The 144,179-nt window shown below is 37.2% G+C and overlaps 1 long non-coding RNA gene across 1 annotated transcript; it reads left to right on the plus strand.

Annotated features, from left to right (window-relative positions):
* Window positions 1-4,637: 4,637 nt before the first annotated feature.
* Window positions 4,638-92,872, plus strand: LOC141420821 (uncharacterized). Its single transcript, XR_012445486.1, has 3 exons — window positions 4,638-4,695; window positions 38,495-38,568; window positions 92,378-92,872. It is a non-coding gene; the product is annotated as an uncharacterized lncRNA (long non-coding RNA).
* The last annotated feature ends 51,307 nt before the right edge of the window (window positions 92,873-144,179 follow it).

The following is a 144,179-nucleotide window of genomic DNA, read 5'->3' on the forward strand; positions in this document are numbered from 1 at the left end:
TCAAGTGATAGAGTACCTGTTAGCAAGCAAAAGACTCTGAGTTTAATCACCAAAGAAAACCAAAACTCAGGTGAAAGATTCATCAATAGTGTAGATTAAGCAATATTGAGAACATCAGGATCAAATACAAGGTCATGAATTACCACATTCAGACAGTAATAAAGAAAAAACAAGAAATTATGAACAGAACATAAAACACCTACCAGACATAATTAAAAGATAAAACGTAATCATAATTGATATAGATAAAGCAACTAAAATACAGGATAAATGAGTAGAAAACCTATTCAGTGAAGTAATAGCAAAAAATTTAGCAAATGTTGGGAAAGAAACTCAGGAAGCATTTAGAACTCAAATAGACAAGACCAGAAAAGAACCTTTCCGTGTTAGAGCTAAACTGTCCAAAATACAGAAGAAAAACAATAAAAAAAATATTGAAAACTGCAACAGTGAAGTGGCCTGTCACTTATGAAGGCAAACCCATCAAAAGAACAGCAGATTTCTCAGCAGAAAACTCTAGTGGTCAGAGGGCATGCATTGGTGTATTTCAAGCCCTGAAAGAAAGTAACTGCCAACCTAGATTAATATATCCAGCAAAGTTATCCTTCAGAATCAAAGGAAAAATAAAGAACTTCTACAATAAGCATAAACTAATTTGTGACCATTAAAGTAGCATTACAGTAGATACTTAAAGGGGTCCAACACTTGGAAAGGAAGCAAGAAATTTTAGCCAGAGCAATCAGGCAAGAGAAAGAAGAAAAGGGAATGCAAACAGGAAAGGAGGAATTCAAATTACTCTTGTTGCAGATAATATGATTCTGTGCTTAGAAAACCCTAACATTTTTAAAATGGAGGATAGATTAGTGGTTCCCAGGGGTCTGGTTACAGAGCAAAGTTGAGAGGAGGCAGGGAAAGTAAGAATGGTTATTAAGGGGAAACCCAAGAGATCTTGTGGTATTGTAGTCTTTAGTACCTTAACTATGGTGGTAGATCTTCAAACCTACATGAACAGTAACATTGTACAGTATTTAACTCTCTCTCTCTCTCTCTTTTCCTCCCTCCTTGTCTCTCTCTCCCCATCTCTCCTCTCTCTCTCTTTCTCTCTCTCCCCCCATCTCTCTCACTCACACACATACACACACAAAGAGGAATAAGACTAAGGAAGTTGAAATATGGTTGGTAGATTGTATCAATGGCAATATACTATGTGCTATACTACTTAATTTTGTAATCTGTTATTAAAATTAGAAAAATTTCATTTGCCACATTTGAATCTACAATTATCTCAATAACATTTTCTATTTAAAACAATGAAAAAATGAGCCATGAAAACATTTAATCAAAGGTATATATATATGGCATGTTAGTACATGAAAAGATTGTTCATATCATTAGTTATTAGTAAAATGAAAATTAAAATCATCTGTGTGTTGGGAAGGATCTGGAGCAATTGGAACTCTCATACATTACTAGTGAAAATGCAAATGGTACAACCACTTTGGTATACTTTTACAAAACTAAACATAAAGCAATCATATGCTCCAAGTATCCTATATGTAGAAATTTGCCCAAAATGAATGGCAGATATGTAAATAAAGAATTGTACATGGATGTTCACAGTAGTTTTATTCATAATATTCCCAACCAGAAACAGCCTAATTTTCCACCAACTGATGGATACATAAAACAGGTATAGTGTAGTCACTGACAGAACATTATTTAGCAATATATAAAATGAACAAACTATTGATATCATGAAATCAAATGGGTAAATTTGAAAATCATATTAAATGAAAAAAACAGATATAACAGAATATATACTAATGATTCCATTTATATTTCACTGGAAAATTAAAGAAAAACTATGTAGCATAAATCAGATAAGTGATGGCTCAAAGATGAGATTAGCTGCAGAGACATGAGTGGACTTTGGGGGTTGATAGAAATGTTCTATGTCTTGATTGTGGAAGTAGTTACATAACCATAGTCAGTCTTCTGTATCCACAGGTTCCATATCTGTGGATTCAACCAATCATGGATCAAAAAATTTTAAATTATGTCTGTATTGAACATGTGCTGAATTTTTTTCTTGTCATAGCTTTCTAAATTATAGTATAATAACTAAGTGCATGACATGTTATATCAGATATTGTAAGTAATCTAGAAAAGATTCAAAGTGTATACAATGATTACATAGATTATATTAAATATGTCATGCCATTTTATATAAATGACTAGGCATCCACAGTTTTAATTTCTGTGGGGATCTTGGAACCAGTACTCCAAGGATATCAAGAGACAAATGTTGTCAAAACATTGAATTGTACACTTAAAATGAGTGATGTATTTTCTGCAAGTAAAAAAAAATCTTTCTTGACATTGTTGACTTTCTGTCACTGTGAAAAAGTACCTGAGAAAGTCAACATAAAGGAGGAAGAATTTATTTTAGCTCATGGTTTCAGAGGATTCAGTCCACAGTGTCTTGGCCCCATCACTAGGAGCCCGTGGTGAGTCAAAACAGCATGGAAGAAAGCACATGATGAAGCAAAAATACTTCCTCATGGTGGCCAGAAGCAGAGACAGAAGAAAGAGCAGAGGTCCCAATATTCCATTTAAGAGCATAATCCCAATGTCTTTTCACTATGCTCCACCTCCTACAAATTCTGCATTCTCCCAGCAATGCCACAAGCTGGAGGCTCTGTCTTTAGCACATGAACCTTCAGGGTACATTTCAGATCTTAACTACAGCAGCTAATTTTAAAACATCTTTAGGAAAACCATGAGTAGATTCTCCTAAAGTTAGGTTGGGGGATTTCTGAACTACTCCTATTGGCTGAGTTAGCTTTAAATATTCAGAAATGGAAGAAACCTCACAGATGGATATTTGAGTTACAAAATTTAGGTATAGAGAAAAAGATTGACTTTCCCACAGTCTCAGAGCTACTTACTAAGAAGCTTAGAGCTGGGCACCAATGGCTCACACCTGCAATCTTAGCTACTCAGGAGGCAGAGATCAGAGGATCATGGTTCAAAGCCAGACCAGGCAAAAGTTTGAGAAACCCTATCTCAAAAAAATTTAGCACAAAAAAATAGGGCTGGTGGAGTGGCTCATAGGGCAGATAGAGTGCTTGCCTAGCAAGCGTGAGACTCTGAGTTCAAACCCCATTACCACCATAAAAAAAAAACAGACTAGAAGTTACTCATTTGAATCAATAACATATATTCTTCCTTATATAATAGTTTTCTCTGATCTACTGATAATGCCTTATCAAATGTTTCTCTTTGATTCTCAGCCACTCTTTCAACATGTAGTTGCCCGGCTTAGGTTTTTGTATGTGATCCTGAGTGATAATAGGTTATTGAATTAATGCAGGAGCCTGAGAGACAGAGGATGGGAGACCTGACACTGAGCAGGAAGGGGATGGTGTGTATCAGTGTTCATTACGCACATGATATCACAGTTTCCCTGCATTCAGATAAAAACAAAGGTGTGTTCCTATTTCTATTTTTAAATACTCAAGATAATCTAGCTAATTTCATTTCAGATATCATATATTTAAGTTCTAGAATTTTAGTTTGCCTTTTGTAAAATCCATTTCAGTGAAATTTTTAAATCTTTTTTTTTTTATATTTCCTTTTCCTCCCATATCCATGTAAAGTCTATGTTACCTTACTCCAGTAGCTTTGGATTGGTTTCTATGGTGTGTTTTATTTTTCATTGCTTTATGGTCATGCATTCTGCACTTTAGTAGTCTCACTTTTTCAAAGAATGTCTTCCTATTAAAACATGGAAACTCCAGATAATGTTATTTTCTACCCTTTTGTGTTTAGGCAGAGTGGGGGCCTTAATCCAACTATGGCCAGATCTGAGTGAAGTTTGAGTCACAGCCCCATTGTGGTTTAGTTTACTGCTGGTTTCCCCTGTCCCGAGTTTCAACAGAGAAGAGAATCTGATACATCCTTTACTCTTCTCACTGATGAATTCAGAAACCTAATCTTTGTTTCATGAAACTACCTAAAGTCCCTGCTCAACTCTTTAGAAGCTTCAACCTTGCTTTTTGACCATCTGTTCCATACAGCCCTAGCATTCAGCATAAGTTCTGAGGAGAAAGCTGGCAGTGTATTTGGAGGAGTCCAAATACTCCAGCCATGTGGCTCGCTCTCTCTCTCTCTCTCTCTCTCTCTCTCTCTCTTTCTTTCTTTTCTTTTGTGGTATTAGGGTTTGAACTCAGAGTCTCATGCTTTCAAGGCAGACACTCTACCACTTGAGCCACTCCACCAGCACCCTGAGGTTCTTTTCCCTCCAAAATTTTGGATCTTTCATCATAGCAGCCTCAGTAGTTCTTTGTTATGGGTGTCTTTCATTTTTTATTGGGCTGTTTTTTCTGTTTGCTCCAGTCAGGGCTACTACTTCATCACTAGCTAGAAAATTGTACCCTGAAATGGATGTCTAATGCAATGAAATAAAATTCAGCAGGTGAAATATTTATAATTATAGTACTTTAAATTATAGAAACCTAATGACAGGATTCAGGATTTAGAAAAGTTCAGCAATTTCTTTTTTCACAAATCAGTATTTCATTTTCATCAACATAAAAATAATATTTACTATTTTTATTGACAATTTTATTCCATGCAGGGTCCAAGAGTTTTATCTACAAAAATTTTTTTCAGTCCTCTGAGCCATACTATAAGGTAAGTCATGTTTTCTTATCATACAAATGAGGTTACTGCAAAAATGAGAGGCTAAACAGCTAACAAAAGGAAAAGCAGAGAATCCAAGCTGAATTTTCTCTCAAACACTAGGTCAAACTACCTGCCCACATGCCACTTTTATAGTGAACTATTGTATGATTTGCAATCATTTTAGTCAGTGATGTCAGTGATGGAAGAACTTTCTGAGACTTATTCAAATGTTGCAATATAAAAATCAACTCTCCAAGAAGGAGAAAGGAAGAGTTGTAGCAGCTAGAGTTCTCAGGGCATTTGCATTTATTGACCCCATTGACAAAAGCTCCATTAGAAAACTTAACACAGAGGCCATTAATGAGGTACAGTTGATCACATTTTCCTGGAATTCATTCTTGAAAGATGGCAGTTCTAGGAAGAAGGTCTTATGTATTGATATCCTGATGGCCGGTTCTAGTTCACAGGCCCCTGCGTTTTCATTACAAAGTGCTATGAGTGGATTTTAGGGGTTCCCTGAACCCTTTGTAGTGCAGGAGCAGTAGAGAAGAAGCAACTATAGAATAGTCCAAGGTACCTTAGCCTCTCAGAACTAAAAGGGGTCAAATGTTTTGCATTATTGTGGTCAGAAAAAGTACTTTGTTCAGACTGATCATCAGATAAGAGAATAAAGACACATTTTTATTACCTCACAGACATATGCCTAACGTTGTCCCAGACAACCCTCCATGGCTATGAATACCCATACCCACAAAAATGTGCATATATGCTATGGGAGCATTGAATAAGCTCATGTTGTTGGTAGATGTATAATGTATAGCACCATCCATTCTTTGTCCGCGGAAATGGTCCAAAGAGAATCTCTTGTAAAGTGTTTTACTTGAAATGAAAATAATTTATTTTGTGTTTCTTTGGAAAATAAGATTAATTTTTGAGAAAATTTCCCTAATGAGAATTTATATTCCTTAAAATCCTTTCAAGTGCAAAATAGATTTTATTGTACTAAAAACATAGACATTTTGCTACTATTAGTTATTTCTCAAAACATGTCAAAAGGGAAATGAGTTTTGAGGACAATTTTCCCCTTTCTTCTAAGCATATGCAATTGAATTAAACTAAGGACTAAGGACCAAATTCAGAAATGTAGAAGTCAAGGTCAGTGCTAAAGGAAAGACACTGGGAGCAATGAGCGTCATGTTATCAGGCACAGTATAGAGCAAACAAGGCTGTAACATGGATGGGAGTGAGTGAAGCAAGAATGGCTTAAGTGGAGATGGTGGACTGTCAGAACAGGAAGAATGTGCATGCTATTAGGGTGGACAAAAAAGGAAGCCATGTTAGGATCAACACCCTACCCTCACAGGCAACTTACTACTAACACCCAACCACCCACTGGAAGGACCACACCTATCCTCAAGGAAATGACAAGCTGCCACCTCGCCAGGGAGTCTGGAGCCAAGCAACTTATTTACCTAATTGCCACTTATCTCCTCTAGCTTCCTCTAGCAATTATTAACTCCACTCCAGAAAAATTTTCCCACCCAGCAAAATTTCCTCTCCAGAACCCTCCCCTATATTTACTCCAAGTCTGTAAATGGCAGTGGGGTCCTGGCTTTGGCTGGAAACTCCCCTCCACAGGACTTGAATATACCCTGTGCTGGTGTTTGAGCCGTCTCTTGGCATATCTATTCCATGCCTCTTTCAATCTAACACATGGTGCCAAAACCCAGGACAGGGCTTGTAGGCTCAACTCTGAGCTCTACACGCTTGCAAACTGGGAAGCAATGGACAAGCAGCAGCTCGTCTTGGGCTACTCCCAGATCTTGAGCAGAGGCTAAGGCCATCCTTCCTCCATCCACTGCTGCCTCTCACTCCCGTTTCATCGCTGGATCTCTCCCACCTTTTCCTTTCTTTGATGCTTCACTGGTGACCATCTCCCCATCTCTGGCTTCCATACAACACTGGCCTTCAAATTTTGTTGAGTTTCTCCTCCATCTGGGTTTCTCTCTCACTGCCTGTCCTATTGTGGACAATAGCAAAGCTTCAGCTGGGCAAGAGACTCCCTCCATCCACTAACTGGGTGGATTCACCTGCTATTTTCTGGGAACACCTAGAAAATCCAGGTGCATGCACATATCATAGGCTATCATTGTTGGCAGTGGGGTCACTCCTGATCTCTGATCTCTGTCCTACCAGGTAGGACCGCTGTGGGACTTACTCACTGCTTTTTCCACAAAAATGGGCCAGAAATTGTTCAAGACCCTGAGGGACAGTCCACAAGGATGTCTCCTCTAAAACCTTCAGACCCTGGGTCTCACAAAAATTGGCAAGCCTAAATGGCTGATTTTCTACTATAACACAATCTGGCCCCAATAGCCATTGGCCCGAACAGGGCACTTTCAATTTCCAGATTCAGTATGATCTCAAAACTTCCAGTATTATGGGACATGGTCCGAGGTCCCCCTATATGTAGGCCTCTGTTTATTTCCAATCTAGACTCTCTATCAGTCTTGTTCACCTTATCATAGTCTTCTCCTAAAGGAAGTTCCCCACAGGTTTCTCTCTCTTCCATTAAGAAAACCCCTTCTCCTCTAACTTCGACCCAGCTCTGTGTCATCCTTTCCTCTTCCCTCATCTCATAAGGTACAAAAAGTTTTTAACTTTGAAACTCTTCTCTGTAAGTCTGTTTTAGCCATGATGGAGGTTTCTTTCACCTCTCTAGTCCATAGACTGCTCCTATCTCTTCTCCTGGACCGGCATCAGAGTGAGGACAATAGAGACAGAAATGGATAAAAAGAAAAGAAAAGAGAAGTCCTACTTAAGTCACATTGTCAGTTCTCTCAGCCTCCTGAGTGACTCACAAGGTCCCAGGACTATAAGCATAAAGTTAATTGGAAAAAGTCTAAAAGTCATGTGGCTGATGATTGGAGCTACTTTCGGTCCTGACCTCCTGAATTGTTTTCCACTTAAAACTAAGTCTCTGTTTCTGCCTAAACACTCTACTAACAGGTTTCTCCTTTAAGTTTGGTTTTGAGATGGGCCATTTCCCATTGCAGGTATGTCAAGACCAGGAGAGGGAACAGGCCATATCCAGACTGCTGCAGGTAGCTACCCTGGGCTGGCCCATTTGCTCTCCTGGCCAATGCACTATGTAGTTGGAGTTATGGACCTCAGCTTCACCCATGCACAGGCTGGGGGGACCAAAGACAGAATTTCAATTCTCTGCCTAAGCTTTTTATTTATTTCCTACACATGCCCCATACATTTAAAATGAAAATCTTACTTTTCTAGGTTATAGCATTAGCTAAAAGGCAAAAGGGCAGCCTCCAAAAGGGCATTTGGATTTTTAAAATTAGGCCTCTTGCCTAAAATTAAGTCTTGAGGAGCTAATTCATTCTATATTTTCCATGCTTACTAAGATAGCCAGATATCATCAGTTTCAATGGAGATATAATCCTTTTTATCACACTAGTCTGCCCCTTTCCTGGCCTAACATACAAATTCTACTTTAAAAAATAAATTCTTGGTATAAAATAAGAGGGTGGACTCGTGCATCCCATATCCTTTGTCTGGAGGAGGATATGGGATGCCAACCCTATACCCAAGACTAGACTCCCTAAATTTACTTTAAAGTTTTGGCTAATAACAAACTTATTGTAGCCCAAGGTAGTATTACTAAAAAACATCTTCTAGAAGTAAATCTAAAATCTTCAATATCTAAGAGTATACTTGGAATTAATGTAATTATTTTCTGCATCATTGTGTGAATCCTGTGTATGTCTATTATATGACTAACTTATTAGAGATTAAAATCTGATGACTATGGCAACAAGCTTATTGGAGACTGAGACTGACTCAAAACACTTTCCTAGAACTGACTTCTGCTTCAGCTATCAAGCCTTCCAAAATGAGTTCTAAAAGAACAAAATGGAGCACACCTCAATTTGCTCCTAAAAACTGAAAGACATAATAAACCAACATACTTGTGACCACTTAGTTATTTTCTGCACAGTCTTGAGCTCTTAAATTGACATTTATGACATGCCTAATTTAGAATTTTTTGCATTTGCATATACATGTGAACATCATTAGGACAATTCTTATGATAGAGTTAATGTAAAGAAATTTCTTCTTCTGTTCTCTTCCCAACCTCTTCTGCTGCTACTTTTAAGAAAAGTCTGTCAAGATTTTATGTCAACCAGGTCTAACTAAAATATAGGCATTATCTTATGGATAGTAACTCTGATCTCTTTCATCCCATGTAAGTGTAATTTACATTCTTTTATTAATTGGATCCATTAACAAATGTGTTTTTATAAATTGCTTATTGTATAGAGAAACAGTTTAAAATTGCCTTTTTTCCTGGGTCTATATATTAAAAATATAAGGCTAAAGACAGTAGTCGCCTAAAAGATTCCTAGTGTCATGTTAAACTAGAACCTGACTTTCTAGATCCATAAAATAACAAGGTATCATAATATTTGTTCTGCTCTGGGTAACATCTGTAAAAAACTGTTGTAATGAAAGACTTTATCAAAATAATTACTTGTGTTCTCTGTTGAACTTGTCAAGCTTTTAATTACTTAGGAAAGTAACCTTAACTAAATCAAAGTTCATTTAAGTATTTGCTTATGTAAAAGTCTCTCAAATGACCACCTTATGACTGTGTGATGAAACCGCTATTGTTTTATGTAATTCTAACACAGGTACTGCACTATAGATCTGTGACTAAAAGTGTGTATAGCTGTGTGTCTAGACCTTATCTAAATATTGTACAAACATTTGCAAAGTTGAAAGCATGTCAGTTTAATATATGTAAAATTACCAGCTAAAGCTCTCTTTTGTCCAAAAGCATTATATCTAAATCTTTGACATATAAAATGGTTAATGAAACTTTTGGCAGGTCTGTTGTTTGTAATAGTAACATTCATAAAAACCTTGCCATTTGGGCAATCCTGCTATTTAAAACCAAGTCTTAGCCAAGTGAGTATTACTGCATACGTGAAATGTACTTGTGCATTAGGAAATAAGGCTATCTGGGATCACTAACACTGTCCCCCTAACTTGTAAGAGATCTAAACTTTTGACTTTTATCAGTGCAGTACACCTATTATCTTACCTAGAACAAAATTCTAAATTTTACTTAAAAAAGTTAATTAACATGTATATCTGACATCTAAGTAGGTGTGATGCTAATTGTTGCCAGCTCCTTTGTAGTATATATATATATATATATATACTCGCCAAACATATAAACCTTCTTAGGAAGAAACCTTTATCATATAGATGTTCTCCAAATTAAAATTTTAGTGATGCTAAATTTTTCAGACTTCTGTCCATGTATTCCTTATTGTAAAAGGAGTGCTTACTGTTGCTGTTTTAATGCTGTCGTAATTATTTTCCTGAAATTCTGTCTGCAATGGAAATAGCTAGATGTGTTGACAATTCCTAAGCTACTTTTCAGCATTTTAACCAGGGCTATTCTAAGTCTTGTCATTTGCAGTCTGGGTTCTTCTCTGGAGCATTTGCAAGCAAACCCCCCAAATGACTCTAACAAGTGCTTATTTTTCAGTTGAGTCAGCCTTCCAGATATTTGCTTTTGCTGGCTTTCTATAAAACTTTTAACTGTTTTCTCTTAACATTCTGCAGCATTTTGAAGATGTTAGGATATCATCTATAGTCCAGACAGAACTAAAAATGGGTGCCAGGTAAAAACCACTTCTTTTAAAACTCTTTTGTTGCTTCTAATTCGGCCAAATGGGTCTTAATTGGCACTGATTCCCACCTGATCTGCCCAATGCTTCCCTTCCAATGTGGGACCTGATCAAAATATCCAAGAAAAAGTTATTCCTGGCGATGAGGTACTTTCATTAACCAGAATGGTTAATTGACAAAATTTTCAGAGGAGTCTGTTCAGAAACAACAGTTTAGAGACAAGAGGGGGAAACTGTCACAATCCAGATAGAGTCACCTGTTCCAGACTTCACAAAGGTTGCTAAAGCCAAAAGGTTTTAAAGAAGTGATCTTCCACATGGCTACTAGACATACAAGCCCTTGAGACACCTCTGACAGAAGGAAAACTAATATTTTTGATCAAAGCCTTCTATTTAAAGATAAAAATTGACTATTCTTGCTGACTTTAAATGTATATTTTTAGTAGTCTATGCTCATTGAGTTATTTTAAAATGGGTTTCCCTACATACTCTATTTAACTGGGAGTCTTCTGACTTTTACTAACTCTCTATTCTGCTTTATAAAGGTGTTTCTAGTTTTAGACTTAAATAACAAATACTTTTGACTTAGCTGAAGCTATTTGTCCCCTTCTTCTGAAACTAAATTTATCACTGGCCAAGAAACCCTAATTCCCTCAAGATTAAAAATGTTCAAATGTAAAAAATTATAAGAGGCACTTAAGCTCCTTTTGCTGAAAAGCACAGACTCCTTACCTGGACCCATAAATTAGCTAAAAGCAGGAAAAACATGGCATCTCTCCATTTTGTCTATTGTCCTTTTCTCTGAGCCATTCTCTCTTGCAGCCACCTTGGAATGAAGAAAGAACAGAAATGATCAATACATCTTTATGACAAGGGTCTAAAACTACCCCCAACAGTAGACTCTTCTCAGGTTGGAGTCCCCTCCAGATAACAATTCTGGAACCTCTCCAAAACAAAAACTGAGATAATGACCAACCAGGTAATACCTGTGGTTAGGACTGCTTACTATACATATCTTTGTCCTCTGCCCCCAGCTCTTTTGTCTACCTAAACCTATAGCCAATGTCTGCACCCCAAGATTCCTTAGTTTTCCTTTTCATGCTGATTACCATTGGTCCACGTGTATTTAACTGCATGTCTCACTTTATTCCCAAAGCCTTCATTCCTTTACACAGGTTGCCACTCAAAACCTTGTCAAAAGAATGCTGCTTTTGTGTCAACCTTCCGGGATCATTAGTGATGCCATTAAGAGACTTCAAAAAGTGCTGCCAGTCTCCAACAACAAACAATAGAGAGCTGTGATCAGTGGTCTTCCTGGGCCAAGTGGATGCCATGGGCCCTCCCTCTACTAAGACCCCCTTATTTTTCTTTCCCTTATTGTGATGTTGTCTTTTTCAAACACTTTTTTACTTTGTTTCCCAGAGGCTCCAGGCATTCAGCAGGACAGTACCTATAAGCAGATCAACTCAGCTTTATTCCTCTAACAGACCTGCTACAGTTACCTGAACAAGAAGAACCTGTAGATACCTCCTCCCCTTAAGAGACAAGGAATGTTAGGGTGAACAAAAGGAAGCCATGTTAGGATCAGATCCCCATCCTTGCAAGCAGCTTACTGGAAACACCACACCACCCAATGGAAAGACCACACCTAGCCTCAAGGAAGTGACAAGCTGCCACCTTGCCAGGGGGTCCAGAGCTGAGCAACTTGTCTACCTAATTTCTACTTATCTCCTCTACCTTCCCCTAGCAATCATTCACTCCACTCCAGAAAAATTTTCCCACCCAGCAAAACTTCCCCTCCAGACTCCTCCACTATATCTACTCCAACTCCTTAAGTGGCTGTGAGATTCTGGCTTTGGCTGAAAACTGCCCTTTGCAGGGTTTGAATAAACCCTGTGCTGATGTTTGAGCCATCTCCCTGCCTATCTATTCTGGGCCTCTTTTAGTCGAACACATATTATAATGAATACTGCCTTTGCAGGGTTTAAACATCAGACTTAGATTTTCCAAATAGCCTTTGCTGTTATGGCCCATAGGAGTAGAGTTATAGACAGAGGATAAGGGAAGATGAGAAACTGAGTATTCCCAGAAATGCCAGGGAAGTTGAATACAGATGGCTATTTTTCCTCTTTTAGAGAATGCATTATGTAATAAAGGAATGCATCTTAGACTATGAGTACCTACAATGCTTAGAGCCTGGGGTACCAAGAAGTTCTTTAGGTATAGGTGGATTTTATGTGTGCAATATAAATTCACTCCTCTACTTCTTGCATATTGGACCAGAGGTGAATATGTCACCAGTCAGTTGGTTTAGGCTAGCCAAAAGCCCGTGAGGTTACCAATCTGGCCATAGATATACATGGGGACTTACCAAATTGTATGCTGTCTCAACAAACCAATCATATTTTCACTGAAAGAGTCTAAAGTTGAGAAATAGAGACAAAAAACTGGTTTAATTGGTGGTAGTTGGAACAAAGGAAGCAAAATTATGTGATCAGCCATAGCAATAATGGGGCCATGGTAGACATCAACAGAGACTGTGTGCTTTGTACAATCTTCTAGTTCCAGGCTCCTCCTTTTTCTTCCTGGCTGTATAAAAAAATGTTTTGTTTTCTTTTATGATCTTATATGTCTTTAAAATGAACTCCCATTACTTTACTCCCATTATTTTCTCAGACTTTATTCATTTGTTTATTTCCTCTGAAGTTACAGACTTCTGAATAGAGCCTTTCAAATGTTAACTAGTCACTCTTGAAATACATATTCCTTACTAGGATACTTCTTATATTACCCTGTCATACATAAGTATGTGAACATTATAATTAACTAGCATCCTTATATACATAACATACACTCTATGATAAAGTCTTTGAAATAAATGAAATAATGTAGTAAATGAAAAATCCTGGTTGATGTCCTGGAAGGACTGTGCGCTGGGCCTGGGTGGCTTGTGAGGTCGGCATCCAGAGATCACTGCTTTGTGGGGAGTGGATTATGAGAACTCTATGAGAATTTGACATAAGCACAGCTGTGCCCAATAATTGGCAGGCTGAGTTTGGCATGGCCTCAGCTACGGATGCAGCGCAGCAGCTTTTCCTAAGTTGTTCACGTTTTTTTAGAGAAGTAGCAATGCAGGTTTCTCTTGTTACAGTGTCACACCCCTCCCTGAGAACTATTGTTCCACCTCCTTGTTTACCACTGGATATAAAGGACTGGCTGAGGGAAGACTTGAGGTTTTTTGATGGAAGGTTTTTTGATGGGGGATGGATTGATTGGTGGGCTGCTTATGAGAATGACACTGCTGGCAGGCTGCTGAGTTATGCTAGAGATTAAAGAGAACATGGGACAGTGCAAGTCTGCACCAAGAACTTTATATATAGGCTTTAGAAAAGCTATGCTAAAGAAAACATGGGACAGTACAAGCCTGAGCACTGAGACTTTAAGAAAGCTAAAGAGAAAACATGGGACAGAGCAAGTCTAAGGAAAGAGATTTTTAAAGAACAGAGAAAAAGACTTTAGAAGCAGGGTTTTAAAGAATTGTAAAGGAGTAAGGCCTTAAAGAATACAGATAGAGAAAGGAAGCAAAGGAAAAGAAGAGAAAGATTGAGATAAGAAGCAACGAGGCTGTTATGCGTCTCCATCCAAGCACCCAGAACACCTGGCCCCAGCTTTCTGCATGTTTGTCTATTGTTTGTCCTTTCTGCATCTCCTGTTGCCCCCAATTAGACCCAGTTAGGTTCAGTAGTAACAAGGGAGAGAGAGAAAGCTTGCTCCATGCTTGAACATAAGTCCTCAGATAAGAAAATTGAACATTAGGTATTTGATTCAGGAATGTGCTGCTCAAAAAGGGCATATAATGCCTGTCAGAGGCAAGACAGAATCCACAAATATCCTCCCTCTCTTCACCCTTGTTATTTGCTTTATTGAGAGTTGTATTTTAAGACTTCTTCTAGGATGTTTTTCCCTCCCTCCCACTGTTCCATTTCACTGTCTAGCCCACTTTTTCATGTCTTCCTTTCTTACTGTCAAAATAATAGATATCATTTACTGAGCATCCACTAGGTTCTAGGGGTGGAAACTGTGATGTGCGCTTTAACTCTGGTCCAGAAAACTGTGTTCACTAGAAATAAGAAAGTATCCTGTTCCCATAGCTCAGAGGGCATGGTAAGTCAAACCAAAAATATTTCTAGGAAGACACTGAAAAGAAAGAAATCCAGTATCTATCTATTTATCTATTAATTATTTATCTCCATTTTTCTGCTTGCCAATCACTTGACAATAAATCTGTGTGCTGTTTACTAGTGTGTTGAAGAAATTCAAATACAAGGTTGGCCATTTGGTAAATTAATCTGAAGAGTCTGTGACTTGGATTCTTACCTGGACTGACAACCTATCCCTAGTATGTAGTTCTTTGAAAGTCTGAAGGCTCAGCAATTGGACCAGCATATGACAGTTCTTGTCAACCCAGAACAGAATTAGCCCTTAACAACTAAAGTCATGAGGCAGAGAATTATTTCTGTTGTGTGTAGACAAAGCAGAAAGAGGAAGCATCAACTCCACATGTCATATATCCTTCCCACATGTCATCTATCCTCCTTGGACAATGATAATGAAATGGGAGATTTGTGTAGGACCTAGACCAGGTTCTTGTCCCACAAAGCTGAAGAATGACATTCAGGGACAATGAGAAAAGTGTAAAGTGGGAGAATTTATTGATACAGAAAAGTGTAAAGTGGGGGAGTAGAGCCCCCAGACTTGGGAGGGGGATTCCAAGAGAGGGAGGGTGCCTAAAAAATGATGTGATCTGAGGTTTTTATCCATTCTCTCTAGGGCATTGCTCAATTGCTATGCCAATTAGGAGTGCAGAAAGCAGTATTTTGATTGGCTATTCCTGCAATATTCTGACTGGTCAGTCCTGATCCTCATGCAGTCCATCCTGCCTTTCCTTCTTTCCACCCTTTAAGGCTACACGGAGGTCATAATGGAGGTTTCCAGGGACCATTCCTTCTTTCTCAATAAGATTATTTCCCTTGCTTACTAGCATTTGGCTTGTGATGGACGATGTGGTGTCAGTGACTCTTGTGGTACTGACATAGTAACTGCTGTATTCTTTGGGAAAAGATATGAAACTTCATAAGAAAGCAACTTCTAGTTCATGATTAAGACTTTATCTACAACAGTGTTTTGTTCCATTATGGATTTTTAGGTTGTCATAAGTTTATTTCTTTTTTGTTAATTTATTTATAAGGATGCCATAGTGGAAGGGGGGTTTATTTCTTAATGACTTATCTGCTATTCCTTGCTATGATAAAATATAATACCATAATTGAGTATGGTTTTGCAATTTTATTAACTGAGAAATTAAAACTTTCTTTCTTAAAACAATATTTATAGTGTAGCAGTCCCATAACATAAATCAGCCCCATGACATCTTAGGAATGTGGAAGTCCCCATGACCTGGGAGAAGCAGAGGCACCAGCTTGGCCAGAGGACCAGGAGGTACAGGAGGCCTGCACATGCCAAGAATGGACCTATAAAATTCCACCAGGAACTGTTCTTTAGGTTAGGGTGGAAGCCTTACATATATATATGATATGTAATGTATAATATATATTTAATATATATATCTCCCCACCCCAATAATCAGGGGACACCTGGTTTCCTGACCTTGCTGTGTCTCTCCACTCAGCCTTTCTCTATCAGTAAAGTTTCTTTCCTGCCTGTACCTCAGGTGCTCTAGCCTCTCATTCTTGAGAGTGTTCTGAGAGCAAGAATCCTCTAGCAAGTCTGTGGATTCCCCCCTTGACATCTAGCACCTGTAACAATAGTATTTTATGATACCTAATTATTTTTCATCTCCCAAAGCAATAATCATAATCACATGACTTAGGACTTTCTGAAATGCATATATTAAGTCATTTAATCCTCACAATAACAATATTAGGTATTATTATTAAGTTATATTCTCCAAATGAAGAGATAAAAGCATAGTGAAATTATTTACTAAAAGTCATACATTCATAAGCTGTGAAGCTAAAATTCAACCTAGTCTACTAACTGATAGTCATAATTCACTCTTAAGCTACATTCCTCTCCTCTGGATTTTACTCCCAAATCTAGCAAGAAAGGAAAGCTCAAGATTGAGGATCTTCTCTTCTCTTCTCTTTTAATAAAAGAGTAGTCAGTGGACATTTTCTGTAAAGACTCAGACAGAAAATATCTTAGGCTTTGTATGACTAACATTCTCTGTCTTGACTACTCAACTTTGCAGTTTAGTTAAAAAGGAATTTAGACAATACACAAATGGATATACCTGTGTTACAAAAATTTTTAATTTTTTCTACAGAGACATAATTAATGAAATTTTCTCAGGCCATATTGTAATACTTAGACTCAATACAGCACTTAGCACCAGGTAGCAATACATTGTAATGGAAAGGTAATTAGATTTTGAACCAGAAGATTGTGAGTTCTGCTTTTGTCAATTATAAATTAAGTGACTGCAGAAAAGTCACTTCACTTCTGGGATGAAAATTTTCCCTATGATTCTTCAACAATACCTCCAGTCTTTACACTACTCTGTGTGCTGGGAGAGCTGTCTTTAGGAATTGCATTAATGGACTTCATTGCATTCTAGCTCTCACTTGGGTTTGGCCAATGGGAAGAACCAAGGAGAGAAATCAGTGAGAGAAGTGAATGAGATTGGCTTTCTCTCAGCAAGGTCATCAAGGGCTGGCTAATTTCCATCAGAAGGTCAGCACTTCTGCAAAAACAGTCATCTTCTTATCAGAGTCTCTCTCCCCAGGTTCTAGCCACTAGGCACAAGGCCTATGCTCTATTCCTGTGGTTCACCTATCTGTTTCAAATAGCCCCACTAGTAAACTCTCACTTTAAAATTTACCTATTTCGGGTCCAGAATGACACACTTCCTCACACCTTAATTCTTTTGTAAAATGGGATAAAAATATTCAATCTGTTGTTATTCTAATCCATTATTCCACAAACATTCATTCAGTGCTATTTTGTCCCAGTCATTAGTACTACAAAGATGACCAAGATGTGATCCTGCCCTTACAGAACTGCAAAAGACCTGCAAAACCCAACAAAATAGAGATGATTATATATTATGATAATGTTACTGTCAAAGAAGGAAAAAGAAACATAACATATTGTATGAAAGGAGGAAAGGAAATTTTAAAAGGGCATAATTCTTAAGCAGGCCTTGGAAGGTAAAATAGGCATTCAATTGAAAGAGAATCAGTGATGCCAGGATCTGTCATGTAAAGCGTGACCTTCCTGACCCAGTGACCTTGTCTCACTTCATTCTCTTCCTTTCTGATCAGTCTCTGAATCCTTTCCCAGGTCAGTCATTTTCCTTTTTCTCCATAATCTCTGTGACTGTTTAGCATGTTTTTATTCTTCTCCCTTTTCTCTTTTTGATGTTGAACTCTTGGAGCTACCATTCCATTCTACATGTCTTCTGCATGGACCGGTGGCATCAATCCCTCAGAGTTTATTTCTGATCTCTAGTCTAGATCCTCAGTGAAAGGTTATCCACAAAAAATCCCTTATGTTTTTCTCCCATAAACCACAGGAAAGCTTTTTATTCCATTTCTTTGTTACTGGTAATGCTTGGTCATATCCTCATCCTCTAGGACTTGCTAAGGTTTAGTGCCATAAATTGTTGCTGCTTACATCTAACCTATGGCCAGAAACTTCCTCTGTGTGTTCTTATGAAATAATCATTCATTCTTTTCTTTCTTTAATATTCTAGTTCACTATCTATTGTGTAAATATTTATCAAACACTATTATCTAGACACAATTGCAGAAGATATGAATATAGTAATAAACAAGAGAGATAACTACATCCCCTGGTTTAGTCTGTTACTATAACAAAATCTCACAGACTGGGTAATTTATAAACCATATATATTTATTTCTCACAGATGTGGAGACTGGGAAGTCCAAGATCAAGTTTCTGGGAGGTTTAGTATCTGGCAAGGACCTAGTTCCCTTCTTTCATGTACCTTTCTGCTGACATTATAACTTCATATGGAGTAAAGTGGAAGGACAAAAGGGCCTAAAATAGCTCCTCCCAGCCCTTTTAAAAGACACTAATCTATTCATGAATGCAGAGTCTTTATCTCTTAATCACTTACTAAAGAGCCACACCTCTTAAAATCACCACAATGGTAATCTACACTGGGCTTAATATCCTTATTTCTGACAGCCAGAGACGATTCGCTTAAATTGTCAGGATATTTTTTCTCTTTCACACATTTATGAAACTAAAACATTGCCTGTCATGTCTATAGCATCCATACTTCTAATTTCTCAGAAAATTCTGAGAACAGGCTAAGTGCCAGACTCAGAATAGCTCTATATGAGAACCAAGATAATTGCCTTCAATTATACTCATTTTTAGCTAATAAATTTATATTTATTTTCATCAAATGAGAGTGGTTTGATGCCAGGGTTGCCTCAACTGGTTAAAAAATATTCTTGATTTCACAATTTCCTTGTGAAAACGCTAATATTTTGTTTGGAAGAATCTAATTAAATAAGTTAGCTTGTCATTTAAGGTAAGTACAAATGTGTAATAATATAAAATTCTTATTTGGGTTATATCATTTTGTAATAGTTATACAAAATATTATTTTTAATATAAAACTTATCACTGAGTTTTGTTTTGATAAAATATCAGTTGAATGAAAAGATGAAACTTATGTTATAAATACATTCACTTCTCATAGGGTATGAAAATCCCAAATTCTCTCAGTTTCATCTCCCACCTTGTACCCTAACTTGAAAATTTATTGTGTTTTAATTAGTTTCTTTAAGGTTGTATAAGTTATTGAGTTATTTATTGCTTTATTCCTGGAGCCTAAGATCAGGTGATAATTTCATATGTGAAAGAAAGAGCATAATTTTAAAAAATAGTTCTGAAATCTCAGAATGAAGTTGATATGTTATCCAAAGTAACTGTAATTAAATTAACAAGAAGATATTTTACGCAAGCTCCCACATAACTTAAAATATGTGTTTAATGAGGAAGGGTCCACCTCTCTACTTCTGATACCTGCTGTAATTTACCAACTTTAGTTCCTGATCACATTTTTAACTTCATGTTTAAATACTAAGATTTCAGTTGGTCCTTTCTTGGGATTTGAGTGTCTGAGAACTGAATTAACCTAAACATTCTTTTTTCTTTGATTTATTGATAGTAAGAAAAGTACTGGCAGTTGAAGTTAGACCCAAATCAACTTTAATGTTTGACTTGACTATGTTGGAAATAACACAAAAGTAGGATACTATTTCTGACAGGTGAAATCATCTGTGAAAAGTACCAAGTTTAATTGTTGCAGGAGGGCTCAAAGAGACACTGAGAGGGCACCAAAACGTTTGGGAAGCAAGTTTGTTAAGCAAGCCGGCAGTGACTCAGTGGACTCAAAAGGCTGAGCTGCGAGAACTAAGAGAGTTTTCCTTGTATACCACTTAGATCAGGTTACAGTAATGGGGGTACAGCTTGTTCTACACATAATCACATGTTATTTCATTGGCTGGTTAAACCTCTGGGGCGAGGTGACCACTCCAGTTTTCCTTTGTTTTACTGTAGCACTCATTAATCTTTCTTCCTCCTCCCTGCCTTCCTGCCACATAATGACTTTCTATTTTAGGACTCAATTAATATTATTTTCCTTTTTCTTATGGGTTAATATAAGAGCCACAGATGTCTATTAGAATGAATGTAGCTCTAGAGTTGGAAAAGACTTGAATTCTAGCACTATTACTTAGTGATATGATGTAATGTGATATTAAAAAGTTACTTAACTTTTATGGTCTTGTGTTTTATCTTTCTGCCCATTAGTTAACAGGGGATAATGGCATCTATATTGGAATATTATTAAGATTAAATAACATAAAGTACTGACATAGTGCTGACATCCAGAAGGCACTCAATGGGAGCTGGCATGGTGGTCAAGTGGTAGCACACCTGCTTAGAAGGCACTCAATGATTGTTAGATAATATCCTGCTCTTATCTGTTTCTTCTGATAGTTCTTTTCCCATTTCATTTTCTTATTTTTTTTGTATATAGCTCATTCCCCGTCAATGCACTTTGAACTTTCCTGAATGTTCTCCTCTATTGCTGGTTGAGCATCAGCCATCCCAACTTTCTCTCTGTGTATATACATTAATAATAATGAATATAATTAATTGACTATTTGCTAGATACCAATAATTATTCTAAGCACTTTCAATATGTTATTTAAAATTGGTCTTCTTTGAAAGGATATCTAATTTGCAATAGAAGAAATCAAAACAGTATTTGTCTCTAGAACAGAACTGGCATAGATTGACTTTTGGGAAAGGGCCACATGGAAGTTTGTGAGGTGATGAAAATGTGCTTTATCTTGATAGGGCCTTGTGAGAATTTGGAAAACTCATCAAACTGCATACCACCTATGGATATTTCATTGCCGATTAATATGCTTCAATGAGAAATGGGGAAAAAAAACCTAAAATTAAAAATATCCTGTGGAATTGGGTTTTTTTATGTTTACTTTTAGATGAGAAAACTAAGGACCAGAATGATCAGGTAATTTATTCAAGTTCGTATTTACTAGTGGTTGTGCCAAAGTCAAATCCAGATGTATTTTAGTGCACAGCTCACACTTAGCCATCTAGCATGACTGTCTTTAGGTAGACCAATGCATCCCACCCATGTTTAAAAATTCAGTGTGCTGTTTTATCCTTAGGTAGTATATTACACAGATTGAGGAAGGACAACAGGTTCTGACATACCATGAATTATCTTAATAAAGAAAGAGAAAAAGTCCCATATTTTCGACAAAAGTCTCTAAAGAAAGCATACCCATTCCAAAATGTTTAGCAAAAAAGATGAGATCCAAAATAACCTGGAGGAAGTAGTGCTCCTTGTCAAGAACTTTGGGAGCATTTGAAGGAAATATTTCAGCTGAAAGGACCTCAGATAGCATATTCAAACGGTAGGTCAGTAAGACCTCTGGCGGAGCACTGATGCTGGTGTCTGCTGTTCAGTGAACTGGCAAGGAGTATCTCTAAGTCGGGATTTCACCACCAAGTAAACGCATTATCCATCTAACCCTCTGTGGTGAAGCCTATACTTAAGTTTCCAAATCAAACATATCTGCAAAGGTCCCTTGCTACTTCAGTGATTACAAAACCAAACAGTCTGCAATGTCTTTGAAGGGTTAAAGTGACTTCAAGATTATTCCCTTCTAAAATGAGGCAACAGCATTGAAATTTGAAATAACCTTGCCCATATGTCACCTCCCAATTTCTCATGGAAAGACTCATAAAGACAGAAAACTGGCTGTGAAACATAAATTTACAAAAGAAAAATAGATGAAATTGAAAGGAAATTGTCATCTGTGTAGTGAGGAACATAACCAGGAAAATGTCTTACTGTACCGTAATCTGTAAATTCACCCCCTATAGCCCAATATTCATGCAAAACACCTCATGTATTCATTTACTACTCACAGCAACCCTGTGAGGGCTGCACGAACATGTGCCTATTTGTAGACTTAAAAAACATTGTGAGCCAAGTTACTTTATTTGCCTGGAGATGCTTACCACACAATTTTGAGTGGGACAGCCAAAATTCAGGCCTTTGTACTATCGTCTATCCTCTACTGTCAAAACTCCTTTTTGTATCTGCATCTGAGCAGGAAATGCTGCAAGCCTGCTGAATGCTGGCCTTGACAGAGCTCTGACAACGAAAAGATTCTACAGAAATGTTTTTACAGTCAAGAATTATGGGGCCAAAGAGTAGATATTCTCCCATTCAGCAGGAGACCTTTTCCTAGAAACTTCAACAAATCTTTGAAAATGATTATTTAGCAGAACCGGGAGATTGTAAGCTTCATGTAGATAGGAATTTCTAGCATGTAGCATGAACTCAAAACATGCTTATTGAATATCTGTTAGACATAAAGTTGGGGGGAAAAAAGCAAATATCATGGTCAAAGAAGTCCCCAAACTGTCAAGTGCAAAGACAATCTCCAATATACAATAACTTATTGGCATTCCTATTTTATTCTTGAGAACTTGAAGACATATATTTTTAACCAAAATGTGAAGCCGAGATAAATAGTGCTAGTTGCTTAGGCAAACAACTGCCTGTTTTCAGTGTGTTAGTAGACCTAACACAATCAGGTCTATTTCTCATGAATGTTGTAGTGTGATATGGGCAGAAGTCTCTCCTGTCTGCTCTCTACCAAGTGGAAACTCGAGGATCCAGGCTGCTTTTTTCTCTTAGTATTATATTTCATGAGAGAGAGAGAGAGAGAGAGAGAGAGAGAGAGAGAGAGAACAGAATATCACATAGCTATGGCAGCTTATTCATAGAAGTAATATTTATCACTTTCTTCCACATGCTTTTAGCGAAAGCCAATTATGGGAACCAGGTTTTGGGATGTATCTTACTGTTTGTGCAGTAACAGGAAATGAAACTTGTAAATATTTAGCCATTCTCTGTGATAGTTCAGAACTATCAAACTTGAGTACTAAGTTTTTTCTATTATACTCTTTCACACACTGAATATATTCACCATATTCCTAAGATGATAGCTCAAAGTTTCATTTTCATTCATTACAATGCATCTTTCTCCAAACTTACAATCTCCACTGATGACTGCCCCTCTCCTGAGTCCCTGCTGTAGTTTTATACAGCTATCTGACTCTCATTATAGCCATTTACTTGATGGAATATGCCCAGAATAACTGAAACAACCAATATTACTCCAAAAGAGACACAGAAATCACTGGTCCATAGAAAATATGAAATCCCAGTGGGAATATGTTTGGAAAGATCCCCTATTATAGGTCAGAAGAATGTCATAGTTTAAACCCTGGTTTTGCTCTCTAAAAAATCTCTCTTGGTCCTTTGCCAACCATTCTCCATGATCCCACTGAAAGGCAAGTTCCTCTGTGCATTTTTCTCCTTGGCCAAGTTTAAGTGGGTACAGGAGCTACCCTCTTTGAGGTCTATAAAAACTTCAGAACAAGCCTTTTACTTGTGGAAAATTGGGAGCCTAAGGGTAATTTGAAGTCTTAAACAATGTTGTGTTTTTATGGGTGGTAGGGAGGTAAAAGGGAGAGATGAATTCTACGGCAATACAATTACCTCAAAACAGTAGATTGTGATCTATTAAATTCCAGGCTGTCCTAAATCTACTTCTAACCACACAGCTCCATTACAGATATAGTGCTAGAATCTGCTTAATTATTTTTCTCTCACTATCCCTACCACTTTTTCTGGATATAAGTGGGGCAACCTTTAGGCAAGGGATAAATGGATCTATCTCTTGAGACAGTTTATTCAATTAAGACTTTTTACTAGACATTTTTCATTCAAAGTCTTAAAATTATGGAAAAATTTAACATATAAGATACAGTGCAAAATAAATTACTGTAATCCCATCATGCAGGATCAATAATCTTCCATGGTTGACTAAATAACCCTGACACAATCCACACATTATTATTTGATGGAAAACTTGCATAGATGGTAAGTTTTCTTTAAGTATTTTAATATGCAGCATGAAAAGAGAATTTTTTTTGCAGTCCTAGGGTTTGAACTCAGGGTCTACACCTTGAGTCAGCCACTCCACCAGCCCTTTTTTGGGAAGAGTTTTTCAAGATAGGATCTCACAAACTATTTGCCAGGGGCTGCTTTGAACTGCAGTCCTTATGATCTCTGCCTCCTGAGCAGCTAGGATTATAAATATGAGCCACAGGCATCCAGCAAGAATTCTTTAAAAATATAGCCAAAGAGATTTCATGTCTTATAAAAGTAATTGAGTCTTAGAAAAATATAGCTGATAAGTGGGGTATTTGTTTTTCCACTTGTTCAATTCAGGATACAAAGGAAGTCCCTTCATTTTAATTGATTAATAAAAGTCTTGAGACTCTTCTCCCACCATTCATTTCTGTGTTTTTCACCTCACAATTTAATTGGTGAAAAAAGGTAATTTTTAGAGTTGAATCTTGCTGTTTGCAAGCCTGTGATGTTTAATATGATCCCTTTCATCTGTATGTCTCTAAGTTGGTAATTAGATCTAGAACCTTGATCAGATTGAAACTCACTTGTTTTTGGAAAGAATATACACTATACAGATCCTAATTCTTATCTCCTACAGTACATGTCCTTGTGCAATCCCCTCCTCGTAAGTGTGCAAAGGAATTATGATTTGCTTCTTAATCAATAGAATATTTCAAAGACAATAAGATGCTACTCCTTTCATTAAATAAATAGCAGAATTAAGTGGGAAATTCTCCTTGCAGCTTTAATGAAATAAGCAGCTATGTTGAGAAAGCAGGAAGCTACCCATGGCTTTTAATAGGTCATCCTATAGAACCAAACAGCAACCTCTAGTCAAACATAAGCAAAAAGCTAGCCATTCATTCATACGGTCACAGAAAAATAAATTATTCCAACAGTGTGAGTGATCTTGGAGGTGGGTTCTTCCCTAGGAAAGTATCTAAATAGAAACACAGCCCACCAGACACCATGATCACAGCTTTGTGAGACCCAAGCAGCGACCCTGATTCGTGAAGCAGTAGCATAGTAAAGTATGTGTTGTTTTAAACACTATGTGGAATTCTGTCATATATCATAGAAAATGAATACAGAATATTTCATAGGGATATTGTCTGTTGCTCTCTCTCTCTAATATGAACACTCAGAAACAGCTTTGAATAATAAAGTGAAATGTATTTTAATGAGGTTAAGATTATCTGTCCTTATCTACATAAATATGTTCTTATGACTGAAATAATTTTTTAAAATCTATTTTTTTTACTATAAATTTCTTATTAAGATATATTCATTATACAGGGGGGATTTATAGTGACAATTCCAATTAGACTTATATTGTACATTATTTACATTGCCCCCATCTTCTCTTCCCATCAGCCCCCTCCCCACCCCACTTAAAGCAATTGTAAAAGGCTTTATAGTTCTGTTTCATATAGGTATATGAGGTACATCTATCATATACCGTCACCTTAATCTCCTATCTTCACCTTCCTCCCTCACTAGAACCCTCCCTGCACACATTGTACCTATTTTTGAGCCCTGATTTTTGTTATTAATATTTAAGTTGATGTTCATAGGGTTGTCTCAATGTATGTGTATTGTGAGTATGCTTTACTTTGGTCTGTTCAATCCCTTTGAATACTCTCCCTTACCCCTTTACCTCCCACCCCCCATTATCCAACAACTTCAATATGCATCCTTATATCCTCTACATTTACATCTTATGATATGTGATTTTACTAATGCTCTATCATTCTCTTTTCCTTTCCCCTTTTTCCCCGAGTCCATAGAGTAGTTTCATTGTTAAAACATGTTCTACAGCTGAGATTATGTATGATCATGCTTGTTTTTGTACATATGTTTATCTTTTGATTGACCTTCCCCATATGAGGGAAAGCATGCAGCTTTGTGTTTCTGATCATGACTAACTTCACTTAGCACGATGTCCTCCAATTGCATCCATTTACCTTCAAACCCCGTGTCATTATTCCTTGTGGCTGAGTAATACTCCATTGTGTACATGTACCATAATTTCATGACCCATTCATCAGTTGTAGGACATCTGGGTTGTTTCCACAGCTTGGCTATTGTGAATAGTGCTGCAATGAACATAGGTATACTAGTGTTTCTACTGTATCCTGTCTTACGTTCTTTTGGTTAGATGCTCAGGAGCAGTATCACTGGATCATATGACAGTACTAGCTCTAGTTTTTTGAGGAATCTCCATACTGCTTTCCATAGTGATTGTACTAACTTGCGTTTCCATCAGCAGTGTATAAGGGTTCCTGTTTTACCACATCCTTGCCAGCATTTGTTGTTATTACCCGTGATTCTGGTCATTCTAACTGGGGTGAGATGAAATCTAAGTGTTTTGATTTGCATCTCTTTTATAACCAGGGAAGTCGAACATTTCTTCATGTATTTATTGGCCATTTGTACCTCTTCCTTTGAAAATTTCCTCTTTAATTCATGCACCCATTTTTTCACTGGGGTGTTGATTCTTTGGGGTCTGAGGTTTTTGAGTTCCCTGTAGGTTCTGGATATTAGTCTCTTATTGGATGAGCAGCTTTGTGTCCTAAAACGTCATGTATTTTGGAGAAAGTTCTACGAGTTGCAGAAAAGAATGTGCATTACCTAGTTATTGGGTGAAATACTCTATAGATAACAACCATGTTTATTTGGTCTAATGTGTGGAGAAAGATCTTTGTTGATCTTTCGTCTGGATAACCTATCAGTGACAGTGGATAGTCTTCTAACTTCATTTATCTGTTTGTTTGTATTCTCTTTGAGCTCATTTAATTGTTTATTCTTGTTCTCTTTGAGGTCAAATACTAACTTTTGTGTTTCTTCTTTGAGGTTGTTAATAACTATATAACAATAATTACTTATTGTTTTTTGGAATTCATTATTTGATAGTGCTTCTTTTGCACAGGTGTTTTGATCCTCAGTGGAGGAATTTGCTTTTGATGGAGAGTGGTTACCTTGCTGTTTCATTCTGCATTGAGATTTATGCATCTAGAGTCATTTTTGGTTAAGATTTTAATTCCTTGTATCCCTGTAGTTGGGGTTTTGAGCTTTTTCTCCTTGAGCTCCAGCAGTGTTCCTCAGAGAGGGGTATGCGGGATATGTTACCCCTTGCAGGGTTCTTGTTTTGGTGTTGTCATTACCGCTTTTCTCTCCTCAGTGAAGGGACTGGTGTTCTTGCTCTTTGATGGGGGTGCAGGGGCTTTCCTGAAGTCTCAGTGGGGAGCATTGGGTCTCTGCCCTGTGGGGGACAGGCCTACTAGCACCTGCAGAGTAACAGATTGCCACTCAGGGAGGAGCTGGGATTCTATCTCTTGAGCAGGAGAGACAGGACTCTTCTGCAGGGTAACTGAAATAATTAATTTGATGAAAAATAATAGAGCTCTCTCACTCTCCAAAGTATTCCTTTTTAGTAGATGAGATTTCAACAAATGATTGAAATAATAATATAATTTACCCTCCTCCTCCATTTTTTTCATTCCCCTTGACAGAGAAAAGAACTGAGACATTAATAAGTCACCAATAAATTACTCATCTTAAATTTTCTACTCAAGAGACTTCATTAACTATGTACCTTTCACTGGAATGCTAAACAGCAGGTATGAAAATAATGAAAACCTTCAAATGAGACTGAGAAAAAATGTATTTAGATTCTCTGGGTGTCTACAGGGTATGATTTTCAATACTAGCTAGATAAAAATTTTAGGTTAAAAGTTTTCCACTTACAAACTTTTCAGTGGTACTAGCACTGCTGCTGCTACTAGCTAACATTGTTGTGCATGTTGTATGTGTTAGTCTTTAAGCCAGATGTGATGCTACCAGCTAGGAAGTATTATGCTTGCCATAGGATGACCAGTGAATTCAAATTTTGTAAGTTTAATAGTGAGGGACTAAGCAAATTCTGTGAGTTCTCAGTCCTTCTATTATTGCAGACTTAGGGGAAATAGATTATGCATGGAGTTGAAGGATCAAGGCAAATGCAATCCTGAGAAACTTAGTGGTTTTCTGAATATACAAGGAGTTAGTGACATATCTGGGACAAGAAACTGGTGTCTCTGAATTCTTATCTACTTCTTCCCATTGCTCTTTTACCTTGCTCAGGTTAATTAAGGGCAGAGAGAATACATTAAGCAACTGCTGAATGTTTATTGCTTGTTAGGGAACAAGTACAATCTTCTGTAATAAACTTAGAGATACCTATGGGAAGATGAGACTTACAAAACAGAAATAACTACTACATAGACCAATCAGAGCACCATAAAGTTAATATTTAATCACCAAGTCTATTTCTTCAAATATTTTATTATTTTTCTCATTGTTGATTAATCATTTCTTCTTTATTATATTTAGTAATGGGAAAATATGAGGACATATAAATATACAAAAATTCTAAAAGGGCTGCAACTCAAAATTTTTAGAACAGTGAAATTGAAGAGGGCATAAAGAGGACAAACGATTCTTGTTCAAGGTGGACTGAATCAAATCTTTTTGCACTCAGTAAATACTTGCAGCTATATGGAGACGACAAAGTGAGTCTGACCTTTACTCTTGTAGTGACACCACTTCATGGTGCCAAAAGGGTTCCGAGTGGAATGGATTGGCGGGTCTTTTCTGGCATGGTGTGGGTTGATCACATAAGAGGAAATCAGGTCTCACACCTGTGTTCAACTGCATCTCACTCAATTTTCTAGGGCCTAGGAAAAAAATATTATGTCATTTGAGTTTCTTTTCCTATAAGCAATTAAGTTTTAAAAAGTTTCCTTCCATTTCCTCAATGTTCCTAATTTGATCTAGTATAATATGTCACTAGTTAGAAGCAGCCCTCTATTTTTGAGGCATATACACATTGCAATTTGATTCTTAAATGATCATTAAACAAAGTGATGTCTTCATTTATGATACATAAACAGGCTAATGTCTCTAGACATCTGCAATATCTTTCCCAAATATGCATGATTAATATTCTCATTTTGCTCAGCACTGAGACTCATGCCTAATTTGCTATTTTCACTTTAATTCTGAAGTGCCTGCCAACTGCTTGCATCTGACTGTCCACCATTTGTGAACATCCTGAGCTCTGGTCAAAACCAGACAGAAATGGATGCTTATCCTGGCCTTTTTTCTTCATGGCTGTATGATTTGGTGCAGGTTACTTTATTTCTCTCAGTCTTAATATCTTTATTTGCAAAATCAGTAGAAGTCCGTCCATCTTGCAAAGTTGTTATTACTGTGATGGTTACTGTTCACAGATCACTGTATTGTCATAGGATACTGATGATATTGGTCAGATCAATGAGTGGACCACAGTTCTTTTATAGTTCTCTCCCCCTGATAAAATAAATTGCTGTCCCTACAAGCTGTTTCAGTATCTTTTCCCTGACTTTTATGCCTTTGTATAAGAATGTTTTATATACCTCTGTTTCTCTTCAGTCCCTAACATATTTTCTTATGTAATTTGGTATGTACATAATTTTTTTAGAAAGACATATTACCTAGGCAATTTGAAGGATGTTTTCTTAAGTATAGGACAATGGTTTTTAACAGAAGGATGTTTGGCACTGTCTGAAGAAAATTTTGGCTACTGCAAATGGGGAGTGTTACCAATACCTATTAGTATAGGTTCAGGGATGATGCAAAATATCAAAACATATGCAGTATATATAAACAATAAGGAATTATCTGACCCAAAATGTAAATAGTGGCAATATTGAAAAATTCTGGTATTCTGAAAAATAAGCCTTTGAATTAGACTTAGGTTTCAGTCCCAGCCTGGTTGTTCACTTGCTTATGATATTGGGCATGTTACTTGAGTTCTCTATATTTTAGTTTCTACATCTATAAAATAAAGACATAACTCCATTTTATTTATGAAATTAAATAAAATAATAATTACATATAGTATATCTATCAATGCTTGATCCCTAGAAGATACTCAAATATACATGAATTTACCTTCCACACTCAAACTTCTATCATACATAAAATATGTGTTAGAATCTACACATAACTAAGTTGACAAAACAGATTTTTGTCTTAATAAGATCCAAAGATCTTTGGATCTTAAAAATGGATTGGGATATAAGACTCAGACTGTTCTCTGGGAACATAAAGGGTGCAACCCAGATCAAAAGTTTGCTTATAGAAAAAGAACAAAAATAAATCTCCTGCTTTCTCCTGTTTGTGGCCACTTTTGCCTTTTGCCTCCCAGACACAGACCACTTTGAGAGGACCTGAAGCATGCCCAAGCACTAATTGAAAAGATATCAATTCCACTTACTTCCTAAGTTCAGTAAGTAGCTATAAAATTAAATGTTTGCTTTATTGATTTCATAGAATCACAAAGGTTTACCCTTACCAATATTGTTATAATAAGGTTAGAGCCTCCAAGGTTGACTGGGAGCTCAGAGAATCAGGGCACAAGTGCAGCAGGCAGGCAAGCATGTGTGTACCCAGTGGAACAAGTAGCCTTTCTTCAAAGCCTTGGCCTAACACTTGGCAGTGAGCAAGAGCAAGGTCATGGGATACTGCACTTGTTTGCACTCTAAGTTGTAGCCTGTGGTAGACAGGAACTCCAAGAAAGCTTGGTCTGAGGCATGCAAACAAGGGTGTCATCTTGCTCACTGTAGCAGACTCAGGACCAAGAGTGGTGCCTGGCACATAGTAAGTATTTCACAATCACTGAATCATCTCACAACAACTCTAAACAGAATATTCCAGTAACATTAGACTGAATCCTGAGAGAAGCACTCCAGGCAGGGGTCAAGACAGTCTCCTACAAGGGACCTGGGGCCTGTATAAAGGTCTTTGAACTGCATGATTCATGAGCATGGCAGAAATGTTCCTGAGGATAATGCCATCTCTTAAGTGTGAGGTTTACTCTCTTACATAAAAGGATAACTGCCAAATTGAATGGACCTCATTCCTCACATTAGCAGAGGTATTAAGAGAAAACCCCTGTTAGGATTGGATAGAAATTACAAACCAGAATGAAGTGTAACTAGATTTAATTGAAGGAAATAGCTCACTGGGAAACAATGATTTTTTTCCCCTTCAAAATATGTACTAATAACTAATATTTGTTAGATGTCTACCATCTCCTGGCTAAGTGCTATTCATATATTTTCTTATTTACAATACCCAGTGGGAAGGATCCTATCATTATCCCCAATCTATAGATGAGAAAATTGAGGCTTAGAGAGGTTCAGTGCTTTTCTCAGTCACAAAGTTAATAGTAGTTAAATTGGTGTGAGTAGACTCCTAACCACTCAGCAACACTACTGCTGTTCAGGGAGTAAATTTTCAAAGTCACAGATGTTCCATGCATATCAAATTGGCTCCAAGAAAATAATGTTTATGGATGATCATCTGAAGATTATGCTGTCCATTTGTTCCTCTAGGCACTGCAAAATCTATCTCTAGACTGCAAGTGGCCAGCAGGCATGTTCCTGGATTTTGTGGTTGTGGCCTTTTTGTTATCTGCAGCATTTACAGAAGGGTGCTCTTGCAGGCATTGTTAATTGAATTAAGCTGTGTCCTCTGTGTGAGGCCCTAGAGATATGACTCTCTGATTTTAATACCAGAGATAATTATGCTTTGCTAATGCTTCTGTTTGCTTTATTTCCCACATCAAATCATGTAAATATCCACATTTCCTTCTCTGTTTTGCTTTCTAAAAATGTGTGTCCACTCAAGTGCAAATGTATAGGACCTCACACTGCAGGTAAGGACTACCTAGGTCTGGCTGAAGCAGAGATTTGCCAAGCAATTTGTTTCATTTCAAAGGATATTCCAAGGAATTCTCATCTCCTGTTGATTTCACCTCCTGCTAACATGGAATTCCTAAGTTTTGTTTTCATCTCCTGTTAATGGGAAAAGTCAGGGTAGAGTGTGAGTTTGAGGGGAGGAAGGGGAGAACAGCTTAAGAGTTCCAAGTAATGAACTAAGGCCAGGGCCACAGAGACACAGAAGACATATTTCTTTCCTTAAGGAGTTTATAGATTCATGGGGATACACACAGGTTTAAAAAAAAGAATTGAATTTAAGATAGCCTGGGAACACAGAGAAGATTTCTGAGCTCTATTCTTTGTAAGGAAAATTAAGAAAGCGCTAATACAGGAATTGACAACGGGTGGGGATCTTGAAACATAGGAAACAACATACTGAATTGTATGTGCTGTGTTCTTCTTTAATTGCATTAGCTTATCAAATACTAGCTACATCTCTACAAGTTAACTACACAGTCTCTCATTTTCAGGGAGATGATGACAGAGAACCTCACAGAACTAAAGCATTTACTCAGTTTCACTGGGATGAAGCACAGAGGCTGATATTTCAACCTAGGTCTACTTGACTTTAGTGGTTCTCTTTCCCTCCTGCATTAGGGCTTCAGGACTATTGAAGCCTTCAAAGTAAGAATGTTTGCTGTATGTATGGTTTGGAGAAGTGGAAAACAAATTCCACAGAGAATACCTAGTTGGATGTTTGTGTGCTTTGTGCAGGCAAAGGTATGGCCAAATGAATTCTCAGGCAGTTACTTTATGAGCATACTTTTCCAGGGAAGAAAATGCCTCCACTCCTAATTGTGATCAGTGGTCTTCTTCTTTTAAGTGTCTTCCCAAGACTGCAGTGAAGATTTTAGATCAGCCACATTGAAACAGGAGGAGGGAAGGGATCAGGCCAGTCTGGCTCAGCACTCTTGCCTAGAACCCAGCCCTCAGAAGGTTTCGATGTTCCTTAGAAATTCACCAAGTGATCACAGGAATTACTGAACAGACTGGAAAATAAATGTTAGTGTATTAGATTTTGTGGCTTAGTGGTTTCTACAGTTTGCAAATACCAATGAAAACTATGTGCTCATTAAATGTTTCCAATGAAAACAAAATTCACCATTTACAACTATGTTTAATCCAGGAAGAACTTCCCTAATAAACCTCACTTTGACCTACTGCCACTCTAACCCTATTATGAAATTTCTGCTACGATTTCTGTAACACTCTACATTTCCCAGAACAGCTACTACCATGTTTACAATTGCCTCTTCCCTTGGGCATCTTCCCCCATTCCTCTGTAAGCATCCTGAAGACGGGCTGTGGCTTTCTTAGTCACTTGGATCTGTAACACCTAGTCTGTCTGATTGCTTAAAAAAAAGAAAGAATTAAGTAATCAATTGATAATATATTTTAGTTGTCCTTGATTATCATACAACCAGGTGATTCATGAGCTTTTGAAAGAGTCATCATCAAGGGGAGAACTAAAAAGTACACCTTGCAATGTTTTAAAACATATTATTACATAAAATTTGCTCCCCCGACATACATATGTGCACATGTCCTCACAAAGACAGAAAGAGAAATACCTAAGAGTTCTAGATGGTACTGAAATGGCAGTGTGAAAAACTTTGTTCGTCAAAAACAAAACAAAATAACAGCAAAACAAAACAGGCTTGAGCTACTCACTTGATCACCAGGGCCCTCTTTTTATTGTCATGAGGGACTGGTTCCTTTTTCCAAAACTTCTGGTGCCTCCTACTCTGAGTTACTGCAGCCTAAAGGTCAAATGTCCCATGCTGAAGATTTTCTGTTGTTCCATCTTTCACTTTCACCAGATTTTCAAATCTTACGTACTCCTTTATATTTTCATCCTAATTTTCATGTATTTTTTTTTAAAAAATAAATGATTTAAGCATCTTATTCTTTGCATTAGGTTACTTTCTCTGTCACAATACCTCTTTCCTACTGAAGTTTTCCCTCTATGCTTTGCAGATGAAGTGATTGCATAAGTGAGTGGCTGATTTTTCCTAGTCATTAAAACATTTTGAAAGTAACTTGAAAATCTCTAGATTTTTTTTCCTACCTATCTCAAGTTCTAGAATAATTTAATAAGAGCCATGTATTGCATCCTAATATTATTCAGGGAACTGTGTTTTTATAAATACATAAAATACAGTTGCTTTATTTATTCTAATATTGGTAATTTATAATTACCAATTCATACCTAAAGTGACATTCATAATAATTACTAGCATCCATTTAGATTTGTAGTTTAAAGAGCATTTTTTATCCATAAATCTTATAACAGTTGTGATGATCTTTGAGCCACCTTTTAAAAGAGGAAACTAATGTTCAGAGCTGTTTGTCGAAGATGAAGAGCTCAACCAAGGACGTCCATACGCATTCCCCATGTCATAGCTCAGGGTGAAATGTAGAACCAGGTAATACTGATGCTGGGAAAAAGAATTCTCATCCCAAATTTTTGTTCCAAGACCATGGCAGACATAAAGAATCCACTGACATCTCCTATCCAGTTAATTTGTTTTGTGTCTTTGTGCAATCTATTCCTCTCACCTGAAAAACCTGTTCTTACCTCACACCAGAAAATACCTTATATCCTTTTGTTCAGGTCTCACTGTCTCTGTAAAACATCCCTGTCTTCCTGAACAAAGTTAGTGGTCTCCTTTTTGCTCCTTGTCTTTCTGGTATTCTTTCTAAAGTCAGATGACAGAGTCCAAAAATCCTGTTATGCCTCCTGTTAGCCAAGTAGAGTTAACCTAGCTGGACAGTTTTGCGTGTTTGAACCATGTTTGCCACACTCCTAGGTAATGTTTACAACCCTTTTGCTTTTCTAAAATTCATGCCGACACTTCAGGTTACTTAATTGCTTCACTGAGGTATTTCGAAGCAGGAAGTTGAATGAAGCTTTACTTTCTCGACTGTATAATATTGAGGCTGTTGGGAGGCAGAAAACTACACAGAAATGCAATCAATTCAACAATACCTGGGTTCATGCTAGTCTGGTTCGTCAAGCCTCTAGAAACAAGATGAAGATGGAAAACTTTTCAAATGAGAGGGTCCATTGCTCTACAACAAGGACACTGCTGTCTTCAAAATATCCAAGTTCTTAGAAGTGTGGCTGGAGGTGTGCTTTGCATTAATCATCACAATAGTCATGTGATGCAGCATACCTCCATTCTTTATAGATATGAAAGGGGGATCAATCCAGACAGGATTACTGACTGCAAACTTCCCATCCAAAGTAAAATAAGAAGATGTGAGGTTTGCAAAGAAATCCACCTGATTTTAAAGTAGGGGCTCTATTTTATACCATATGACCTTTTCTTGCAGTATGAGCAGTGATGACATAAATTAGAATGCCTTCCTTACTTCTGTCATTGATTCAAATCTTTCTCTCTTTTCTGCTTGTCAGTGGTTTTGCTGTTGGAAGAAATTGCTTAAATCCTCTCTTCCAAAAGAGCACTTGGTTCAGAACTAAGAGGCTATTTGTCCTTGGCAAATCTGTGTGTAGTTAAGGCTTTTGATGAAACTCATTTGAATTTTTTGCCTTGGTCTCATGGCCCCAGTATGAGAGAAGTGCCTGATGGTTTCTATAAATGCACTTTTCTCACTGTACAGTTTTTTGATGACTTTCTTGTTGGTTTAGTAGTTCTCTGAGAACATGAACAGAAAGTATACATATATTAAAAGCGTGGGTTTATATATATAAAATGTATAATTTATATAAACAAATTAACCTCTATCTACCCATTTATTTTTGGCAGCAAAAGTCCAGCAAGTAGAAAAGCTCACAAACTGAAAGATATCATGCTGATTTTCAAAGGTGGCCTCAATTTCTTCTAGGTCACTGGAGATTTTGAACTATTAAAACAACTTTGAGGGAAACTGCTGTGAACATAGTCCCTGTGTAGCAATGATAGTTCAGTGTCAGGAGCTTTTGAGAATGGAGGAAATTATGAGAACCAAATAAAATTCTTCTCCTGAAGTTGAAATAAAAGAATATCTATTTATTAAAATTCAAACACAGATTTCAGGACTACATGAATAAAACCTAAAGAAGCTTTTCAGTAAAAATGACCTAAGGTTGAATTCAAGTTGTACTGGGTTGCCTGTTTGTAGTGATGGTTCTGTAATTCAATACATGCATTAATGCGTGTTAAGATACATTGTTTACCAAAAATATTGGAAAGATTTTAGCAATTAATTTTTCAATTATTTTATTTGCTTATTTATTTTTATTATATTATTGTACTGGGGGTACATTGTGACATTTACAAAAGTTCTTACAATGTTTCATAGTTGAATTAACTCCCTCTGAAATTCTCCTTTTATCCCCTCCCTCCATTCTTGGAATAGTTTCAACATGTCTTATTTTTCTATTTTCATGCATGAATACATAATATTTCCACTACATTCAACCTCCATCACCTTTTCCTTTTATCTTCCCTCCTCTTACTGGTACTAACCTACAGACAGGGCCTGTTTTACCTTCCTGTTCACTATTTTTCACAAAAGTGCATTTTTGTTTAAGATAGTGCTACAGGGAGTTCCATTGTGATACTTCTATGTGTATATGTATTATAACCAGAATTGGTTCTTGTCCTCTATTTTTCTTCTTTCTATCTTATTCCCTTCTTATGGTATTTCAACAGGTTTAAACATTCTATATTTTGTTCTTTTATAGAAACTACATCACCCATATTCACCTTAACTTCCTTCTTTTACCCTCTCTATCCCATTAGTGACTTCCCTTTAGCATAATCTGTTTTTGATAATATTGCTTGTATTTGTATTGGGCCTATATTCCACATATGAGAGAGAACATATGGCCTTTGGCTTTCTGAGTCTAGCTTACTTCACTTAACATGATGTCCTCCAACTTCATCTATTTACCTTCAAACCACATGGTTTAGCTCTTTCTTATGGCTGAATAAAACCATTGTGTATATACCACATTTTATTAATCTATTCATCGTTGTAAGGCATCTGGGTTATTTCCATAGCTTGTCTATTGTGAACAATGCTACAATGGGTGTGCAAATGTCTTTATTGTATCTTGACTTATATTCCTTTGGGTGTATCCCTAGGAGTGGATCATATGGCAGTTCTACTTTTAGTTTTTTGAGGAGCCGCTGTACTGTTTTCCATAGTGGTTGTACTAACTTACATTCACACCAACCACGTATGAGGGTCACTTTTCCCTATGTTGTTGCCAACATTTGTTGTTGGGTTCTTGATGGTAACCATTCTAACAGGAGTGAGGTGGAATCTGAATGTGGTTTGATTTGCATTTCCTTTATGGCCAGGGATGTTGAGGATTTTTTCTAGTTTTTTTTTTTTTTTTTGACCTTTTGGACTTCTTGCTTTGAATAAGCTCTGTTCAGTTCTTCTGCCCATTTCTTCATTGGGCCATTAATTTTTTGTGTGTTTAGTTTTTTGAGCTCCCTGTATATTCTGTTTTTTAATCCCTTGTCAGATGTATAGCTGGCAAAAATTTCTCTCATTCTGTTGACTGCCTCTGCAATCTAGTGACCTTTTTTTGTTGTTGTTGTGCAGAAACATTTTAGTGTCATGTAGTCCCATTTGTTAATCCTTTGGGTCAGTTGCTGTTCCCTTTGTGTTCTATTTAGGAATTCATTGCCTATGCCTATTAGTTCCAGTGTATTTTCTGCTTTTTCCTACACTGGTTTCAAAGCTTCAGATCTTATATTAACCCACCTCATCAATTATTCTTTTTTAAACACCTAAGTCTCTTTTCTTTCTGGGATTGATGGCATAAGTAGTAGACTCTTTTATTGCCCTATAGGTCTCTAAGACTATTCTTTTTGGTTATTTTTTCTCATTTCTTTCCTCCCTGTTGTTTAGACTAGATAAGGTTTCATGCTTTTTGCCCACTCTGGCCTCAGAGGGTAATCCTCCTATGTCTGCCTCCAAAGTAACTGGGATTATAGTCATGAACCACAGGACTCAGCTGGACATTTTTTATGATAGATGCTTTGCAGGTTTTGTCCAATAATTCCAACATCTGGGTATCTTGGTCTTGGCATCTGTTGATAATCTTTCTCCATGTAAGTTGAGATTTTCCTTGTTTTTCACATACTGACTGATTTTGGGTTGAATCCTATTTAAACACTATGGAAAATGGATTTTTTGTGTTGGTGAATTTCAGGCTGAAAGTGCAATTTCATCTTCTGTTGGACTCTTTATGGTTCTGTTGCATTTTCAAAGCATTGTTGCTGTCTGTCCTGCCCGTGTTCCATTGGGAATTGGCTGGTTCAGTCGTCAAACATTTGGGGTTGCTGATTAAAAATCAGATCCATTCCTGTGCTGCCCAGGAGTTCACAGTCAATTTTCAAGACCATATTCCTGAGCTCCTGTCATTAATGTCTCCAGTAGTTTCCCTTCTCCTGGAGCTCACCTTTTTGGAAGCTCCAGCCAGAAACCTAAGGCTTTAGATGGCTTTTTCTCCTTCTGATTCAGTAGCAGGGTGAAGCAAGCAAGGAATACTTGTCAAGTATGAAACTTAAAAAGATACCAGAAAATTCATTCATCAAAATAAATAACATTTAAATACAACATTTAAAAAAAAGTTAATGCAAAAATCTATAATGAACAAAATATTATAATTTTAAGTAAAAATACTATCCAGCTCTGTACTTCACTAACTTCCCTCTCTTATCTCATCCTAATTCTAGTCCTGCTCTGGTTTGGACTCCATAACTCCACCATCAACTGAGGCTAAAATGTAGGAGACAGGAATGAAGCAAAGGTAAACACTGCCTGCTTGGTGGTACCTTGAATTCTGGCCTTCTTCCTCAACATGAATATCTCTATTTCTCAAAGCCCTCAACTAGCTTCTCTGTGCATCCTGTGCATATGTGATACTGTACCCAGTGGAAGCCCCAGGGTGGGGGTGCTTACTTCATTGTAACTGGAACCAGACCAGAGAAGAATACTGCTTAAGATAGGATCTTGCTACATATGCTAGGCAGGCCTTATATTCACAATCCTCCTATCCCAACCTTTCCAGTGTTGGGATTAAATTGCAGTAAGGAGCTTAGTGAGAGATGAAATGTTGCCTAAGAATATAAAATCCAGTGAAAAGAAAGCAGCAAACATTTCCAAAAACAATTATGTCACATTATTCTTCCCAGTGAAACTTTGCATAATAGAAAATAAAATTTAATTTTTAAGAGTTATACAGCATATTTCTTTTCTTTTCCTTCATTCTCAGGTGTAAGTATATGTGTGTATGTGTGTACACATGTATATGCATTAGTAGGCAGGCACACACTCATGCTTGAGAATGAAAGAGAGAGAGAAAGGGAAACAGAGACAGAGACAGAGACAGAAATAGAGGTGGGACTTAGATAAGGTTGCTATAAATTTTAGATAGATGAGGTTCTCTTGTATATCTCTCAACATTAATTAAAGAAAAGATTCTATGACTGAGAATTTATGAGTTTCCATCTTGTCTCCCTTTTTCCTTCTTGTTTTGGGAAAATCATGAGAATGAAAACCATTTAGTGATTACTGTATTTGCTCTGACCATGTGATTTTTCCTATTTATGGACAGAAATCACACATAAAAGGTACCTCATTGTTTGAAATAAGGTGGGTCAAGCTTAATGGTGCCATTACTTTCCTTACTTGCATGGGGAAGAAAGACTGAAAAACATATTCAAATGCCCTGTTTGAAGTCCTTTGTGTAGAATTTCTACTTGTTTGCTCTCGAGTTCACAACTGTTTTGTTTATTGAATATGAATGGACAGCTTTAGGAGGAAGGTTATAAAAGAAATGTTGTATTATGTAAATATTACTTGGCTATTGAAAATGATTGGAGAAAAAGAGCTGTGTATAAAAACTATTGAGTGCCTTTAAAATTCATGACTGTTTTAATTTTATTCATTGTAATAAAATAATTCAACCTACATCTTGGCCCAGAGAAAGAATTTATGTATGATTCTGGGAAACACTGAAATATTCCCTATCTCTTTCCCTGCATCTGTCCTGTCATTGTTCCTTTTCTGCCTTGTTTCCTTCCTTTCTAGAAACACTAATTTAGTACCTTCCTTTGCCTGTCACTATACTAGACACTACAGACTATGCAAAAGTAGATGAGATAAAAGTGATCTGCTTGAAAATGTTGTCATCTACTTAGAGGAAACAGGTATGTTTTCATGAAAGAGTTGAAAAGATCCCAAAACAGTACTCATTCAGGTATTGAAATGTCTCAGAGATATGGGCTTTCTAGATTATTCTGGTGTCTTTAGAATCAGTCTGTGTCTCAGATTTGTTCTTTTTGTGTTAATTTCCTCTTTTAAAAGAAAGAAATTATCTTATTGCTCAGTGTGTGTGTGTGTGTGTGTTAAGAGATCTTTTACTTCAATGCATATGTTATTTGTGTTACTCTTAATTTAGCTATCACTTCAGCAAGTTGAATTTTCTTATATTATATTTTTGCTCTAAATTTTTAGGCAAACTCAATGAAAATTACTGGTGGTTTAATAAGTTCGGAGACCTGGTTCAGGCATTCTGAGGACCAGAAGAGAAGACAGACCTGATAGCACTTTGCATTTCCAGGCAAAGCTTCCCCTTGAGGTCTTCTGCAGTGTTCTCTCACTTCATCTCTAGTGATAATCCTGCAGTGTGCATCTCCTGAGGTCTGCAAACCTAGACAGCTTCTGTCTGCTTCTGGTAATTAGGTGAGAGACTGGACACAGATCTACCTGGGAATTACCAGTCTACCTCACACACTCTCATCTTCCCCAGGCACTGTGCCTCAAAATTAATCTCCCGTTACATCATTCAGGGAGGGCAGCCCACAGTACCATCCTATGGCAAGGGCTGACTTAAGGTGCTCTGAGGAAACCTGGAAGCTGATGGTGTTAGAGAGGGATCATGAACATAAGAAGAGAGCCCTGAGGAATTTCACCTGCATGCTACAGGCTTCTCCACCTCCCTGGCAAGCAATTAACACAAGTGTGCACAGGAACCAGATGCCCACATTAACAGGTGAGAGAGTCAGGGCTCTCTCCCATTCAGAGTTACCCATATCTGGGAGAGTTTGTTACTGAGGAAGAAAGTGGCTGCTGCCTTTTCCCAGGAAGTCTGTACCCTGTGATTTGTTAGAATTTTTTTTTTTTTTGAGAAGAGAGGGTTTAGTTTATGGCAAATTTTGTACATAGATGTGATGAAATAAGCTTAAAAATTTTAGAACCTGGAGTAGCCATTCCAGTTTGTATAAAGGGAGCTATTATTTATCTCCCTAAACCTTACTCCTTTCCCTAAGTTATGGGTTTTGGGATTTAGTTTTCAGGGTTTACTTCTCTGTTTTAATAAGGCAAGAATGAAAGACCCTGCTACCTGGTGGCTTACAACAACTCCCAGCAGAATCAGGAGAGCCTGAGCTGTCAGGTGTCAAGAGAAGGCTGTGTGTAGTCATCCTGGAGCCTGTCAGCCATATTCCCACAGCTGTAGAGGGAAGGCAGAGGTGCCATGAAAATCTCAGTAGGACAAATGGTTTTCAGAAAATACATTTATCTTCCTTTACCCTTATCTACATGCTGTTTCCATTGTTACAGGGATCACATAAATACATCATTTTCAGATCCATTCAATTACTAAATATTTTCTAAATTTTGTGGGATAGTATGTGCCACCAAACAATATTATTACCATCATCAACAACCAATTTAACCTATCCATTAAGTCATTCATTTAACAAATCTTGAGCTAATAACATTTTCATGTCTCAAGCTCTAGATATTGAATTATAAAAGGTTCTGTCCTTACACTCAAGGCATTCTGAATCCTTTGTATAAAACATGAAACAAACCTTATGATTTTATTCTGATACAGTTATGTTTTGTGACAGCAGCTTTACTCAATGATACATGAGTATAAATGAGGTACCACAAGCTAAATGGCAAGAAGCAAGGTCATTTCAGGCAAACAAAAGAGCCTGTACAAGGCAAGGGAAATTTATGAGCATAAATGACACATTCAGCTCACAATTGCAAAAGAGCAGGGCAGAGAGTGGTACAGATAAGTCAGGTAAGGACAAGTAATTAAGCAATATGTTATGGTAGAGATACGCATTTATTCTTAAATTAATGTTTATGTAAGAATATTAAACAGATGTAACCACCATAGTCTCTATTTACAGTTTAGAGAATAGGTAAGTTTACAACAAGAGACTGAAAAATACCCTTGGCAATGTTTTTAGGAGAAATAGCAAAAAATTCTGGGGAGTGACAGACATCAATGGAAATATGCTCACAGCAAGCCTCAATTATGTCTGCTATTTTTATTCATTCATTAGCAAAAAGTTCTGAAGCAAGTTGGCACAGCACTAGATAAGATAAAACTGGTGACAGGTAAAGATTTGACAATAAAACAGCTTAAAGATTGTAAGGATTTTATGATTTTGACATTCAATTTTACTCAAGTCTCCATTTGTGTATCTTGGCAAGTGTCATGGTCTAAATGATATGCCCTTACTAAAGTTTAGGTTAAAGTCTTAACCTCTACTACTTCAGAATGTGGCTGTATTTGAAGACAGGCCTTCAAAGGGGTAATTGAGTTAAAATGAGGTCATTAAGTAGGCCCTAATCCAATGAATGGTATCCTTATAAGATGAGGAAATTGGGGCACAGACTGTTATGGTTTGGACCTGAAGTGTCCCATCAAAATGGTCATGAAGAGTTGGTCCCCCACTGGGTGCTATTTGAGAAGCCTAGCCAGAGTGGAGACATGCCCATGAGGCTGTATGTTATTTTAGGCTATCTATGTCTCTTTGCTTCCTGGCTATCATAAAGTGACCAACTTTGCTCTCCCTCGTTCCCTTCCATGATTCTCTGCTTTCTATGATCGAAAAACAACAAGGTAAACCCACCATGGACTGAAACCTCTGAAATCATGAGCCCAAATAAATCTTTCCTCTTTTTAAATTGTTCTGTCAGTTATTTTGTCACAAAAACAAAATGTCTGCTGAACACATGGACATATCCAGAGGGAAAAACATGTGGAGACACAGGGAGAAGATGGACATCTGCAAGTGAAGGGAGAGGCTGCAGAGTCTGCTGACACTCCTTCTCAGACATCAACCTGTAGAATTGTGAGAACCAATCAGCAGTACTTGGTTATGTCAAACTGAGCAAAGAAATACAGCAAAGATTTTCGAGTATCTCTCTTGGGACTTTCTCAATACCCATCAGTTGTTTAAGAACCCTTGATGATTATTCAGTCCCAAGAACCCAGGACTGCTTCTAGGCAGAAAAAGAACTCAAGAATCAAATCTGCTACAAGTGGATGCTGGGTTTTCTTTGCTGCCAAATGGTGCAGTTGAAGACTGGTACTACATTTTTGAATGTTTCTTGATTAATTGCAGCAAAGACAATTTTAGACAACTTTGATACTCTGGTCCTATTTCCATGAGCATTCTCTTTATTTAGAGATGATCAAGGTTGGATTTATAAGGTTCTTTAATTTACATTTAAGGCCAGCTATTGCCTAAAGAGTGGCTTACAGTTTCAGCCCATTCTCATTTCTATTCAGGCCCTGCTGTTGTGCCCAGCTTGCCAGATTCTCCCTTCCCTTTTCGTGTTTTTCCTTTAGGTTCTTTATTATCAGTGGGCCTTTCATGGGTCCTAATAAATTTGTGAGTAAAACTAAGATAGAATTGAACCTCAAGAAGAAAGGAGTAGGCAGTCCTTATCCCCTCCTCTCAGGTGGCTACTAAGTCCCCATGCACAGTTTTCTTCACTTTTCCCATGCCATGACTATGCTTATCTAGTGTATTAGGTAGGTGCCTACTTGATTTATGTTTGCCTAATGGACCTGTTAAGTAAGTCTCTGGAAAATAAGGTGATCTGATTTATGGCAAATTGCTTTTCCATCATCAAAGACACCCTGAAAAAATTTGAATGGGCTATTCTTCTTGTTTAAATTTCAAATAATCTACATAGACATAAAAAAATGAAATGATAAGAATTTCTTCATTCTAAGTCATCTCTAAATTGTCACCAACATTATATTCTGCAAACAAAATGATTGCCAATTCCTCCTCCCATTGTCTCCAGGACACAATCTAAATTACTCTTCAACCTAACCCCAAAAAAGTAACAAAAGAACACACAGCATATGAATCTCTGCTCTTCCTTCAAGGCTCAGCTCAAATATTCACTTTCATTTATGTGCTTTCAAATAAATTGATTCAAGCTTGTTTCTTTGATTCCTTATTATTTTTCTTAAGTTTGTCTATTCTACCTTATCAAAGAAGAGTGAGAGTCTTCCTTTTTCATCTTAGCATCCACAAAACATAGTAGAGTGCCTGCACATACAAAATAAAATTTTAAAAAATGGAACAGACTTTTAAGAAGTATTGCTGATTGTAATATGGAATATGTCTTAAATGTACTTGTAAAGTTTCACCTCAGAAAGGGGAAAAACCCTATTTAAGCATGAAATGATCTGTCTGGACTAAATAATAGTAAGAATATAGAATTATAGATTTTAAAGATAAAGAATTGGTATAGCTTGTTATTTGATTGGTTAAAGGTCTAAGGAAAGGAATCACAAATTGCTTAAGCGAATATTGAATAAAAATTGGTTTTTTTTTTCCTGATAGATCATAAAAACAAAGTAAGTTTTGAGTTCTCAGATCTTTTGTTTGTTTGTTTGTTTGTTTTTAGTGCCTTATAAGTATGAGGAAATATTTGCTATTAAGCAACTGACAATGTATTTGGAAGTCAACACATACATCCAAATTCATAAAGAAATCTATAAAATGGCTTAGAAAAAAAGATTAAATCCATAAACAATGAGAAGTGAATATTATAGGGGAAATATACCATCTACTTCCCTGAGGAAAATTAAAGTCAATATTGTCATTGCTATGCGGTGTGTAACCAACCACTGCACTGCTCTGAGCTTGGGTTCTGAGATGGCAATAAATATTATTTTGATTTGACATGTTGAGACTTGGACAATTGTTGGCAGACTGGCTTTGAGCTCATTAAGCATTATTCAGGATTCTTTCTCCTGGTCACAAACCCAGCTCATACTAAATTTTCCACAGCAAGTTAATTTCCTGAGTCATGCAACTAAAAAGATCAGAGATATTGGAATAAAGCATATGGAATAAGGCGAGACTCTTCAAAAAATACCATAAATAAAATATCCTAAAATAGGCAAACTAATCTATAGTGATAGAAAGACCAGTGGTTTCCTGGAGATAGGAGTGGTGTTACTTATTGCAAAAATGCATGAGTTTTTGTGCTGAGGAAAATATTCTATATCTTGATTATAGTGTGTTTACCAAAGCACATTTGCAATAGTGCTCAAAATGTACATTTAAAATAATTGTTATTTATTTGTATTCAAATTATAAACCAAAAAAATAGAATTCAAAAAGTAAATGTAATAAATTTATGGTTCTTTGGAGAAACTATCAAATAAACAAATTACTATTATATAATATTTAAAGAATAACGTGAGAAAACATATCAAAATATATACAAAATGAGAAATTAGAGAAAGTAAGTGAATTTTTAAAAAAGATTAAATGAATAAAACCATGAAATTATTTCACATTAATCTGTGGAAGTATATTTGAAATTCTAAGTGAAAATGCAATTTATCATAACTGACCCTAGTTGTAATAAAATGTTTAAACTGACTACTTGCCATCTAACAAAGATAAATAATTCAAATAGCCTACTTATTAAAAAAATCACCAAAACAAGAAGTTTATATGAGGAATTCTACCAAATCTTTGAAGACCATTGCTACTTAAATTACTCCAGAGCATATAAATAAAAAGATTTAAATAAATATGTATTTGTGTAAAACAAATGTTATATTTAAAATAAGCCAGATAAAGATGACACAGGAAAGAAAAATAGGAAAACATTTCCCTTATGAATACTGATTCAAAAATTGTAGAGTATTTGCAAACTGACTCCTCCAACAACAGTTTGGAAGATTAGGAATACATTAGGAAATCTACTAATATAATTTTTATGTTAATAGTACTTTGGCCAATAATCACAGTACGTCAATCCATAACATTCACAGAGAAAAGAGTAAATCAAGTAACTTAATCAAATTATTTTGAACACACACCCTTCCTGGGAGTCATACATCCATATACCATTTTGATCAAAGGTACACCACACATACAATGGTGGTCCCATAGATTAAATTATATTGGCTAGTGTCATCATGGCCATCTTAGTTCATATAAGTACACTGTGATGTTTACACAAAAATGAAATTGCCCAACAATGCATTTCTCAGAGTGTTAAGTGATATATGACAGTACTTGCTAAGAATGAAAAAAAGAAGAATGAAAAGAAATGCAAAGTAATCTAGGAAATTAATAAGCTGAGTTTGTAGTATCATGAGTGTAGACATTTTTAAACTATAACAAAATTGGTTATATGGGGAATTCTACAAATCCTTCACCTAAAACAAATGGGTGGTAAAGTTGAGACTGTGTTGATGAATTTCAATTTTCATTGCCGTGAATGATAAAATATGTACAACTAAGCCACAGAAAGAACCAGAAGAAATGTCGCCTTGGTATCTAGAAGCATATTTTCCATCTAGATCCTGGTTCTCAACATCATTTCTCACCAAAAAGAACTTGGGATCCTTAGAGCTATAACTGATTCCTCTGTAGAATGAGTAAAAAGTGTGCTCAAAACATTTTGTTGTTGTAGAGAGAGAAGTGTCATAAATTAAGGGCACATACTAAATGACTCAGAATCCAGTTCAACTCAATGTCTATTGTTGAATTTTGGGGTGATTTGGTTCTTAAAATTCAATAATATTGATTTTTGTTCTAGCTCAGAAGGACAAGGTTTATAACTGACTATTGTACCAACTATAAACATGGATTTCTTAAAAAAAACAATGGTTTGAGATACTCAGAGACAAATAATATTTGAGGAGCTATGATCTAAGAAAAGAAATAAATATATTGAGATTGGTTCTAGATCATCTCCACTGTTTTCCCTTGTGAAATTGTCTAAGCTTTATAGGGAGGAAAGCAAGAACAGAAATTATAACAGTCATACTGGGATGGGACAAAAATTGGAGTTCACGGCTCCTTGTCAGTCAGATTGAAGTACAAATACCCTGGAGAAAAGAAAATTATAGAAAATGAACACAGGAATATGTCTAATTTCATTTGGAGTCATTTTCTGAATCCTAAGCTATGTATACATATATGCAGGGCAAAGGCCCAAAAAAAAAAAAACCAATCAAAGAGCAAATTTTTAGCTAAAAAATTAAGGAGCAATTTTTTCAAATTTCACAAAGTTTGGAAGAAAAAAAGTGGACTTCAAGGTACACAAGAGCAGAGAAGTCTTGAAAACACTGACTTTTAATTGGGATCCCTAAACTCTTTTGGTGCAGAAATAGAACAGCCCAAACAAAACCCAAAACATAACTTAAAATATCTTAATCTCTTTAGCATGAAGATTATATTATCACATTCTAACTGTGTACCATAAGGAAATTGAAATTTCTGTGGAGAATGACAATATAATCCAGAACCTCTTCAATTCTTCCCTAAACAATGAGTGACAGTCAATCAAAAGCTACCAGAGTGACCAAGAAACAGGATTAAAGCTCTGGAAAAACATAGATTACAGAACCATTTTTAGGGACTTTCCAGATACTAGAGCCATCAGATAAAACTTTAAATAATTATGATTAATATTATTAAGAAAATTATCTAAAATATGGAAAATTTTACCAAATTACTCAAACAAATGAAAATTATAGATTTGAGAAATACAATGTTTGAAATTAAAAATACAATAGATAAAATTGACAAGAGTAAATGTAGAAGAAGAAAGGATTATTAAAATGAAAAAATAGATTCGTGGTAAATATCCAGATTGAAATGCATAGGGAAGTTGAATGAAGAATACAGAAAATAACATTATTTTTGACATCACATAATGGTGAAAACTTCTAAAACATAATTAGAACCTAGTATATACTTAGCATCACAGTTGGGGAGGACAGGACAGAGAAGTATCTGAGAGGTACTAGCTGAGAAATTCCCCAAACTGGCAAATTATGTCAAGTCACAGATCTGGAAGCATCACAAATCTTAAGTAGGATAAATGGAAAGAAAAACACATGTGAACACATCACAGCAAATGTGCCAGAAATCAATACTGAACAGAAAATCTTATAGTTTCTTAGTGAATAAAAGTACAACTTTGAAAGGAAAAATATGAGACTGTGCAGAAAAAAATTCCATGCATATAAAAAGACATCAATAGCCTTGTATGCACATATGAATAATAAAAGAAAAATGAAAAAAAAATAAATAAAAAAATAAAAAGACATCAATAAATTTTACTTCTTTGACATTTAATACACTATTTCTCAAGGCACATCAATAAAAGGATGAAGAGGCAAGCCACAGAATGGATAATTCACAGTTTTAAAGAAAATGAGAAAAAGTTTAAAGGTAATTTACCAAAGAGATTATACAACTCCCCCAAAGAACAAACTGCAAATATTAATGATCAGAAAAATGAAAATTAAAACCTTAATAAAATACCACTACATATTCTGAAATACAATATAGTATATATTTTAAGTGCTGTTAATAAATATTGTCAAGGCATTCTCATGCGCAACTAATGAAACTAAAATTTTGGTACAACCACATTGAGACTATGTGTTAATATTTGCAAAGGATTAACATATGCATATCTATGACTTACTAAAAAATGTGAATTCACACCAAAGACATGAATAAGAGTGCTTAATACAAGGAAAAAACCTAAGAGTCCAAAAACAATAAAACAGACAAATAATTTGAGGTATAGAAACAATGGTAAATTGCTACACGTGGCAACATGGGTGAGTCTCACAGATACAATATTGAGTGAAAAAGTCCAGACACCAAAGAATAGATACTTTATAATTGCATCTATGTCATTTTCAAAAATGAAAATAAATTATCATGAGAGAATTCAGCAGAGCGGTTATCTTTTTTGTCAGAATGAAGACTGGATAGGGTTATGACAAGATTTCTGGGGGGCTTATAATAGCCTTTATATTACATGGATGATGGTTATGTGTCTGTGAACAATATATAAAAATAAGTGACTAGTATATTTAAGATTTTTTTTTTAGTGTATGAGTGGAAACACTTAAAATATTGTAATTAAAATTAAAAAAGATAAACATAGTAATAAATTAAATCCCACAAAAAATAATTAGTAGTAAAGAGTCAATAGTAATGTCAGATAAAAAGAAAAATGATAGAATGATAGCTAGTAAGTACAAAAGTTTGTAAAAGCTATTTTGCAACCATTACTCTAATGACTCATTCAGAGACATTATTAATGGGTATTAACTCACTCTGTGAAAGTGAATGGAGGAATAGGATATTCATATGGTTGTCCAAAATATTTCACCTGAGCCAAATAGTGAGGTGAAAATCAGCAAATCTATGTTGTGAGACATTTTACAAGACTGGTTTGGATTCTCATTTTCCAGGTTTTTGCTGCCAATGCATAAAAATATGATTGATTGTTGTGTACTGGCCACACACTTGTTAAATTGACCTTGAACTTGCTACATTTACTCATTGGTCCTTAAATACTTTTGTATTCCAATCATATCATTAAACATAATAGAAATAGATCAAAATACTATGATGTATTAATTGTGTAAAACAGTTTCATTCTAACATTTTTTGTACATTTATTTATATTTGATGCATTTGATCAAGTCCATCCCCCCACACATAGATGTTTGTAGATGCTCTTTACTAGAGTGAGGAAGGGTCCCTTCTCTGTCTAGTTGGCTGAGAGATTTTTCTTTTTGATTATGATGTGGATTGCCTTTTGTTAAATTATTTTCATGTATTTATTGAGAAGATATTCAATTAGGATGATGAAATACATTTAATTTTCGAAAAGTGAACCAGCCTTTCATTTTTGTATAAAACCCATTTACTCATGATTGACCATTTTATATGTTGGCTTTGATTTGCAGGAGCAATATCTAACACAGAGAGATCCTGTGTACCTTTTACCCAGTTTCCCCAATGCGTAATTGACCAATCTTAGCCAGTGTATTATGTATGCATGTGCGTACATGTGTGTCCACATGTATGTGTATGTGTGTTCAGTGCATGTATGTGTGTGTTTAGTTCTGAGCAATTTTAGCATGTATGTGTATCCACCATTAGTGTCATAATAGAACAGTTCTATCACCCCAAGGATGTCTAGGCTATCTTTTTATGATCACACAGACCTTTCCCCCAACTCCTAGTAACCACCGATTTATGCTCCATACGTATAATTTTGTCATTTCACTAGTGTTATATATGGGACAATACAGTATGCAACCTTTTGAGATTGTCTTTTTCATTAAGCATGGTTTCCTTACTACTGCTCAATGGTGAGATATATTACTTTCTGACTGGAAATTTTCCATTGTTGATTACAGCATTGTTTATAGTTTTTGGTTATTATATAGAGTTGTTATGAATATTTATGCATAGATTTCTATGTGCACATAACTTTACATTCTATGGGATAGACTTTCAAGAGTGTAACTTCTGGATTATGTGGTAGTTGCATGTTTAATTTTATAAGAAACTGCCAGCTATACCATTTTGCATTCCCAACAGCAAAGTCTGAATAATTTCAGTTTTTCTGCCTCTTGTCAATATGTGCTGGTGTCATTTAAAACATTTTACCTACTAAGTTAGATATCTAACTGCAGTTTTAATTTGCATTTCACCAGTGGTTACTGATGCAGAGCATACTTTCATGGACATATTTGCCATGAGTAAATCGTCTTGGTTGGAATGTCTCTGTTCATGTCTTTTGCCCATTTTCTAAGAGGTCTGTGTATGTGTGAGTGTTGAGTTTTAAGAGTTCTTTACATGTGTTCAAGGTACAAGACCTTTGATAGAGTCAGCATGGTGGTGTAAGCCTGTAATCCCAGTTATTTAGGAGGCAGAAAGAAAAGGATCACCAATTTGAGGTCAGGTAGGTGGTAGGAATGAAGTAAAGGGAAGCAAGAAGAGGGAGGGAATTAGTGAGATCCTATCTCAAAGGCAAAATACAAACAAAAGAGCTGCAGATGTGGTTCAAGTGGTAGAGCACTTAAAGAGCTTAGAGTGGTTTGAAAATTTTTTCTCTCAGCCTGTAGCTTGTCTTTTGATCTTTCTAATACTGTCTCTCACACAACAAAAAAATTAATTTTAGTGAGGTCTAATTTATCAATTTTATAAGTTATGCTTTGATATTCTATAGAAAAAATGTTTAATATAAAGATTCAAATTATTTAATAGATACCAGACTACACTGGAACAAATGAGAATAATGACTACAAAGAAACGGCTCAATGCTTAGAAAAGAATAGAGGTTCAATGATCATAAATTCCCTTATGCAATCATTATGAAAATTAGTAAAATGTTTGTTAAAATTAATTTTATAAATTATATTATGGCCAATAACCTCTTGCCCCATTATCAGAATAAAGTTAAGGTGGTCATAGTTGGACCTTTTAGGTGGTTAGAACTCAAGTTTATATGGATGTCTACCAATAAACCTAAGATTGCTGGTTTATGACAGTTTTTATCTTCGGAAAAATCATTTCATGCATCTCAACCTGATTTCCTCCCTCCTCCCTCCCTTCCTTCTTTCTTTTTTATTTCTCTTTCTATTATTCTACAACTTTTATGAATAAACATGTATATAAAAACTCTATAAATAAATTCTATTCGTTTTTTAAAAATCACAGTGAGGTAAAGAATTACAGATTCATAATGACAATAAAACAGATTAAAGTAAGAATCTAATCCTGAGAAAATTTATTTGGATTGCAGCCCAAATTGATTCATCTCTACCTGACCTCTTCACTACTTCCTGGTCACCTTCCCACGTTGACCTTTGTCATTTTAAGTTGACTGTATTACCTCCTTTGCAGTGGGGACATCAAACACCTTCAAGGTTTGGGTTTCCTACAGAACAGATTCTGCCTGGAAGTGAGGAAAGGAGAGAAATGGCCCAAACAGTGTATGCACATATAAATAAATGAATAAAGAAAACAAATTTTTTTTTGTCATCAGAGAGAAGAAGAAGTCGGGCTAACTGACAGACACCAGGTTGAATAGCTATTTTTGTCACTTTTTAGCTCTGTGACAATATTTGCTGGCCTCTAATACTTCACTTACAAAATAAGGAAATTGAAAGTATCTCATTCATGGTGACATCTGGAGGATTGCCTAAGTCTGTGTATGCCTTAACTGAACATGCACTTAGTGTACACTAAACATGAAGCAAAAATTAGCTATTACTCTTACGTGAGTATTATAAGGGATGCATACCAAAATGTCTGTTTTTTACTGGATTGTTGCTTTCAGTAATATTTTCTGCCCATTGTGTTATTTCATCTGTGTTAATAAGAGACAAATTAGGTGGTCTTGGTTAACCTTTTTAGTTAGAAACCCTTTAAAGTAAAAACCTACATGAGACATTCACAAAAATTCATATCTGCTCTCTTATTTATTCCATAGACACCTGTGGACTGGTGACCATATGCCATGTACTGTCCTAGAAGTGCACAGAGTTGAATCTGAGTGAAGTCTCTGGTCTCAAAGATCTATGTGTAAGGAGGAGTTGAACTACAAATATACAAATACATTTTTAAATGTTATATTGCCAGATGTGAATAATTCTAAGAAGAAGAAAGAAAGTAAATTGGGGTGCTGTTTCACAAAGGTCACAGAATGCTGTCAGAGAAGGTTATATTTGGGTAGAGACCAAATAGCGTGAAGCACTGTGTCACAAATATTTGGTACAAACTGTTCTTATTAGAGAAGGCTATAACAAAGAAACTGAGAAATAGGGAGGGTAGGAAAATATGAGTACAGAGAAGTGTTCAGGGGCTAGATTTTGTCATCTAGATTATCTTAAAAACTTTAGAGAGTATTGGTAGCAGGGGTTGACATTATATTTCTTATGTTTTTACAATATTATATTGGTTGACTGAGTTTAGGAAGGAAAGAGTAGAAACAGAGAATATAGTTAGAAGCTACTACAGGGGTCCAGATGGGAGACATTGTATCTTCGAGTACTGTGGGAGTGATAGAGACATTGAGAAGAAACTGGATTCTAGAAGTGTTTCAAAAGGAAAGCTAAAAGGGTGTGCTGACAAATTTACTGATACAAACTTGGAAATCTTCCTGACTAGAAAGTATTCTGATTGATTTGTGGAAATCATTCAAAGAGACAGGGCAATGTGGTTAGATAAAGGAAGAAGAGTAAGGTGTGAATGGGGAAGCACTTCATCTTTTAGATGTGGAGAAGAGAGAAAATAATCCAGCAAAGGAAATAGAAAAGAAGTAGCCAAAAAGGTAGGCAGCAAACTGGGAAAATATATTGTCCTCCAAAAACGAAGGATTTCAGGAAGTAGCAATGATCCAGTATGGTATTTTGAGTGAGATGAGGACTTACTATTGTACCCTGATTAGACAACTTTTGTGACGTTGTCTATAATGTTTGGATGAGAGAAAGAGAGAGAGAGAAGAGAGTGGACAATGCTAGAGAAAACATCCTGAAATGAGAAGGGAATTCAGTACTAAAATAGAAGGGGTATCTTCAGATACTAACAGGAGCCAGCAGAGGACATGTGTACTGACACAGGTAGGCTCAAAGAAATAGGAAGTACAGTTATCAACTTGGAGGAAGAAATTGATAGCAGATGGGGAAGGTTTAGAAAAGAAGAAGTCTTCTCTGTTATTTACACATAATTTTTTAAATCACCAACTTACTTTTAATAAGAAAACAATGAAAGAATCAGTATAAATAACATGTAGAGACAGACACAAAACTGCTCAAGGCTGTTGTAAATAGGGGTCCTGGAACAAATGCAGATTTCAAGGGTTGCAAAGGAGCCAACTTAAGATCAAGGTACGAAACAATTAATAGCTTATGAATCACTGTACAATAAGAAAAGGATTGGAGACAGAGTTCCTTGAGGCACATGTATAGGAGTTTATACATAGCAGTTTTATGTTATCACAAATACCATATAATGACAAAGTCAGTTATATGACCTTAGAGATTGTAGAATTCTCTTGTCATCCATTCATAATTAACACACACACACACACACACACACATATCTCTAGCTAGTTTGTGCATACAATGGGATCAAATGCATATAAGCACATATGTACAATATCACACATGGAGAAATAACACAGTATTCATGGACAAAAATCTGGATCCTATCTTCAGTGTGTCCTACACTACCTGACATTCTTTCTCCTATGTCCTTACTTGTCTGTTTTGCCCTGTGTTCACTGCACCCATCTTTGCTTTCTCACCTATCAAACTGCTGCTTCTTCTTCAAATTCAAAGTTAAACTTTGCCTGCCTGTGAATCTTTGTGTTTTTCTGATTTGAAACAAAACCGTGGGTGCCTTCCTCCAAGCTCAGCAACATTCCATAGTGGCGATTTTCACTTTGCTGTGAAACTGTTGGTTTGTGAGTCCACTCAACCCCTGAGGCTGTGGATTCTTTGAAGAGAGAAACTAAATCTTTTCCTTTCTGAGTCATCATTACCTGGATTAGTACCTGACAATTCTGAATTGATTTTTTAAGTTAAGAAAACTGAGATCTAGAGGAGGTAGGTGACTTATTCAAGCAAGTTAAGGGCAACACATAGCCAATAACATGGTGTTTTTCTTGCTCAGTTTAGTTGCCTTTTTATTCTTCCTGCGTCTATCTATTTTTATGGAAGAAGACATTTTTATACCAGGAAAAGGTTGGTAGGTCAGGAATGGAGCTGCAGGGTGCAGGCAGAGGGCATCATAAGAGTAAGTGCGCCCCCTGGTGGCATATCTTGGAGGTGGCGGTGAAATGACTGGACTCAACAGGGCCTGTTAGAAAGCAAAGATGGGTGTTTAGCTTATACCCTGACCCTTGACCCCTGAAGTGAATTAATGAGCAAAAAATCTTCATATCGAGTATTCCACTGTTTCCATTGGATTCCCCAGGTATGTGAGTTGGTTCTTCACGTAAATGCTCTCAGCATTATTATCTATCATAAATCCAGACTGCAACCCTGTTAAAACAGGTTTCCTAATTCCAATGTTATGGATGAGACAAATGAGGTTCAGAGAGTTCAAGCGATTATCCCTGGAGTGCACAGCCTGGAACACTGGCCTTTGAACACCTCTGAGTCATGCACTTCCCACCATACTCTGCTGCCCAGTTAGGTAGTAAAAGCTGGAGCAGCTGAAAACAATTCAGTTATTCTTGTTCCCAGAATTCTGTTAGCTGCCAAATAGGGTAAAAGCTGGCTTTGATGGACAGACAGCTCACGTGCAAAAGTCAAAAGTGGTTCTTCCTATGTAAAGACTTCAAGTGTCCCCAAAATATCAGCTGAAGACAAGCGCTACCACTAGGCAGGAGGAAGCAGTTCTGAAAAGTATAAGCATATCTCTCTGAGCCACAAGCCCAAGCCTTCCAGGTATCCAGAACGGTCCTTATACTTTCTCTGGTCAGAGAAGAGATGAGTCAGCTCATATGAAGGCTCTGGAACCCAGCCCGAGACATTTGTTTTCTCTAAGAATCAAGATGATTTTTTAGCCAAGCTAAGAGCTTGGCCATGCAGCAACTCACAGGCAGCTTTTAGGAGGAAAGGACGCTGTCTTTACTGGAAGAAGCAATTTTAACGTTGATTTAACTAATGCTTTTCGTAACCTTCTTTCCTCTTCTCTAGACTCTTCCCTTGTAGTCAATCTAACAAACACCTAAATCACCAAAATAGCATAATTGACACATTTGCATATTCTGCAAGGCAAGGCAATGAAAAACATAATAGGTAACATCTATTGACCATCTATTATGTAATAAGTGCTTTACTGAAGGATTAGCACATGTAACCTTCACAACAAACCACACTGTGTTAATCAGGCGAGCCTTTTTTTTTTAATTTATTTTATTCATATGTGTATACAATGTTTGGGTCATTTCTCCCCCCTTCCCCCTGCCCCCTCCCTCTCTCCACACCCCTCCCTCTCCCCCTCTACCCCCTCGATACCAGGCAGAAACTATTTTGCCCTTATCTCTAATTTTGTTGAATAGAGAGTATAAGCAATAATGGGAACGACCAAGGGTTTTTGCTAGTTGAGATAAGGATAGCTATACAGGGAGTTGACTCACATTGATTTCCTGTACATGTGTGTTACCTTCTAGGTTAATTTTTCTCGATCTAACCTTTTCTCTAGTTCCTGGTCCCCTTCTCTTATTGGCCTCAGTTGCTTTAAAGTATCTGCATTAGTTTCTTTGCATTGAGGACATCAAATGCTATCTTGTTTCTTTTGGGTTTCTTGCCTATCCTCATACCTGAATCGGGAGAGCCTTTGAGATTTATTGAACTTCCAAGGTCACAGTGAGTAACTTGTAGATCTGGGATTGAAAGCAAACAACCTGGCCCATTCCAGCATTGCCCAAAGGACTGAAATTAAACCCATGATCCTCCCCTGAGCATCAGAGGAACAGGGTCTCCACTTACAGGGCTGCTCCCTTAGTTAACTGAATCCATCAGGGAAGTACAGAAGCCAGGGAAGCCTTTCCATAGTGTGTGCTGGTCAGATGGATGACGACTAGCTCATTGGTCTAACCAGCACATGCTTCTTAGAAACATAATAGTAATTGAACTTTTCACCAAGAGTTGATATTTTAGTGAGAGTTCATAAATGAGAAGATTTGTAAGGTAATACAGGTAACTAGGGCCAGACCTAAACCCAGTGGCTCATGCCTGTAACACCAGCTATTAGGAAGGTGGAGACAAGGAGGATTAAAGTTCGAGGCGGCCCAGGCCAAAAAAAAATGTTGGCAAAAACCAATCTCAACAAATAAGCCAAGAATGGTGGCTCATGTTGGTAATCCCAGCTACATGGAAGGCATAGGTAGGAGGATCTGAGTCCAAGGCCAGTCTGGGCAAAAGGCATGACACTCCATCTGGAAAATGACTGAAAGCATAAAGGCTGAGAGGCATTGCTGAAGTGGCAGGGTATCTGCCTAGCAAGTCCAGGGCCCTGAGTATAAACTCCAATACCAAGAAAGAAAGAGAGAAAGAAGAGAGAGAAAGAACAGAAGGAAGGGAGGAAGGAAAAGAAAAAGGAAAGGAGGAAGGGAGAGAGAGAGGGAGGGAGGGAGGAAGGAAGGAAGGAAGGAAGGAAGGAAGGGAGAGACAGAGGGAGGGAGGGAGAGAGGGAGGGAGGGAGAGAAGGAGGGGGAAGGAAGGAAGGAAGGAAGGAAGGAAGGAAGGAAGGAAGGAAGGAAGGAAGGACGGATGGACAGGCAACTAGGTACCGCTTGGTATTTTGATTTTAAGTTTTATCGCTAATTTCATTTGATTGTCAATGTCTATTTCAAGATTCCCTGGATGTTGTCGCTCTACCATTTCTAGCAGTTGTCACATTTATCTCTCTGCACTAAAGCCCTGCTCCTCTTCACTGTGCAGTGTTCATTCTAAGAGTGTAGCCAGAGCCGCTCTGAGAGTTGTGCCTGTCTTGCCCTGGTCTCTGTCCCATTGAGGAGCAGGAGAGTCTCCAAATTGTCCTTCCACTCCCATCTCTGCTGAAATGCATGCATAAGGATCAAGGGGGGGATTAGGAAGGAGCCTCCCTAAGCCACCATTGTCAGGGTACAAAATAGTCCTTGTAAGGTGGGAGAAACTGTGCACGTCCACCCCCACTGACTGGGTCCATTACTGGAGTGTGGTGTTGCAAGGATGCAGACAACAGCTGTGAAGTCAGATCTGGCCTCTAGTCTCAGCTATGACATTTCTGAACTGCATGAATTTCAAAAAGTCATTTTTTGAAATGAATCAGAACCTCATATTCTGGTATCTTCACTGGGATATGACCACCTATATAACATAGCATTGTTGTACGGTAAAATGAATAATGGAGGTGATTCCCATTCTTGCAATTTTAGGACTCACAAAATTAGGGATGCTAGAAGGCAGGGGTATGGCCAGGGGAATCTGAGTTTGCATACTTAGTAACTGTGAATTTTCAGAGAGTTTTTCAACCTCATGACCCTCAGTTTCCTCATTTGTAACAGGGAGTTGACACTATCTACTATATGGAATATAGAAATGAGCTGAATACATATATGTATACATGTGTGTATGTATGTCTATATGTACAGATGTGTGTGTGTGTGTGTGTGTGTGTGCGCCAGGTCCTACAGCACCTGAATGTGTATATATTCTAAATCCCTCCATTTACCCTGGAGATTCCATCACCCACATATTTTTAATAGTGGAGAGCAAGAGGGAGAGAGGACATTGCCTTAAGTGTTGAATTTGTCCTCTGTCTCCCACCTAATAATAAGATAACAAAAACAAGTACTACTGCAATCATTTCTAATATGACTACCTTCTGCACTGCTGCTACTGCTATTCTGGTGTTATTTATGTAGCAATATGTAAAAGGAACTGTATGCACTTTACCTGCATTATTGATTTTAATCTCCATTCAGCTGTTTTCAATCAAGTTTTTATTGCATAGCCTTGAAAAACAGCTAATCTATTCTAGCCCAGGGTTTTTGCAGGCTAGGGTTAATGCAAAAGGCTCTCATTGTTAAGCCATAAACTTCGTAGACTCGTGGTGAACAGGACTTGGTCTGTGCATCTTTTTAAATCATCTGGAGAGTCCCTCTTCAACTGATTTCACACTCCCACATAAGCGTTCTGGGCTCTGTGTCCAGTGTTTCACTGTTGCAGTTTGCAGGCAAGAATAAATCTCCAGATCTTCAGAACACAGTTTCAGCATTGCCTTTCATGCTGTTATTCACTCTCAGTTGGTTCTTTTCCTTTTGTTCCAGTCAATCTAAATGCTGAAAAAGAAGAGAAACATAAAAGCAACCATGAAACCATATCCTTGGATGTTATTCATAGAAAATAAAACAAGATTTGTTCTTATTCTGTTGAATGTGTACTTGCTCCAAACAAAAAAACTAATGAATTAAAGCAAATAAAAAATACTTTTCTCAGCCTTGCTTTATATAGATAAGCAAGGACAATTAATACCAAGGCTGTTATTTCTTGGTTCCAATTTTCTATCCTTGCTTCTAATTGATATCCCATAATGTATCTTAGATGAGATAACTAGTTAATGTTCATTTCTGGATTATTTTTTGTATTATGTGAAAGTGTTTTTTTTTTTACCTTTAGACCTTCTGAGGTAGATGAACTTCAAGTTATTGATAGACCTAAGAGTGGCAGAAATAGAAAGAACTTTGGGTATAAGACTTTGGGGAGAAAACTATTTGACAAGTGAGGAAACTGAGGCCTTGAGTAATTTGAGATGTGTGCATTTGGGGAGTTCAGAGACCTCTTCTGTAATACAGTATTTGTTGGTGCACTTAGTCCTTTGAAATTACTTTTAAATTGCATATGGTGAAAAAGAGATCCTCTTTGGAATTAAAAAAATCATATTCTTCCAAAAGCATAGTAGAACAGCACTACTATTTTCAGATTCAACTTGCTTCTTCCAGTACCCACCAGAGCACTGAGGAAGGACAGGAAGTAGAATGGAAGAGTTTAAGTGTAATTGAGAAGTAATCCTCTTTCTACAATACAAAAGAGCTTATAGCCTTACTGCTGCCTCACCTGGCTGGTTGCAATTTTTGGGCCATGTAATTTCTGTGAAGAGGCTGTCTACAAGGCAAGGGCACAGATTACTTCAGGGGATTATTAATTCTTTACTTTAGTTCCCACCCCGAGTCCAGAAGAATATGCTACCAGGCATGCTATCTGTACAGGCTTAAAATTTTGCTAAAAGAAACTCTATCAGGCAAAGCAATCCACTAAGAGCCATAGATTCCATACCACCCTTGGTCCCCCCACCTGCTTACTCCCTGTTAGTCGCCAATAGTCCACCCCCATCTCATTCTTTCCAATACAATGGCCTCTTGTTGCAGATCTGGTCTCCTGACATGGATGCTGAAATCAACCTCACCAGTGCCATTTTGGGATCTGAACAATATGGCAACTCTTTTTGTAACTATCACAGTTGAGAAGTGTAGAGCTCCTGGTGGCTGGTGATCATCAGCTTCACAAATCAGGTCATGCTATAATGGATTCTTCTCATCTGTGTCATGCTACTTGGTGACAAGAGTGGAAATCTGATGAGGTCCAGAGAGTGGAAGTGACGACCAATTACAGGACCTAACTGTTATGGCTTGAATATGAAGTATCCCTCAAAGGCTCACGTGTTGAAGGCTTGGTCTTTAGATGGTGGATCTGATCACTGAAAAGTGATTAGATCATGAAGGCTCTGACCTAATCAATAGAGTAATCCATCAATAGATTCATAATTGAATGGAATACTGGGAGGTGATGGAAATTGTGGAAGTTGGGGCCTGATTGGAGAAAGAAGGTCACTGGGAGAGTGCCTTTGCAAGGTGTCTTGTCCCTGACACACTCTCTCTGTCTTTCTCTCGCTCTCTCTTTCTCTCTCTGCTTCCTGGCTACCATGAGCTGTGCAACTTTGCTCTACCACACACTTTTGCCTCTGTGATGTTCTGCCTTACCATAGGCCCACAGCAATGGAGCCAGCCAACCATGGACTGAAATCTCTAAACTATGGGCCAAAATAAATCTTTCTTCCTTTTAAGTTGTTTTATCAGGTATTTGTCACAGTGCTGGAATGTCTGACTAACACATTATCCTGTATCAGAGTCATAATTAGCATGGGAATCTCCTGATTTCAAAATCAACGCTGCTCCATCTCTCAGGAAAACTTAGGCTGTTTGAAACACCTGAAGGGAGGAGTGTGGGAGAAGTGAGTGTGCTCTGTGACCTTTTCGACCTGTTCAAGCAGAACTGAACATGCATGTGGCAACAGTCTAAAACAAAACCTGTTATCCTGGGCTGGGTATGGTGGCTCATGCCTGTAATAACAGCTACTTTGGAAGCGGAGATCAGGAGGATCAAGTTTTGAGGCCAGGCCAGGTAAAACGTTAAGTTAGCATGACTGCATCTCAACCAATAAAGCTAGCATGGTGGCATGTGCCTGTTATTCCATCTACACAGCATAAATAAGAGAACTGAGGTCCAGGCCAGCCCTGGAAAAAATGTGAGAGCCAATTTAGAAAAATAATTAAAGCAAAAAAGACAGGGGATATGGTTCAAGTGGTAAAGCACCTGCCTAGCAAGCATGAGGCCCTGAGTGTAAACCCCAGTAACATTAAAAAAAAATTTCTTATTTAAGACATGTAACAGGGTATGATGATAGGTGTAGTTGGGAGGTGACAGCAAGATGATCGAGAATTCAAGGCCAGCTTGGGCTACATAGCAAGTTCCAAACCAGCCTTGACTTCGTATTGAGATCCTGTTTCAAAAGAGAAAGAGAGAGAGAGGGAGAGAGAATATGTCTCAGTAGTTTAGAACAAAGATTTAGAAGTTAGAGAGACCTATACACTGAGTCCCAACTCTGCTGTCTGACTTAAAGAAAATTATTAAGCTTTTTGAACTTTGGGTTTCTAATCTTTATGTAAGAACCATGCGGTTATCTTGAGGGGCCGAATGACACCATGTATATAAAAGGCTTGGGAAAGTACCTAGTAGGTACAAGTCAAGGTTGTAACTATTACTACCAAGACTACCCCTATCATATTCTTACCTTTATTTACCCTTTTTAATTTTCTAGAAATCCTAACATTTCAGTCATCTTTCTGAGATGATTATCAAAGATTAGTTGTTAAGAGCACATGGCTTCCATTTGTTCAGTAGCTAAGTATGAATTTTAACTGCAATATTATTTATTATCTATATTACTTGAAATACATCGATCTGCCTCCACAAAGCTCGAGTTTTGAACCTGTAAAACAGTAATAATAATGCTTTTTTGAGAGAGATGGGCCTATTTAAAATATTAAATGAGACTATAAATTTGGTAAATGAAATAGGGTTCCTATGTTGTACAATCTGGTATTCCTCTCATCTCGCGATGTGTCTCACATATAATTAGTGCTCAGAAACTAGTTGTTATATGAAAAAAAAAATCCATGCTAAAACTTTTAATAGTGCCTTACACATACTAAGTGGGAACTTATCTCTCTTACCCCAGTTAAAATATATGAAGGGATAACAGAATTGTAGTGACATTTAATACTTCTAACAGTAGATACTCATCTGGAAGTCTCATTGCATGGCTTTGATAATATTTAAAATAAATACATGAGAGGAAGATAAATTTCAGTTAAGGTGGAATGAAAAGGGTTAACAGCAGATTCTAAGATCTCTTGAAAAGACTTCTTGGCAGGAAGAGTTAACTCTGATGTTTGGGAATGCTAGGTGGGCAATCAGGGAAGGGAAGAGGTTGAAGGATGGGTGCTTGTATTTAAGAGATTACTACAAAGAAGGGGAAAAAAAAAGTTGAGATTGTAAATACTTGGCCTTAAATCCTGCCTTGGGAAAGTCACATTTTTTGGTCTCAACAACCCCACTTGCAGAATAGAATAGAAGTACTTTTCAGATTATTATGAGGATTAAATGCGACAAAGAATATAAAAGTAATTTGTAAAATACTGAATCAAAATAAGGAGCCATTCTTTGAAGATGGATCATTATTTTCTTCATAATTCTGTTTAACACAGAATGTTTACTGAATCCAGAGAGACCAAACCCACACATGTTTCTGTCTTATCATGTCATTAATAGTCTCTGCTTTTATGAAAAAAGAGAGCTTGTCTCAATTCAACAAATATTAATTTTGTGTGTTTGGAACAAAGCACATTGTTTTTTGTCACCATGACCCAACAACGAGAGATATTGCTAATTATACCATTGATGATCTTTAGCACAAGGCAGCTATGCACTATGTGTGAGGGGCACTGCTAAAATGCTCTACTTTAGTCCAAAAGTTTTCAGAGACAGTGCACCCCAAAATAGCTGCAAATGCAGCATCTACACTGGTGTATTAGTAAGTGCGTCAGAATGAGAAACAAAGACTTGATTTGGTCAGAACTGACATGACACAGATTTACAGCCTTAAGTCTCAAGACATCAGTCTTAATGTTTATTGATGTGAGAGTTGAGTTAGGTGGATCTGTCTCTACAATCAGTTTTCATTTCCTTTCTAACTTTTGGGGATTTTTCTAGAATCGATAATTGCCTAATTGTTTTGTTCCTTTAGTAATTTTGTCTCTCTCATTAATTTTTCCTAGCACTTAAACGGAATTATATATTTAAAAATCCTCTCAGTACTATTTTGCACATCATCAAACTCATCAAGTAACTTTTTATGAAATTCAGGCTCTTCATGCTACAATCTGAATGAGTTGCTACCTAAGCCTTCCACACAGCTTCTGGAATAGTGGAAGATTTATCCTGCAATTTTCTTTTTTTTTGGTTCTGAGGTTTGAACTCAGGGTCTTCACCTTGAGCCACTCCACCAGCCCTATTTTTTTGAAGGGTTTGCCTGGGCTGGATTTGAACTGTGATCCTCCTGATCTCTGCCTCCTGAGTAGCTAGGATTACAGTTGTGAACCACTGGCGCCCAGCTTTGGAATTTTTCTCCAGAATCATCCTGAGGACCGCATGTCCTTCTCTTTTTGTTTTGATTTGTTTTGGATTTTCCATTTGTTAAGCTTACTTCCTTACTCACGAGGAGCATATATTTTATGCTAAAAATTGTAGTTCGCTAAAAATGCAAATAAGAGTGAAACTTCTAAGATGCTTGAATCCCAGTGCTAGATTTTTTATTGTTCAAGGTAGAGAATCATATATTAAAAATTGTTTGCTTTTAGAATTCTGTCAAGATTTTGGTGTTAATATCAAGGATGTCAAATCATTGAATAATGAAAGTTCTAGTACTTATAGCCTGAGTTTTCTCTCTATGAGTTTGTATGTCTTTCCTCTCTATTCAGTGCTCAGAATTTTCATGATAATATATGTCAGAGTGATTTTTAAAATTTGTTTTGGTAATTTTTTTTTGTTTGCAACCCTGCAATTTTTTTTTTTAATTCAGAAGCTATCACCTCATTCTTCAATAATTCTCTTTCCAATAATCCCTCCCTCCTCTTTCTTGGATGCACATTAGTCAGACGATGGAGTTCAGGTATCGAACCTCTAACTCAGTGCTTTCAAACCTCAGGACACCAGTTAATGCACAGAATTGCTGGCCCCACTTCAAGGCTCTGATTAAGTGTGGGATGATGCTTGATAATTCTCTTCCTAAAACGTTCATGAGCAGGTGCTGCTAGACAACGTGTGAAGCTCTCTTCCAATTCTCTTACTGTGATATCTTCTGTTTTTCACGTTATTTTCTTTTTTGTTCTCCTCTTTAATACCTTCTCTTTATCAATTCTATGTCTGTTTAGCTATAGTATATTTAATTTTCAAATTGCTCTTCTTATGTATAACAATGTAACAGAATAGAATTTTTAATAGAAACATGGCTTCTATATAGATTAAACCCACAATTTTATGAAATTTAACAATTATATATATATATATAAAACACCCTAATCAAAATACAGAATTTTCTATCTTAAAAGTTTGCTTTCTCCCTTTCCCTGTATCTTTCTGCTTACACATCCCAACTCTGCTGATTTATATCATCACAGATTAATTTACATTTAAATTTTATATACTTGGATTAACAGATTTTGATCTAGTTTTTATGTGACTTAACTCAATATTTTGTGATTCATCCATACCATTTCCTGTATCAGTGTTCATTTGTTTTATTGCTAAGTGATAGTCCATTATATAATTACAATATAGCTTATCTGTTTTTACCTGACATATATTTGAATGCCCACCCTATCAGTTCCCAGTCTTTATGGATAGGACTTTTATAAACAATATTGTACATAAAGTTTGTGGACATATGTTTTTATTTCCACCTAGAAGTAGACTTGCAGAATCATTGGATTAGGAATATATTTAACCTTATAAGAAACTGTCAAAAAGTTTTACAAAGCAATTGCACTATTTTGTAGCTCCAACACCAGCAACATATAAGAATTCTTTTTGCTGAATCTCTTCTCTGAGGTGTGATGCTGTCCATCTTTTTATTTTTAGCATTTCTAGTCATTAGGAAGAGATGTCATTCTTTTATTCTACATTTACCTAATAACTAATGAGCTACGTATTTTCTCATGTACTGTTTGACCTTTGGCATATCTTGTTTGATGAAGTATCTCTCAAAATGTGTGCCAACCTATTACTGTATTGAGTCATAGAAATTCTTCATATATGCTACATTCAAAAATCTCTTTCAAATATATGTATTATAAATGCTTTTGCTTACTCTATGAATTGCCTTTTTTTGTTAACAGTGTCTTTGACAAACCAAAGTTTTTGGTTTTGACATAATTAGATGTATTGATTTTATTTTGTTTTGTGGACCAAGAAATCTTTGCCTACGCTTAAATTGCATATGTACTCCTAAATTTTTATCTATGTGGTTTATAATTTGTAGTTCTTACATCAGTTTAATTAATATAAAAATAATTCCTTGGATGGTGTGAAGTATGAGTGAGGATTACTTATCACATAAATTTCCAGTTACAGTACTAGCTTTGAAGTGATTTTTATTTCCTTCATTGAATTATGTTGCTGTCTTTGTTGAAAATCCATTGACCATGAAAGTAAGCTTCTCTTTCAGTCTCCGTGCTGCTCTATTCCAGTCATTCCACCTGCCTACCTTCTGCCTAGCTCCCACTATCTTCAGTACAGTGGCTTTACAGTAATCCTTGAAATCAAGTCACCTAACTTCTCTGGGTTTATTCTTCTTTTCCAAGAATGTTTTAGCTCATAGGTGGACAGTGTTCAATATTTTACCATTAAGTATGACATAAGTGTGACGTTCCATGTAGGTTTTCATAGTTGCCATATTGAGTTCCATATTGAGGAAGTTTTCTTGTTTTTAATTTTCTGAGAGTTTTTTAAAGTAGGCAGTAATGAATTTGTAAGATGCATTTTTGCATTGACCATCTTGTCCTTTGTTCTGCTAATGTGTTGAATTACATTGACTGATTCCCAAATGTTACATCAAACTTGCATTCCAAGAATACATCCCACTTGATGATAACATACTGTTCCTTTTTATAAATTGCTATGACCAACTTGATGTTTTAATAGACTTTTCCACAAAAAATTTGTAATTAAATTGTTTACTTCTTTACAAAAAAAGGCTTTCTGGAACTCGTTAAGGATTGCATTAAAGCCGAGAATTAACTTGGGGAAAATAGACATTCTAACAAAATTGAATTTTCTAATCCATGAAAATTGCATATGTCTCTCCTTATTTACATCTACTTTAATTTCTCTCAGGGATATTTTATTGTTTCCTCTGCAAAGAGCTTGAAATGTTTTTCTTTCAATTTAATATCAGCGTGTTTAATGTTTTAGATCATGTTCTAAACAAAAACTTATAAATTTTATATTTCCAACTATTTGATGTACACATATGATTTTTGTGTATTGGCCTTTATTCTGAGAGTTTACTAATTTCGCTTATTCTGTTTTTGGGGGATTTGTTTGGTTTGTAGTCTATTTAGAAATTTCTGTGTAAATAATCATCTCATGTGAATAAGGACAACCTTGATTCTTTGTGTCCAACATTTATGACTTTTAAATATTTTCTTCTTTATGTCGACTAGAAGGGAGTGCAGAGTAAAACAAAGCAAGACATTCCCTATCAAGCAATTACCTCAGATAGAAATTATGAAAAATTAAAGATACATCCTTCATGAATCTAAATGAAAGTCTTTATTAAAATAGCAAGTCTATTATTGCACCTTATAAAAAGGAGTGATACATTATGACAAAGTGAAATTTATCCTTGAAATGCAAGTTTGACATAACAACATCAAATATTTGATGTAAGTAATGTCTTTCTTTGTTCCTGCTCATAGGTAGATAGTGTTCAATATTTCACCATTAAGTGTGACATAAGCATGACGTTCCATGTAGGTTTTCATAGTTGCCCTTTTCCATATTGAGGAAGTTTTCTTGTTTTTAATTTTCTGAGAGTTTTTTAAAGTAGGCAGTAATGAATTTGTAAGATGCATTTTTGCAATGACCATGTTATCCTTTGTTCTGTTAATGTGTTGAATTACATTGACTGATTCCCAAATGTTACATCAAACTTGCATTCCAAGAATACATCCCACTTGATGATAACATACTGTTCCTTTTTATAAATTGCTATGACCGACTTGATGTTTTAATAGCCTTTTCATTCATATTCGTGAAGGTTGTATCTTCAATTTTTTGCAATGTGTATATGAAGTGATTGCCTTATCAGTAATGTTTTATCAGTGTTTTTATCATTAATAATCCAAGATTTTTCTGGCTTCATAAAATTAGTTAGAAAACTTTCCCTATTTCCTTTATTTTCTGAAAGAGTTCAGCTAGGATCAGTTCTATTTCAAGAATGTTTTTATAGAATTTTGGCACTATAGGTTTTTTGGGGAAATTTTTATGAATTCTATTTCTTTCATAGAAACATGGTTATTTAGTCTATTTTTGTGTGTCAGTTTTAGTAGATCTGATTTTCAAACAATCAATTAATTTTATGTAAGAGGCCATTTGTTCTTACAGTTTGTTAGCCCTCAAATGTTATAATCTCTACTGAGATTATATTCCTATTTTATTCCTGATATTGCTAACTTGTGTTCTCATTTTTTCCTTGATCAGTCTTGATATGGATATCATTTCATTAATCTTTTGAAGAGCTATTGTCTTTTTTGCTACACATCTTATGATTTTTCAGTTGTTACTCTAAGAACTATAATATGTATTCTTAATTTCTTGCAGAATATCTAGAACTAATTAACAATTCATGAAAAAATGCATGAGTTTTTAATAATTTCATGCTTTTTAGTCATGTATTTTATTTATGCATGTTATTAGGTCCACAATAATATATTAATGAGAGTTGGTTGTCTATTAAAGGGAAAAAGAAGAAAAATATACAGTCTTATAGTTACCCACACATTTGCCATTTTAGCCATCTTAATTTCCTTTTGTAGTTATGACTTTTATGTGGTATCATTCCATTCTGTCTGAAGAAGTTCCTTTATTATTTCTCATAGTGTAATCTGCTCAAAAAAGAGTTATCTCAGATTTTGTTGCACAAAACTACATTTAGTTTGATTGGATCTTTGAAAAATACTTGAATTCTCTAATGAATTAGGGGTTATAGTACATTGAGTAGCAGCCTTCCCCAAATTCCTGTCCACCTGGAGTCCTTATTCGGAAATGATTTCTTTACAGATGAGAAATGAATAACTTGAGGTGAAATCATCCCATATTTAATGTGGGCCTTAATTCCTATGACTGGTGTCCTTATCTGAAAAGGAGGAAACACAGAGAAACACACAGAGAAGAACTGCAATTGAGGATGGAGGCAGGAAATGGAGTAATGTGTCTACAACCTGAGGAACACCGAGATGCTGGGAAAGAGGTATGCAGTACCTTCTCCCCATAGCCTCTAAGAAGAAATCAAACTTGCAATCACTTTGGGTTACAGTTCTGGTTTCCAGACCATGCAGCAATAAATTTCTGGTCTTAAGCCACCTAATTTGTGGGAATCTGTTACAGAAATCCTAGGAAAGCAGTACAATTAAGTCTAGAATTTTTTTTCTCTCATCTGAGCATTTTTAAGATGTTAATTTTTTTCTCTTCTGATCACCATTATTTATGATGAGAAGGCAACTGTAATTCATATAATACTTTCTCTGATGTAAAGTCTCTTTTATTCCTTTGTCTTCCTTTAAGATTTTTCTTTTTAAGTTTATTTTTTAGAAGTTTGACTCTGATATCCTCTCATGTTTCTCTTTGTACTTTCATTACTAAGAATTTTCTGAGCTTCTTGGATCCGTATGTTTATTTTTCACTAAGTTTGGGGAAATATTCAGGCATTATTTCTTCCAAAATTTTCCTGTACTATTCTTTCTCTTGTTTCTCTGAGACACCTATTGCAATATAGTAGACTACTTTTTATGCCTCGCTAGTCATAGAAGTTTTTTTTTTCATTTTCAAAGTTATGATTTGCAGTTCTAAAGCTTCTATTTGATTTTTTATATGTAAGTTTGTATCTTTGAATGTTCTCTCATTATAGGCTGTCTATCCCTGAATGTACTTACAATAGCTTGTTTTAAATTATTTTCTGCTAATTCTAATAACTGGATCAGCTTCATGACTATTTATACTGCCTCTTTTTTCTTGATTGTGGATCTCAGCTGCCTGCTTCATTGACTGTCTAGCAAATTTTTATTTTATTTATTTTAACTCTTGTTGATGCTACATTGTAGGAACACTGGACTATGCTCTCCACAAAGTGTTGATTGTTTTCTTTTGGAACATTGCTAAATCATTATGGATTTGTTGATTTATCAAATTCTTGAGTTTATCCCTTGTTTGGGAAAACAGATTTTAAATTTTGGTCCTAGGGTATATTCTATCATAAGGGCATTTCTGAGATCTCAAATAAGTGAGCAAGCTACTCACCACTACTATTTCTCTTTAGCCTTCATTGGTACTCTAATTTACTCCATCACTGAATGACCTCTGCTGTTTTCATTTAGCTCTCAGTCTGCTCCAGTCCCTTTCTCCTGGAACTTACAGTTTCTCAGTCCTCACATGTGTAGCCAGCCTCTGATAACATCAAATGGAGAAAAAACACAGACTTCGAGTCTCCTCTGTTCTGCCACTTCTCTAGTAGCTACCCCCAAATCCCAATCATTTCAGAAGACTTTTTTTTTTCTAATTTTACTCTTTCTCAGTAAACTTGCTTTCATATCTACTTTCCAGCACTGAATGGTACCAGCTCTACTAGCATGGAAATCATGAAGCTTTTCTGGGTTTCTCTATTTCAAATATCACAAAAGTGGACTGTGGTCCAGGACCTGAAAGCAATTGTTTTGTGTGTTGTGTCCACTTTCAGAATTATTTATATCAGTAGGAAATTCTTATACAGTAATTCCTTCATAACAAGGAGCTGGAGAACTACAAATTCTTATTTTTTCTTTGACAATTATTATGGTTTGTGATCCTTCAATGGATGAAATATGCTAAGTGGTGGTGCTCACACTGTAATCTTAACTACTACTAAATCATTATGGATTTTGTTGATTATGCAATTCTTGGGAGGTTTGCAGTTCAAGGCTAGACTGGGTAAATAGTTCACAAAACCCCATCTCTGGAGCAAAATGGATTGGAGGAGTGGTTCAAACAGTAAAGTGCTTGCTTTACAAGAACCAAGACCTGAGTCCAAACTCCAGTCCCATCCAAAAAAAAAAAAAAGGTGAAATATGTTCTCTCATTTCGTTGGAAGTACTAATAATTATTTGCTTGTTTATTTAGCTCTCTGTGTTTTCTTTGATATTTCTTTTTCATTTTCCATAATTTATTTTGCTCTCTGACTCATATTGAGAAGCTACTTCACATATATTGGGAAGAATTATTAAAAAAACTGTTTGGAAACTTCTTTGCAAAGGTGGAAGTTGTTCAATGATGTAACTCACCAGAAAGTGGTTGACTAGAGGCACCTCCAGATATCAGTAGGTGAAGGTATGTTTTTGTATGCTAGTTAGTTACCTGAGAGAGGATTTTCTAACGTTTGTTAGTGTGGAAAAACATGAACTGCTATCTCATTGAAGCCACCATACTTTAGGTCTCTGTTTAGGCAGCTTAGTATCTACCATATCTGATACAAGAGGTTAGAGGCTTCAATGTCATGTTCTAGGAAGTGTCAGAGGAAATAGGTGTAACTTTTTTGTGCTGTTTGAATGCACTGCTTCATTTATTTCCCCTATTCTGTATTGGGTTTCATCTCCACAATCAGCTGTGATTGGCAGATCTTGTGTTCAAATTCTCCAGAGAACACACTCCTTATTTTTGTCAAACATAGAGAAGACACAGTCACCTTGTTATATGGGCTAAGAGAGGCTTGGAGTGCAGACACCTTACACATATTCTCAGCCAATTCCTTTGACTTTAGCTCTACCCTACCTTTAACCATTGGAGATTTTGAATGTTCTATTTCCTAGGTTCTCTATCGTTATGGGATGTGAGTCATTTTTTCTCGGTGGATTTCTTTGATGGAACATTTCAGTCTTCTGTGTATTGATATGTCAACAACTATTCTCCTAACTACATTCATCTACTCAAACTCTGTGCTCAATTCAAGTGAATTGTGGTTTCATATTTGAATAGCTGGTTTAGATAGTGGGATGTAAAGAGGTCATAGAAATGAGCATGTGCCTGCATTCTATCACATGCAAGGAGAATACATTGATTTTTCAGTACAGAGAAAGTAAGACTGTGAGGTAGAGACTGAGTATGCACTCACAGGGAGGCCCTTTAAAACTTCTATATGAGCTCATGCTCCCAACAGCATGAAGTCTCCACCTCACCCTCCACAATTAGAACCTGTTATGCCTGTGTTACTCTAACATGTCACCCTTCAATCTGTGTCTAAAGAACTGAAGCAAGAAGGAGGCATCCATTTCCAGAAACCTGACTTAAACAAATACATTGTGTCCACGTTACTCATCATAAAGGCAAGAGTGGAAGCAATACATTTGAACAGGTGTGACAGGAGCTGAAGTCACTTCTTCTGCACATTCTGAGCTGCACATTAGTCCAGACTTTCTACAATATGCACACATTTGTGGCAGCCCTGTCACTCCCCAACAGGAAAATGCAATTTGTAGGGCTCTCCTGCCTTTCTTGACTTCATTTCAACAAAATAAACCCATCTGGAAACACCCTTGAAGCAATGTTCTTCCTGCCTCATTACAGCTACATCAACACATCAGCATTCTGGGAATCTGCCTCTCTTTCTGCCAGAGCATCTGATAGCCAATTAAATCCACTATAGCTCAGCTCTGAGGCTAGTCCTTGCTCCCTTATTGCTTTTCAATGGCTTGCAATCTAGTCAGCTGAAAAACCAAACTGATACCAGGCAGGAATCATCACTGGAGTGCAAAAATTTTGAAGCACTTTGCACAACACTGAGAACTACCCCCACTGGAGCATGGCCCTAGATGTACAATGAGTCCTTTTTAGCACCCACCCGAGACCAGTCATGACTTCCTATACTTGGGTGCTCTGTTTGTGTTTCAAATTCTAGAGCTCAAGAGTGACATTTAGCTGCAGCTCAGTGACTCATTCTGTCCCTCACCATCTCATGGCAGTATTCTTTAAGTGTTTTCTTAGCATCCAGGAGGAAAAGGAATAATTGAAGTACAAAATGTAAAGAACTCAGTGCTGATATCTGTAGTCACCTGTCAGCTTTGGGCTCCCTAACTCTTCACCAATCAGTTCTGCTTCCTCTGAAAGCCCCAGCCTAATCATATGTATATTACTTTATAATGCCCAGCTGTCTAAGGCTTCCCCACTCCAGTGCCCTACCCAGACTACCTGGAGAATCTCAGCAGTAGAAGAGATGTTGGTGGTCATCAACTCTTTACACAATTATATAAAACAATTTTAAATGACTTTTTGAAAATAATATAGCAAGTCTATTCTCTGGCTGAAGTAGGAATTTGGATACCCTATTCAGGGCTAAATCTTGAGTAGTTAGTAAGTTGAGGGAAGCACTCATGCACAAAATGTTAAAAAAGTAACTATATCCCCTAATCCAAATACCTAGTATTTAAATGTGATATTTTTTCTTTTGCTGTAGTACTGGGGGTTTGAACTCAGGGCCTGTACTTGCTAGGCAGGTGCTCTACTGCTCGAGCCATACCACCAAATCTTTTTGTTTTTTTTGGAGACAAGATCTCTCATTATGCCTGTGGCATTCTGGACAGTGATCATTCTATTTGTGCTTTGCTGTTTAGCTAGGATGACAGGTGTGTACCACCATACCCAGATTTCTATTGATCAAGATGGGAGTCTCACCAACTGTTTGCCCAGGCTGGCCTGGAATCACAATCTTTTCAGTCTCCACCTCCCGAGTAGCTGGTATTACAGGCTTGAGCCAAGACACCTGGCTTAGTATGATACTTTTTCAAAAGAAAAATTAATATAAAACATTTCATGAGAATTTTAAATAAAGACAAGAAACATTAGGGCCAGGATTAGGGTGAGGTAAGGTAGGCAGGGACACACAAGTACAGAGCTGTCTTTACTGAATATTTTGGTATTTTGTACATTATGATTATTTTTTACATTTTGATTTTTAAAATGATGCATTTGAATATGATTTAGCTAGGTCATTGAAATTATGAATAATATATAGAAAGTAGTCTTTCTATCATAATTTTTGTATTGTTAATGGACTTTGAATAAAGTTTTTGTCTTCTCCCTTGTCCCCCAAGGACTCATGTCAAAATCCATAGGAAAAAGATCAAGAGGGTGTCAAGCAATCTGCTCAACACACTTCCTCAGATACTGATGAAACAGCATCAGGTGCACCAAGTACAAAGTGTGCAGTTAATGGAGAAGGGATTTGTTGGCATGGTTTAAATTGCTTTAATGGAGACTAAATAACAGAGGGTCAAGCAAAAGAGAATGTAACTTAGCTACTTGTATATCCCAGGTGGCTCTGCTCCATATAGTCTTCAGAGCACCAAGATTTCTTTGGTTATATTGCTATACCATTTTCCTAGGCTCAAAATACAGTTAATTTTTGTCATTAAGACATGCATTAGTATGTGAAAAAAAGTACATATCTAAGCACACTACTTTGTCCAATGATTATTTTTCTTAGCCAACTTTTCTCAGTAAATGAAGTCTTTTGAATTATACTATGGTACAAGCTGCTCATCTTCTTGTGCACTGCAACTTAGAGTAACTCTGCTAGAGGTGTTGTCTATATCTTCATGCTTGAAGCTAGTCACCATAATGATTTCTGTGTTCTAGTCTATGGAAAAGAGGAAATGTTTATGGCAAACAGCTTCTTTTAAGGATATATCGCAGATATTACCTCTGCTTGCATTTTCTTGGCTTAAGTTTAGTCACTGCATCACTTAGAAGAAAGGGGGGATGAAAACGTAGCTGTTAGTTAGGCATTAAGTACCCAGAAAAACCTTAAGAGTTCTAGTCCTAAGAGAAAGAAAGAGGAATGGATGTTGGGATGTGGAATGGCTAAAACCAATAAGTGTCTACGAACCATATTTATCACATAAAAAGAAAACTTGAAAGATGCAGCAGGAAAAAAGCAATGTCAGCTTTGGGGAAATTAAAAAGATGCCATAAGTAGCATCTTTAGAACTATTCTAAGTTCTAAACCATTTGAAAAATAAGCCAAATTAAGGCAAACGAGAGTCCATATATCTGCTTTATTACTGAACAACAATATGTTGGAGAACTTGGCTTTGTTTGTTGCCAAGTATGTTTTTAGCAAAGAACCTCAGAATAAGAGTTACCCACTCAGTAAGAGGTATGACTAATCTGCTAACAGTAGTGGCCTATATACACACGTGAACACACACTTGAACACTCACACACACCTGCAGGGCTTCCCTATTATTATGTCTATTGAGAGACTTTGCAAACTAGCGCACATAATCTCTGAAGATGAGCTAATTCCCAAAAGAGAAAGGAAGAAAGTAATATGGGCTCACTCATTTTATTCCCCCTCAGTTTTCAAATAAAATGACTCATTTACTTTTCTTTGGAGTGGGCTTTTTGAGAGGGAAGAAGTTCATTGGTGTTCCATTAACAAAACTCCCTCCACTTGGAAGAAAACATCAGAAGTGGGGAAAATGTGTTCCTTACTCCTCACATTCCCCAGGGTTTTGTTCTCTTAAGTACTGTTCTTAACCATTAAGCTGATGAGCAACCCATAGTATGACCATCTCATTTATGCAAGTACTGTGACAGTCTTGCTTTCACTGTCATGAAAATATTTTCAAAATATTAACAACTAATTATTTAGATAGCATCCTGAAACCACACATGGAAACTATAGCCTCTGACCCCAGAGAACTCTGAAATTGGTCCAAACAACACACCAATTAATTTCATTGCAAGGTCATTATTTCCCATTGCAATCTGTTCAGCTATTTTGTTCAGTATAGTCAACCACAGGTTATTCAATGAGAACAAATAACAATTACACAATAGTATAATAATAAAATGCCAAGGTTGAATTGCTACCAATATAGTTACAAATATTTCTCAAAACAGGGTAGAAAGTAAAGTTCAGAACATAAATCTATTTTCAGGTAAAAGTCCAAAGGAATAATTCAAAGGAATGAATGTGAAAATCAGATTCTCTAGCTTTCATCATTTCCTCTCCAAGTTCATATTCAGTGTAATCTCAGTCAGAGGGTTTATCCATACTTGTCTGGAGTTGGGATTTCTTCCAGGTCATCTTCCCCTGGCATGGTTACAAGTCCTGCAAGACCTCAGAAGCTTTATTTGTTTAATGCAGTGCTGTAATTTGTCTCTCTTTGGAGAAATCTAAAGAGGTAACAGGACATAGATGATCATCACGGCACTGGCCCACACCCAGGAAATTTTGAAAATGATCCAATGCTCAGCCCCTTGAGAAGTTATTCAGGATAAAATTATGTAGTTAATGATGCCAAGGAATTTAACCGGGATATGGCATAATCTGCACGAAGGAGTGAATATGGAAAAAAAGCTTTCTTATTTCAATCTATAGACAATGCCAGTACTACAGTTATTTGTCCAAAATCCATGACTGGTGTTTTGTAAACTCAACTGGGAGGTTAATCTTCACATTATTGACTTGCTATATGAGAATGGAAAGTCACCAAAGCAAACTCTCCTTTTCTACATGTGACATTGGAAATTTTTTTTAATATTTGGAAATTTATAAATACAGAGTTAGAGCTGCCACAACATAAGGAAATGCCTTTCTTTTCCATTTGGTACTCTGGAAAACTCTTCATCCTTATTTCTCTTTGAGTCCAGTGTTTCCATTTCTCTATGCTTAAACGGGTATGCCCTATATCTATGACATAACATGAGCACACCTTTTTTTTTTCTCATTATATTCCCGTTATAACAATTTCTTTTTTTTTTTCATTTTTCTTTTATTATTCATATGTGCATACAAGGCTTGGGTCATTTCTCCCCCCTGCCCCCACCCCCTCCCTTACCACCCACTCCGCCCCCTCCCTCTCCCCCCCCAATATCCAGCAGAAACTATTTTGCCCTTATTTCTAATTTTGTTGTAGAGAGAGTATAAGCAATAATAGGAAGGAACAAGGGTTTTTGCTGGTTGAGATAAGGATAGCTATACAGGGCATTGACTTACATTGATTTCCTGTGCATGGGTGTTACCTTCTAGGTTAATTCTTTTTGATCTAACCTTTTCTCTAGTACCTGTTCCCCTTTTCCTATTGGCCTCAGTTGCTTTAAGGTATCTGCTTTAGTTTCTCTGCTTTAAGGGCAACAAATGCTAGCTAGTTTTTTAGGTGTCTTACCTATCCTCACCCCTCCCTTGTGTGCTCTCGCTTTTATCATGTGCTCATAGTCCAATCCCCTTGTTGTGTTTGCCCTTGATCTAATGTCCACATATGAGGGAGAACATACGATTTTTGGTTTTTTGAGCCAGGCTAACCTCACTCAGAATGATGTTCTCCAATTCCATCCATTTACCAGCAAATGATAACATTTCGTTCTTCTTCATGGCTGCATAAAATTCCATTGTGTATAGATGCCACATTTTCTTAATCCATTCGTCAGTGCTGGGGCATCTTGGCTGTTTCCATAACTTGGCTATTGTGAATAGTGCCACAATAAACATGGATGGAGCACACCTTTTCAATGACTTCTTCAGAACTGGCCCACTTTGGTCTTTGGATATGAAATTGCTTAAGCCTAAAAACATCCCCTTAAGGAGAAGAACCCTTCTCCTCTATAAGAAATTAACCAATTATGAGACACATTTTCTGAAGCCACCATCATCTGGTTGAGTTGCCTGTAGCCTTTATCTTTGCTAAATGTTAGTACTGAAGCTGGTGCCTTTGTAGAAGTCAGAGTGCTTTTACCCTTTGTTCTTTCTAATCAGAAGCCTAAATGTCCCTTTTCAAGGGTCTTTGCGTGTACCCACTTACTGATACCTTCATTGAGTACTTGCTTTTCCTTAAAACAAGAAGGCCATGCATTGTTTCCTTAAGGTATGGCCCAATTAGTTGCTTGTTTAAGAGACTAACTTGAAGTTAAAGCTGCTTTAACCCATAGTATTCTATAATGGCCGAAATACCATTTCCAATCGCCTTAGGCTTAACTCCATCTGCCCAGGTTAAAACAGTTAAAAATAGTAACTATAAAATCAGTTACAGATTCCCGAAGGCACTGAAGTTATGTGCCTTGGGCAAAGCAAAATGCTTAGGTTTCTGTGTGTGTGTGTGTGTGTATATATATATATGTATATATAGAGAGATAGAGAGAGAGAGAGAGAGGGAGAGAGATAGTTAGATAGATAGGTATAGTATATATAGTATTTTGCTCCAAATCCAACTTCATTATCCACTTCCCAATTATCCTGACCAATGTACCAGATTACAGCATTACATTGTGTTTCCTTTCTCTCCCCCAACGGAGCTCCCAGTGGAGGAGGACATGTGAGCAGTTTTCTCTTTAGGAAAAAGTAAATGGACAGGGTTTGGAGCCTGCAATTTCTTCTTCTCCCAATTCAGTAATCACTGAGGAAAGACAGTGCAGAGAAAAGCCGTAGTGTATGTAGTGTCCTCTCATTATGAAGACAATATCAAGAAAGAATTATCACTGTAAAAATAGCCTGCCTTTCTCAAGCACAATGGTCCTCAGTTTCTCTTTATTGTGACACATTAACAGATGCTGTTTACGTGGATTCTGGATGTTGACAAATAGTTGTGGTACAGGTGTGGTAGGCTGTGGTTATAAATACTTCTGATCCACTAGGCTAGTTTTTCTCAACTAGGGTGGATGTGCCTTTCCCCAGGGGACATTTGGATTTGTCTTGAAACAGGCTGTCACAACCTGGGGAGGAGATGCTAGTCCATAGAGGCCAGAGATGGCGCTAAACATCACACAATGCATAGAACAAACTCATACTAACACAGAATTATCTGGCTCCAAATGTGAGCAGGTGGAGGTTGAGAAAATCTTCTGTAGATATAATTTTACCTGCATGTTCCCAAGTCAGAGAAGTGCATATTGAAATGCAAGTTAGGAGATAGTTGTTAATATGTTGATAACCTTGAAGCTTCCCTGAAATTTTTCAGTAAAATAAACCATTTACACATTTTAGAGGTCTGTTCTACTACAGCATATGTTTTATATTTTTGATTAGTCCATGTGTGATTATAAACAGAGGAATAATGCCAGGAAAATTCAGTATGAGCATATTTTCAAATGTGATTTCTTTTTTCCAGATAATTAACGTTCTATACCACCAAGTGGCCACAGCAGACAGAGGAGGGATATAACATAGTACACCAGGCCTGCTGTTTATTGACTTATTGGTTGAAAAATGTACATTAGGCCTGTGATCCATTTTTGAACTGATTTCTGTACAGGGTGAAAGATGGAGATTTAGGTCATCTATTCAATTCCACTATTTTTTTTCCTAGTACCATGCTGTATTTGTGACTATGGTTCTGTAGTATCTTGAAACCAGATAGTGTGATATCTGTAGCATTGTTCTTTTTGCTCAGGATTGCTTTGGCTATGTGAGATCTTTTGTTCTTCCATAAGAATTTTAGAATTATTTTTTCTGGTTCTGTGAAGAATGTCATTGGGATTTTGATGGGTGTTGCAATGAGTCTGCAATTGCTTTTGGTAGTATAGACATGTTAACAATATTAATTCTCCTTATCCATGAACATGGGAGATCTTTCCATCATCTAGTGTTTTCTTTGATTGCTTAGAAAGGTAAAGTAGTATTTCACAGCAAGATTTTCTATTTACTAAGAAGTTAGCATGTTCTAACTCCTCTCATATTTTAATTAAAATTTTCTTTTTAGTGCTCTGATTGAATTGTTAAATAGATTTTGTATGGTCTTCCCTATTCCTACATTTCCATAGTCCTATTATTTTACTATGTGATTTTAAAGAATGTTAGTTCTCTTTAAAAATCCACATCCTGCTGATATGTGGCCATATCAGCAGTGGAATTGTCCATTTACTCTTGGAGAATCAAATTTCTTTTGCCTTAAGTACAACCAATTATGAATTAACAGTGTGCCAAGACATTGGGAACTACTGCTTAGGCCACTCAGAGATTAAATAATCATGAAAGCAGAGGGGAAATTATTTGAGGAGGTAACTAGTGGAAGGAGGGACTGAGACAAGAAGGGGTGATGGGCATTGAATATGATTGAAGTACACAGTATGCAAGTATGAAAATACTACAAAACCCATTATTTTGTATGACTTTTTTAAAGAGATAAAAAGGAAACATTCAAATTGAAGGATCTGTGGATATCTTTATTTCTGTTTGTGTGTGTTCTATATATGTGTGTATGAATATATGTGAGTGGGCAATAAATTCTGAAGATTAATATTTGTTATAGTTATCATAGTAAATGTTCCTAAGTTGTGTGCTATCTATATCAATGTATTTTAAAAAGCTACAATAATAAAAACTCTTAACAAATATCTCTATATTTTCTCAAGTGCTTTTATATAAATACTCTCATCTTTATCCTCATGGAAGCCCTGAAGATGTACTGATTTTATTATAAATTGATAAATTATAATTATATATATTTACGGGATAAAAGCTGATATTTTAATATATCTATACAATGTAAAATTATTAAATCGAGGTAGTCAACATATACATCATCTCAAACACTTATTTTTTTGTGATGAGAACATTTAAGCTTACTTGCAGCAAGTTTGAAATATACAACACTTTATTATTAACTTTAGTCATGGTGTTATACAACAGATTTAAAACACTGATTCTTCCTGTCTAACTGAAACTTTACACCCTTTGACTAAGATATCGTTTCCTCTACTCCTAGCCTTTGGTAACCATCATTCTACTATCTCCTTCTATATTTGATTTTAGACATTTATGGGTTTAATATTCAAGGTAGTACATGCCAGAGTCAACTTTTACATAAAAAGGGGGAGTTGGCTTTTCAGCAGAAAATCATATCCATTTGGAGATGTCTTTTGCTTCATATTTGTGCCTCTTTCTCACTGGGATCATGATTTGGGCGAAGGATACGGTAACATCCAAGGTTGGTTCTAACATGGCGAGACACCTGGATACCTGTGTCACTTTGAAGCATACACTTCCACACATCCCATGTTCTCCAGCCAGCATAGAACACTTTTGTTAATTGCTTCATCTCAAAATTATGTGGTTCACACAATATCCTCCTAAAATTATTACTTTAAAGCATTCATTGGGGTAACAAGATTCTAAAGTTTATAGTCCTCAGGAAAATTCAAGTTACCAGTCAAGACCTGTCACCACTAAGTCTCAGCTGTTTCTCTGTCTGGAATCAAAACAGTCTCCATACAATTGTTTCAGCTCAGTCATCAGTCATTTTTATCTTTTATTGTTGTGCTAGGTAGAGGCACACTGTGGCATTTACAGAGGTACTTACAATGTATCAAATATATCATATTTGAATTCACCCCCTCTACCACCAGTTCAGTCATTTTCGCTTAAAGGAAAAAGAGCCACAAATACCATTGAAGAAGACAGACAGAGGTCAAAAGTGCTTACATTTTTTTGTTATATTCTGACAGGTACAGCATGGGAAAAGACATCAAGACTGAAGAAATAAAAAGGCTGGTTTTAAAGTTGACTTTTCCCTCTTCTTCATTATGAAGTGACTTCTATCTCTGTTTAGGCAGGGTTTGTCTTTGTTCAGTTCCTTGGACCGTTTTCCTTAACATCAATAATTTCTCCTATTCACTAATTCCACCTCCACATGTTATCATTAGTTCTTACAACATATCTACAAGACACTATCATGCCACAAATGGGTATATTTTGGCCCATCAAGCCCAAATAAAAAGTTAGAATTCAACCTATGAAGAAAAGGGAGTTAGTGAAGATCTTTTAGGTACTTCTTTATGAAGTGTTTATAACAAATATTTAAGAGCTATTATTCTGAAGCTAGGCACCATGACATACAAAATACAGGGATTAAATGGAATCTGAGTTTGGAAATCAGGCCAATGACAGTTTATGCTCCCAATTTCAACATGTTATAGCAATAAATTATAATCAAAGGAACCAGTTCCTTTAAGCTTTACTTTCTTCATATATGAGAGACATTTAAAAAATTACTTCATAGAGTAGTTGTAAGAAATCAAATCTAATAAAGCTGGTAACAGTTGAAAGTAAATACTAGCTTTTATCATCAATGTTATCACCATAATCGTTATCCACTTCTTTCTCCCTTTGCCCCAGGCTTCTCTCTTTTGAACTTAAATGCCTTATTACCCTAATTGGTCCTATTTCTCTACACGTTTGTCCACCATCAATGTACAAAGAGTGGGATGTCAGTGGTACTCAAAATGTGGCCCCTAGACAGGGATTCTCGGTAAGATGGAGCCTGATGGAATCGCAAATTCTTATGCTTGGTAAAAGACTTTCTTAATCTAAATGTGTGGAAGAAAGGCCCAGGAAACTGCATAGTAATAAGATTTCTAGGTGGTCCTAATACTTGTTAAACTAAAAACATTTTCCTGAATCAATTACAGAGTTTGAGGAAAAAGCTCTGAAAATGAAGGCAAGATTTAGATTAAAATTCAAACTTTGCCACTTATTGGCTATGGGAACTTTGGCAACTGGGCCAAACCCCAGTTTTTCCTTTGTAAAGTATACAGTGTTCTTTGGAGATTGATTTTTCAGGTCATAGGCTAAACTACATCAATGAAGAAACCCCAAAATATAGTTATTTGAACTTAAACATCTATTTTTCTGTGTGTGGTAGTCCAAGAATAGGAGTGGTTCACAGTGAATCGGTGGCTGTGTTCCACAGGGTCACCTAAGGACTCAAGAGTCTTCTGCCTTGATACTCCATCCTCTCCTGGAGGCATAGTTTAATCCATGTAGTTGACAAGCTGACAGATATGTCAGGCTTCTTATCTGAAGGAAGAGAAAAGAGAAAGACATTTAGTAACTTTTTTTAAGGGAATGATACAAAAGTCACTTCTACTCATGTTCCTTTGGTGAGGACCTGGATGCCAGGCTATATTGAATAGGAGTCTGGAAAATGTGTCTATGAGCTGAATACCGGGTATTCTATACAAACCCAGGAGTCATGGATATTCTTACACTCATAAGGTTACTTACTCATGGAATCACAGAGGGAAGCACTCAATGCATAATAAGCATGCCACAATGATGGGATGGACTGGCAAGTACTGAAGAGTCAGATAGCCTTGTATGTGACTTTGAGAAAAGTATTTTTTCTTTTAGTTCAAATTTTCAATTTTTAAATTAAAAAATATAGTTCTTTGGCTCACCTTTTAAAAAAACATTTATTTTAGCTTATAATAGTTGCACAACAGGTTTCATTGGGACATTTCCATATATGCTAACAATCTAACTTGGTTAGGTTCATCAGTGGTTTTTTAATATGACTTTTAATAAAACTTGTACTCATTCTCATTCTCAATTCATTGTTTTTACCTTTGGGTTTGACCTCTCCGATTTTTATCATTGCATTGTTTGTGATACAACTATAAACTAGTTATGATCTTAAATTCCTTTATTCAGCTTCTTCTTAATATGACTCTGGGCCGTGTGTTGGATACAGCCTTCAGCTCAGTCACCATTGCTTTTAGGATGATGCCTAAAATTCAGATACCTCCAATCCTTGGTTAAAATGCACTTTAATTCTTCTAATAACAAGGCAAAGGTTATCTAAAATTAGTTAGAATATTTCACATCTTGAATTCCTTATCAAACACAATTATAAGTAATATGGCACAATTACTGTGCAGATTTTGTCCCTCAGCTTGAAGATAGGAACCTTATTCGAAGGACCTTTGTTGATTGGCAGGGTGTGCTTAACAGAGATCTTGCCAACAGCCTAAAGCACAACTCTTAGTTCTGAAGGAGGAGCAGGTAATCTCCCTTGTTTTATTATATTCTCTAGGGCAAAAATTGTGGGCCTATGGTGAAATCTAATTACAATTCTCTATTGTCCTATTTGGGATATAAACAAACACATTTCTGTCTGATCAATTTATGGAAATAAATATAAAAAGCAAATAACCAGACTCCCTAAAAAAATTAAGGAGTATTTTACAGGATTTACACATGCCATTTACTGTGGCAGAACAGAAATGCAGCCTTGTTTTTATAAATGAAGCAAACAAATGACTTGTTCAAGATTAATACTCTTTAGCACACAGAGTCCCATCCACCTTGAAGTTAGAAATTCCTTTGATACGTATTTTTCTGTCAGCATTTTTGTAACTCTTTAAAAAAAAAAACAGTATTTTCTGAGTTCTCCAAGTTACTAAGGTAAAAGATAACTATAATTTCTCAGCTTCATAAAATACATTAGAGGCTGAAAATAAGAGGGTACCATTTTCACAGCATTGCTGAAGGCTGGTCTCCCTAGGGCTCATTTTCTAAGGAATAATTGTAGTAGTAGGAAGAAGAGAATGGGTATGAGTGAAGAAGATTCAAGGTTTTCATAGCTTGGATCCTCCAAGGCAAAGATTTAGTCAAAGGCTCGTGTGTAGGTACTTTCATTTGGGAATTGATTCCAGGGAAAAGAAATTAAGGTGTTGAGGCTAAGAACATGACACCCCAAAGTATGACAGCTGATCATGCTGAGAACTTTGAAGTGAAGGACATCAGAAGGCCTAGAGACAATGTCTCTTTGACATCCTTCTTCCTTCCTTTCTCCTGTTTGCCCTTTCCCAAAGTGGATCATACAAACTAGAGCTCCTCTCCAGCAAAACAAGTCATAATGCCTAGAAAGATCACTCTCTGATCTGCCTCTCCTGAAAGTACATCATAAGGTTATCATTCTGGAGAGTTCCTGCCCTCCATGTGGAAAGAAGGAAGGTGACATCAAGAAGTTAAAAAGGATCTAGACAAACAGGCCTTACTGGGTTCACTCACTTTATTGCCATCAAACCATATACTTTTGTCCAGACATGCATCTCTACAACTTAGCATAAAAATTAGTTTTTCTTAGGTCTTTGACTATTCATTTCTGAAAACTGCTGCTTCATATAAAACTTTGTTAAATAAATATGTCATACTTTTCTTTTGTTAATCTGACATTTGTTTTAGGTATGCCAGTCATGACCTTTGTGATAAGTGAGGAAAAACATACTACCTCTTTGCCCTCACAAATGTCAGGGGTAAAGAAACAAGAAAGGAGTGACTATACAAAGATGTGTTACCAAGTTGCCTACTCCAGACAAATGAAGCTTGGTTGATGGGAACTTATGTGGCAAAATTTGACATGAATCTTGCAACTATCCAAGTTATAAGAAGGGGGAATCTCTAAACAAAACACAGATTTAACAAAAGAAAAGTTTGACCAATTTATTTAACACAATTTTATGTAAGATGAGAGCTTTCCAAATCAAAGACCCAATGACCCAGGGAAAACCATGTGCTTTAATGTTTAGGTTTGATGAAAGAAGACAATCATATAGAAATGTGCCTTTTGGGGTAAGATGCAAGATGGTGACTAGGGTACAGAGCAGAAAGCCTAACCTCCGAGACTCCAAAACCTCCCTGAGAAATTGGAGCCACACTTGGGTAACTCTGAGTGCTTCTAGCTAAAATAATAACCACCATCACATTAGATGCAGGGAAAAATGCAAAGATTGACCCACAAATCAGCCTTTAGTTGCATCTAACATCTGTGACCCGCTGCACAGCCAGCAAGGTGGGTCCAGCCCCTGGGAAACCCTCTTTCCCCATGGCAATTCTTTTTCTTTCCTTCTCTTCTCCTCTTCCATCAAGTGAAAATAAAGCACTAACCAGAAGCAAATCTTTGACACCCAGGGAAAGTTTCTGCACATATTATACTGGTAAAATTTAGGGGCTGCCACCACTACCACAGCTGTTCCTGCTGGCTCTGAAACTGCCTAAGAGACATTCAACAGACCAAAAACATAAGCACCATGCATGATGCAGAATACCCCAAGCCACCCCCAGGATAAACCAGCACAGCCCATGGGCAGACTGACACCTCTCAAAAAAACTGAATAACAAACAGCAAGCTATAATCTAGTACAACAACAGAGGGGGCAGGAATGCTGAAAGTGCACTGGAGAAAGGAAGAGGAGCAAGGAGCTAATCTCAGCATGAACTATCAGTCAACAAAAACTGGAAAGGCAGAAAGGCAGAGAGCAGGTGGGTGAAAAGCCACTCCCTGAAGCAAGCAGATAGCTGCTCACTGAGCTCAACTCCTGAGCCAGTGAGCAGCACCCAAAGCCAAACTGCCCCGCAAAACTGAAAAACAAACAGCAAACCATCATAACACACTGACAGCAGAGGGGGCCGATGGAACACTGAACCTGCCCCAGAGAAAGAAGTGGGGGTGGACAAAGAAATAAACCCCCAGAGCAGAAATCCCAGTAAACAATCACAGTTAAAAACCATCTCCAAAGCAGGGCAACTAATGGACTACAGAGCTGATCTCCAAAACCTGAGGGCAGCATTCAAACTAGAACTGCCCCACCTCACTGGGGGAGAAGCTGACCAAGCAGCTGCAGCTGCAGGGTAACATAGCTATCAGCTGGGGAAATCATTATCTCTGACCACCATGCATGATCTGGCAAAGCTACCTCACCTCACAATTTCAATTTTACCGGTAGAAAGAAGAACAAAGCACTACTCACAAGCCAATCACCTGGTGAAATAACACAAGAGCTTCTGCTTATATGCCAATACCAGGACTGGATGTTGGAGGAGTAACTCCAGAACTTAAACTAAGACTAAAATTCTATTGTTCCTGAACCTGGTGTTTTCTTTCTTTTTTTTCTTATATTTGTTTGTTTGGTTGGTTTATTTGTTTGTTCTATTTATGCCATTGCATTTTTGGGTTTTTTGTTTGTTATTGTGGGTTTCTATTTTTATTTCTATTTCTATTATCTTTTTAAAATTTGTATACTATCAACTTTACCATCATCATCTTCTCATCCCTACTCTCACCCCCTTCACTCTCCCTCTTTCTCCTGTGCTAAAATCCATTGCTCTCCTCACAAACTTATTCTGCCTCTTCTCACTCACTCTCTCCCCTTGCCCTCACTTACCCCTCCCATACTCCCCCAACCTGTCGCCAGACTACCTCTCCATCCTACAAACTCATCACCCACTGATCAACCTACTATACCAACTTTACACAACCCCAACCCCCTGCAATCCCTGACACAAGCATACTCCACTGAACAGAAAAAGACCCAAACACACAGAAGGACCACAAAAACCAGCAGCCCCTGCACTGCTTTCCCCACTCACCCATCCCATTTCCCTCTTCTTTCTTTAGTGCTATCCTATCCAATTCCCCATGTTTCTATAGATAGCCTTACAAATGTTAATCCCCCAGCTCCCACTGCTTATAGATATTACCACCAAGGGGTGTTCTATATAACATACAAACTACTGGTCAGATATTAAACCTGTGAATTAGTTATTACTAAATTACACCCAGACCAGGGACAGATAGCACACCAACCTGGCAAAAAACCCAAGACAGCCATAAAACAAAAATTAAATCAAGGGAAAGAAAACAGGTGACTAAAACCACCAACTAGCCTATCCTAGCAAGAACATAGTTGCACAGTACCAAGATAGGAAGAAGTAAAAGGATGGAAACCACTCTCCCCCCAAAAATAATTTAATACAGGATTCAGAGGGAAATGAAGAAAATGGATACCCAGTTCCTGACTCCAACAAAACAAAGGTAAATGACACCAAGGAACCCAGCAATGCCCACAAAAACACTCTCAAAGAAGAAATCCTGCAAGTAATCACTGAGAATTTCATGGAGAGTCTCATGTTAACCAAAATATGCAAGATGCACTCAAGAAATTGCAAGACACTAAAAACAAAGAAAAGATACAGAAACAAATAAATGAACTCATAGGAGCCCTAAATAAATACCAAGTAAAACAGAGAGCACTATAGAGAGATGAATGAAAAGATGAAAATAGAAAATATTAAAGAGGATGTGACCCATGATATAGAAAACCTCTGAAAAAAGACTCAAACAGAAACACAAAACATAGTGAAAGTCCACTTCAGCAGACTACAAGTGGAAGGCAGATCTCAGAACTTGAAGATAAAACAAAAATAAAAGGAAAAAGCTGCAGAACTGTTAAACAACTCAAGGCCTGCAAAAGGAATATACAAGAACTCACAAACAACATCAAAACACCAAACCTGAGAATCATGGCCGTAGAAGAAAGAGAAGAGATACAAGCAAAAGGGATTTGTAATAATTTTCAATAAAATAAACAGAAAATTTCCCAAATCTAGAGAAAGTTATACCCATTAAGGTATAAGAAGTCTGCAGGACATCAAATAGACTTGACCAAAATAGAACTTCTCCATGACATATTATCATTAAAACAACAAGCACAGAGAATAGAGAAAGAATATTTAAGGCTGTAAGAGAGAAAAAACAAATAACATACAAAGATACAAAGATAAACCCATCAAAATCACAGCAGATTTCTCAACAGAAACCTTAAAATCAAGAAGGACAGAGAAGGAGGTATTCCAGGCACTGAATGAAAATAACATCAACCCTTGGATATTCTACTCAGCAAAATTATCATTCCAAATAGATGAAGCAATACAAATCTTCAATGATAAGCAGAAACTAAAACAATATATGACCACCAAGCCACAACTACAAAAGATTCTCCAAGGAATTCTGCACTCAGAAAGTGAAAGCAAACAAAACCACAAGAGGACAGGAAGTACTAAACCACAGGAGAAGAAAAGACAGGAATCACAGAGTAACGTTGATTCAGCTGCACACAATCAAACCCGTAAACAACAAAAACAACTAAATGGCAGAAATCACCAAACACCTATCAATATTAACACTGAATGTCAATGAACTCAACACCCAATCAAAAGGCCATTTGGCAAACTGGATTAAAAAGGAAGATCTAACAATCTGTTGTTTACAGGAGAACCATCTCATTGACAGAAACAAACACTGGCTTAGGGTGAAAGGTTGGAACATTTACCAAGCCAATGCCCCCCCAAAAAAAAGTATTGCAAAAAAGTATTGCAGGAGTAGCAATACTTACAAAGTAGACTTCAAACTTATATTGATCAAATGAGATAAAGAAGGACACTCCATACTAATAAAAGGAGAAATACACCAAAAGGAAATAACAATTATCAACCTATATGCACCCAAAGTCAGTACACCCAATTTCATCAAACATACTCTGAAGAACCTAAAAGCATACATGGACTCCAACAGAGTGGTAGTGGGAGACTTTAATACCACCTATCACCAATAGATAGGTCATCCAAACAAAAAAATCAATAAAGAAATTCTAGATCTAAAACATTCCATAGATCAAATGGACTTAGCGGATGTCTACAGACTATTTCATCCAAATTCTGAACAATATACATTCTTCTCAGCAGCTCTTGGAACCTTCTCCAAAATTCATCACATCTTAAGGCACAAAGCAAGCCTCAGTAAATATACAAAAACAGAAATAATCCCATGCATTCTATCAGACCACAATGCATTAAAACTAGAAATCAACACTAAAAACAGCAGCAGAAAGCATGCAAACAATTGGAAGCTGAATATCACATTGCTCAATGATCAATGGGTCATTGATGAAATAAAAGAGGAAATTAAAAGGTTCCTGGAAGTTAATGAAAATGAAAAACCTACCAGAACCTATAGGACACAGCAAAGGCAGTCCTAAGAGGAAAGTTTATAGCCATGAGTGCATATATAAAAAGGACAGAAAGATCTCAAATAAAAGACCTAATGCTACATCTCAAACTCCTAGAAAAATAAGAACAACCAAATCCAAAACAAGCAGGAGAGAAATAATAAAAATAAGGACCAAAATTAATGAAATAGAGACAAAAAAACCATACAAAGAGTCAATGAAACAAAAAGCTGCTTTTGTGAAAAAATAAACAAGCTTGACAGACCCCTGGCAAATCTGACAAAAATGGAAAGAAAAAAACCCAAATCAGTAAAATCAGAAATGCAAAAGGGGAAACAACAATAAACACCATGGAAATCCAGGGAATCATCACAGACTACTTTGAGAAACTATATTCCAATAAATTTGAAAATTTTGAAGAAATGGGCAGATTTCTACATACTGATGACAATCCAGAACTGAACCAAGAGGATATTAATCACCTAAATTGATCTATGACACGAAATGCATTTGAAGAAGCAATAAAGAGTCTCCAGAACCTGATGGATTTTCTGCTGAATTCTATCAGACATTTAAAGAACTAATACCAATATTCCTTAAACTGTTCTATGAAATAGAAAGGGAAGGAACACTGCCTATCTCATTCTATGAAGCCAGTATTACCCACATTCCAAAATCAAACAAAGATATATCCAAAAGGAGAGCTATAGACCAATCTCTTTAAGAACATCAATGCAAAAATCCTCATTAAAATAATGGCAAACTGAATCCAACAACACATCAGAAAGATCATTCACCACAAAATTGGCTTCATCCCAGGGATGCAGGGGTTGTTCAACATACACAAATCTATAAATGTAAGACAGTACAGCAATAGAAACAAATACAAAAAACATTTGATCATCTCAATAGATACAGAAAAAGACTTTGATAAGATCCAACATCACTTCATGATAAAAGCTCTAAGAAAACTAGCAATAGAAGGAAGGTACTCAACATTGTACAAGCCATCTATGACAAACCTACAACCAACATCACACTTAATGGTGAAAAACTGAAACCATGTCCCCTAAAATTAGGAACAAGACAAGTGTGCCCACCATCCCCATTCCTATTCAACATATTACTGGAATTCCTAGCTAGAGCAATTAGGCAAGAAGAAGAAATAAAAGGAATACAAATAGGTGACGAAATTGTCAAAATATCCCTATTTGCAGACAACATGATCCTATACTTCAAAGACCCCAAAACTCCTAGACACTATAAACAGCTTCAGCAATGTGGCAGAATACAAAATCAACTTACAAAAATCATTAGCTTTTCTGTACACCAGCAATGAACATTTTGAAGAATATATGAAAACAATTCCATTTACAAAAGCCTCAAAAAAAATCAAATTCCTAGGAATAAACTTAACAAATGATGTGAATGACCTCTACAAGGAGAACTACAAACCCCTGAAGAAAGTGATAGAGGAAGACTACAGAAGATGAAAAGGTCTCCCGTGCTCATGGATTGGTAGGATCAGCATAGTAAAAAAGGCTATACTACCAAAAGCAATTTACATGTTTAAGACAATTCCCATCAAAATCCTAATGACATTCACACAGAGATTGAAAAATCTACCTTAAAGAACATTTGCAAACACAAGTGTCTGTGAATAGCCAAGGCAATACTCAGCAAAAAAGAGCAATGCTGAAGGTATCACAATACCTGACTTCAAACAAGTCACAAAGCAATAGCAATAAAAACAGCATGGTACTGGCACAAAAACAGATATGAAAACTAGTGGAACAGAATAGAGGACCTGGATATGAATCCACACAGCTATGCCCACTTTATTTTTGACAAAGTTGCCAAAAACAAACAATGGAAAAAAGGCTCTTCAACAAATGTTTCTGAGAAAAGTGGTTAGTTGCCTGCAGAAAACTGAAACTAGATCCATGTCTATCACCCTGTACTAGTATCAACTCAAAATGGATCAAAGACCTTAATAACAGACTCAAAACTCTGAAGCTAGTACAGAAAAAAGGAGAGAATACTCTGGAAGCAATAGGTATTGGCAAGGACTTCCTCAATAGAATCCCAGAAGCTCAGCAACTAAGTAAAAGGATGGACAAATATGACTACGTGAAATATAAAAGCTTCTGCACAACAAAAGAGATGGTCTCTAAGCTGAAGAGACCACCCACATCAGACAAAGGACTAATAACCAGAACATACAGGGAGCTCAAAAAATGAAACTCCCCCAAAATCAGTGAGTCAATAAAAAATGGGCAACTGAACCAAACAGATCTTTTTCAAAGGAAGAAATATAAATGGCCAAAAATCACTTGAAAATGCTTACCATCTCTGGCCATAATGAAATCCAAATCAAAACCACACTAAGATTCCACCTAACCCCTGTTAGAATAGCTATCATCAAAAACACCATCACCAACAAGTGTCGGAAAGGATGTGGGGAAAAAGGAACGCTCCTACACTGCTGGTGGGAATGTGAGCTAGTACAACCACTCTGGAAAGCAATATGGAGGTTTCTTAAAAATCTAAACATAGATCTGCGATATGATCCAGCAATTCCACTCTTGGGGATATACCCAAAGGAATGTGACTCAGGTTACTCCAGAGGCACCTGCACACCCATTTTTATTGCAGCACTATTCACAATAGCTAAGTTATGGAAACAGCCAAGATGCCCCACTACTGACCAATGGATTAAGAAAATGTGGTGTTTATACACAATGGAATTTTACTCAGCGATTAAGAATGAAATCTGATCATTTGCAAGTAAATGGATGGAACTGGAGAACATCATCTTAAGTGAAGTCAGCCCTGCTCAGATGGCTAAATGTCCTATGTTCTCCCTCATATGTGGATTTTAGACATAAAACAAATACAGTAATATTATTGGACATGGGTAACACTAAGGGGAGAATGGGTACAGGAGGAATAGGGAAAGGTAGGAAACCCAAAACTTGGAAGTGTTTGATGTCCCCATTGTTAAGTAGCTAATATAGTAACCTTAAAACGAAAGAGGTCAATATGGGAAGGTGACCGGGAAGTAGTGAAGAGGTCAGGTAGAGATGAGTCAATTCGGGTTGTAATACACTTGTGCATGGAAGCAGTGCTAGGAATCTCTCTGTATAGCTATCCTTATCTCAACTAGCAAAAATGCTGTGTTTTTCTTATTATTGCTTATGTCTTCTCTTCAACAAATTTTGAGAAGAGGGCAGAACAGGTTCTGGTTGGAATCAAGGTGGGTTTGAGGGAGGGGAAAGGGGTGGGAGGGAAGGAGAGAGATGGCCCAAACAATGTATGCACATATGAATAAATGAATGAATAAACAAAAAAAAGAGAAACGTACTTTTTCAAAATAGGGAAATGACTTAATGGTTAATATGTCGGGGGATGAAGCAAGGCCTGTTTTTTCACCCATGTTGGCCTCTCTTTCAGCATTCCTTCCCACAGGCCTTGGGCAGGACCCTTCTGGAATGATGGTCTTATGACTGACTTTCAGAGAAAGTAGGTCAGAGAGCTACTTTATGATCATGGCGTTCACAGAATGGTGGGAGAAGGTTGCAGTGACTTCCTTTTTCTGTGGCTTTCTCGATTGTCAAGGTGCCATATTTTGGGGAACATGTTCTTCATCTCAACAAACTATATTTGTTAGTCCAGAGACCAGCTGGTCAAGATTGAACCCGCAAAGGTTAATTCTCCTGCTTTTTTGTTTCTACAGACTGTCACATGAAGGGATCTGAGAGACCAAAGGGCAGGAGCAAGAGGCCATGGTGCAGCTGGTCCTGACCTATGCTAAGCTGGCCTCTGCAGAAGAAACTGGTGCAGAGGTGGAGTTGGGAGGCCCTAATGCTACACAAAAGAAGTCTCCATTCAGATGCTGAAAGAACACTCTTTTCTCCCAATTTGATTCTGGCATTATGCTCTGAGTAATCTGATAATAATAACAACAATGACTACCACTTATCTGCTATTTGGCAAATACTGTTCTAAGTACTTTTCAAACATGATCTCATCTTATTCTTTGATCCTTTGTATTTTTCACAATATACTTACAGAGCAACATGCTTTTAAAAAGTTAGATATCTATATTCACTAGGCATGCATATGCATACAACTCCTGGACAGCATTTTAGTATTTTAGAAAATATATTACTCTATCATAGAATAGGGGCTTTCAAATATTTGGTTCATAAGGCACTAAATTATCACACATATAAAATGGAGCCAAGAATTTAATAAAATAGTATTTTCTCTTTGACCATGTGTTATATTTTAGTATCTTCTCTTATGTTCTCTGTGTGTGTGTGTATTACTGATTGCTATTCAGTGACTTCCTCATTCACTAATGATTACTAGTCATGACCCTAGAGTGTGAAAACTCTTCCCTAGACAACAGATATTCAATAGCAGTGTTCATTTTCAGATGACAAGTGTCGTCTGAATTTCCTAGTTCAATGACATTGATAGATCATCAATAAATCAAACATAGATAGCAAATGAAAGAAAAGTATTTTGCTCATTTTATTAATCAATTTATACTTCTTTTATTCTTAATTACAGACTTTATATGAAGTTTTCTTTTAAAAAAGAATGCAGGTTTCCTTATGTTAGCTACTGATTTTTTTTATAGAAACTTTCTGGGATTTTGGCAAATACTCTAACTTGGAACTAGAGAGTAAACATATTTTCTGTGTAATTTTGATTTGCTGGATTTAAGAACCACATGAAAAATACAATTGAAAGTGTGGAACAATGCAGCAAGGTCTATAGTGAACCCTTGTGCAAGACGCCACTGGTGTGGTTTGGATGACTTTCCTACAGGACCCTCCTTGGGGCACTGTGCACCCTCAGAGACCATTGCATTCTTTTGTTCTGCAGCTCCCAGTTTGCTTTTTCTCTTTCTGCTGTGTCCCCTTTATTGTAATTGTTTCTAATGAAAACCTTTTCACTACATGCATTCTAACTTGCTACTTAGAATACATTCAGTATTACTGATGTTCAGAAAGGTTTTCCTCTGCTTATTGTTAATATTGCTTTTATGGAGGGGGTGGTTAGAGATCAGCTTCATTTTCTCTTCCATAAACAGACACTAGTGTTTTCTCCTCAGATGAGAGTGTGAGGTTTCAATGGACAATGTATATAAATATTAGGTGTTCCATATACAATAAGCAAGTTTACTTACTATCAGGTATGGCCCAAATTAATTTTCTCCTGCTCCAGTGGGCAAAGTCTGATTCTCAGAGCTTCTCTAATCTTCACATGGCTCAGCTCTGCTAGATAGCCTTATGGCCAGTGACCACTTCCTGAATGCTAATAATGCCTGTTCACAGTAAATTGAGGGAGGGTTTCGGTTACAGGCACAGAGATAGCTCAACAAGGTCACTCGAGTGTGCATTTGTGTGCTTTCATTCAACACATATGTTTTGGGACTTTAACATGAATGACTCTTGTTCTGTATTTCTTTGACTATACAACACACAACCCTCTAAAGACCAATTAGTTATCGTTATTCAGATACTTGGAACAGAATTTCAGTCCAAGTCTCTGAATCTGGAAATTTCTAGACTCAAGGCAGAGACAAAGAGGAGATGAAGATCATGTGGTGGGCTCTGGTTGTTGCATCTGCTCTCATGTCATTAATGAGTTCACATGGTCACTCTTGGGTTCACCAAGGTGAATGTATAATTGTCTCCTGGGGAGAGCAATCAAGAGAGGAGATTTCAGATATTTAGCAACTCGCAGTGCTCTGCATCCACTAATAGCCACAAGGCACTACAGTTCCACTCAAAATTACTACATGTTCCTGTGTACCTCACCTTATGCGAACACTTGCATCAATGTACACTTGCATCAATGTATCCAGTCACACATTTAGGTTCAATCTGTGTTCTCCAACACACTATATTTTATGAGGTTCTATTTACGGGGTTTGCTCGTGTAATTTCCCATAATGTCTTTCACCTGTTGAAACTCTGAAGACTTATCTGAGGATGCAAATAGGAAATTATTCAGAAATAAATAAATAGAAAGAAATAAATAGACACAGAGCTAAGAAAAATATTCAATCTTAGAAATAATAGGAGAAATAAAATACTAAAGCAAGGAGATTCACTTTTGGGCACAAGAAGCAGGGGAAGATGTAAAACATGAAAGAAACATGCACTGTTGCTCAGCATAAGGTAGGGGACAAGTGGTGTGCCCCATTACTATTGTCAAGAGCAGAATCCAGACACTCATTTTATGGAAAAAATAACAGGCCATATAAAAAAACTGCATGTGCAAGGATAGATATTTCAGAATTTTTGAATTGAAAAATATGGAATGAAACAAAGTTAGAAGATACCTTAACCCCAATTCTTCATACATTTATCATGACACAGGCACACACACACACACACACATACACCCCTACCTTCATTTGTTTGTTTACTATTGTCTATTGTCCTTCCTAGAGAATGTAAGACTCACCAAGACAGTAACTTTCTTTCTTTTGCTTACCATTTTATCTCCAGGCCCCAAAAATGCCACAAAGTGTTCACATGGGAAATGTTAGTGAAACAAATAAATGAATTAATTTAGTATTATATAGCTATATAAAATCTTTTGATAAATATTAAAAATCACATTTTTGAAAAACAATATTTGAAAAATGCTTATTATATATAATGAGGACATAGAAAAACTGATTTTTTCAGGCCAATAAGCTTGTAAGAATTTTCATTTCCTTTTTAAAATTATGCATATGCATTTCTCAAATACTTAACAATGAGCATGTGTCTTTATAAAGCAATCATTGTTAAAAGAAAAAAAATCCTCAAGGTTCAGCTCAAATGCAGCAACAACCTGAGAAATATTCCTGAGCTCTCCCATGATGGGTGACATTGGCTTGTTCAATTCTTAGGACACATTGACTGTGGCACACACACTTGTGATTTATGATACTGATGGAGTGCATTCCTCTTGGACCAGTATCTTCTGCCCCCAATTTCCTGTCCAGTAAGGGTTGAGGAATACAGTGCTCTGAAAAGGACAGAGCAATAGGAAGATGAGTGTGGAGGAGATAGAAAGAATGTGGAGATACCACGATCTCAGAGAAAGGACAAGAAAACTGGAAATAAAGTCCTGTTTTGTTCCCAAAAATGAATCCAAGTATTTTTTCCATTTGAAAATAAGGCTACCATTTGTCTCTTGATAGGCACCGAAGTTGCTTCCATAACTTGTTGTTGTGATTAGTGTAGCAATGAACACGAGTGTACAGATATTTGGTACATATTTTTCTGATATATGCCTAAGAGTGATGTAGCAGGACCATGTGGCAGTTCTACTTTTAGATTTTGAGGCACCTCCATGCTGATTTCCATAGTGGCTGGACTAATTTATATTCCCACCAACAGTGTACAAGAGTTCGTTTTTGCAACCCCCCATCCTCTCCAGAATTTGTTGGTTTTTTCCTCCATGCTAGTCATTCTGAACGTATCACTTGTTTTTCTCTTATGTGCAGAATCTGGATTAAAAATAAAAGACACAAAAGTGGAAGGAAGATTATTAGGCAAGAGGAAGGGGAATAATGGGAGGGAATATGATTAAAGAACATTATATACATGTATGAAAACGTCATAATGAAAGCCATTATTTGCGCAATTTATATGCGTTAATTTTTTAAAAAAGAAAAATGCTACAGTTATCATTAAAGAGTCCACAAGAGTTTCGCACTGGCTGAATTTGAGGTCACTGAAGCCCACTCTTAAGCGGGCTATTCCCAAGATGAATAGGTCTCAAGTTTCAGAGACAATAAACAGGTCTGTTATGTGCTACAGAAAAGGTTAAGTTGGTAAAGAAGTAAAAGATAATTAATCATGTTGGGGACAGTTCCCAAATGGTTCAGTTACTTTCCAAATTTGTTTTCATTCTGCTTTTCCCTCTGGGCTCTATGAAATGCAACCTCAGTGGGAACTGGGGAGGACACCTAACAGCCTTCATGAACATACTTTGACTGACTTTCAAAATATTACTGAAATGGAAATTGGATTTCAATACGAACAAGCTGTAAACAAAATTTCAAAGACAGTGTTATTGTGCTGTGCAATTTTAGAACTATTCTCTGAGATCTGTCACATAGCCTACAGTCCAGTCTTTTCTTTTGTGCATATATTTATTTTTTAGAACAGACAGAAAGCACTAAAACATATTTAGTTAACTTAATCAAGCCTTATTATTTTACCATAAAAAGAAAATCAAGAATACTGGATATTTTCTTAAATATATAAAGTAAGGGAAATAAATTTGCTTTCTGCAATATTAAATACTTTTCAGAACTCCTCTCAAATAACCTCAAAGAATTGTATGAAGAAGACATCATTTTTCTTATTTTGCACTCATAAATGCTAAGTTGAGGTCCTGCAGCAAAGTGGAAGAACCAGAATCCAAAGCCCATTAATTTTTTGTGGCACCTCAACTCCTGAATACAAGTCCTAAAAAAGAGTAATGTAGCGCAGTTCTGATTAAAGGAAGAAAGGTGATCTTCCCAAAGGGAAAGTACACAACAGTCAGGATCCTGGGTATATAACCAATATATAAAAGATTATTAAACATAACTAGAAAAAATGAGAAAATATAGTTCCAATTGTACTTCCTGATATAAGGGGGAAATAATTGTTCATATTGCTCTTATTAATATCCTTAAATGGAGACAGAAATTTTCTTGTTGTTAAGTCCACATGAAATAAAATATTTTGTTATATCCTTATATGTAAATTACTATCTCATTTTTAACACATAAAGAGATATGAAGTGTTTATTAAATAAAATCACCTCTCCCCCTAAGCAACAAATAAGTGAGAGGTATGTTTTTTAAAGAGGAAGTATCACATACCACCTTTCCTGGGCATCCACTTAGCTCAGCAGTAGCTTGTGTCCTGTGAAATTGCTGGAATTCCCACAACATGTGCTGCTCCTCTCTCCACATTTGCCCATTGTATTCCCTATGGTAGAAATGCCTCCATTTTTATTATCATTTTATGGCTGTACTGGGGGTACATAGTGACATTTACAAAAGTCTTATAATGTATCATAGTTGAATTCAACCCCTCTATAATTCTCCTTTACCCCCTTATTCCCCCTCATTCCTAGAATTATTTTAACAGTTCTCATTTTCCAGTTTCATACATGAGTACATAATTCAGAGTAGGTATTTCTTTCCCTAGGCAATCTCTCCTGACCATCCCCAGCTTCAAATGGGATCAGTCACTATTTATCTGGACTCTCAAATAATACAATAGCATAATATCCCAACTGCATTAATCATATGTTTGAGCAAAAAAAAAAACAACTGAATAAGTAATCTAATGAATATTGGCTTATAAGTTGCATTGTACCTAGTATTATTAGTAACCCTGTATTGCTTATGACACTGTCTTTTCCCTTTATGTTGATAAAATAAACCTTTTTGTATAGTAAAAGTAATAGTAAAATTTATTAGGAAAGGAATCTAGTGTAACAGGACAAAAGAGGAGAGAAATGGGAAAAAATGAAGAAACTTTTCCAGCCCCCCCATGCACAAAAAGGAAGTAAAGATTCTGATAAAATAAATCTTAATTCATGATACCACAATTCTCTTTTTATAGAATCAACACGATGCAAATGCAGTCATTTCATTAAATTAGAATTGATGTCAAAGACATAGATCTCCTAACCAACACTCAAAAATTCTGAACACTCAGAGATCTCATACTCTGGAGATCTCTAAACTGTGATTAGGAGCAATTAGAATAGAGTTTATTTGTGGCATTCATCACCTAGAAATAATCCACATCCTGATGAATATTAATTGGTAATTTTTTTTCTCTGAAACATTTCCTCTAATTGATTCTAGCAATGGTAAAGACAGATCCAATTAAGGACTCATTCCTTGGAATTAAAAACAACCAACACTGTTGTCAAAAAAAAGCAAGGCAAATTATAGTTGAAGGTATGTTTCAAAGTTTTCAGTGTCTTCAGTACAGAATGATTCAAACATAAATAAATAAAAGTAACACAAAGGAGTCATGTCCTAGTGCTCTTGTCACTTCTTGGCAGTGCTTGGACACTGCAGGTGCCATTTGGCCCAGCTGACAGAAATTAATGGACTATCTTTAATGTGTCACAATCTTCAGGGAAGAAAAACAAAAACTTAGATACAAACTATAATTTGTTCTCATTATCACCTTACTCAACTCATTTTAACTTTTGAATGTGAGCTTACTTACTTGTAAAACAAAGACAACACTACCTTCCTTGGATGTTTCCATAAAAGTAAATTAAGACAATGAAAATACAGGTGTGTGACAATGTGGTCTTTTTCTCCATCAATGCCCCTCACTAACATTTTCACAGAGACAGCTATCTAAACTAAAGCAAGATAGAAAGCCTCCTCATCCCTCTTTTCTTCCTCTTCCTTCCTCAGAATAGCTCAGACTTTACTTCACAGGTATTTGTATTTAATAGACTAATAATTTATTTTAGTGGAGGACAAAGAGAGAGTTTCTATTTGCTTTGCATTGAAAGAATATTTTAGGAAAAATGACTTTGTCACCATCATTTCACAAAGGAAAATGTCTTTTAACAATGAGAATGAGAAATAATACAATCTCAGGGGTGAAACAGCCTTTCAAATTGAATACATTCTGCAATGTGAAAAATGACTTATGTTTCTTTCCTTTTCCTCAGGTATCATGTTAACATACTGGCATGCGTAGTGACAGATCCAAGAAGTCCCATCCCCAGGTGGATGCTGCCTAGGTATGGCAATGGGCAGGATATCATTAATCTCAGATGCTCAGGTGACGAACAAATCTTCTTCAGAGACAAAAGCCAAGTGAGGGACAGGTGGCTGGATTTACCTGTCTCCAATATGTCAGGAGCAAATCCCTTTGTGACAGGGATGCCTCCTATTCATATGGAGGAAGTGCTAAAGTGGTATTTTATTGGAGGGAGGGGACAGAGACAAAGAGAAGGGAAGAGGAGATGAGAGAGAGAGAGAGAGAGAGAGAGATTTCTAAGTAGCATTTGAAGACCTACTCTACAGGTCAGGGCTTAGGATGAACTCCAATGTGGATGTATATGAGTGAACTACTGTATGCATGTATGTGTGCATGTGTGTTTATGTGTAGGGGTGTGTGTGTGTGTGTGTATGCACACACAGGGGCTGATAATCAGTTATTACATGAGTTTGATTTTGCCAATATTATTAAATGCAAACCTTCCCATGAAAAGAGATGCCTTTAATTCATACAACCATTAATAAGGATGTTGGATCTCTGTGCAATGAGCTGTAGTTTTCAAATTGAAGACTGAATTCCAAATGTCTCTACACATTAAGAAAGACCTATGTTGAGGCTACATGGTTTTGAAGTGATATCAGTCAACTTTTCATCACTAAAATGAAACACCTGAGAGACTAATTTATAGAGTAAAGAAGTTTTTCGGTTCAGAGTTTTGGAGATTCAAGGACTTGGTGCTTGCACTGGCTTAGTTCTACTGTGGCCATTTCAGATGCATCCCTTCATAACAGATGGAAATACTGGAAGCAAGTGATCAAATCACAAAATCATAGGAAGTGAGCTGGGTGGGGCCAGGCACACAGTCTTACCATATAGTCCAGGCTGGCCTGGATCTCACCATTCTCCTTCCTCTGTTTTCTAAGTTCTGGGATTACAGCGTGCTCCAGCATGCATGGGTAGGCTTATTCATTTTACAACAATCTTCTCAAGAAAACTACCTTAATCCCTTCTGGGGGCAGGGCCCCCACTGTTCTCCCACTTGGCCCCAATACCACCTCCCAATGCCACAACACTGGGGACCAAGCCTTCAATATACAGACTTTAAGACACCCCAATCCTGTTCAGATCATAGTAGAGGGGACAATATATCATCAAAAAACTGAATAACTGTGCCTCTGAAGAGAAGAAAGCATCCTCTCTGCCTTGGCCTTCATTGCTAGGGCACAGCTGAGATCTTAGAGGAAGAGATGAAGACCCTTTTACTTACTTGGTAAGTAGCATCAGCATGACTTATATGCATTATCTTGCTACTTCAGTGTGACTGTTAGTGAAATCAGATGAATCAGTGTTAAATTCAGGCCTTGCTATATAATACTTGTGTAAACCTGGCCAAGTTATTTAATGTCTCCATGCCTCCACTTCCCCATCTGTGAAGTAGACATTTTCCTACTCCCAGTGTGATATAGTTGGAGCAACTAGAAACAATAAATATAAAGAGCCTGGCATAGTGCTGATAGGGTAAAGACTTTTGATAAGAATTTACCTTGTGTGTTCATTCATTTGCACCCGTGGTGTCGAGGAGTATGCCAAATGTAGTAGAACAGCTGTTATATTAAGATGCAGAAAACCTGGCTTAGGTTCATCTCTTCTGTTACAACCTTAGACAAGGGATGATTCTTTTTGTCTTCTTTGTCTCATTTCTGGTATCAGAAGCTTGATTTGGTCAATGTCTAAACCTTCCCAGTTCTGATATCCTTTTTTTTTTTTTTTACTAATGAATTTATTGGCATGGATTTTAGGAGTCATCCTTGACTCTTCTCCCTTTCCTTCACTCCTCCATGTCCTTAACTGCCACATCCTTGGTCATGATCCTCACTATTTGTCAACTCAAACACTGCATTGACCTCGTGACTGTGCTCCCTCTCTTTTCTACCCTGTTCCACTGAACAGCCTGTTGTGGAAGTGAGCGTTCAGACGCTCCAATTCGTTAATTGCATTGACCTGCTTAGAAACTCAATCTTTTTTCCATTCATGGATTAAATTTTTTATTTATTAATAGTGGTATGCAAAGTTCTGCACAGATACTTACCCCTCTTCTAGCATACTTCATTAGAACTAATTGTTTTGTGGTGGTTCAAATTTTTTTAAATTCAGGGCCTTGTGCTTGCTATGCAAGTGCTCTACCTCTTGAACCATGTTTTCAGCCTTTTTTCCTTTCATTTATTTTTTCATATAAGATCTTAAGCTTTTGCCTGGGCTGGTCTTAGACCACAATCCACAAAGTAGCTGGGATTATTATAGACATGTGTCACCATACCTGGCACAAGAACTACTGTTTTAATATATATATATATATATATGTATATATAACTTTAAAAATAACTCCAGTAAAAGTGATCCTGATTGTAAAAGAAATGAAGAAAATAAAGATAAGAATCAGAGATAACACAAAAATCAAGAAAATGGAAAATCATTGTTAACTTTGGAAGAAGGTGGAAGACTACCATCCCCCACCACTTTCCTGTGTCTCTGTAAGGCAGAAAGAAAACATCAGATAAGTGACTGCAGGAAGAGGTGGATGGTGTGGAAAGGCATGGGAGTGCAATAGTAAATAGTAGACAGAGGCCAGGTGAAATCCAGAAACATTGAACAATAGACCATAATGGCAGATGTTAGGCAATGTGGTAGGGAAAGGGAAAAATATCCAGTAGGGCTTTAAGCAAAAGAGAAAAGGTTAGCCTCCATGAGTTCCACAGATCCAGAACTCCACAAAGGTATAGTTTAAGACAGGAGATCTGTCAAAGCAAGCAGATGCTTCAAGAACCCTACCCTCCACCCCACATACTTCTTCCCTTGCTCACTGGAGCCATGGTTGAGAAATACCTTAATAAAGGTCTTATGGCCAAACTTCTTGGCCTGGGGAGAGCAGAAGACCTTGCACTTTTATATCACCAATCTCTAAAGGCATCCTTCTTCACTGCTTAAGTGAGCAATCACAATAAGAATCAGTGTAGACCTAGGAAATTGGTTGTAATGTGGGTGCAGACTCTGGGACACAGGTCAAAATGGTGGGAAGTGTGGACCATGCTGAAGAGAGAAGTAGAGTGCACTTACATTTGGAAACTGAGGCCCAACCTCTAAGAAGAAGAGCAAGATCAACTGTGTATGAATACAGGGGAGGGGGGCTAGGTCAGGGACTGGTGTGGTCAGTTTGTTTTCATTTATTCTTCAGATAGGGAGTCAAGATTTTGCCTAGGTGGTCTGGTATAATCCTCCTAAGTAGCTGGGATACACATGCAGGATCACTCATACCCATGTCCGTCCTCCAGATTCAGGCTGATTATTTTGGTTTGACTTCTGTCTACACTCTCAGAGCACCAGAGACATTTGGTGGTATTTCTGATACCCACACTCACTAGCAAAATACATCTGGTGTGCAGAGACATCCAACTGGATGGTCCATGGGTTCAAATGGAAGGAACAGGTTGAGGGTGGCTCTTACAAATGTCACGTTGGCAGACCTGGATACAGTCAACACTGGCATGAATTCAACCTAGGAGTCACTAAAGTAGCTAGCATAACCTGGCAGAAAAGGTAGGATGGGAACCAACCTCCAGACGTCCTTTCCGGCCTAACCTGTTACTTCGTTCAGAAACTGACACAATACCTTGCAGTCCTGCACACAAAATAAACTGCAAAATCACAAGCCTGAGGAAAAAAATTGATTATTTCCATCCCCTATATCCTCAGCAAGAAAGAAATGTATTAACTGGTCTCTGTCTCTCTCTGTCTCTTTGTTGCTTTGTCTGACTCTGCATTTGTTTTATATTATTTCCCAAAACTATTATTTCTCATACCATCATCCCATATATTTTCATATCTTGCTTCTTCCCTTTTGTCTTTTCCCCATACTACCTTTTTATTGCTTAATTATTAGGTATTTTACATTTACAATTTTTAATTTCCTAGTTTATCCTATAAATATCTTAGCTCCATTCTTTTCTATCTTTTATTCAGAACATAGTTGTTGTTTATATTTTTAAACTATATTTGAGTATCTGGTTGTTGTTATTTCTGTGGTTTGCTTTCTCTCTTCTGAGTAGTGGTAGAGTTTGAGACCTCCAGAAATAAGAAAATTCCCATGCAAGACTGGAAGAGAAATCTGTCCATCACAAATGCACAAATTTAAATGAGGAAGCACAAGAAAGACAAAAAGTAAAGCAATATGACTCCTCCAAAAGTTCATAATTCATTAGTAACTAAATGTAAAGATATTAAAACACTTTGCCGTGTCAAGACACTAATACATTTTCCTAGCGAAATTGTTTTAAAATAGTCTCATTTTCTCCCATCTTTCTTTCCTAATATCTGGATAGTGACTTCTGAAATCTCATTATATTTTTTGTTATGTGTGAAATACATTTCTTAAAATGTCAAAAATTAATAAAATGACCAAAATGCCAGCCAAGAATTCAAAAGTCTAGTTTTAAAACTGATCATTGATCTCAAGGAAGATTCATATAAACAGATGAATATGAGTTGGCCAACTAAGCATGAGAACATCTGTCTATCTCACCCCTGAAACAGAGCCTGGGATATAGAAGCACTCTAAATGCCCACTGAAAATGGAATACCAGCTAGGAACAGTGTATTACACCAATGTGGACACAGTAAAATAATTCAGACAAGGTGATCGCTCACCATGAGTGACATTTTGCAAATCTCACAGAATTTACACCAAACTGAAATATACAAGGGAGAAATTTTGAATTGAGTGAAATTTAACCCCATGGGAATCAAGACAGAAAATGAATGTTGAAGAATAGTCTGATTAGAGTGCTGGTTTTGCCACTTCAGATACCCACAGCTAAAGAAAAAAAAAAAAACCTTAAAATTTCATACACTCATTTGCCTTTGCCTTAGTTACTCTCTCAAAACGGATTAAGGACCATAATATCAGATCCAAAAGCTTTCAGTCAGTACAGGAAAGAGCAAGGAATACCCTGGAAGCAATAGGTATAGGCAAGGACTTCCTCAATAGAACTTCAGCAGCCCAGAAACTAAGAGAAAGGATGGACAAATGGGAGTACATGAAATAAAAAGCTCTGCACAATGAAATGGTCTCTAAATTGAAGAGACCATGCACCAAGTGAGAGAAAATCTTTGCTAGCTATAACATCAGACAAGGGACTGATAACCAGAATATACAGGGAGCTCAAAAAAACTAAATCCCATACCAAATCAATGAACTAATAAAGAAGTGGGCAACTGAACTAAACAGAACTTTTCAAAGGAAGAAATTCAAATGGCCAAAAAACACATGAAAAAATGCTCACCATCTCTGGTTATAAATGAAATGCAAATCAAAACCACACTAAGATTCCACCTCACTCCTGTTAGAATAGCTATCATCAAGAACACCACCAAAACAAATGTTGGTGAGGACACAAGGAAAAAGGAACCCTCATACACTGCTAGTGGCAATGTATGCTAGTATAACCACTTTAGAAAACAATATAGAGGCTTCTTAAAAAACTAAACATAGATCTGCCATATGGTCCAACAATACCACTTCTAGGAATATACTCAAAGGAATGCAACTGAGATTATTACAGACACCTGCACACCCATGTTTACTGAAACACTGTTCACAATAGCTGAACTATGGAAACAGCCAAGATACCCCACTACCGATTAATGGATTAAGAAAATGTGGTATTTATACACAACAGAATTTTATTCAGCTACAAAGAAGAATGAAATCTTGTCATTCGCAAGTGAATGGATAGAGCTGGAGAATATCATCTTAAACGAAATTAGTCAGGCTCAGAAAGTCAAAAATTGCATGTTCTCCCTCATATGCAGATTATAGACCTAAAATAAATGCGGTAATATGATTAGACGCGGGTCACACACTAAGGGGAGAACACTCACGGAAGGAATGGGGAAAGAGAAGGAAACCTAAAACTCAAATGTGGTTGATGTGCCCACTGTAGAGGAGTGAATATAGCAATCTTTAACTGACAGAGGTCACTATGGAAAGGGGACTGGGAAGTAGTGAAGAGGTGTGGTAGAGAAGAACTAGTGTGGGTTGTAACACACAGGTGTATGGAAGCAATGCTAAGAATCTCTCTGTATAGCTATCTTCATCTTAAACCAGCAAAAACGCTATGTCTTTTTTATTATCTCTTATGTTTTCTCTTCAACAAAATCAGAGAACAAGAAGGCAGAATAGGTTCTGCCCGGAAGAGGGGTTGGGGGAGTGGGGGGCAAGGAGGCCCAAACAATGTATACACATGTGAGTAAATGTAAAAATGATGGAATTTAAAAAAAGGTTCTCAAGATACATCAAATCTTGGGCAGGAGTGTCTGATTTGCTCAACAAAGACCATTGCCTTTAGCCTAGCTCCCAAGGGAAAGATGATATATAGCTGCTAGGTTTCCATAAACTCGGTAATACCCAAATGGTAAACATGCTGCACTCTCATAAATGTTTCTTATCCTTGCTTCTCTCCCCATTGGTAAGATAAACCACCCAAATTTTGATTTCTTAGATCTTGGCTGCTGTGAATCAATTTGACTTTTCCATTCCATTCATTTTTAGGAGCCTCTTCTTATGAGAACTCCCTTTTCCAATGTTCTAGTTTTACAAAGTCTCACTACTCCCCGGACTTAAGGAATTGGAAAAAAAAACACAGTCAACCAGCACATATTTATCTTTTCATTTGCAAAACAATGGCATTAGGGCTCAGTGGGTACAAAATTTTATTTTACATTAAGAATTAGAGTGGCTGCATCAGAATTATCTGGAGGATGTTCTTGACTCACAGATTTATGGAGGTCTCCTTTAGTCAGAACTTGTGGGTAGGCCATGGATGGGTCCTTGTACCTTCAGCAGTTTTCAGACAATTTTGATTTTCAGCTAGATTTGAAATCCATTCTTTTATATATATAGTGTAATATTCCTCCCAACCTTCTACTATAAGTGGTAAAACAATAGAGAATTGAGAATTTCATCTACCAGTGCCAGCAAGAAAGTTTATTGTGAACCAGTAGATCTTTAATTGCTTCTCAAGTCTAAACAGTTATTAACAATGATTCTTGATGTTGAAAGAGCTGAACTTTGGTGAACACAAGAGCAGGCAAACTCATCATAAACTTTAGGTCTGTATGGGGAGTTTCAAATCCTGAAAACATTTTAATTATGTCATATGTCTTAATTTTCCTCACAACCCTGGAAGTTATCAGGACAGAGGCTGTGATCCCATGTTCACAATGAAGAATCTGGAGGTTCAAATTGGCTATGTCTTCCTATTCACTTTTCAGTTTGTACGCCAGCAATACCAGCTAGGAACTTCTTAAAAATGTAATATTTCAGACTCAACTCAGTCCTATTGGATAAAATCTAGAATTTAATAAGATCCCTGGGTGACTCTCCTTAAATTTTGAAAAGCAATTATATGATTTCCTCCAAGCTCCTACATCAAGTGCAGATCATGGTGAACAAAACCATCAGAAAATGAAGAGACCATTTATGAGGCAAAATATTATTGCAGCCAGTAACTTAAGTCAGGCTGAGCACTATTTTCTTGGTGAGGAAGTTATAGGCCACAGGTAGGGAGTCAGGGCAGTCAGCAGCCTCACCATCAACACCCAGAAAAGAAGCAAAGAAAAGAGGCAGAGGTAATGAAGCATTCTGCTCAGAGATGATCCTGACAGCAATGCTTCTTTCTGCTGACAGGTAAGGGGGACTGTGTATCTCTCCAGATCTGACCTTAATCTTTATTCCCACAGTGAAATAGAGGGAAAAAGAGCAGGGCAAAACTGAGAATGTGACACCACCCAACCTGTAATTAATCATGTTCTTTAGTTGAAGCCTTAATAGGCTTCTGTGATTTTCTAAAAGAGAACACTTTAAATCTTCCCTGTTAATTTTATGCCTTTTTGTGATAGCTATGACTTATTGGAAAGAAGTATCCATTCCTTTACTTATTTGTTCCTTTTGTAAGTATTTACTGAGTTCATACTCATTGCTTGGGATATAAAAACCAAAATGTTTAACTGTCCTTATGGTGCAATAAGAAAGAGAATCAAGTAGAGGGATGATTTTAATAAAAAATTCTGTTTTATTTCATGTTGCCTCATATGGGAATATGAGATTTTTTAAGGAACCAAACTTTGTATTTCCTGAAGAGAATGAAAAGAAAACATTGTAGCTATCACTAGCCTGATGAAACCTAGACAAAGACTGTGACAGCTAAGTTGCACACTCATCTCCATGATCAGGAGATGAGAATTTGTGGGCCAATTTATGTCATTATTTTTATCTGTGTTTGGAGTAGAGAAACAAAAGCTTCAAGAAAAAAACTGGACATGAGCATAAATGGGGAAGTACGGGACAGAAGCAGAGGGAGGACCGAGGAGGAGGGGAAATATGATTGAAGGACATTTCTGTTACTGATTAACAGAAAATCCAAATTCTTATACCCCACATGGATGCATGCAGGCAAGATATGTAGATGGAGTGAGGATGACAACAAAAATTTATTATAGGTTAGGGGAAAAGTTACAAATAGCCACCATTGGCCAGGTATGAGACAGAAGCTCTTCCTGTATCCAGGTGCTTTACAAAGGCACCTGCACACCCATGTTTATTGCAGCACTATTCACAATAGCCAAGCTATGGAAACAGCCAAGATGCCCCACTACTGATGAATAGATTAAGAAAATGTGGTATTTATATCCAATGGAATTTTATTCAGTCACAAAGGAGAATGAAATTTTGTCATTCGAAAGTAAATGGATGGAACTGGAGAGCATCATCTTAAGTGAAATTAGCCAGGCTCAGAAGCCCAAAAATTACATGTTCTCCCTCACATGCGGACTACAGAACTAAAACAAATGCAGTGATATTATCGGGCACAGTCACACCAAGAGGAGAACGTGCACAGGAGGAATAGGGAAACGGAAGGAAAACTAAAACTAAAACTAAAGCTAAAACTAAAACTAAAACATCAACTAATGTGGTTGATGTTCTCACTGTAGAGAAGAGAATAAAGTAATCTTAAACTGGCCAAGGCCACTATAGGGAGGGGACCAGGAAGTAGTGAAGAGGTCTAGTAGAGATGAACCAATGTGGTTTGCAATGCACATGTGCGTGGACGCAGTGCTAGGAATCTCTTTGCATAGCTATCTTTATCTCAAACTAGCAAATATGATATGTCTTTCTTATTATCTCTTATGTTTTCTCTTCAACAAAATCAGAGAACAAGAGGGCAAAACAGATTCTGGCCAGAAGATGGGGGGAAGGCAGGAGGACAGAGAAATGGCACAATGTATACTACACATGTAAGTACGTGTAAAAACAATAGAATAAAAGAAGAAAAAAAAAACACGTGCTAACCTACAAGAGGAGAAACGTGGGTGATTCTTGATAACTAATAATTGATGAGTGAGGAGGGTTTGAGTGGTTCCTGGACTAAGGTGCAGTTGGAGTTGGCCCCAACTAAGGCATGAATAATCTGCATGTTTGCAATTGAAAAGAAGGTTCAGAGAAAGAGGAAAAAATGAAAAATGTTCAATCTGAAGTACAATATTAAGTCATTTATGTTTTAAGAGTCCCAAACTTTCCCTACCTTAGCCTGTCTCTACATCAAAAATAGACAGACACATGCTAATTTCCACATTCTATTTAGTCCTTGGTCCCCTGTTCTGTGGAATTGTGTAGCAGCATTCTGTGCAAAACGTACTCCAAAGGAAGCTTTTTACTAACATATCAAGAAGACATTACCACTTGTACCGTCAGACTCACCATCCTAGTGTGTCCAGACAAAGAGAGGGTGATGAGCGTCTCTCTCATTAGTTAGAGAAGGTCACCAGAACAGTAGAAAATCACATCTCCCACAAATAATAATGAGAAGTCAGTGAGTCTATTACGGGAATCTGAACTTCTACCTCCAGCTCAAGAAAATAAGCCAAAACAAAACTTTAAATAAGATGCAGAATATAGTTTAAAAGGTTTAAGAAAAGTTCAGTTTTCAATTTAAAACCACTTATCAAATGAAGAACTAGAAAGATCCCAAACTGAATAAAAAAGATACTCAACAGGTAAAAACACAAAAATGCCAGAGATGCTAGAGCTCAATGATAAGATTGTAAAGCAAACCCAATACTTCCCTGAGCAACTAAAAACATGTTGAAACAAATGAAAAAAATTATACCGCCTCAACTGAGAACTAGAAATCCTCAGCAAAGCAATAGGAAATATAAAGAAGAACCAAATAGAAACTAAACTAAAATAAATCAAAACTAAAATGAAATATTTCGCCCATGATCGTTTTTGGAGGAATTCCACTACCTGTGTTGGGAAAGTCCCCACCTTCCTAAGCTGTAGGTTAGGTTTCCTGAGGTCGAGCAACTGTCAGCACTCTGCTCAGATTTTCTTGGATGCCTTTTCACTGTGTTTATGTGATTCCACCATCTCTCTTCACTGTTCACCACTCCACCAACTATCGCTGTACGTTTCCTTCCAACAAACTTCCAACAACAGCTCTTGTTTGGAGGAATGTTCTCTAACTACGGGAGCCATTTCGTACAGACATGAATACTTTGTGTAAATGTTCAGATAACCTTGGAGTCTGGAAGTTACTTGCTGCCAGGGATTCTTGGGTGCTGGAAGCCCAGCTCCTTGCCTCAGGTTAGAACAAGTTTTAGAGTATAACTTACATTCCAGAGCCCCTTTCAGGATCAGACTGATGTCACCTTTTTCTGGACCCTACATCCTTGACTTCCTCCCTTTCCCTTTCTGTTTCTCATTTTCTTAGTGTCTCCTGGGATACTTCCTTATTAACTCATTTGCACATAAATTCTAATCTTAGAGTGTGCTTTGGGAAGCCTGAATTAATAAATGACCCCAAACCCTAATCTGTCATTTCCATCTTGGATTTCACAAACACTGTATGATTATTGAAATTTGAGGGGATTTAGCTTTTTTTTCTATGCTTACTGCCTTTTGCAAGAATTTCCCAGTCTTTTAACTTTTTATATCCCCTTTTATACATTCAGCACCTTCGAGCCATCAATTTAATGTGAGCATCAAAATACCTACAGTTGAATTGTGTATTAACTTCAGAATATTCTTTAGATACAATAATCACGAGTGTGTGATTATCTTTTCCACACAAATGATGCTTAGAACAATTGTACATCTATAGCAAAAGTTGACTCATTGGCTAATTAATTAAAACAATCTTCCCTATCTTATATTTCTATAAAAATTAATTCAAAATAGATTATGGACTTAAATATTAAATAAGAAACCTTAAAATGTTTTTTAGAATGAAAACATAGGAGAAAATCTTAAGGCTCTAGTGCTGGGCAAAGTGTTCTTATAGTTGACATCAAAACATGATACATAAAAGGAAAAATTTGGATTTCATCAAAATTTTAAAGCTTTTCTCTACAAAAAGACCTTGTCAAGAGGATGAGTAAACAAACTGCAGAGAATATATTTTAAACCTACATATTTAACAAAGGGTTAGTAGCTACATTATATAAAGAATTCTCAAAATTTAGCAGCATATAAAATAAATAGCAAAGCATTTAATTACAACATAAGCAAAAGACATGAAGCAACATTTCACCAAAGATACAAATGGCAAATAAACACATGCCAATTAAAACCACTCAGACTGAAAAAAGTAAATCTCAGATGGCTATATACTGTTTGCTCCATTAATGTAACATTATTCAAATGACAACATTACAGAAATAAAAGATACATTAGTGGTTGTGAGGAGAAGGGAGGAAGTGGGGGAGGGACGGTAGTGGGGGTGACATTAAAAGGGCATCATGAGGGCTCCTTTTGGTAATGGGAATGTTCTGATTCTCGGCTACCTCCATATCAATATCTTTATTTCAATCTTGTACTATGTTTTGTGTATAAATTTGTAATTATTTAAAAATAATACTAATAACTTAATAAATACCAGGTTTTTCTAAGAAGTAACAAAATTAATCTCAAGACAGAATAACAAACTGCTACAGATATATTCTGTGTTAAAAGAAAACTCCCCATGTGCACAATCTGGAATGAGAAATTACAGTACAAAGGGTTGAATTACTAAAAATAATAAAGAATTTTGAATATTTAGGGGAATTCAAGGACAGCAGCAGTAAAGACTTCAGGAAGTGGAGATATGGAGAATGTGTCACAGTCAGAATCAGGGGACTAGGTACATATTGTAAAGCCCCCCTCCCAAGGAGGTGTCCTATGTGGATAAACTGACTGAGGATCTGATTTATAAAAGAACAACTAATATTTAATTTTCTGTCATGTATCACAGAACAACCATTCCCCACTACATTTTTCTGAATCTTCAGAAACAATTGTTTCAAGCTAGTTTTCTCTTGAGATTTTAAAGGAAAATTTATTATAGTCCATATTTGGGATGATGCAAACTAGGGGAAAATTTCATAATGTGAAATTTCAATGAGAATAGGGTTCAGTAAAAATATGAAATTATAGCAAGAAGTGGTGAGGGAAATAATGCCCCAGAGGTATGCAGAAAATTTGAAGATTTTCTACATGTTAAAATTATGCTATGTGAGAAATATCAAAGTTTTGACCTCCATTCTACCATCTTTTAAAATTATTAAAGTAAGACTGAGGATCCAGTGAATTCCCGAGTGATAGATGTTTGGGACACTTACTTATATACTTAATTTAATTTGACTGCTAGCACTGGTCAAGTCCTGTAGAGTTACAAGAATTATCATTAGCCAAATATTGAGCTAAGGCCTCTTAATTCTAAGATCATTCTTCTATACTTTTATATGTAATACAGGAATTGGGATATTGTGCACCGTATTTATCCTTGTCTGGCCTGGTTCCCTATTGGGTTCCACCAATCAGGGAATTTAGAAGGAGACTAGAAGACAAAAGGAAGGGAGAGAAGACTTGTCCTTTCCTGTATGCTTGTTGTTCCTATCTGCATTGCCTAGTGAGGGGCTTTTCACTTGGGTAAAAGATTGTTTGTAGATTGCAGTTCAGGCTTTCCTTTTCTCAGCACCAATTCCCCATACACCCAGATATTACAGAACTAGGCAGGTGTATAAACATGAACTCCAGAGGTCTGTGTTCACTTGCACATGGTTTCTTCCTCAAGCTTTTAAACTCTGACAACTCCGGTCTCTTCCCATTGTAGCTGTTTCCTGCAGCATTACCTCAGTGATACCTTGACATTATCTTTTCATCTTTTCTGTTGTCTAATGTATTTTAACCAGCACTCATATTAATTTTTTCAGTTGAAATACCTTGTATGATTTATCTTTTTTGACCAGATCCTGATTCTATACTTATACAAACTATATTCGTAGATGGAAGATTTTTATAGCAGATGGAAACAAGTAGTAGACTAGGAAGTAGTAGGCTAGGAGCAGAATTAGAGAAATAGCCTAACATTTCATGGGAGTGCCACTCCAAATGGTTGAATTGTATGCTAATATGATATTTATATTTTCCCAAATAATGGGTTTAATTGGATAATTAGTATATCATACACTATTGGGCGGAATTCCTACCAGGTTACATATAAGGTTGGTATATAACTCACTTATTTGCCTTTTAATCCAATCTATTGTGATGATATGGCTGAAATAATTTCACTAGCACATTTGCTATGGTCATGCTAAGTGGAATGAAGTTCGGGAAGATTAAAGCTGAGGCCTCGACTTTGTCTTAAATGGTGTTGGTATAGGTGATAAACAGGCACTCATCACGGCATGTACTTAGTCACTGCAGTGTTGGGTCCAAGCTCAGAAGCATGCTCATTGCAATTGAGATCCACATCTATCTAGTTCTCAGTTTAACTGGGGAGACCTCTACAAAAAGGACAAATATGGCCAGGGGCTTCATTGTGTGGCCCAGGAGGATCACAGACTAATTTGGGGAGATTATGGAAGATTATTGGCTACTTAAGAATGAGTTTAAATGAGGAGCAGAAAAGCTTAGGTGGGGGAACTGGTTAAGATATTTCCTCAGTTTAAAAGCCCAATCTTGGTAAAATTTCCTCTTGTGTCATTGGTGCATTAGCTTACACTAAGGGGAAATCTGATGCTTCATTTAAACTCAAAATTCCAGTGTTGGTTCCTTGCTTGGTACAGCTTGATTCTGGGCTCAAACGATGGTACCAGACCCATCTCTTGGCTCTGCTACCTCAGAGCTGTATTAGCTGTTGGCGCTGCACAGAAACATCAAGGAAGCTTCACATTCACTTCTTCTTATCCCTGTCTAGCAGCTGAGGGAGTCTGGTCTTCTGAGAACTCAAACAGAAACCTTCAGGTTGTGGCCTGTCTGGATTGACCTGCTTTGGGACATGCATCAGTTTTTAACCACACTGAGTCATGCAGGATAGAACCAGGTGACTAGGCTAAATTGGGTCATGTGTTCCACTCTTGTATCCTGTGGGCAAAAATCAACTTTATCTGAAAACTGGAAAATGTCTACTTAGGAAAACTTACTCTGGTCTCATTGATGGGTTAGTATATATTAGAAGATGAAAAGGGGCAAGCAGAAGCTCAGAGGAAAAATTGGCATGCCCGTGCCACAAAAATGTGGGCTGGATTGGGGACAATGACAAATACCATGATCTTTTATTTCTGCTACAAAGTCATGCTGCAGTCTCTGCTTTCAGAGTGCTTAGCAGATGCACGGCTAATTTGGAACTTGAGTCAGCTTCTTTCTTGCAGTTACTGAGAACTCCTCTTTGTTCTACGATGAACCTCCATACGTAAAACTGTGGGTGGTGCATAACAGACTGTGCTACAGCCTTTTTAGGGGCAGAGATGGTGCTCCTGAGGAAATAAAATTCAGCAGACTGTAGAGTCTGTGTTCTTGTAATTACAAACAAGATGCCTTGACTCCAAATTAAAAAAATAAAACCCCAATAAGATGACCCATCTCTAGGTCCCTTTGCTGCTGATTCCAGAATTAGGAATGTCCAATTTAGGAGATCTGCTCAATATAGCAATGCAATTTGAAGCCTGAGACTCAGCGGTCTTTAAGGTACAAGATGAGTCAAGCAGTTTTTGCCTACACACTGGGCAGTTAGCTATGGCTCTACTTATGCAGAAGAATGGGGAGAGGAGGACCCCTGGAGATGGGACTTAAATGCTTATGTAACATAGAGAGGACTAGCTCTGGAGAAATTGGTTTGTTGGAGGTTTTATAGGAGGTGGTTACCAGGCTCCAAGTGAGCTGCATCTTATTTTCTGGACAAAACCCCAGTAGAGGGACTCCGGGGAGCTAAGAGGAGGTTAGTGACATGGTCAGAATTGAGTTTGGTCATGTGGTAGAGACATAGGCAGGCTGGGCCACATCCTACCTAGAAAGAATAGAAACATTGTGCAGACCTCCCCCTCCTTTGCCTTTCTGCCACATTCCAGGCTTTTCCTTTCTTGCACTACCATCAATCCTCTCTCCAAGATATGTAGGTCATTGCTCCCTGCCTAAATCCCTTCCTAGGCAAAGCTTCACTATTTATGGATGATAGATCTAGGGAAAACACTGGGTTCAAACTCAGGGACCTGGAATTGGGAGACAGAGAAAGTGAGCAATTTATCTTTGAGAAGGAGCTGAAAGGGCTCATAGACATAAGGCTTCCTGTTCAGACTCTCTGATGGTCCAGTTACACAATAAAGAACAAGGTTTCTATTCTCCTCCCTTCCCCTGTCCTCCTAGCATCCTAGTCAATTTTCCAAATGACCCTACTTCCTTCTCTCCTCCTTTACGTCCCTGCTCCTTTGCTCACAGCAAACAGAGTGCTGCTTTTTTTTAGTGAGAGAACACATATGCACTTCATTTGTTCTTATCCAGCAATTAAACAGAATGGAGGGAAGAATTACAGAGGTGTTTTGAGTACCTGCTAAGGAAAAGGCTATAGATGTCAAAGATTCTTAATATACTTACTAATTTAACACATACATTCCCTCTGAATCATCCAAGCTAGCAGAAGGGACTGAATCTATGGGTAATCCAAATACAATTTCTGTTTGGCTTTGAAAATTGTTCTTTTCTGACATTTGAATAGTAGTGTCTGGTGTTCAGGGAATTCACAACTTGGAAGCAGCCATATGGTATCTGGTGGCCCAGAAGGAACAAATGATTTCCCAATCCTGCTCCTGCTAAATGCCTCCCTGCCCTGAATTCCCCCAGGGATAAGCAGACACCCTTCTCAACTCTGGGCAAAGCACATGCCCAGAGGAGCTGTCTACACCCTTTCATCTTACATGGTGCCCCTTCTTCTCATCCTTACACTAGAGATGACAACTGTACTGAAATGTCCTCACACAGAAATAAAAAACCCAGACTGTCTTATAACTTCTCTCCTTCCTTCCCTTCCTTCCACAGCAGCAAATATTAAATTCTCTTTGGGGCCATGGAGTTTAAGGAATTTGGATTATTTATCACTATCTTGAAAGACTGTGTTGAATTTGTTGTTGATTTGCTGCCTTTAAAAATTAAAATTATTTAAGTAGCTAAAATAATTTTCCAAAGGATTATTTGAAATATAACCCATATCACCTAAAATTCAAATTTCATTCAGACTAGCTTAAAAATTAGGGTGTATCCATCCCAGAAAAAACTGTGAGGACTTTAAAAGGAAAGAGTAGGTTATAATATACTGTGTATAGCCCTATGGCTTACTAACGAGCTAATTAGCTAATTGACTAAGTAATATGACACAGGAGGCGTAAATAGAAAAATCTAAATCCGAGCTGGCTAGACAAAAACACCAGACACTATTAGAAAATAACTAAAGCAAAAAAGCCTGAATATGTGCCACAAATGGAAGAACACCTGCTGAGAAGCATTAGGCCCCGAGTTCAAATCCCAGTACTGCCAAAAAGACAAAAAGATTTTTTAAAGCTAATTTATCCAAAAAACTTCCTACCTGTCTTCGAGTTTCTAAGAACTATTGTGTTGGTAGTGTTTTCACAAATGGTGAAATTGTTTTGAATCATGTGTATTTTACTCTTTGCTAACTTAAAATGTTCTTGGCATTTTGTCTTGACATATATTTAACATTTTAAGTTTAAATTAGATTCACTTATATTTAACTACATTTTAAGATTTCTTTAGTAGTTACTAAAATCATACACAATAAGTGCGGCCTTAATGTCACCAGATTATAAGAGGTATGTGTCTCTGGAGAGACTAGATTCAGAAGAGCTTTCAAATTTATAATTTTTTTTAAGAACACATGCTCATAAGCAGAAACCCTTCATGGGCATATTTATTTTATATAAACCAGTCTTAAGATGAATTGATTTTATTTGACAAACCAGTACTCTTTTCTTCCTTCCTTCCTTTCCCTCTCCCCTCTTCCCCTCTCTCTCTCTCTCTCTCTCTCTCTCTCTCTCTCTCTCTCTCTTTTTCCTTTCTTTCTCTCTGTACTCCAGTTTCAACTCAGGACTATATGCTTTGCAGGCAGGTGCTGTACCTCTTTTATTTTCTGTTTTTTAAAATAAATTTTTATTAGGATATATTCATAGTGACAATTCTGATCAGACCTGTATTGTACATTAGTTACATTGCCCCCATCATCTGCCCCTTCCCCACCCCCACCTAAAGCACTTGCAAGAGGTTTTCTGGTTCTGTTTCATACAGGTATATGAAGTCCATCTACCATATACCGTCACCTTAATCTCTTTCCTTCACCTTCCCTCCACCACTAGTACCCTACCATCTGCAAACACTGTGCCTATTTTACAGTGCTGGTTTTCATAATTAATATTTGCATTAACATTCAAAGAGTGTCTCAATGTATGTCTTCTATGGGTGTGCTTTACTTTGGTTTGTTCAGTTGCTTCAAATACTACCCATTATCCTTTTACCTCCCACTCCTCCTTTTTCAACATCTTTCCATACACATTCTTGTATCTTCTACCTTCACATCTTATGGTATGTGATATTACTGTTGTTCTATCATTCTCTTTTTCCTTTCCCTCTTTCCCTGAGTTCCATAGGGTAGTTATACTGTTACAAACATGTTCTACAACTGAGCTTGTATATGATCAAGCTTGTTTTGTATATATGTTTATCTTTGAGTCTTTCACATATGAGAGAAAACATGCATCTTTTGTGTTACTGATCCTGGCTTACTTCACGTAACATGATGTCCTCCAATTGTATCCATTTACCTTCAAACCCCATGTCATTATTCCCTGTGACTGAGTAATACTCCATTGTGTATATGTACCACAATTTCATGATCCATTCATAAGTTGTAGGGCACCTGGGATGTTTCCAAAGCTTGGTTATTGTGAATCGTGCTGCAATGAACATCGGTGTACAGGTGTCTCTACTGTATCCTGTTTTACTTTCTTTTGGGTAGATGTCCAGGAGCAGTATCACTGGATGGTATGGCAGTTCAATCTCTAGTTTTTTGAGGAATCTCCATACTGCTTTCCATAGTGGTTGTACTAATTTGAATTCCCACCAGCAGTGTATAAGGGTTCCTGTTTCACTGCATCCTCACCAGCATTTGTTGTTATTACCCTTGATAATGGCCATTCTAACTGGGGTGAGATAAAATCTAAGTGTTGTTTTTATTTGCATCTCTTTTAAAACCAGGGGAGTTGAACACTTCTTTATGTATTTACTGGCCATTTGCACCTCTTTCTTTGAGAAATCCCTGTTTAATTCATATGCCCATTTTTTCATTGGTTTGTGCTTTGTTGGTGTATAGAATGGCTACTGATTTCTGTATGTTAATTATGTATTCTGCTACTTTGCTGAGTTTATAATTTCTAGTAGGTTTTTTTTGTAGTTTTTTGGGGTCTCTTAGATTTAGGATCATGTCATCTGCAAATAAGAATAGTTTTACTTCTTCCTATTTGAATCCTTTTTATTTCTTGCTTTTGTCTTATTGTTCTGGCTAGGAATTCCAAAACTATATTGAACTGGAGTGGAGAAAGTGGACAGTCCTCTCTCATTCCTGACTTTATGGGGAATGGTTTTAGTAGTTCTCCATTTAATATGATGTTGGCTGTAGGTTTCTCATATATAGCCTTTACTGTGTTGAGGAACATTCCTATTATTCCTAGTTTCTTCAGAGTTTTTATCATGAAAAGGTGGTGGATTTTGTCAAAGGCTTTTCTTGCATCTATTGAGAGGATCATGTGGGTTTTTTTGTCCTTGCTTCTGTTTATATGATGTATTATGTTTATGTATTTACATATATTGAACCTTCCTTGTATCCCTGGAATGAAACTGACTTGGTCATGGTGTTATGATGTTTTTGATGTGTGTTGAACTCTGTTTGCCAGTATTTTGTTGAGAATCTTTATATCTATATTCATTAAAAGTACTGGTCTATAATTCTCTTTTCTGGTTATGTCTTTATTGGATTTCAGAATGAGTTTTATGCTTCATGGAATGAGTTTGGTAGTGTTCTTTCCCTTTCTATTTCCAGGAAAGGTTTGAGGAGTATTGGTGTTATTTCTTTTTTAAAGGTTTGACAAAATTTGGTGGTGAATCCGTGAATCCTGGGCTCTTCTTTTGCAGGGAGACTCTTTATTACTGTTTCAATTTCATCGCATGTAATACATTTATTTAGGTGGTTAATATTTTCATGGTTCAATTTTGGTTGTTTGCATACATCTAGGGATTTATCTATTTTGTCTAGATTTTCCAGTTTACTGAATATAAGTTTTCAAAATACTCTGTAATTGTTTCTGGATTTCATTGGTATTTGCAGTTATATCCCCTTTTTCATTTCTGATCTATTAATTTAGAACTTCTCTTCTTCCATTTTGTCATGTTGGCTAAGGGTTTGTCAATCTTGTTAATCTTTTCAAAGAACCAACTTTTTTGTTTCATTGATTCTTTGCAGAGTTTGTTTGGTTTTGATTTTATGAATCTCGACCCTGATCTTTGTTATTTCTCTCTGTCTGCTGGTTTTGGGTTTGGTTTGTTCTTGTTTCTCTAGGAGCTTAAGGTGCATCATTAGATTGTTTATTTGAGAGGGCTCTTTTTTTTTTTTTATGTAGGCACTTGCAGCTATGAACTTTCCCCTTAGCATGGTCTTTGCTGTGTTGCATAATTCTGGTAAGTTGTAGTTTCATTTTCATTGGATTTTAGAAATGTTTAAACTTCTTCCCTTATTACTTTGGTCACCCATTGGGTTTTGTTAGCAGTGTGTTGTTCATTTCTATGAGTGAGCATTTTCTGGGGATTCTTTTGTTGTTGAGGTACCGTTCTATTACATTGTGATCTGATATGATGCAGGGGGTTATTTTGATTTTCTTGAATTTGTTGAGACTTGCTTTGTATCTTAAAATATGATCTATTTTGGAGAAAGTTCCATGAACTGCTAAAAAGAATGTGTATTGCCTAATTGTTTGGTGAAATACTCTGTAGATGTCAACCATGTCAACCATGTCTATTTGGTTTGATGTGTAGAGTAGCTCTGAAGTGTCTTTGTCTGGATGATCTATCTATCAGTGACAGTGGGGTATTCAGTTCTCCCACTATCACTGTGTTAGTGTTTATCTTTTCTCTTAGGGCCATTAGAGTTTTTTTAATTTTAATGTATATGGGTGCCCTGTGTTTGGTGCATATATGTTAAGGACTGATATTTCTACTTGATGAATTGTTTCTTTTATTAATATGAAGTGACCTTGATTGTCTCTTCTGATTGATTTTAGTATGAAGTCTACATTGTCAGCTGTAAGTGTAGCTACTCCTGCTTGTTTATGGCATCTATTTACTTGGAAAACTTTTTACAACCTTTAACTCTAAACCAGTGGTTATTTTTTCAGTTAAATGAGTCTCTTGTAAGCAACACATGGTTGGGTCTTGCTTTTTCATACAATTTGCTGTTCTATATCTCTTGACTGGGGCATTGAGGCCATTTATATTCAGTGTTAGTATTGAGAGCTGCCTGCCGTTTCCAGTTATTTTTGTTTCCCTGTTGTTTGATTTTACCTATTCCTTGTTTACTGGTCTGCTTGCTCAAAAGTGTTTGTTCTTTCTTGTGTCTACCTGTCTCACTCTAGTTTCTTCTTCTATATGTAAAAGTCCTTTAAGTATCTTCTATAGTACTGGCTTGGTGGTCACAAATTCCTTTAGTTTTTCCTTGTGGAAGGTTTTAGTTTCTCCTTCAATTAAGAAAGACAGTTTTTCTGGGTAGACTAGTCTGGGTTGACAGTTGTTTTCTTTCAGGGCCTGGATTATGCTTTTCCATGACCTTCTTGCATTTAGAGTTTAAGTTGAGAAGTTTGCTGTTATTCTATTTAGTTTGCCTTTATATGTGACTTGTCTTCTCTCTTTTGCAGCTTTCAGAATTCTTTATTTGTTCTGTGTGATGAGTATTTTGATTATGATGTGTCTGGGGTATTTATTCTTTGGTCTTGATGGTTTGGTGTTCTGTAAGCTTCCTGCACCTGGGTGACTCTCTTTCTCAAGGTTAGGGAAGTTTTCTCCTATTATTCTATTGAATAGGTTGACAATGCCTTCAATTTGTATCTCCTCTCCTTCTTCTATAGACGTGATTCATAGGTTTGGTCTTTTTGTGGTGTCCCAGATATCTTGCATAGTCCATTTATATTTCTTTAGCATTTTTTTCACGATCTTTTACTATTTGGTCTAATTCCTCTACTCTGTCTTTGGTTCCTCATACTCTATTTTCAGCTTGCTCCACTCTGTTTGCCAAGCTTTCAATTGTGATATTTGTTTGTAATATTGAGTTGCTTATTTTTGATTGATTATTTTTCAGGGTTTCTATATCTTTATTCATTTCCTCTTTCATATCCTGGATCATTTTCTTAATTTCATTCATCTGTTTGTATTTTCTTTGAGCTCATTCAATTGTTTACTCATGTTCTCTTTGAGATCAAATACTGACTTTTGTGTTCCTTCTTTGAGGTCATTAATTATTTTCACTATTGTTTTTTGGAATTCATTATTTGATAGCTCTTCTTCTACACAGGTGTTTGGATCCTTAGTGGTAGAATTGTTTTTTTATGGTGAGCAACTGTCTCACCGTTTTTTTCTGCATTGAGATTTATGCATCTGGAGTTGTTTTTGATTATGGTTTTAATCTCTTGTGCCCCTTGTAGTTGATGTTTTGAGGGTTTTTTTCCTTTTGGAGCTCTAGCAGTGTTCCTCAGAGAGGACTATGCTGGATATGTTACCCCTTGCAGGGTTCTTGTTGTGGTGCCAATTGCCTTTTTTCCCCTCAGTAAGGGGACTGGAGTTCCTGCTCTTTGAAGGGGGTGCAGGAGCTCTCCTACAGTCACAGTGGGGAGCACTGGGTCTCTGTGCACTGTAGGGGATAGGCCTCTTAGTACCAGCAGGGTAGCAGATTGCCACTTGATGGTGGAGCTGGGATTCCAGCTATTGGGTAGGAGAGATGTGACTCTTCTGCAGGGAGGTACAGTGTGAAGCACTGGGCTTCTGTGTGTCTTAGGGGAACAGGGCTTCTGGTGCTACCTGCAGAGTAACAGGTTTTAGTATTTCTTCCCTCAGCAGGGAATCTAGAGATCTCCCTCTTTAATGGGGGAGGACAGTAGGGAGTGCTGGGGCTCCATGCTCTGTGGGGAAGGAAGCCTCTTGGTGCCAGCAAATTAGCAAAGCCTGGAGCCTGGGATTCACTTGGCTGTGTGGTGTTAGGCTTTTGGCACTATTTGGCAAGTTGAGGGTACCTGTGGGCAGCAAGGCTGGTGGGCTTGAATAGTCTGGTGCCTACCAGGCAGCGGAGGCCCTGGGGTCTACTTGCACTGGGGTGTGGGCTTCTAGGAGTCATAGCAGTTGCAGCCAGCTTAGGAGAACATAGTCTGCAGGCAGGGGGCATTCCACACCTTGATTTTCTATATGGGCTTCAGGGAGTGCAGCTCTGTGGAACTGATGACTGCTCAGCAGAACTGAGCCTGAAGGTGGTGGAGTTTTGGGACCCAATTTCCACATGAGCTTCTGGAAGCTTTAGTATCATGGTGCTGCTGCCAGGTTAGGAGAGTGGGTGTTCCAGGGCCTGATCTCCTGCATAGTCCTCAAGGAGCACAGTTCTGTGGGACTGCTGCCCACTCAGGAGAACTGAGCCAGTAGGCAGTGGGAGTTTGGGGGCCTGATTTCCTGCATGGGCTTCTGGAAGTGCAGTCCCGTGGTGCTGCTGCCGGTTTAGGAGAATAAAGCCTGCGTGCAGCCAGAGTTCTGGGGCTGATCTCCCACACGGGCTTCAGGGAGCTCAGTTCTGTGGCACTGTTGCTGGGGGAACAGATCCTGCTGGCTTGCACCTTCTGTTATCCATGGAGCAACAGGAGCCTTGGAACCTGCTTACACAGGGCCATTGGTTTCCCTGGCATTTCAGGGTGAAAGTAGCAGGTCGTATATTAGGGAGGAGTGTAAAGCTCCTAGTTCCTGTGTGCCTGGCAGCAAGACTCATCACTGATTAATGGAGCCTAGAGCTGCACGGTGACTTCACGGGTGGGGATCAGGAGTGTTGAGCTGCAGGTCATTCTTCCCATTTTTCCTGAGGTTAGTTGTTTCTCTGTTTGTGGATTTGGAGAGGGTTTTGCTTCTCTCCGGTTATGGGACCCTGTGGGTGCCTTTTGGGGTCCTCTGAGCTTCCTTTTTTGGGGTAGTTGGTTGCTGCTAGGCTATAGGAATGTCAACAATCTGCCATCTTGCCTCTTTCCTCAGGTGCTTCACCACTTGAGCCACACTTCTAGCTGTAGTTAGTTTGGAAATAGGGTCTCACTTTCACTTTTTGCTCAAGCAGCCTAGACCATGATTCTCCTATTTTAGGCTTCCTACCAGTACTGCAAAAAAAAAAAAAAGAGAGAGAAAGAAAGTGTAACTTAGGTGTTTATGCTCTCTTCTGAGTACTGTATGTAGGGGTTTATCCCCCAGTTCCTTACCTGCAGCAGGTCACAATCTAGGGATAGACAGTTGAGAGTATTATATAGTGCATTATATGTTCACAGGTATACTCACATTCTAAGTTGTATTTTTTAGTGGGAAGCTTCTTTTGGAACAATGACCACCTGTAGTTGTTCTGGATAAATCTTTTGGTCTTATAGAAAATGTAGAGAATAGCAGATGGAACTGTAAAACCCAAATCTGTTTGTGCTTCATCGGTCAGATGCACATTCACATGCCATGACACTACTTTTTCCTTTCTTCTCAGCGAACACTCCTCGCTGTTGGCTCTCTCTCCTCTGCTTCTTTTATCTATGTGTTATTCTACAATGCATTTGTTCAAACAAGAAGTAAGCCAAGGCTCCCTGGATTATGTGTAAATGAAGCCTGGTGGAAGACAAGCCTGTAGCTCAGTGCTGCAGTTCTTCGCATTGGTAAATGATCTTCTTATAGACTGGCTGGTCAGGTCTGTGAACATTGCTTTCCCTTGCTCTTCTTGTGTAATGAAGCCCGACACCTCTGCATCACCAGCCCCAGACTGTCACCTGCTGGCCAAGATTGCTTCTCCTAGTCTCCATTCAGACTCATCTAGAATGGCATAGTGTCACAATTAGGGACTCAGGCTTCCTCAAGTTGTCTCAATGGGTAAATTCTTTGGGAGTGAGAATGCAGAGGAAATCACACCATTTGACTTCCTCAGAATTAAAATTGGAACATTCTTGAGAGATTATTTAGGTAAATCTTATTTCATAGATGCAGACCCAAAGAGGGGCTGACTTTTCTGCTGTTACACAGCTTGGTGGTGAACACATCAGGTGATCTCTTAGCCTCAAGGGCAGAACTTTTCCACCACATGTTAATGTTAATTGACAATACTTTTGTGATATTTTGTGAATTATTTTGTTTGTTTTAGGGAATGTGAATTTTTAAAAAATTAAATTAGGAGCATAGGTTTGTTTCTTTTGAGATAGAGGTGTGACAATGAAACTAGGCCAAGTAGAACCTGAGGAAGGAAATATGAGGTTGGTAGTTAAAGAGCCAGTGGGGGCAGTGATCTTTCAGTGATTGGACTCTCTGCCTCATGGATGATGAACTACCTCTGCACTAAAAGCCACATGTGGGCCATCGGTTAACAGAGTGTCCCTCTGTCAAAACTGCTTTAAGGATAGGATACATAAATACTTTGGATAGTTACAGATAGGAGGACATTCTGACATTGACCATTTTCTGCTTCACCTAAGAACTTGTTTCCTCCACAATGACTTCCTAATTGTGGAATGGTTGATGTTAACATTAAAAGAGACCACAGATAATTCTACATTGAAATCAACATGGAACATCCTTCCTGATCACTCCAGATATACAAATGCATTAAACTTTGCTTGAACACCAATGATAAGGAGCATATTCCTTCTAGAGGTAGCCCAGCCAACAATTGAATAACTTAATGGGAAGCTACTTTCATTTGTATGCTGCCTGCCCTTATAACATTCACTCCACCCACTTCCTGGGAATGTAGGACTACCTGTTGAGGCTTGTAAACTGATCATTTCAGAATTAGACTTTCTTCGTACTTTCCTTTCCATTCAAGAACATCTACACTTGAAATCATCAGTGCTTTTTCTGAACACATTGGCTGAACAGGCATTTACTATGCACTTACTCTGCTAAAGTCTAAGAATGCTGGACAGATAAAAGATTGTTCTCCTTTGTTCATGAAACAGAAGCTTAGAAACACAATTGTAATGCAACATAATCAGTGATGAGCATTGTTAAATGGAAGCAAGGATAAGGGAATGAACAAAGATGCTTACCACAATATCCACTGGATAGGAGCTTCTTAATAAATACTTTTATAAAGATAAATTTCTGGTATCAACAATGAGGGGAGGGTGATTACAAAAACTCTGAGGATGAGTTGATATTTGAATTAAGTCTTTGAAAGCTAAGTACTTATGACCCACACTAAACTGAGCTCAATTTTGCCTTTTTAATATAGTGGGATCTTGGAAATAGTGAATACAGGTTTGGTGGATTTTCTTTTTTTTTTTTTTTTTTGTGGAATTGGAGTTTGAACTTAGGGTTTGTGCTTGCAAAGCAGCACTCTATCACTTGAGCCACACTTCCTGCCCATTTTAGTCTAGTTATTTTGAGGATGGAGTCTCACAAACTATTTGCTTGGACTGGCCTGAAACAAGAATTCTCCTGATCTTAGCTTCCCAAGTAGATAGGATTACAGGTATGCACCACCAGCACCGAGCTAAATGTTTTGGAGGGACTGGGTCTTGAACTCAGGACTTCACACTTGCAAAATAGTGGATTTCCTTTTTTTTTTTTCATTTTTCTTTTATTATTCATATGTGCATACAAGGCTTGGTTCATTTCTCCCCCCTGCCCCCACCCCCTCCCTTACCACCCACTCCACCCCCTCCCTCTCCCCCCCCCAATACCCAGCAGAAACTATTTTGCCCTTATCTCTAATTTTGTTGTAGAGAGAGTATAAGCAATAATAGGAAGGAACAAGGGGTTTTGCTGGTTGAGATAAGGATAGCTATACAGGGCATTGACTCACATTGATTTCCTGTGCGTGGGTGTTACCTTCTAGGTTAATTCTTTTTGATCTCACCTTTTCTCTAGTACCTGTTCCCCTTTTCCTATTGGCCTCAGTTGCTTTAAGGTATCTGCTTTAGTTTCTCTGCGTTAAGGGCAACAAATGCTAGCTAGTTTTTTAGGTGTCTTACCTATCCTCACCCCTTCCTGTGTGCTCTCACTTTTATCATGTGCTCATAGTCCAATCCCCTTGTTGTGTTTGCCCTTGATCTAATGTCCACATATGAGGGAGAACATACGATTTTTGGTCTTTTGGGCCAGGCTAACCTCACTCAGAATGATGTTCTCCAATTCCATCCATTTACCAGAGAATGATAACATTTCGTTCTTCTTCATGGCTGCATAAAATTCCATTGTGTATAGATACCACAGTTTCTTAATCCATTCATCAGTGCTGGGGCATCTTGGCTGTTTCCATAACTTGGCTATTGTGAATAGTGCCGCAATAAACATGGATGTGCAGGTGCCTCTGGAGTAACAGTCTTTTGGGTATATCCCCAAGAGTGGTATTGCTGGATCAAATGGTAGATCGATGTCCAGCTTTTTAAGTAGCCTCCAAATTTTTTTCCAGAGTGGTTGTACTAGTCTACATTCCCACCAACAGTGTAAGAGGGTTCCTTTTTCCCCTGCATCCTCGCCAACACCTGTTGTTGGTGGTGTTGCTGATGATGGCTATTCTAACAGGGGTGAGGTCTTAGCGTGGTTTTAATTTGCATTTCCTTTATTGCTAGAGATGGTGAGCATTTTTTCATGTGTTTTCTTGCTATTTGTACTTCTTCTTTTGAGAAAGTTCTGTTTAGTTCATGTGCCCATTTCTTTATTGGTTCATTAGTTTTGGGAAAATTTAGTTTTTTAAGTTCCCTGTATATTCTGGTTATCAGTCCTTTGTCTCATGTATAGTTGGCAAATATTTTCTCCCACTCTGTGGGTGTTCTCTTCAGTTTAGAGACCATTTCTTTTGATGAACAGAAGCTTTTTAGTTTTATGAGTTCCCATTTATCTATGCTATCTCTTAATTGCTGTGCTGCTGGGGTTTCATTGAGAAAGTTCTTACCTATACCTACTAACTCCAGAGTATTTCCTACTCTTTCTTGTATCAACTTAAGAGTTTGGGGTCTGATATTAAGATCCTTGATCCATTTTGAGTTAATCTTGGTATAGGGTGATATACATGGATCTAGTTTCAGTTTTTTGCAGACTGCTAACCAGTTTTCCCAGCAGTTTTTGTTGAAGAGGCTGCTATTTCTCCATCGTATATTTTTAGCTCCTTTGTCAAAGATAAGTTGCTCATAGTTGTGTGGCTTCATATCTGGGTCCTCTATTCTGTTCCACTGGTCTTCATGTCTGTTTTTGTGCGAGTACCATGCTGTGTTTATTGTTATTGCTTTGTAATATAGTTTGAAGTCAGGTATTGTGATACCTCCTGCATTGTTCTTTTGACTGAGTATTGCCTTGGCTATTCATGGCCTCTTGTGTTTCCATATAAATTTAACAGTAGATTTTTCAATCTCTTTAATGAATGTCATTGGAATTTTGATGGGAATTGCATTAAACATGTAGATTACTTTGGGGAGTATCGACATTTTTACTATGTTGTTTGTCCCAATCCATGAGCATGGGAGATCTCTCCACTTTCTATAGTCTTCCTCAATCTCTTTCTTCAGAAGTGTATAGTTTTCCTTGTAGAGGTCTTTCACATCTTTTGTTAGGTTTACACCTAGGTATTTGATTTTGTTTGAGGCTATTGTAAATGGAATTGTTTTCATACATTCTTTTTCCGTTTGCTCATTGTTAGTGTATAGAAATGCTAATGATTTTTCTATGTTGATTTTATATCCTGCTACCTTGCTATAGCTATTGATGATGTCTAGAAGCTTCTGAGTAGAGTTTTTTGGGTCTTTAAGTTATAGGATCATGTCATCTGCAAATAGGGATATTTTGACAGTTTCTTTACCTATTTGTATTCCTTTTATTCCTTCTTCTTGCCTAATGGCTCTGGCTAGGAATTCCAGTACTATGTTGAATAGGAGTGGAGATAGTGGGCATCCTTGTCTGGTTCCTGATTTTAGAGGGAATGGTTTTAATTTTTCTCCATTAAGTATAATGCTGGCTGTAGGTTTGTCATATATAGCTTTTATAATGTTGAGGAACTTTCCTTCTATTCCTAGTTTTCTTAGAGCTTTTATCATGAAATGGTGTTGGATCTTATCAAAGGCTTTTTCTGCATCTATTGAGATGATCAAGTGGTTTTTGTCTTTGCTTCTGTTAATGTGGTTTATTACGTTTATTGATTTTCGTATGTTGAACCACCCCTGCATCCCAAGTAGGGATGAAGCCTACTTGGTCGTGGTGAATAATCTTTTTGATGTGTTGCTGAATTCGATTTGCCATTATTTTGTTGAGGATTTTTGCATCAATGTTCATTAAGGGGATTGGCCTATAGTTCTCCTTTTTTGGAGGTGTCTTTGCCTGGTTTTGGGATAAGTGTAATAGTGGCTTCATAAAATGTGTTTGGCAGTTTTCCTTCCCTTTCTATTTCATGGAACAGTTTAAGGAGGGTTGGTATCAGTTCTTCTTTAAAGGTCTGATAAAATTCAGCAGAGAATCCATCAGGTCCTGGACTTTTCTTTTTGAGGAGACTCTTGATTGCTGCTTCAATTTCATTTTGTGTTATAGATCTACTCAGGTGATTAATTTCCTCTTGGTTCAGTTTTAGATGGTCATATGTATCTAGAAATCTGTCCATTTCTTTTAGATTTTCAAATGTATTTGAATATAGGTTCTCAAAGTAGTCTCTGATGATTTCCTGGACTTCCATGGTGTTTGTTGTTATCTCCCCTTTTGCATTCCTGATTCTACTAATTTGGGTTTTTTCTCTCCTCATTTCAGTCAGGTTTGCCAGGGGTCTATTGATTTTGTTTATTTTTTCAAAGAACCAACTTTTTGTTTCATTAATTCCTTGTATGGTTTTTTTAGTTTCTATTTTGTTGATTTCAGCTCTTATTTTTATTATTTCTCTCCTTCTATTTGTTTTGGGATTTGCTTGTTCTTGTTTTTCTAGGAGTTTGAGATGTATCATTAGGTCATTGATTTGGGATCTTTCAATCTTTTTAATATATGCACTCATGGCTATAAACTTTCCTCTCAGGACTGCCTTAGCTGTGTACCATAGGTTCCGGTAGGTTGTGTTTTCATTTTCATTGACTTCCAGGAACTTTTTAATTTCCTCTTTTATTGCATCGATGATCCATTCTTCATTAAGTAATGAGTTATTTAGTTTCCAGCTGTTTGCATGTTTTTTGTCTTTACTTTTGTTGTTGAGTTCTACTTTTACTGCATTGTGGTCAGATAGTATGCATGGTATTATTTCTATTTTCTTATATTTGCTGAGGCTTGCTTTGTGCCCTAGGATATGATCTATTTTGGAGAAGGTTCCATGGGCTGCTGAGAAGAATGTATATTGTGTAGAGGTTGGATGAAATGTTCTGTAGACATCTAGGTCCACTTGATCTATTGCATATTTTAGATCTTGGATTTCTTTATTGAGTTTTTGTTTGGATGACCTATCTATTGATGATAATGGAGTGTTAAAGTCTCCCACAACCACTGTGTTGGCGGTTATATATGCTTTTAGGTCTTTCAGGGTATGTTTGATGAAATTGGGTGCGTTGACATTGGGTGCATACAGATTGATGATTATTATTTCCTTTTGGTCTATTTCCCCTTTTATTAGTATGGAATGTCCTTCTTTATCTCGTTTGATCAATGTAGGTTTGAAGTCTAGTTTGTCAGAGATAAGTATTGCTACTCCTGCTTGTTTTCGGGGGCCATTGGCTTGGTAAATCTTCTTCCAGCCTTTCATCCTAAGCATATGCTTATTTCTGTCAGTGAGATGAGTCTCCTGTAAGCAACAAATTGTTGAATCTTCTTTTTTAATCCATTTTGTCAAACGGTGTCTTTTGATGGGTGAATTAAGTCCATTAACATTAAGCATTAGTACTGATAGGTATATGGTGATTCCTGCCATTTAGTTGTCTTAGTTGTTTAAGGTTTGATTGTGTGTACCTAACTTGATGTTACTCTCTACTGTCTTGCTTTTTCTTATCCTGTGGTTTGGTGCTGCCTGTCCTTTTATGGTTAAGTTGGGTGTCACTTTCTGTGTGCAGCATCCCTTGCAGAATCTTTTCTAATGGTGGCTTTGTGGTCACATATTGTTTTAGTTGCTGCTTATCATGGAAGACTTTTATTGCTCCATCTATTTTGAATGATTGCTTTGCTGGGTAGAGTATCCTGGGGTTGAAGTTATTTTCATTCAGTGCCCAGAAGATCTCACCCCACACTCTTCTTGCTTTTAATGTTTCTGTTGAGAAGTCTGCTGTGATTTTGATGGGTTTACCTTTGTATGTTACTTGTTTTTTCTCTCTTACAGCCTTCAATATTCTATCCTTAGTTTCTGAACTTGTTGTTTTAATGATGATATGTCGTGGAGTAGTTCTATTTTGATCTGGTCTGTTTGGTGTCCTGGAGGCCTCTTGCATTTGTATGGGAATATCTTTCTCTAGATTTGGGAAATTTTCCGTTATTACTTTGTTGAATATATTACGCATTCCCTTCGCTTGCACCTCTTCTCCTTCTTCGATGCCCATGATTCTCAAGTTTGGTCTTTTGATGGAGTCAGTGAGTTCTTGCATTTTCTTTTCACAGGTCTTGAGTTGTTTAATTAATAGTTCTTCGGTTTTTCCTTTAATTACCATTTCATCTTCAAGTTCTGAGATTCTGTCTTCTGTTTGTTCTATTCTGCTGGATTGGCCTTCCGTTTTGTTTTGCAGTTCTGTTTCATTCTTTTTTCTGAGGTTTTCCATATCCTGGCTGTTTTCTTCTTTATTGTTGTCTATTTTTGTCCTGAGTTCATTTATCCATTTATTCATTGTGTTCTCTCTTTCACTTTGGTGTTTATACAGTGCTTCTATGGTTTCCTTTATTTCTTCTTTTGCTTTTTCAAATTCTCTATTTTTATTGTCTTGGAATTTCTTGAGTGTCTCCTGTACATTTTGATTGACCCTATCCAGTATCATCTCTATAAAATTCTCATTGAGTACTTGTAGTATGTCTTTTTTAAATTATTCTTGTGGGCTTCATTGGGTCCTTAGGCATAGTTTATCTTCATTTTGTTGGAGTCTGGATCTGAGTTTCTGTTCTCTTCATTCCCCTCTGGTTCCTGTACTAATTTTTTGCTGTGGGGAAACTGGTTTCCCTGTTTTTTCTGTATTCCCGTCATTGTCCTTGGTGTTGTTACTGTCCCTGTACTGTGTGTAATTAAGTATTTTCTAGCTTGTAATAATAACAATGGTAATATTTAGAATGGAAGAGTGAGCTGAGATGGAAAGCAAGAAGTTAAAGAAAAGGGGAAAACAAATATACAGACAAGAGGGAGAAAGCAGAACAAGGTATCAGACAAGAGAGTTTCAAAGGTATAAACAGGGAGTGTTAGTGTACTAATCGACAGTAAGCTGAACAGACATTAGAGAGACAGAGAGAGGATTGAAAATCAAAGATAAAAAAAATAAAAAATAAGTAAATGAAAGTAATATCTATATATATAAATGAATTAAAATAAAATGGAAAATAGAAAATTAAAAAAAAAAACCCAAAAAACTTCCAAGTTTATATGCAATGCAGTTTCAGTCTTAATAATTTGGGTGTCCGTCTCAATCTCCAGTCCTGGAGTTGGTGCCTCAGATGTTGTTCTGTAGTTGTCTCATCAAAGGGGATGCATAAAGCAGAACAAAACTACACACTCACACACACACACACACACACACACACACACACACACAAAAGCCCCACCAAGTGTCCCCAGTTCAAATGCAATACAGTTTCAGTAAGTTTTTCGGCTTGCAGATGTAATTCAGTTGTTCTCTCATCAAAGGTAGGGAGAAAAAGAAAAAAAAGCGTCTGGAGACAGTTCTGAGAGTGGTATCTGCAACTGTGGCTTGCCTGCCTGCTGCTCTCAGCCTGTAGCTGGCGGCGTTATTTATGCAGATCTCTGGGGTGAGCTAGCACTCACCTGGTCCCACAGGCTTTGTTTGCTCAGAGTTCTCCTGTGCAGGAGCCTCTGCTACAGGCTTTCCCCTTTCCAAGCACTGGGAAAGGTGACACTGCCCCCACGTTTTCAGGCCTGCATGTTTATTTACAGTTCATGTGGGAGGTGGGTCTTCCCCCCTCTCCTGTGCAGTTTTCCTCCCACTGCCACTTTCAGAAGCTTTCCTGCTCTTGCCGGCCGCCATGTTTGTTTACAGTTCACGTGGGAAGTGGGTCTTCCCTCCTCTCACAAGCTTCCCTGCTTCTGGTTGCTGGGCGCGCGCCCCACTCCCGCCAGAGGCTCTCCGGCCCGCCTGGCTTGTTTATTTACAGTACTGGGAAGGATTCCCTTCCCCCAATCTTCAGCGCTCAGGGTGCCCCACCCTCTTTCCAGCGTGTCTTAACTGTTCTTATTGCTTAGTACTCAGCTTCTCTTTTTTTTTTTCCTGGGTGGAGGTCAGTCTGTCCAGGGGGCTATGCTGCTCTGGCCCTGGCTTGTCTGTGGGGCTACCACAGTACTGCGAAGCTCACAAGATCCACGTCTTCCCAAGCCGTATGGGCGCCGGCCACTGGCGGCTCCGGGGGCCCTCCTCATTTCTCCATTTAACGTGAAGTGGAGATTCTCTGCATTGGTTGGAAATGTGGAGGGGTCAAAGTTATGCCTTTTCTCGGTGATTATGCCTGCAAAGTGTGTCTCCAGCATCTCTCCAAGATTTCACTATAGGAGGGTCGCTTTCTGCTTCCTACCTCTAGCCGCCATCTTGGAATTCCAAAATAGTGGATTTTCAAGGCAGGAACTGTGTCCTCTTCTGGATTTCTAGCATCCCCAGTGAGAGAGAAACTACAATCAGCAGCAGGCTCTCTGCTCTCCTCAGTTCAAGACTTGGCCATCCCCACTTTCCGAGCACACCCACTTCCCTCAGTCATCCCATTAGTATGGGCATGGTGGGAAGAAAATGAGAAACAGCACCTTCCTTCCTAAGGCTATTTCCAAAAGTGTGGTCCACAATACCCACCTTCATGTAATTATGAAATATCTGTCCCCTCTACTCTACACACACTCTGTAGCTATGTGTTAACCACAAGCACCTGAGCAAGGAAAATGACATAAGAAAGACCACTTCAAAATCAGGCTTCAGACATTCTCATTCATTTGTATGAACAATATCTTCATGTGCACTTATAGATAAATGCATATATACACATACATGTTTGCATATGTAATGAGGGGCAGTATTGTGCAATAGAAAAATTAAATGTTTGGAATAGAGCAGGTAGTGGATTGAATTCTGCCTCTACCACTTACTACCTGTCTGACCAAGGTGATCTTCTTAAGATTCAGGTTCCTCATTTGTAAAAGGGGAAGAGTTCTCATCCCATAGAGCAATTACAAGGATTATCTGAGAGCACATATATAAAATGTCCTTTTTCCTCTATGGTCAAAGATAGTGTGTACCTCAAAAAATCTGTGCCCTGGTGAATTGAAGACAATGTCCCTTTCTCTGTGGATGTATTATAATATTTAGCTCCTCTTCCTCCACTATGCTGTCAAGACCCTCTCTGTATCAGAGATTTGCCCCCAAAACAGAGCTCTGAGTTAATGTCTCAAGTTATGACCTTGAAAAAACATTTTGCAAACCATCTCATGCTTCCTCAAAGATGTTCCACCAGTTCAGACATTATCTGAGTTTACTGTTTGCATTTAAGGCTATGTCATGCTTACTTTTCTTTCACATTAGGTAACCCACTGGCAAAGTGCCCACCCAGAAAGTAAAGGTCAGTGTGACATGGGGTACAGGAAATGAGTATTATGAGTTCAAACAATACTATCACTTGCCAAATTTGGGAATCAATTTACCAGTTATTTTTTAAAATTTTGTCTTCTGAGATAAGATGTTGTGTTTTTCCTTTTTTTTGTTTATTTATTCATTTATTCATATGTTCATACATTGCTTGAGCCATGGCTCCACCCTGCCCTGCTTCCCCTCCCTCTCCCCCAAACCATCCTGGCTTCCAGGCAGAACTTGTTCTGCACTCTTGTCCAATTTTGTTGAAGAGAAGACATAATCAATAAGAAATACACAGCATTTTTTCTAGTTTGAGATAAGGATAGCTATACAGAGAGATTCCTAGCATTTCTTCCATGCACATGTGTATTACAACCTGAGTTGGTTCATCTCTACCAGACCTCTTCACTACTTCCCAGTCACCTTCCCATAGTGACCTCTGTCAGTTTAAGATTACTTTATTTGCTTCTCTACAGTGGACACATCAAAAACTTTCAAGTTTTGGATTTCCTTCCCATTCCCTATTCCTCCTGTACCCATTCTCCTCTTAGCATGTGACCCATGTCCAATAATATTACTACATTAGTTTTAGGTCTAAAGTCCACATATGAGAAAAAACATGATTTTTGGCCTTCTGAGCCTGGCTAACTTCGCTTAAGATGATGTTGTCTAGTTCCATCCATTTACTTGTGAATGATAAGATTTCATTCTTCTTCATGGCTGAGTAAAACTCCATTGTGTATAAATATGACATTTTCTTGATCCACTCATCAGTAGTTGGCCATCTTGGCTGTTTCCATAACTTGGCTATTGTGAACAATGCTGCAATAAACATGGGTGTGCAGGTGCCTCTGGAGTAACTTGAATCACCTTGTTTGGGTATATCCCTAGGACAGGGATTGCTGAATCATATGGTAGATCTATGTTTAGTTTTTTAAGAAGCCTCCATATTGTTTTCCAAAGTGGTTGTACTAGCTTACATTCCCACCAGGAGTGTATGAGGGTTTGTTTTTCCCCAACATCCTCACCAACACCTGTTGTTTGTGGTGTTTTTGAAGCTAGCTATTCTAACAGGGGTGAGGTGGAATCTTAGTAAGGTTTTGATTTGCATTTCTTTTATGGCAAGGAATGGTGAACATTTTTTCATGTGTTTTTCGGCCATTTATATTTCTTCCTTTGGAAAAGGTCTGTTTAGTTCAGTTGCCCACTTCTTTATTGGTTCATTAATTTTTGGGGAGTTTGTTTTTTGAGCACCCTGTGTATTTTGGTTATCAGTCCTTTGTATGAGGTATAGCTAGCAAGTAATTTCTCCCACTCTGTGGGTGGTCTCTTCAGTTTAGATACCATTCATTTTGCTGTGCAGAAGCTTTTTAATTTCATGTAGTCCCATTTTTCCATTCTTTCTCTTAGTTGCTGTGCTGCTAGAGTTCTATTGAGGAAGTCCTTGCCTATACCACCTATTGCTTCCAGAGTATTCTTTGCTCTTTTCTGTACTAACTTCAGAGTTTTGGATCTGATATTAAGGTCCTTGATCCACTTTGAGTTGATACTAGTACAGAGTGAAAGACATGGGTCTAGTTTCAGTTCTCTGTGTGCAGATAACCACTTTTCCCAGCAACATTTGTTGAAGAGCCTGTCTATTCTCCATTGTATGTTTTTGGTGCCTTTATCAAAAATAAGGTGGGTATAGATGAGTGGATTCATATCTGGATCCTCTATTCTGTTCCACTGGTCTTCAGATCTGTTTTTGTGCCAAAACCATGCTATTTTATTGCCATGGTTTTGTAATATAGTTTAAAGTCAGGTATTGTGATACCTCTAACATTGCTCTTTTTGCTGAGTATTGCATTGGCTAGTCACAGTCTCTTGTGTTTGCAAATGAAGTTTAGGGTAGATTTTTCAATTTCTGTGATGAATATCACTGGGGTTTTGATGGGAATTGCATAGAACATATAGATTGTTTTCTGTTTGTACTCGAAAACAAATATATGCACAAAAGAAAAGACTGGACTGTAGGCTATGTGACAGATCTCAGAGAATAGTTCTAAAATTACACAGCACAATAACACTGTCTTTGAAATTTTGTTTACAGCTTGTTTGTATTGAAGTCCAATTTCCATTTCAGTAATATTTTGAAAGTCAGTCAAAGTATGTTCATGAAGGCTGTTAGGTGTCCTCCCCAGTTCCCACTGAGGTTGCATTTCATAGAGCCCAGAGGGAAAAGCAGAATGAAAACAAATTTGGAAAGTAACTGAACCATTTGGGAACTGTCCCCAACATGATTAATTATCTTTTACTTCTTTACCAACCTAACCTTTTCTGTAGCACATAACAGACCTGTTTATTGTCTCTGAAACTTGAGACCTATTCATCTTGGGAATAGCCCGCTTAAGAGTGGGCTTCAGTGACCTCAAATTCAGCCAGTGCAAAACTCTTGTGGACTCTTTAATGATAACTGTAGCATTTTTCTTTTTTAAAAAATTAACGCATATAAATTGCGCAAATAATGGCTTTCATTATGACGTTTTCATACATGTATATAATGTTCTTTAATCATATTCCCTCCCATTATTCCCCTTCCTCTTGCCTAATAATCTTCCTTCCACTTTCGTGTCTATCTTTTATTTTTAATCCAGATTCTGCACATAAGAGAAAAACAAGTGATACGTTCAGAATGACTAGCATGGAGGAAAAAACCAACAAATTCTGGAGAGGATGGGGGGTTCCAAAAGCGAACTCTTGTACACTGTTGGTGGGAATATAAATTAGTCCAGCCACTATGGAAATCAGTATGGAGGTGCCTCAAAATCTAAAAGTAGAACTGCCACATGGTCCTGCTACATCACTCTTAGGCATATATCAGAAGGAATCAAAGTCATTATGTACCAAATATCTGTACACTCGTGTTCATTGCTACACTAATCACAACAACAAGTTATGGAAGCAACTTTGGTGCCTATCAAGAGACAAATGGTAGCCTTATTTTCAAATGGAAAAAATACTTGGATTCATTTTTGGGAACCAAACAGGACTTTATTTCCAGTTTTCTTGTCCTTTCTCTGAGATTGTGGTATCTCCACATTCTTTCTATCTCCTCCACACTCATCTTCCTATTGCTCTGTCCTTTTCAGAGCACTGTATTCCTCAACCCTTACTGGACAGGAAATTGGGGGCAGAAGATACTGGTCCAAGAGGAATGCACTCCATCAGTATCATAAATCACAAGTGTGTGTGCCACAGTCAATGTGTCCTAAGAATTGAACAAGCCAATGTCACCCATCATGGGAGAGCTCAGGAATATTTTTAAGGTTGGAGCTGCTTTTAAGCTGAACCTTGTTAGAGTCCCAAAACATATGTGTTGAATGAAAGCACACAAATGCACACTCTAGTGACCTTGTTGAGTTATCTCTGTGCCTGTAACCGAAACCCTCCCCCAATTTACTGTGAACAGGCACAGTCATCATTAGCATTCAGGAAGTGGTCACGGGCCATAAGGCAGTCTAGCAAAGCTGAGTCATGTGAAGAATAGAGAAGCTCTGAGAATAAGACTTTGCCCACTGGAGCAGGAGAAAATTAATTTGGGCCATACCAGATAGTAAGTAAACTTACTTATTGTATACGGAGCACCTAATGTTCATATACATTGTCCATTGGAGCCTCACACTATCATCTGAGGAGAAAACACTAGTGTCTGTTTAAGGAAGAGAAAATGAAGCTGATCTCTAACCACCCTTTCCATAAAAGCAATACTAACAACAAGCAGAGGAAAACCTTTCTGAACATCAGTAATACTGAATGTATTCTAAGTAGCAAGTTAGAATGCATGTGGTGAAGAGGTTTTCATTAGGAATGATTACAATATAGGGGACACAGCAGAAAGAGAAAAAGCAGAGTGGGAGCTGAAGAACAGAAGGACACATGGTCTCTGAGGGTGCACAGTGCCCCAAGGAGGGTCCTCTAGGAAATTCATCCAAACCACACCAGTTGTCTCTTGCACATGGGTTCACTATAGACCTTGCTGCATTGTTCCACACTTTCAATTGTATTTTTCATGTGGTTCTTAAATCCAGCAAATCAAAATTTCATAGAAAATATGTTTACTCTCTAGTTGCAAGTTAGAGTATTTGCCAAAATCCCAGAAAGTTCTATAAAAAAATCAGTAGCTAGCATAATGAAACCTGCATTCTTTTTTAAAAGAAAACTTTCATATAAAGTCTGTAATTAAGAATAAAACAAATATAAATTGACTAATAAAATGAGCAAAATATTTTTTTCTCATTTGCTATCTATGTTTGATTTATTGATGATCTATCAATGTCATTGAACTAGGAAATTCAGATGACACTTGTCATCTGAAAATGAACACTGCTATTGAACATCTGTTGTCTAGGGAAGAGTTTTCACACTCTAGGGTCATGACTAGTAATCATTAGTGAATGAGGAAGTCACTGAATAGCAATCAGTAATACACACACACACAGAGAACATAAGAGAAGATACTAAAATATAACACATGGTCAAAGAGAAAATACTATTTTATTAAATTCTTGGCTCCATTTTATATGTGTGATAATTTAGTGCCTTATGAACCAAATATTTGAAAGCCCCTATTCTATGATAGAGTAATATATTTTTTAAAATACTAAAGTGCTGTCCAGGAGTTGTATGCATATGCATGCCTAGTGAATATAGATATCTAACTTTTTAAAAGCATGTTGCTCTGTAAGTATATTGTGAAAAATACAAAGGATCAAAGAATAAGATGAGATCATGTTTGAAAAGTACTTAGAACAGTATTTGCCAAATAGCAGATAAGTGGTAGTCATTGTTGTTATTATTATCAGATTACTCAGAGCATAATGCCAGAATCAAATTGGGAGAAAAGAGTGTTCTTTCAGCATCTGAATGGAGACTTCTTTTGTGTAGCATTAGGGCCTCACAACTCCACCTCTGCACCAGTTTCTTCTGCAGAGGCCAGCTTAGCATAGGTCAGGACCAGCTGCACCATGGCCTCTCGCTCCTGCCCTTTGGTCTCTCAGATCCCTTCATGTGACAGTCTGTAGAAACAAAAAAGCAGGAGAATTAACCTTTGCGGGTTCAATCTTGACCAGCTGGTCTCTGGACTAACAAATATAGTTTGTTGAGATGAAGAACATGTTCCCCAAAATATGGCACCTTGACAATCGAGAAAGCCACAGAAAAAGGAAGTCACTGCAACCTTCTCCCACCATTCTGTGAACGCCATGATCATAAAGTAGCTCTCTGACCTACTTTCTCTGAAAGTCAGTCATAAGACCATCATTCCAGAAGGGTCCTGCCCAAGGCCTGTGGGAAGGAATGCTGAAAGAGAGGCCAACATGGGTGAAAAAACAGGCCTTGCTTCATCCCCCGACATATTAACCATTAAGTCATTTCCCTATTTTGAAAAAGTACGTTTCTCTTTTTTTTGTTTATTCATTCATTTATTCATATGTGCATACATTGTTTGGGCCATCTCTCTCCTTCCCTCCCACCCCTTTCCCCTCCCTCAAACCCACCTTGATTCCAACCAGAACCTGTTCTGCCCTCTTCTCAAAATTTGTTGAAGAGAAGACATAAGCAATAATAAGAAAAACACAGCATTTTTGCTAGTTGAGATAGGGATAGCTATACAGAGAGATTCCTAGCACTGCTTCCATGCACAAGTGTATTACAACCCGAATTGATTCATCTCTACCTGACCTCTTCATTATTTCCCGGTCACCTTCCCATATTGACCTCTGTTGTTTTAAGGTTACTACATTAGCTACTCAACAGTGGGTACATCAAACACTTTCATGTTTTGGGTTTCTTACCTTTCCCTATTCCTCCTGTAACCATTCTCCCCTTAGCGTGTGACCCATGTTCAATAATATTACTGTATTTGTTTTATGTCTAAAGTCCACATATGAGGAAGAACATAGGACATTTAGTCATCTGAGCAGGGCTGGCTTCACTTAAGATGGTGTTCTCCAGTTCCATCCATTTATTTCCTAATGATCAGATTTCATTCTTAATGGCTGAGTAAAATTCCACTGTGTATAAACACCACATTTTCTTAATCCATTGGTCAGTAGTGGGGCATCTTGGCTGTTTCCATAACTTAGCTATTGTGAATGTGCTGCAATAAACATGGGTGTGCAGGTGCCTCTGGAGTAACCTGAGTTGCATTCCTTTGGGTATATCCCCAGGAGTGGGGTTGCTGGATCATATCACAGATCTATGTTTAGACTTACAAGAATCCTCCATATTGCTTTCCAGAGTGGTTGTACTAGCTTGCATTCCCAACAGCAGTGTACAAGGGTTCCTTTTTCCCCACATCCTAGCCAACACTTGGTGGTGGTGTTTTTGATGATAGCTATTTTAACAGGGGTGAGGTGGAATATTAGTGTGGTTTTGATTTGGATTTCCTTTATGGCCAGAGATGGTGAGCATTTTTTCGAGTGTTTTTTGTCCATTTGCATTTCTTCCTTGAAAAAAATCTGTTTAGTTCAGTTGCCCATTTTTTATTGGTTTTTTGATTTTGGGGGAGTTTCATTTTTTGAGCTCCCTGTATAGTCTGGTTATTAGTCCTTTGTCTGATGTGGGTGGTCTCTTCAGTTTAGAGACCATCTCTTTTGTTGTGAAGGTTTTAAATTTCATGTAGTCATATTTGTCCATCCTTTTCTTAGTTGCTGGGCTTCTGGGATTCTACTGAGGAAGTTCCTGCCTATACCTATTGCTTCCAGAGTACTACCTCTTTTTTCTGTACTAGCTTCAGAATTTTCAGTCTGATATTAAAGTCTTTGATCCATTTTGAGTTGATAGTAGTACAGGGTGATAGACATGGATCTAGTTTCAGTTTTCTGCAGGCAACTAACCACTTTTCTCAGAAACATTTGTTGAAGAGCCTTTTTTCCATTATTTGTTTTTGGCAACTTTGTCAAAAATAAGGTGGGCGTAGCTGTGTGGATTCATATCCAGGTCCTCTATTCTGTTCCACTGTGCCAGTATCATGCTGTTTTTATTGCTATTGCTTTGTGACTTGTTTGAAGTTGGGTTTTGTGATACCTCCAGCATTGCTCTTTTTCGCTGAGTATTGCTTGGCTATTCACAGACACTTGTGTTTGCAAATGTTCTTTAGGGTAGATTTTTCAATCTCTGTGTGAATGTCATTAGGATTTTGATGGGAATTGTATTAAACATGTAAATTGCTTTCGGTAGTATAGCCTTTTTTACTATGCTGATCCTACCAATCCATGAGCACGGGAGACCTTTTCATCTTCTGTAGTCTTCCTCTATCACTTTCTTCAGGGGTTTGTAGTTCTCCTTGTAGAGGTCATTCACATCATTTGTTGAGTTTATTCCTAGGAATTTGATTTTTTTGAGGCTATTGTAAATGGATTTGTTTTCATATGTTCTTCAAAATGTTCATTGTTTGTATATAGAAAAGCTAATGATTTTTGTAAGTTGATTTTGTATTCTGCCACATTGCTGAAGCTGTTTATAGTGTCTAGGAGTTTTGGGGTCTTTGAAGTATAGGATCATGTTGTCTGCAAATAGGGATATTTTGACAATTTCGTCACCTATTTGTATTCCTTTTATTTCTTCTTCTTGCCTAATTGCTCTAGCTAGGAATTCCAGTAATATGTTGAATAGGAATGGGGATGGTGGGCACACTTGTCTTGTTCCTAATTTTAGGGGACATGGTTTCAGTTTTTCACCATTAAGTGTGATGTTGGTTGTAGGTTTGTCATAGATGGCTTGTACAATGTTGAGTACCTTCCTTCTATTGCTAGTTTTCTTAGAGCTTTTATCATGAAGTGATGTTGGATCTTATCAAAGTCTTTTTCTGCATCTATTGAGATAATCAAATGGTTTTTGTCTTTGCCTCTATTGATGTGCTGTATTACATTTATAGATTTGTATATGTTGAACCACCCCTGCATCCCTGGGATGAAGCTGACTTTGTTGTGGTGAATGATCTTTCTGATGTGTTGTTGGATTCAGTTTGCCATTATTTTGTTGAGGATTTTTGCATCGATGTTCATTAAGGAGATTGGTCTATAGCTCTCCTTTTGGATGTATCTTTGTCTGGTTTTGGAATGAGGGTAATACTGGCTTCATAGAATGAGATAGGCAGTGTTCCTTCCCTTTCTATTTCATGGAACAGTTTAAGGAGTTGTTGGTATTAGTTCTTCTTTAGATGTCTGATAGAATTCAGCAGAAAATCCATCAGGTCCTGGAGATTCTTCATTGCTGCTTCAAATGCATTTTGTGTTTAGATCTATTTAGGTGTTTAATATCCTCTTGTTTCAGGTCTGGATTGTCATAAGTTTCTAGAATTCTGTCCATTTCTTCAAGATTTTCAAATTTATTGGAGTATAGGTTCTCAAAGTAGTCTCTGATGATTCCCTGGATTTCCATGGTGTTTGTTGTTGTCTCCCCTTTTGCATTTCTGATTTTACTGATTTGGGCTTTTTCTCTCCATTTTTGTCAGATTTACCAGGGGTCTGTCAATCTTGTTTATTTTTTCACAAAAGCAACCTTTTGTTTCATTGATTCCTTGTATGGTTTTTTTTGGTCTCTATTTCATTAATTTTGGTCCTTATTTTTATTATTTATCTCTTGCTTGTCTTGGAATTTGTTTCTTCTTGTTTTTCTAAGAGTTCAAGATGTAGCATTAGGTCATTGATTTGAGATCATTCTGTCCTTTTAATATATGCACTCATGGCTATAAACTTTTCTCTTAGAACTGCCTTTGCTGTGTCCTATAGGTTCTAGTAGGTCATGTTTTCATTTTCATTAACTTCCAGGAATCTTTTAATTTCCTCTTTTATTTCATCAATGACCCACTGGTCAATAAGTAATGTGTTCAGCTTCCAATTATTTGCATGTTTTCTGCTGTTGTTTTTGTTGTTGAGTTCTAGTTTTAATGCATTGTGGTCAGATAGAATGCATGGGATTAGTTCTATTTTCTTATATTTGCTGAGGCTTGCTTTGTGTCCTAAGATATGATCAGTTTTGGAGAAGGTTCCAAGAGCTGCTGAGAAGAATGTGTATTTTGCAGAAGTTGGGTGAAATATTCTGTAGACATCAACTAAGTCCATTTGATCTATGATATGTTTTAGATCTAAGATTTCTTCATTGATTTTTTGCTTGGATGACCTATCTATTGGTGATAGGTGGTATTAAAATCTCCCACTACCACTCTGTTGGAGTCCATATATGCTTTTAGGTCCTTCAGAGTATGTTTGATGAAATTGGGTGTACTGACTTTGGGTGCATATAGGTGATAACTGTTATTTCCTTTTGGTGTATTTCTCCTTTTATTACTATGGAGTGTCCTTCTTTATCTCATTTGATCAATGTAAGTTGAAGTCTACTTTGTCCAAGATAAGTATTGCTACTCCTGACTATTTTGGGGGGCCCTTGGCTTGGTAAATCTTCCAACTTTTCACCCTAAGCCAGTGTTTGTTTCTGTCAATGAGATGGGTCTCCTGAAACAACAGATTGTCAGATCCTCCTTTTTAATCCAGTTTGCCAAATGGTCATTTGATTGGGAGTTGAATCCATTGACATTCAGTGTTAATATTGATAGGTGTTTGGTGATTTCTGCTATTTAGTTGTTTTTGTTGTTTAAGGGTTTCATTGTGTGCAGCTAAATCAATGTTACTCTTTGATTCTTGTCTTTTCTTCTCCTGTGGTTTGGTACTTCCTGTCCCCTTGTGGTTTGGTTTGCTTTCATTTTCTGTGTGCAGAATTCCTTCAAAAACTTTGTAGTTGTGGCTTGGTGGTCATATATTGTTTCAGTTTCTGCTTATCATTGAAGATTTGTATTGCTTCATCTATTTGGAATGATAATTTTGCTGAGTAGAATATCCAAGGGTTGATGTTATTTTCATTCAGTGCCTGGAATATCTCACTCCATGCCCTTCTTGCTTTTAATGTTTCCATTGAGAAATCTGCCGTGATTCTGATGAGTTTATCTTTATATGTTATTTTTTTTTCTCTTATGTCTTTCAATATTTTTCTCTATTCTCTGTACTTGTTGTCCAGCCCAGGCAACGTCCTTCTCCATGATGATTTTTTTCTTTCCTCTTTTCTTTTTTCTTTCCTTCTCTTCTTCTTATTTCATCAAGTGGAAATAAAGCACCAAGTTGATCAAACCTTTGACACAATGAACCCCAAGTCCCTGGAAAGCTTCCCCATTCCTCATTACACTAAGAAAATTGGGGCCATTTCTCACTGCTGGTTTCACTGCTGCAAGCTCCAAACCTTCATGCCCGTCATTGGACAGAACAAACAGATGAGCAGCACACACCACACAGAACTCCCTTAGCCACCCCCAGGAACATAAACCAGCAA

This window comes from Castor canadensis, chromosome 1 (assembly GCF_047511655.1).
Source record: "Castor canadensis chromosome 1, mCasCan1.hap1v2, whole genome shotgun sequence".
NCBI lineage: Eukaryota > Metazoa > Chordata > Mammalia > Rodentia > Castoridae > Castor > Castor canadensis.